At 43.3% G+C, this 132838-nt stretch overlaps 5 protein-coding genes across 10 annotated transcripts; 2 read left to right on the top strand and 3 right to left on the bottom strand.

Moving 5' to 3' along the window:
• The first annotated feature begins 7352 nt into the window (after positions 1-7352).
• LOC308371119 (DNA-binding protein inhibitor ID-1-like) lies at positions 7353-8503 on the top strand. Its single transcript, XM_080845907.1, has 2 exons — positions 7353-7800; positions 7978-8503. Exons 1-2 carry the CDS (start codon positions 7450-7452, stop codon positions 8011-8013), a joined length of 387 nt encoding a protein of 128 aa, XP_080702033.1. The 5' UTR covers positions 7353-7449; the 3' UTR covers positions 8014-8503.
• A 3026-nt stretch (positions 8504-11529) lies between these two features.
• On the bottom strand, positions 11530-62157 carry ncoa3 (nuclear receptor coactivator 3). 2 transcript variants are annotated; one of them, XM_080846260.1, is made up of 24 exons: positions 62091-62157; positions 34185-34271; positions 29725-29773; positions 27439-27543; positions 26732-26892; positions 25751-25851; positions 25183-25357; positions 24721-24903; positions 23986-24072; positions 23560-23703; positions 23274-23421; positions 22469-23040; positions 21077-22227; positions 20714-20843; positions 20248-20409; positions 19737-19955; positions 19428-19545; positions 19091-19262; positions 18403-18804; positions 18107-18208; positions 14210-14447; positions 13588-13768; positions 13221-13428; positions 11530-13034 (listed from the first exon to the last, which is right to left on the bottom strand). In XM_080846260.1, exons 4-24 carry the CDS (start codon positions 27522-27524, stop codon positions 13023-13025), a joined length of 4752 nt encoding a protein of 1583 aa, XP_080702386.1. In that variant the 5' UTR covers positions 27525-27543; positions 29725-29773; positions 34185-34271; positions 62091-62157; the 3' UTR covers positions 11530-13022. The 2 variants fall into 2 exon arrangements, with proteins under 2 accessions (XP_080702386.1, XP_080702385.1); XM_080846259.1 differs by lacking the exon at positions 62091-62157 and adding an exon at positions 37859-38010.
• An 11457-nt stretch (positions 62158-73614) lies between these two features.
• On the top strand, positions 73615-104819 carry zmynd8 (zinc finger, MYND-type containing 8). Of its 5 annotated transcripts, none has more exons than XM_080845722.1 (20): positions 73615-73688; positions 80710-80783; positions 81602-81753; positions 83571-83792; positions 84372-84485; positions 86022-86114; positions 86271-86358; positions 86463-86518; positions 86938-87015; positions 87752-87867; positions 88066-88580; positions 89059-89196; positions 89422-89583; positions 89896-90471; positions 91416-91949; positions 96154-96368; positions 98054-98134; positions 102285-102363; positions 102607-102846; positions 103430-104819. In XM_080845722.1, exons 1-20 carry the CDS (start codon positions 73675-73677, stop codon positions 103600-103602), a joined length of 3720 nt encoding a protein of 1239 aa, XP_080701848.1. In that variant the 5' UTR covers positions 73615-73674; the 3' UTR covers positions 103603-104819. The 5 variants fall into 5 exon arrangements, with proteins under 5 accessions (XP_080701848.1, XP_080701847.1, XP_080701846.1 ...); XM_080845721.1 differs by having other exon boundaries at positions 81596-81753; positions 96157-96368; XM_080845720.1 differs by having other exon boundaries at positions 81596-81753.
• An 848-nt stretch (positions 104820-105667) lies between these two features.
• map1lc3a (microtubule-associated protein 1 light chain 3 alpha) lies at positions 105668-112678 on the bottom strand. Its single transcript, XM_080845436.1, has 4 exons — positions 112525-112678; positions 110770-110825; positions 108857-108963; positions 105668-107582 (listed from the first exon to the last, which is right to left on the bottom strand). Exons 1-4 carry the CDS (start codon positions 112562-112564, stop codon positions 107420-107422), a joined length of 366 nt encoding a protein of 121 aa, XP_080701562.1. The 5' UTR covers positions 112565-112678; the 3' UTR covers positions 105668-107419.
• Positions 112679-113434: 756 nt separating this feature from the next.
• On the bottom strand, positions 113435-116762 carry dynlrb1 (dynein, light chain, roadblock-type 1). Its single transcript, XM_080846312.1, has 4 exons — positions 116482-116762; positions 115902-115977; positions 115466-115633; positions 113435-114068 (listed from the first exon to the last, which is right to left on the bottom strand). The coding sequence occupies exons 1-4, from the start codon at positions 116482-116484 to the stop codon at positions 114025-114027; spliced, it is 291 nt and encodes a 96-aa protein (XP_080702438.1). The 5' UTR covers positions 116485-116762; the 3' UTR covers positions 113435-114024.
• Positions 116763-132838: the final 16076 nt, after the last annotated feature.

Genomic DNA, 132838 nt, shown 5'->3' with positions numbered 1-132838 from the left:
CCAGTCCTCCATGCTGTTAGGGACAGCTGGTCAGTAGACAGGGAGCTCTGCCCCTTGCTCTATCCCCCCCCAGAGTCACTTCGGCTGGGCCAGCTGTGACCAGCTGCTCCCCTCTTCCAGGCCTGCTGGACCTCAGTGCCTCTGGACAGGGAGGCCAGTAGAGCCAAGACAGCAAGGCTAATTGGGGTTTATAATGCCTCATTGGAGCTTCATGTTGCACCAGTGGGGGGTTATAATGCTTTAGTGGAGCATCATAAGGGATCCTTAACTCACGCTTGAAGTAGCAAGTTTACCAATGGAGTGTCCAACAAAGGCACAAGTAACAGTACCAACTTCTAACGGGAATGAGCTTCAGAATGACCTCACATCTGCAGGATGATATAATGGATGGAGACTGAAATAATACGTCCAGCTGTTGTAGCAAACTAAACACATGCAAGAGCCATAGAACTTAGGACTGTCGGTTTTGGCCACTGTTCCTGTTTTTACACTAGTTCCGAAGCTTGTTATAGCTCACTCTCCTTCATTACATGTCCCTAAAATGTTTCAGTGAACTCAATTTGATCATTTGCAAACAGCACTAGAAAAATTACGCTACATTGAAAATGTGATTGGTGATTGGATATGATTGACTCTGATACTGCTCAGAAGTTTATTCTAAGGTTCATTCATTTTTAGTTCTTTCTCATATAATTTTGTCACAAAATATGACGCTATTGCTAAGTTTCTGCTGAATCTCTACTTCTGTTTGTGTAAAGGGAAGACAACCACAGCCTCTCTCCTCCTTCACCTTCCCAGGCCATCTCTCTCTGCGTCCTTGACCCACTATCATCAGCCAGCAGATGTGTCACCGCAGAGGAGTGTCCCATTGTCCTGGCTTCCCTCAGGCCTCAGGACAGCACATGGGCCATGGGAAGACTGAAACCAGTGGCTTCCTGGAGCGCTGATGCATGGCCAGATTAGCGAGAGGAACTGTTGCCAGTTAGCAACTGGAGGTGGGAGGGGGGATGTGTAGGGTGAAGGAGAAGTATGTCCAGGGACGGAAGAGACTCCAGCATTATTAGATTTGCAACAAGCTGTAACACTGTCACCCATTGTGTGTGTGTGTGTGTGTGTGTGTGAGAGTGTATGTATGTGAGTGTGTGTGTGTGTGTGTGTGTGTGTAGCCCCCCCTCAATGCCTTCCTCCAGAGCTGTGACTGTGAGGCACTCCCAACAGCTAAAGCTCCCTCCCTCCCTCCCTCTCTCTTTCTCTCTCTCTCTCTCTCTCTCTCTCTCTCCCTCTGTCTGTCACTTGCTCTCTCTCTCTCCAAGCAATTGCCAGTGGAGTGGAAAGTATTCTGCAGCACAATGGCTGCTCTCTCAATGGATCCTTTTGCATGCCACCGGTGCACTGTGACCAGCAGATGGGGAGCTAATTAGTGCCATTAAAGGGCTTTGATAGTGTGTGTGGGAACCAGGCAGAGGGGTGGGGGGCCAGAGGCCCAGAGGCACAGCACACTGGCCCTGAATGCGGACACAAGTTGCTGCGGGCCACCTCGGCCTTCCACCATACCCACGCCATCACCCCCAACAACATCCACACACTCATACACAGAAGCACCCATACATACTGTCCACATAGGGGCCCATGCACACAGACTTGCTTACACATACCCAGACATAGACAGCCACATACTCAGAGATACTGTACGCAAATGTATGCACACCATGCATACTCATGTACATTCAGGAAATCAACTTTTCTGGGAGTATGATCACGAAATACCCACAAAAAAGAAATATGTATAAAGTATACACAGATGAACACCTGCACACATAGTGACACACCACTAACCAGAATGCAACGGCTGCAGTCAAATGTGATTGGCAGCAGTACTGCAAGTCATCAGGGTATACATCATCCCAATTTGTGTGAATGACTTGGGATACATTTCCTACAACCATTATCAAATGATTATCATATATGTATGTATCGGCAACCAAAAGGAAATCAAGATATAATACTGGACACCTTGTTAGGGTCAGCAATATGAAAGCAAAAAGGAGTGATGGAACCGACACTTGCGGAATGGATACTGTTCTTTATGGATATGAATAAAGAGCTTGACCTTTTTTTAATTCACGCTCAATGCCCACCTAATTCACGCTCAGTGGACACTTGCCTGCTCAAACAAACAAATAAAATAAACAAAAATCTGATCCAAAACTGTTTGTATCTACACGGGCAAATTTTCCACTCAATTTATTAATTGGTGAAAAACTGTGTTTTCACTTATTTAGATAATTAGCCAGTATGTCAGTCCAAAACTTCTGACCTCAATACTGGCCACTCTGCTCCTTAAAATGGGCTTAAGTGGTTCTTTGAGGGGGAGTTTCAGTGAGAAAGGCTGCATGTTTTTCAGTGTGTGACTGTCAATGTGGCTCTGTTGGTCTGTGTGTGTGTGTGTGTGTGTGTGTAGACTGACCTGTTGGTGATGAGTCATTGGTTAGCTGTACTGGATTGATGACAGACAGTAATTGAATCCCATGAGAAAACTCATCACAGACAAGCAACATCCCTGACACACATCCACAAGATAAGTTATATTCAGGAGGAGCCCATAGGGATGATTGCACCGTCACCCACCACACTTCCGCCTTCTGGGACATTTCAAGTTTTAACCCTCCTAAGCTCACACGTAGCAAAGTATCCCACCACCTGCCCTGTCTGCTCCTTTTCACTAGTAGCTCTAAGCTCACATTACCCCTTATCCACTGGTGGTGTCAGCTGACCACACTCACACATGATCTCTGCTATAGGCAACCCAGGGTCACGGCCAGCTACCAAACCACACTTTTATCAGCGCTCTAAATCAAGCATGCCGATGAACAAACTAGTAAAACACATATATATACACACACTACATATGCATACACACACTACATATGCATACACACACTACATATGCATACACACACCACATATGCATACACACACCACACATGCATACACACACTACATATATATACACACACCACATATATATACACACACTACATATGCATACACACACCACATATGCATTCACACACTACATATGCATTCACACACTACATATGCATTCACACACTACATATGCATACACACACCACATATGCATACACACACTACATATGCATACACACACTACATATGCATACACACACCACATATGCATACACACACCACACATGCATTCACACACTACATATGCATACACACACTACATATGCATTCACACACTACATATGCATTCACACACTACATATGCATTCACACACTACATATGCATTCACACACTACATATGCATACACACACTACATATGCATACACACACTACATATGCATACACACACCACATATGCATACACACACCACATATGCATACACACACCACATATATATACACACACCACATATATATACACACACCACATATGCATACACACACCACATATGCATACACACACTACATATGCATTCACACACTACATATGCATACACACACTACATATGCATACACACACTACATATGCATACACACACTACATATGCATACACACACCACATATGCATACACACACCACACATGCATACACACACTACATATATATACACACACCACATATATATACACACACTACATATGCATACACACACCACATATGCATACACACACTACATATGCATACACACACCACATATGCATACACACACTACATATGCATTCACACACTACATATGCATTCACACACCACATATGCATTCACACACTACATATGCATTCACACACTACATATGCATACACACACCACATATGCATACACACACCACACATGCATTCACACACTACATATGCATACACACACCACATATGCATACACACACCACACATGCATTCACACACTACATATGCATTCACACACTACATATGCATACACACACCACATATGCATACACACACCACATATGCATACACACACCACATATATATACACACACCACATATGCATACACACACCACATATGCATACACACACTACATATGCATACACACACCACATATGCATACACACACTACATATGCATACAGACACCACACAGTTTTTTGCCCACAGCCCCGCTGGACACTGGCGGGTGCGGTCACTCTCATCAGCGTCATCCCAAACCATCAGGCCTCTAACACGAGATCACACATCATCATCAGAGCAGCTCTCATTCCAACGCCTCCCAACCACACACAGACACACTGACACACAGATACACAGACACACAGACACACACACACACACACACACACACACACACACACACACACACACACACACACACACACACACTCACAAGCATTTGAAGAGATCAGTCTAAACATCTCACAAAGGGCACATGATGGTCATTCTGCCTTTAAGGTGAACTATTTCTGTACTAATATAATGCAGTTTGCATCTTACCAAAAGAGCAAAAGAAAAAGCTTTATTAACAAAGTGCAGGTATGAGTTAGCAATACAGAGCAGCTGATGTAGGGGGTGCGGTGTCTTACAGTATTGCATATGTGGTTCTGGCAATGTATACAATGTTTATATCAGAGACAAGTCAGGCAAGAGAAGAAAAAGATCAAATGTATTATCCTTTCTGGAAATAAATAATTACATCTGCATCCAAATTCCTTTGTATTTCTGCCAAACAGCAAACAAACACACTTGTGAGCTTAATCTACACATTGACATCCCTAAGCCTCTCAGCACCCGGCTGCCTGCTTAGTGACCCGCGGGAGACAGCCTTGAGGGACAGGCATGGCTGGAATGTTCTTTTCCAACAAAACCCCTAAGATCTAAACCAACTTTTCCTGCTGCCTGTTTCCTGTCCAGGCTTTTGTGGATCTATTTTCTGCTGTGATAAAGAGAGGGCGTGATTGGCCTCCCTGTTTCCCTCCTCCACATGGACAGGCAGTTAGGGAGAGAGGAGGTGCATGGGAAAAAAAGGTTGCAGTGCTGGCTCAGGCGACTTATAAAAACAATGTTTAGGTGCATGAAGGCGATGGAGAGGCAGGCTCAATGTCGAGAACGAGGCAATTTTCACTTATGACTGCATTTCTCTGCGCAGAAATAAACAACGTTGTGAGGGAGATGAAGAGGGAGGGAGGAATGGAGAAACAAAGCAGACATTTCAAGTAGAGTAACTTTTTAAGCTCTGTTAATGACCAGTCAAAGGGTGGAGCATGCTGTGTGTGTGTGTGTGTGTGTGTGTGGGGGGGGGTTATAAGGGGGTCTTCTGCATCTAATATGTTTCACATTTCTTTCCTTATTCCCACATCTCTTTCTCTTCTTCCCCCTTTCTCTCTCTCTCTTTCTGTCTTTCACTCTCTCTCTCTCCTTTTGCCTTGATGTGCTGTAAACAAGCTTAAAAGAGCCCAGCTGTGTGGCGTTATTGTTGGTGTCAGTAGGAAGTGCTGATAGCTTTTGCAGCTGAACAAAAGCTGGATGAGTGAGCTGAGGGGAGCTCCAGACTCACTGGCTCCAGCCTAGATTCTCTCCCACAAGCCTTGCCTCCATTGTTCTGCCCCCCGACCCCTCTGCCGCCTCCCCTGCCCTCCCTAAACTCTGTCAGCTGCAACCCTGCTGGACGTAAGCCGCCTGCAGCAGCACTGCTTAGCTCCACATGCTGCCAATGCAATGGGCTATCCTGCTTTTTGGAGTATCCAACAGTTTACACTGATGCATTGTGCGTGCAAAATATATTTTTTGTGTGTGTGCATTTCATAATTCAGGACACTAACCGTATACAGCAGAATTATGTAGTGCATGTTATGAATTGTTATTGATAATAGTTACAACGACAAATAATATGATAATGGTCATATTTGTAATTGGATAAAATAAAGTAAAATACAAATAATTTGCAAAGACTGTGACGTTTTTTTTTACTAAGCAAAGTAAAAAAAGTTTTTTTTATCATCTAAATAAAATACTGCGCATAAATATATAGGCTACAGTGTAACGGAATGTAAGTCCATAGAACCTCTGGAACGCAGGGAGGGGGAAAAAAGTTTCTGAGGAATTGGCATTTGCACATTAGGCTAAGTCTACATCCACTCCCTTCTTTCCGGAGGGAAACTGCCCCCCCCCCCCCCCTCTATGAAAAGAATCTGCTCAGGCAAAGTGGCGACAATGGCCGTTTGCAGGTGCACGGCTCGGTAATCTCATCAGAGGGAGTAAAGTGATAAATGAATAATGATCACGACGGTCGGTTTGTTCTCAGGGTCTGCGCTGTGCAGGTGAGGGGGGGGGGGGGGGGGGGGGGGGTAGCCCGTTGTTTGTAGTTGCTATGGGGACCGCCCGCGCGGCGCCAGGCTGACAGGCGTCAGGGCTGGGATGAATGGGTGACGTCACGGGGCTGGCGCCTGACAGTCTGCTCGGGTTTGTTTGGACAATCTGGGGAAGATTCAGAGCAGCGCTATGCAATATCAGCGTGTGTGCACTCGAGGCGAAACACACACACGGAGACCATGTGAAAGAATTTCGTGAGACCACAGGGACTCCCTTTTTACCGACAGAAAAAAAGTAGTTAAAGCAGCAGAAAGAAAGCTTGCCTATTTCACTTTTAAGAAAGTCAAAATGTTAATTGTTATTACTCTCAAACAATATTTACGTTCTTGTACATATATTATATATATCTTGTACTTATATTAATGACGTTACTTTTTAAATCATGGCCAGTTTGAATATAGCTAGCTCAATAAATATCTGTCTATTTCAAAATATGCAATAATTACTATTACGGTTTTAAACATATGAAGTAAGATAAAATAACAGGGTTAAAACAAACATTCCTTAGAGGAATTAGAGACGAACACAAACATTTGTGCCTTGAAGAGAAAGTGACCATACATCGAGGGAACAACTGATCAACAAATGAAGAGTACTTCTCAGAAATGTCTTACATTTCATGGTGTAGTGCAGGATAGCCTACTTTCAAAGGCAATAATTGCAGCCTATCATCCTTATTAGCGGACCTCCCACCCCCGACCCCCGGGCACCCTCTACACCTGCAGAGTCCCCAAGCTACGGACAGCTGGATTTCCACACATCACCAGTAAGACACACATTTGTTTCCATTTGTAACACCATCCCCCTACAGATTATAAATTCGATAACCCATTCCTTTCACCCATTGGTGGAGAGTGAAACTACAGGCTGGCCCTCCGCAGCCAATGCAGTCCCCCCATTGGTCAGAAAGTGCAAACACGAGTTGTTTGGCCACACCCCAATGCCTCGGTGCTGGATATATTCTGAGCGTGCGCATGGTAGTCCTGTACAGAGCTGTCAACATAGCGTACTTGGACACTATCCTTACGGACTTAAACCTGCGACCGTGCTGGTTGAACAACTACTCTGAACTTGGTCATCACCAAAACTACTATATTCAAAATGAAAGTTGTCGGATCTACCTGCGCGTTGAACAGCAGCGAGGACGTTGTCCGTTGCCTGTCTGATCAAAGCCTCACCATAACCAAATGCAAGATTCCGCTGTTGGACGAGCAGATGTCCGCTTTTCTGCAAGACATGAACAACTGCTACAGCAAGCTTAAGGAACTCGTACCGACGCTGCCTCCTAATAAGAAGGCCAGCAAGGTGGAGATCCTGCAGCACGTCATTGACTACATCTGGGACCTGCAGATCGAACTGGACGAACCGGGCAAGACTCGCCAGGCGGGAAGCGGCATGCCACGCACTCCCCTGACCACCCTCAATGCTGAACTTGCCAGCATCTCAGTTGAGGTGAATGTTTGCCCGCAATCTATAATGCCTGACGACCCTCGAGAATCTTGTTAAATGCAGTTGATGCTTGTGCTATGTAACGATTTTGACTATTGTTGTCATGCTATCTGAAATAGTAGCCTTCAGCATGGTGTGTTATGTGACTTGACACTGACCTGTGTTTCTTTACTTTTGCAGAATGGATGCTCGGATGACCGAATCATGTGCCGTTAAAAGTCGAAGCGACCATTCCAACATCCAGCAGCAAAAGCTTTGAGAAAACCGAACAAGGATGCATAGAGTGATTGGTCACTTCGATCGACCTTGAACTGAGTAGGGAAATCCACATATTCCCGCGTTAGAGTATTGCCTGTGACCCAGGAACGACTAGAGGACCAAGTTGATGCGGCCCGAGTATCTACAGAAGCCTGAGTAGCCTTCAGGGAACAAATCAATAGATTGCTGTGTACAGCCGTGGGATCCATGGCACTCAGTACGTCTGTCTCCCAGCTCTCCTCCTTCTATTGGGCCTCCCACAGTAGTTACTCGTTTTAGCTTATAAACGTCAAAATGATTAGTAGGCCTACGTTATTTTGTTGAAGAGGTCAATTTCTCAGATTACTGAGCGAAATTATGTATTGTATATTACAATGACATAAAATGTGAACGTCATATTGTGTTTTCTACAATGTACCTGAAATGTGTTTTTATTAAAACAAAATTATTGTGACTCCTTGACTGACTGGTATCATTTGTCATGTAAACTATCAGTGTGTACTAATGTCAAAAGGGCTCAAATGTGAGTTTGTGCACATATGGTAAACGTCATTAAATGAAGAATACTTGAAGAATAAGTATGGGCATCCTCGTCCTTCAATATATACTTGGTTATATGTATTCACTGACCAAACACAATGCATTTTTGAACTGACCAAATACAATCCATCCAACTTTCAGTCAACAAATTACACATAATGCAATTGGCCAACACAGGGTGTTCCACTGCTGAGTAGGCCATGAGGCGATGCAAAGGCAATGTTTGGGTGTGAATGAGGAGCAATAAAGGTGGAATTGTGGCTACAGATATTTAATTTAGGGAATGGGTGAAAGCAAACATAATTGAGCTACATGCATAAACTCATGCTAGCCATAAAACATAATCTATAACGGTAGCGCTATTATGAATCATCATATAGGCAAGCTGTGTTTTACCCCCGGCAGCGCAGGAGTTAACTCGGCGTAAGTAAAAGCAGTCTGTTGTAAGATTTATTCTCTCTCCCTAGTGCAATGTTTTCCCCGTTTCCCTGCGGTGCGGTTCTCGCAGCTGCAGCCCTCGCACAGTGAGGCACGGCTAGTGTGTGATTCTGTTTGTGTGATAGCTTTGTGCCAAGGGCAGGGAAGGGCGCCGGGGCCCAGACTGAGCGGCGCCGCGGCACACCTGGGGAAGTTCAGGTTAAATAGCTGCACATTCCTCGGCACACAGCTGATTGAAACATTAACAAACAGTAATCCGCGAGCCAGGCTGCAGATGGGCCGGGAACGCAGCCAAGAGAGTCTCTCTCTCCCTCTCTCTCTGTAGCAGTCCTGCATACTACAACCTTGTGTTAAATAAAAACTTTTTCCTCCATTTATATTAAGAGCCACCGGCTTGCCTCCAAATACAAGGCCACTTTGTTTACTTCATTCTAAATAGGGTATTTGTCGATGGAAACAAAAATACAGGACTTTATGGCCAATTTGCTGTTGGGAGACTATTTGTACAATCGCACCATTTCATACATTTGTCAACTTAAAAAAAAATAGGCATTAACTTCCCAAGCATTTGTGAATCATTATCAGAATCACTAGCCTACTTAATTCTTTCAATAGCCTTGCCTAGTTTACCCATAGCCTATATAAAGTGGTAAAGCCGCCAGTCTTTGGGATGCCAAAAATTGTCACTAACAAATGTCGAAATAAAATACTAGCTGATTACCATAAATCCAACAGTTTAAAACATTATAAAATCTATAACCTTTCGTCAATTAAGGTTAATCGACCAGCTTCTCGTAAAGTTATTCATCTTCTCTTATTGGTCCCTCTAGTGGAATTTCCAAGAATATACTGTCAATTTCAGACCCTGATGTAGACTACTGTGTTTGTATTTTTTTTATACCGAGCTCACAAAACATAGTGTGTTGCATAGTAAACATTATGTGTAACCTAACCCAAAACATGATAATTAATAAATATTGGGTTCTACGTATGTATGTCTCAAAGTGCGAGGCTCCATCATTGACTTATTGATTAATAAATACGACAGCTCCCTCTAGTGGGTAAAAGCACTTCAATTTTAGCGGTCATTGTTCGAAAACACTCTGGTCATAGTCTATAAACACAAGACAAGGGTATTGATTATGTACAAGTCTGATGAAGTAGATTGGTGTATGTAGTGTAGCGTGAATATGACAAAAAAATATTCAGCGTTGAACTCTTCCTTGTATGTGTTCCTTTCATGGTTGTGCCAAAGACACATCCCCTTTAGTCATTGACTTCACAAATATGACAAACCAACCAGCACTGAGCAAGTTGCGGACATCTGATTAATTATATCAGTTCTGATAGTCTTTGCATTTGTCCCAATGCATTTCGGTTATGGGTCCAGCTCCAACTGTTTCTAAGGCACAAGTGCCTTACTACGTGGATGAATATTACATGGATACTTGATGGCTCTGTTCTCTGTGGCCACAGAAGGGTGGTTGTTGTTGTGTTTGTGTAGATGGAACAGTGCAAAGAGAGACACTCTACTAACCACGCTTAAATATAAATTTGTATTTACATCAATATGAACATCAAAAGACAGAAAAAAGGGCATTGTAATTCAGGTAATGTAAAATGACGGCATATTTTCTCATTGTTCTAATTAAGTTAAAGAACACGTTCTTTCCAGAATGACGGTAAAAACTGTAGAGAAAGTGTGTGTGATCTGGATTCCTCATTGTAAAATATATCATAGTCATTCAAGCCAATAAGATAGACAAAAAAAAATGTTTCCTGACAGAAGAAAACCACAAAAGATCTGAGTAAATAACTGATATGTTTTAAGAGTCATCCCCCCCCCCCCCCCCACCCCCATTCTGTCTTTATCTCATCACACTCAACTGAGTTTTTAAAATGGTTAAAACTCTCGGGATTTACCTTCGTAACATGTCCCATCCCAACCACACTCTGCTCATAGTTGAGCCACTGGCCACACAGTAACAAGAGTATGCAAACCATAAATGGTACAAAATCATAAAATGATATTCATCAGATATGTTACACTTGTGCGCCACACATAAGCACCTAGATACAAATTACAGTCAATGTCAAAAGTTTTTCAAAGCACTGAAAAAATATCTTTGGATTGCGCATGGTTTTCTTGCAGGTAGATTTCTTACAAAGACTCCTCAGCCAAAAAAAAAAAGGAAAACAAATATATAGCTATATTTCATTATCAGTAAGAACTAATCTGAATGATGAGGATGATGGTGAGTGTGAGAGAAAGAGAGAATCTCATATTCTTACAGCTTATACGGGTAGTCTTCCATAATGGTACAGTAACACAAGGAGAAACAAACAAACAAAAGCACTTCCCAGTTGAGGGACCCCCAAACAAATAAGTGGCTCTGAACTGTAGACGACAGACAGACAAAGACTGTGTGTCCAGCCTCGTGTCCTTCTCTAGCACGGTGGTGGTCCTGTGAGGACTAGGAAGAAGGAGGGGGGGGGGGGGGGGGGGGGGGGATTACTTCCCCAAACAGGTACAAAGTTTATTAGAGTCACAAGCCATGAAAACAGGCGAAGAACTCAAAGCCTGGGTATTGCCCCAAAGGCTATACTAACCTGCATCACACACACGCGCACGCACACACGCGCACGCACGCACTCACGCACACGCACACACGCGCACACGCGCACACAGGCATAGAATTATGTCGACACACCAACACCCAAACTTGTATACACACCCACACATGTTTGCTACGTAGCGTTCATATAGTGAGATATTGGCCTCTATTACGTCCTTAGCACTAGCTCATCATATAGCCATCATCAGCCTAAGAAGAGAGGACACATTTAAATGTACATAAAAGAAAAGTGCCTTTTCTACATAAAAGAAAAGAAAAAAAACATGGCTGTGACAACACTGAAAATGAGGATATACTGGAAAAAAGACAGCATTTGAATCCATCCCACTCTGTCTGCCCCGAGTGAGAATGAAAATGAGGATTTACTGGGAAAAGACAGCATTTGAATCCATCCCACTCTCCCCGCCAAGTAAGAATGAAAATAAATCCAAAACCCCAAAACAGCATTGACCTAAGATTAACAAAAAAAATCTGTGCAAAAATTTAAATGAAAAACTAAAAATAACATTGTGTATGATACAATTGAAGCTTGCTTGTAACTTAGGAGGAGAGAGATGACAAACATTGGATGTCTAATACTGCAGTACCTTTCTGCCTTGAGTCCATGATGCTTTGCTTACAGTTTCATACTTAAGCTCAGAGACAGGATTTTATTGCTTGCATCTGCATAATATTGAATAACCTGTGCTTACAGATCCCAATGGTTCATTTAAGATGAGGCTCCACAGAGAGAAAGAGATAGTGATAGAGGGAGGGAGGGCGAGAGAGAGAGAGAGAGAGAGAGAGATAGAGAGAGAGAGAGAGAGAGCGCTGAATGTCCTAAAAACATGGCGCTACACACCAAATCCTCCTGTAAGGCTAGGAAAGAAAACAAGGACTAAGAAATATTGCAACAATTCTTTTACAAACCAGCCTTGCGGTAAATGTCCGATAAAGTGCAACCACAGCCAGTTGTACCATGACCCAAGGACACGTCCAGAGTGAAGGTTGATCACTACCCCACTGTCAGTTTGCCCAATACTGCATGCCAATCCATCAGCTTGGTGGTGCATTGCACTCCAGCAGTATTCCGAATGGGGGAACACTGCTTTCCATGAGTGTAGCAAATACACACACAAACACAGGTGTGTGTGTCTGAGTGTGTGTGTTCATGGTACTGTTTCTCACATAGAACTGTGAAAGAAGGGATCACAAATGCTTCCCTTGCAACCGCTGGTCATCAAACAGACCCAGAGCTTGGATGCTGAGGCAGCAGTGGCCTTATGAGGGATGGGCACCAAGGGTGGGCACTGCACTCTCCACAGGCCTGGCACGGGGCGGGGGTGGGATGCCCTGTTGGTGGCCATCACAACTTCAGCAGTATTTCTGTAAAGGACAGATGAGACGGGCCATTGAACAGAGAGCAATAGAACCAAATGTCCAAAACTACACGTATATCAAGCTGGGGCAGAAACACACTTGTATGCAGATATGCAGATACACACACACACCCCAATATAAACAAATGCATTAAAACACACACTCTGACACACACACTGTGTCTCTTCCTACCTGCTCAGGGCCCATTGGCATACGGCCCATGCCCATCGAGCTCATCCCCATCTGCCCTGGCATCTGCCCCTGCATGTGGCCCATCTGCCCCATCTGCGGCGGGCCGCCTGCACCGGTGGCCTGGCCCTGCATGGCCCCATTCATCATCATGCCTCCATACTGCCCCCCGGTGTCGGTCTGTTGGAACTGCTGCTGTTGAGGGTATGAGCTAAAACCGAGGAGAGAACAGTCACTCATTGTTGCTTTATCAATTTCGATTCTTTTCAAAGATAAAGTCACATCACTGAAACCCACAAAATTCATTAAATTAATCAATTAACAAATATATGCACACACACAAATGCAAAGGTTGCTGATTTTGACATACTTGTTCATGGGCATGCCTCCCTGTCCCCAGCCCTTCATGTCAGCTGACTGGTACATGGGACCGCCTTGTGGGTGCTGCTGCATCATGGGATTCTGAGGTCCTGCCATACGTGCCGCCATCATGCTGTTCGTAGGGCTGCCACCAGTCCCAACAAATGAGGGATCGCCCTGCTGGCTCATACCTACACACAGAGAACAGATAAACAGCGCCTCAGTCGAAGGAAGAAACCAGCAATGAAGTGAACGATAGAAAGACAGGTGAAGAGGGAGGAAAACAGGGGGAGGAAGGACAGAGACAGAAATACCATATGGAGGAGGAAAGGAGAGACAGAGAGAAACCAATGAGATGGAGTAGATGGATGGAGAGAGTGCAAGTGAAATGGAAGAAAAAAAAGTGCATCCAGGTTCACTCATTGAAAGATCTCTGATGTGTCCTGCACTACAAGGCACCACAAGGTTCTCCTTCGGTTTCTTTAAAACGTTTCATTAAATGGGCTGTGTGGGCCCACAAACAAAATCTGAGGCACCCCTAACAGTGTATGAGGAAAGTAAGAGAATAGTCTCTGACAGAATCAGAGAGATGTGAGAATGCATGAGGGAAGAAACTACACCCAGGTCCTCACCATAGTTCCCTCCGTAAGGGAAGGCCTGCTGGCCTGGTTGGTTCATGGGGGGCCCGGCCATGGGGTTGTCCATGCCGGCAGGTGCGGTCACATTGGGCGGGGGGCTGAAGCCTGCGGCCGGTCCTCCCTGCTGCTGTTGCTGCTGTTGCATGATCATCAACATCCTCTGCCTGCGCATCTGGAGAGTGACCATCTCCCGATTACGCTGGGCCATCATCTGAGCATTCAGGAAGCCAGGCTTATGGGAGAGGGAGAGAGAGAGAGAGGGGGGGGGGGAGAGAGAGAGAGAGAGAGAGAGAGAGGGGGGGGGGGGGGGAGAGAGAGAGAGAGAGAGAGAGAGAGAGAGAGAGAGAGAGAGAGAGGCAGAGAGAGAGCGAGAGAGAGAAAGAGGTTTCCAATTACTTCACAGAAAGTTGAAGTCATTTCACATTAAGGTCAGGCTGTGATTTAAAACATTTAGAGGAATCATAGTGACACTAGTGACATTGCCCACAACACAGCTTCAGCGACGCGCGTAAGTCACAGTGTTCACAGAGCTCACAGTGTGGAGATAACTTAAAAAGCCCACAAGCCTAGCTTTATTCATTAGACCCACTCCTTAAGATGTCTTCAGAGTTATTTTGCCACGGTGTCTAAATTAGTCATGAATTGACAGAGGGCGGAGCAATTTAGGTGATTCTTTGGCAAGCTCTGAGAGGCAACTTTTCTGATTTCGAGATTAAACAAGTTATTTTGACTTTTTACCTCAGACATCGATAGATTTCGACATCTAAAGTACTTGGACGTTTACTGACCGATTTTAAAGGCACAAATATTAAGCCACCGACTGCTAAATCGTCTTCCAACGCAGCAGGGACTACTCGTGGTGCTAATGCTAGCTCGCCTGAGGTTTTACCGGGACCGTCCCGATTTTGAGTTGTGTGTCCCGCTTTCCGACCAAAACCTGTCGGGACGCTAAAATGTCCCGGTTTACACCAACCACTATGAAATTGTCCCGGTTGTCAGCGATTACACAGCCGATGTGGTCTTATTATAGCCTGATCATTAACTAAACCCATGTAGAAATACTAATAAAGCGTCCAGCGTATGATTTGAACAATGTGCGTGTGTCAGTCAATCATAGTGGTCTGCGTCTGCATAACCTGTGCAACCAGCGTTACAATAAGTGATGGGAAGTTCGGATAATTTTACCGACTCGAATCTTTGAATCTCGTTCAGTAAAATGAACGAATCTTTTTCGAGTCGTTCGTTCATTTCATAGCCTATTATGAAAGTTTGGATGAAATGGTCATTTATTATCACATAAGCATTTAATTATCACGGCAAACAATTACGCTGCACTGAACTGTATGTAAAGTTAAAATAACTAAACCTGTAATTATTTCTTGTGAACGAATATCATTCACGTCTTACTAAACATAGACAGTCGAAAGTGAACGAGGTTAATAAGTCCTTTCTGTTTCCTCTTCTGAGCATATGCAGGTTACGTGAAAAAATATCCAACGACCCGTATCCGAAGACCCAGTCAAAATGAACGAAACATTTCGGTTTTCTCTAGCTTCCCATGCTGAGCCTATGCAGATCACGTGAAAAATGATCCAAATACTTGCATCCGACAAATGACCTAATCGTTCACCTCCCGACTCTGTGTCTTTGGATCAACGTTTCGTTCATCTGCCGGATATGGGTCTTTCCTTCAATGATTCGTTCTTTTGCCGGATATGGGTCTTTCGTTCAATGTTACGTTCTTTTGCAAACCATGTCTTTGGGTCAATGATTCGTTCATCTGCCGGATATGGGTGAATGGGTCTTTGGATCATTTTCCACGTGACCTGCATAGGCTCAGTACAGCTAGAGGAAACAGAAATGATTCGTTCTTTTTTACGACTGGGTCTTCGGATACGAGTCTTTAGATCATTTTTCACGTGACCTGCATTCAACGAATAATTTCTGTTTCCTTGGCTTAGCCAATGCAACAGTCCCGATGCGCGGCCGGTCATGAACGAGAAAAAGAACTAATCTTTTTTTGAGAGGACTCGTTACTCTCGAGTCGTTGTAAGGATTCGTTCAAAATGAACGAATCGTTCACGAACGACACATCACTAGTTACAATGTATTTGTTTCTGCCTATTAACGTCTCTTCAACGACAGCCAGGATTATAGCCATGGAGTTTAGCTCAAAGTAATCGGTGCAAGGAGTGAACTTGTAAGTACAGGTAGTTACAGAATGGGCTGTATCTGTTATCTGTAGTTGTTAACGATTGTTACCTGCTCAAATGTAGGTTTACTTGAGGTAAATGAAAGGGAATATTGTAATGTAGTGGGCTATGTTAACACTAAGCTAGCGAGCTAGCTAGCTATTGTGTTAGTGTGAACGAGCAAATTTGAAATACAAGAAATAACTATCGACATCTCTCTATTCTTTGCATTAATATATCTCTCTAGTATTTCGAAACAATAAAATCAGTCCCTACCTATAGAATGTTGTTGTTTATAATCAGTTAATGATAGTGAATTCTAATTTGACATGATTAAAGTGAATGCATTGGGTGGCTTCCATTTCAGCCCATTTTACAATATTTATCATTTGATAATTTTCAAATGGGCACCCCAAAAAAATGCTGCGCGCTATGCGCGCAAACATGCCTCCCCCTTTGCGCGAGCATTATGGGCACGCGCAAAGTGTCCCGGTTTTAGGTCCGGCAAATCTGGTCACCCTATCCAAAATAGATCTGGCCGTTGGCGGAGTATAGGCTGACATTGCTGCTGTCAGAGAGGAATTAACCTTCTATGTAACTAGCTTGCAGAAAACGGTAGAGGAGCAAGATAGCCGTCTGATAGATCTGGAGACATCAGCTTCCACTACCAGTGACTCTATGTCTGCTCTGGAGGCAACGGTAACGACGCTGCAAAGCCAAGTCAGGGAGCTACAGTTTAAGTGCGAGGACCTGGACAATAGATCCCGGAGAAATAACATCAGACTCGTGGGCATTCCAGAGGACCTAGAAGGGCTGTCGGCGACTGAATTTGTCTCCAGTGTGCTTTGTGATGTGCTTAAATTGGGGGATAAACCCTTACTTGACAGGGCTCATAGAACTTTGCAAGCCAAACCAAAGCCTAGCCAACCTCCGAGAGCCTTTGTCATCAGAGTACATTACTTTCAGGTACGCAAACTCATTCTGCGCCAGGCACGCCAACTGAGGTCTCTCTCCTTCAACAACTGACCCATCTACATCTTTCCCGACCTTACCACCGCCGAAGCTAAAAGGAGGGCTGTATTTGGGGATGTTAGGAAGCGACTACGTGCTATCAAAGGGGCTCGCTTTGGATTTCGTCTACCTGCTAAGTTTCGCATCACTCTGCCTGGGGAAAAGGAGCACGTGTTCAGCGACGCTCAGCTGGCAATGGACTATGTTGTCTCAAAGGTTCCTGACGCTGAGATACATGAAGAAACCGAGGTAGTAGTGGGGGATTGATAATTTGGACTCTGACGGTAACAAGTTTGTTTATCTTTGTTCGCCAGTTGATATGAAGCCAGCGTTAGCTTTGATGTTAAACTCATTTTCATTTCATCGGTCATTTTGATGTTGTAATTAATAATATTTACATTTTCAGTTCCAATACTTATTTGAAGAAAAATGAGGGAAGTTAAACTCTTATGGTGTGTTTATCTGTTAACTACTGTACTAGATACTTGCCTCAGTTTGCATTTGCACTAGTTACTAGTGACTGACGGATCGAGCTAACGTTCACTTTTCTTATGGGGATAGTTACACCGGGTTCAGGGAGGTGTACGAGCAGGGTGGGACTATGTGTTTTTTATAATTTTTATATGTCTAGGCTTATGATATGAATTGAAAATGAATGTGAGCGTGCTCCAGGCGGTGTCTTTGGTACCTGTGAGCTCATTCCTGGCTGCATGCCGGGCCTCAGCGCTGGGTTGGCTCCAGGGCCTCCTTCCATCTTCATGGCCATGGCCTGTCTGCTCTGGTTCATGAACTGGAGAGGAGAGGAGAGGATAGGATAGGAGGGGACAATGTCAGCATCTCAGAGATCTCCTCCAGACGGCATCAACCCTTTTAGCCTGTGAGACTGTACGAATGTCAGTAGAACTGTATTGTGTGTGTGTGTGTATGTGTGTGTGTGTGTGTACATGTAGTTCTATGCGACCCTGTGTGCTAAGGCTGCCGTACCTGCACTCCTTGTAGCCTCTGCTGCAGCTGCATGCGGAGGGGCTTGGTGGCGCTCATCATGCGGGGTTGCATTATGCCGGCCCGTGGGTGACCTGCCATGCCTCCCATGGGGCCCATCCCGGGGAACCCACCCTGCTGGCCGCCCTGGTTCATCATGGGGCCGAAGCCCGCACCAGACTGACCCGGCATGGGACCACTGCCACCGCCCCCGCCGCCAGGCCCGTAGCTAGCCTGCATGCCCCCCATAGCAGAGGGAGGTCCTGGGTAGCCCTGGCTGTACATGGGCTTGCCGTCCATCCCCATAGGGGGGTCTGGGCCTGAGAAGGGCTCGGAGGGATGGGACTGCCGCCGCTGCTGAAGCTGTTGCTGCAGCTGCTGCCGCTGCTGCTGCCGCTCTGTGCCCTGTGTGGGAAAGGGGAGATGAGTTACAGCATGTAGTTCTACCGTTGTTTTAGTGGGGGAGAGGTTCTTTTGAGGGCCTTCCAGGCCTACAGACTAAACCTACTGTAATTGTTGGGCTCTCAATATAAGATATGTGTTGATGATGAATAAGAATGAAATTAAAAAACCCAAACCAAAAATAATACCAACGTGCTCCCTGAAAGCTGCCATGAGAAGGTAAATTGAGAAGCCAAGCAGATCTCTGAATAGAGGACGCTGCCACAGTGAGTGTTCCATGTTGTCTTACCTGGCTGACCAGGTCGGGGATGCCTAATGCGCGGTCGATCTCTTCCAGTGCGATGACGTCAGCGTTGTTAAGCAGCGAGTCCAGCTGGTCCAGTAGCGCTCGCTCGTCGCTCTGGCCCTCGCTGGTGGACGGGGGAACTAGCAGCTCATCCAGAGGATTACGGAACTGTTGCCTTTAGGTGACACAGGGATGGACACTTTACCAAAACGTCTGACAGTAGTAACTGAATAAATAATCTAGTATGGTTTTAAGATGTTTCTGTAAGCATCGCACATCTAAAGCACCATGCACACGTGATAAGGCCCTGGAGCCGGCAGAGGTGATTGTTGAGGCATACCTGCTGTGATTACTCTGTGGTCCGTCCATGCCCATGCCTCTGTCAGGCCAGGAGGGCGACTGGGTAGGAGGGCCCCGTCCTCTGTAGGCATTCATGCCCATGTGTACATCACTGGGACCTGCGCAAGAACACAAATACACAGTCATTTAGACATTTAGAATATATACATGATCACTAAACCACAACACAAAATACATGGCACCTTTATGTCAACCTTCGCCAAATCAAATTCATATCCAAAAACACAATATTGCATTAATGTGTAGCATTGCCTCTTCATGTCCCCAGACTCCCAAGAACCCCCCTTACCCATATCCATGAGCTGCTGCTGGAGCATGGAGCGGGTGGCCGGTAGGCTGTTGGACCTGTTCACCATGGGCCCTCCCATCATCCCTTTAGGGTTGTGCCCCATGCTTGGGTGCCCAGCTGGGCCAATGGGACTGGCACTTGACCTAGACATGCCCCAGTCACCTGGGCCCATCATGTTGGGCGGCTGCTGGGGCATTCCCATGCCCCTGTTCATGCCACCTAAAAGACACACGGAAAGGAGCTCTCAAGCACAGCACTCAGTTCTATGTATCAACAATAATACTATAGCTTCAGACTAGTTTTTAAAACCACAACTGTAAAAAGATAATCAAATATGTTAATATTTAGTTAACTAAGGATCTGATCACAAAGACTCTAATGGAAAAATGGACAATGACATTACTTTTCGTAACATTTAAGATGATATCAGGCATTTCTCCCTCCCTCATTATATATAGAAGATGCAGACATACGGCTGCAGGTGCCATCAGTGTCCAGCAGGGGGACTCACCCATGCTCAGTGCACTGTCTGCACTCTCCTGCTTGATAAGGCCAGGACAGGGGGCGCTCCTGCGGCCTGTTCCCCCAATGCCCACTGGGGGCTTGCTGTCCACAGACATCGCCCTCTGGAAGGGCAACCGCTGCCCTGGGACCCCACACACACGGTCCCTGTCTGGAAGACACACACATACAGAGGGAGATTATTTTAGAAGACCCAATACTCCTGCCCAACAACTTACACGCTACATAGAACAAGAGGTCAGCGCATCATTTCTTAAAAGTGATTGACACACAAGGGCATAAATCTGTCAAGGGAAGGATAGGCAGGCTATGGACAAGTTTTACTAACTTCACAAGCACCACTCCAATCAGAGACTATTAAGGCCATTGTGTGGCTTAGCAATAAAACTCTCATAGGCTGAGAGTTCCAGTTCTAGTAACTGGACCGTGGGTGTTTACATCTACTCGGTGGTTACCATGGGCACTGTTGTTAGGTCCGTTGCCCTGCTTGTTGGTTCCATCTGCTCCTCCTGCGTTGCCATGATCCCTGAACATCCCTCCAGCAGAGTTGCGGAAGCCTCCAAGGATAGACTCCAGGCTGTCCAACTAAGAGAGACGAGAATAAAAATGCATTGGTAAATACATTCTTTACAAATCAGTCAATGTATCCACCAGTTAGAACACAATCAATTAAAAAAAAAATTACGTGTTTAATCTAACAACAGGAATTCAGATCTGTGGTTTAAAACACTGTTAAACATCCCTGAATGTAATAATATAGATTAAATCAAACAATTTACAAGTGAAGAAAAAGGGGCTTATTGTTTTGTTTTGTTTACCTCATCTGGTTGTTCCACCTTGACTTTGCCCTCCATGCCAGCGGTGTTGGTGGAGGAGATCCCAGCTCCTGGGCCTGAACCTCCCCCACCCTCCAGCTCCTCGGGTTTGGGCTTGCTGTCGGTGGCCCCCAGCGGATCTTTGGAGTCGTCTTTGTTGAGGAGGTAGTGGAGGAGTGCGTGAGTCTTCTCTTTCTTGGGGCTGTGCTGCTCCTGCTTCACCTCCCCTCCTCCTCTTTGGGCCTCAGCTGCCGCTGCTGCCGCCGCAGCTGCCGCCGCCGCCGCCGCCGCCGCCGCCTCTTGGCCCAGGGGGACTTTGCCCGTGGCCTCGGCGGTGATGCGGGCCACCTCGTCCGGGGTGTTCCCGTTCTGCAGCAGCTTGTGGAGAATCCGGTGCTTCTCCTGCAGGGAGTGGGTGGAGTGGTGGCCCAGACCGCCCAGCCCCCCTGTAGACGACACGCCCCCGGAGCCCTGGTGGGGACACTGCATGTTGCCGGAAGAGGAAGACGATGACGTGGAGGAGACGCCTGTCGAGGTTGGGCTGGTCATGCCCACCTGCTCCTTAGCGTCCATGCCCATAGGTGTGGAAGCTCGGCCGGACTGAGATGGGGCAGCGCTTCCAGGACCACCCATTCCTCCGCCACCTCCTCCTGCTCCTCCTGCTGCTCCCAAACTCAGGTCATCAGCTGGGGAGGTGAGGAGCTGGAGGAGCTTCTTGTGGTTCTTGTTGTCAGGGACCCTGCGGTTGGGCTCTGGTCCGCCGCCACCGCTGCTTTCTTTGCAGGACTGATGACCTTCGGCCTTCACAGTGCCCTCTGGTGGCAACGTGTGTTGATGCCCCGGCTGGTCAGCCGCGGTGCCGCAGTGTAAGGCAGCAGCCGGGCTCTTGGAATCAGAGTGTGGAGCCGGCTTACAGGGCCCATTCTGGCTCTGGTTCTGGTTGGGGTTCTGAGAGTGGGCCTGGCCGTGCTGGCTGGGGTTGACGCTGGGGGAGGAGTCGGGCTTGAGAGCCGGGGAGGAGAGCGTGGAGGGCAGGGAGGAGCCCACGCCCTCGCTGATGGCCTGCAGGGCGTTGAGAGAGCTGCTGGAGAAGCTGCCGCCTCCTGAGCCTCCACCGGAGCCTCCACTGACTGAGCCCATAGGGGAGTGCAGCCCTAGAGAGGGGGGAAGATACGTCAAAGCGCTAGAACAACCTCATATATGTGGCTGGATTTGTTGCCTTTTTCTTAAAATCACTACGTACAAGAAAACAAAATAGCTCATTTGTATTTATTTCTTTTCCAGTGATGAGCCAAGTGAAACAATGACAGGACACTGAAGGATATTTAAATAGCACTGAGAGAATCGATTGTTTAGAAGACCTGGACACAGCTTATGCTAAAGAAGACGACTTACCTCCAGGTGAGAAAGGACTGGCACCCATTTTGGGACTACCCCTGACCCGTGGGGAGCCAATGATGTTCTGCTGTGGTGTATTCATGCCAGGACTGCCATGCAGGGGGCTCGTCATGCCCATCCCATAATTGCCACCGTGGAACGGGGGCTGCATGCCGGGGTGGTGATTCATGTGACTCCCTGAATTCATCTGACTCATGGGGTTCATCTGTCCCATCTGGTTCATTTGATTCATCTGATTCATTTGATTCATTGAATTCATGTGGTTCATCTGATTCATCGAGTTCATCTGGTTCATCTGATTCATTGGATTCATCTGGTTCCCATGACCCATTTGATTCATCTGGTTCATTTGATTCATCTGGTTCATGTGATTCCCCCGGTTTCCCCCACTGTACACGGGGCCACCTCGGGGTCCCGCGTGCCTCTGCTCGTTCATCCCATAGCCCCTGTGAGGACCCATACCCATCGACCCATTGGGCATCATATTCATTTGGGCATTTGGGTGGGCATTCCCCATGCCTTGGGGCCTCATTACACCTCCCTGGTTGGGCCGATACCCATTCTGCTCCCTGTTTCAGGAAAACACAAATCAATAATGAAATCTACTAAACTAAACCAAGACATGGGTGGTGAACACCACACTTTAAGACACACCACTCTGAGTTTGACCACAGATAAGTCACATGTGTTAAGACACCATCGTAACAATATGAATGAAATCACTCAGAACACTCAGCTGTATGACTAAGACAAAAACACTGCTGCAAAAGCACTGCTCTAGAGACTAGCCATAGGGTCTCACCTCTGCAACAGGTGTGTAGACAGGAAGGTGGGTTGCTCATTGGTGCCATGGTTACGGCACAGTTCGCTCCTGGTCTGAGCGGTGACGGGTGTGCCGTCAGAGAGGGAGAAGTGGTACGGGGTCGTCTCAGCCCTGCCATGGAGGAAGGCTGGAGGGAGAGAAAAAAAAACAAAAAAAAACACATAAAAAACATTTAGTACTTGATCAGATAGCAAAACACTGTTTCCACAGTTGGCTACACAAGGCGAGTCAGAGAGTAAACATGTTAACGTTTCTGATGGCTTACCCTCCTGGTAATGACGCTTGTAGGACCAGGGCTGGCCCTCGCTGCGGTGCAGGAACATCTGCATGCAGCGTCGCACCAGGTCCTCCCAGCCAGGACGCATGGTGCTGTGGAGGGAAGCCTGGTCCACAATCTCTATCAGTTTACCTGTCAATCACACACCACACACACACACACACACACACACACACACACACACACACGCACGCACGCACGCACGCTCACGCACACAAAGAAAGAAAAAGGGAGTTAGTCAGTTATAAGTGCCCTCATGTTTTCTGGTTCGTATCAAGTTTAGATCCCCTCGTTAAGTGGTCCAGTTATCATAGCCTTCTGGTTTATAGGTGCTGTAGCCATGGCTACATTAGCGCTGCCTGCTATCGTCATGGTTGGCGCTGATGACTCAAAGCTACCAAGGTAACCGCTCACCTGACAGCTCATGGCGAGTACTGAACCGCTCAGTCCACTCCACAGCGGCGACGCGGCGAGCAACGCAGATCATACACGACTGCAGGTCTGTCGAACAAAAACACACATACACAGGACTCATTAAGATATATAAAAAAACAGCATGTGAGACAATGCATTTCCATTAAATCTCCCTCTTCACTCTTGGAAACTAAAGGAGTTTGCTCAAACCTTACTTACAGTGGCCCCAGCATTTTAAGCCTAAGAGACTAATGGTCTTTATATGCCTAAACAAACTTATATAGCAGACAGACAAGGTCAGGACGAAGCGCTGTGATTAAATACGTGACTGAAGGGCTGGATGTAATATGAGCATAACTGCAATGGGGAGAAAATGTTAACATGTAAGTTTGAGTGCTTTCAAACATGCCTGACTGAATGCATGCCACAGTGAGGAGGTGAAATGTGTGACAGACAGACAGACAGACAGACAGACAGACAGACAGACAGACAGACAGACAGACAGACAGACAATCAATCAATCAATAAATCAATAAATAAATGAATGACTCTGTGAATGACCGAGTGAGTATGTGCGTGTGCAAGCAGATTTCTTACTGACGCAAGAGAGTAGATGCATGACTCAATACCAGTCAATGAGATAGAGAGAAACACACACACACACACACACACACACACACACACACACACACACACACACACACACACACGAAGAACTCAGTGGTTGAGCAGTACCTTCCCCCTCTTCCATCATGGCTCGGGGCTGTGTGAGGGCGAAGCACTGCATGGTCTCGTAGCGCTGGCCTCCAGTGCCCTCCTCATGCGAGCCCTGGCCAAACTTCACCAGCATGCGGCAGTTAAACGTGTGGCTCTTCTGCCGCGAGGCATCCCCCGGGCCCCACGACGGACCGCTGGGACCTGCACACACACACACACACACACAGACACATCTGCTAATTAATGGCTATCCAAGAACACTTCTACAACACCCTAAACAGCAGGACATATTTGGAATGGCAGTGGACTAGACACTATGAACAACACAACAATGTTGTGTCAAAACAAAATCAAGCTTTAAAGTATGGCAGTTATAAGCGAGTATCATAATACGTCAACCAGCTTTAAAGTATGTGTGTGTGTGTGTGTGTGTGTGTGTGTGTGCCCGTTGGTGTGCCAGTTGTAGGTGGAGATGCTCACCGTTGCCCTTGGGCAGGTTCTTGTGCAGCTCCTGCCGGTCATCCTCGTGCAGGATGTGGTAGACGCTGGTGTTGATCAGCTCCTCCTGCTTGTACTGCAGGTACTGTGTTACATTGTCTGACACGAACACGATGTTGCCCTCGCGGTTTACCACAAACAGGAAGCCGTCCAGGGCCTGAGAAAAGGATGAAGGGATAGGGTGAAGGCAGGATAAAGAGTTAGTCGGAGAAGACATTTAATGCAGGGAAGTAACCAGTGACAGAAAATAATCTATGAGTCTTTTCTATAATTCATCTTTAACATTTTTAAAATCACCACAGTGTTCATTCAAAATTTTGTCTCAACATTTACCACTATAGTAAGCTAGTTGACTACTCAAGGGTAAACTCAGGATCATTTCTAATGGAAATTAATGAATGACTATTTTAAATGGCCATTGATGCCACTGGTTCTACTTTGCTGCTTCCAAAGATGCCACATCAATTCCGCCTGTCACTTAGGAAACAGGAACACACAGAGCTTGGCTTTCAGGTGTCACACATTGACCCCACAGCAACCCTGCACTGACCTGTAACAGCAGTGGCCCCAGATGGTCCTTATCGATGACGCCCTGCCCAGTGGATGATATATCCGACTTCTGAACGTCGTCATCCCCACACGAGCTCTTTCCTACAACACAGACACGCAAACCATGGTCATACAGAGGATGTGTCGCATGTGTGTTTTCAATTGCTCACATACAAGCTTCAGAGATTCCTCCAAGGGCATTCTTCTTAAGTAAGCTTTAAATGCAGTCAGCTATACAATTTCCTCCAAATCCCAACGTTGGTGACTGTATGTGTGTGCGAATTACCCAACCACCAGGGGGCAGCATTATTGAGGAAGTATTGAAGCGTATTAGGCAAATCTTTAGCTTGTCTGAGGGGATTCACGATAGTGCACATACAGCACACACTCTCTACCACTTGACCACAACAGACACACTGTGGCTAGTTGGAAATGAAAGACTAATGTAATTTGCTAATTATATTCAATTAGGAGGACAGCTTAACCCAGCTGTGGTATTAATGGTCACCGAGCAGAGGTGGCAAGAAACAAAAGGGGAAAGCCACAGATACAAAGAGTGACAGATGGAGGGACGGAAAGAGAAAGAGAGAAAAAAAGGGTACATATTATTTCACTTCCTGTAGTCATGGCAACACCTCAATACACAAAAACAAGCTGCTCCGTGGGCTGGTGGTGACGGCTGCAGCAACCATAGCCTCTGGGCCACATGCACGTACACACACACACACACACAAACATAAATTATGTACACACACACACACACACACAGACACACACACACACACACACAAATGCTAGCTGACTGCTTCTTTTGCGATACCATACTCTGGTCAAGACTACAGCCATATAATTCAGGAGCTGCCAGTGCTTTGCCTGGACATGCAGCCTGATTGGCACTGTCCGGAGAGCGTCATGGTTGCCATGACCACAAAAGGTCAGCTTTTTTCTCTCTCTCTCGCACACACACACACACTCCCCTCACCCTGTTCTTTGATGAGGCGGATCTGACGGACGGTCTCCTTGAGGATGGCACATTTGTCAGGCTTCACATTGAAGCTGTCGATGTCGCCCAGATTGGCCGAGATCAGCTCCGCCAGCTCCTCTATGTATTTACTCTCCTGCTCTCTCCTCTTCTTGTCACACCTGCAGTGAGGAACAAGAAAAGATCAGGAGTGAGGGATGGGAACGGAGAGATGAGACAGAAAGAAATAGGCAGAGGAGAGAGCAGGATCTGCATCTGGGTCTTTCCGCCTGAGGTCTGACTGGAGGGTCAACCTGTGTCCAACCTTTTTCATATATATTTTTGTTAATTTAGATATCTTCTTTCGCTTTGCATTTCCTTTGAAGTTGCCTAGTGATCCCCGCCCAATGTTTGATGCGTTGCTATAGGCACCATAGAAACACCTGCCCCAGCCCTTCATGACGTCATAATTACATCGCACACATTCTCTGTCTGTCTATCTTTCTCTGTCACTCTATCTGCTCAGGATTGTGGTCAGACTGGTTTGCAAAGGATTACTGGGAATAGATGGCCATGCTTCTCAGTGTCATAACAGCACTATGGCACATTAAGCACACGTGGGTTTCATATTCAGCTGAAACAAAAGGTTATGCAAAAATGTTCAAATGTTGCAGAGCCTATCACTTCAGTTAACAGGGAGCAAATGCAATGACTACATATACACATACCCAAGGCCTGGTGTGTCACATGTGGAAAGCTTGCGTTTCCGGTCTGAGCACATTGGCTCCAAAGCATTCTCTCCCACACCGCTCATCTTCAACGCATATCAGCACCTGAGAGTATAAGGACAGAGAATGAGGTTAACACACACAATGTCACTCACTCACACACACTCTACCAGACACACACACAGACACACACACAAGCAGGAACCTGTGACTCATTGAGGAAGAACAGGCTCCATGAGATGAAAGACCATCTTTAGCACCAGTTTGTGTGTGTGTGTGTGTGTGTGAAGAACCTCTGGCTTTCCTGAATACCTAAACAGTTCCAACTCACAATCTAGTCTTTCCACCACTGGTGTAGAAACAGTCACAGCACATTTCAGAATTTTTGTTTTTCCCATGACATGAGGCAATAGCAATCAGACCATAGTAGAACCTGAATTAGAGAGAGAGAGAGAGAGCGAGCGAGCGAGAGGTTGATGACGGAAAGAAAACAAGCCCAGAGGGAAATAGGCGTTCGACTGTCAGGTCTGTGTGTTACCAGAGGGAATCTTGTCAATAAGCACTCACTCATTCGTGCATGCGTAAATCACGAGTGTGCTCCCTCTCTGACTTAGAAAGAGCTAATCACACACCTTGATTTTGCAGATTATCATTTAAAAGCTGTATTACTCCGTTTCACCCTCCACATGTCGTACAACAACATAGGCAGAATAGAATGCAAGTGAGGAGATGTGTGCAGAGACGAAGTAAAACTAAAAACAACGAAATAAAAAAATTCACATGTGAGCTCGCCAGTAGTTAAGGGCATTTTTAAAAAGTGTCACGAGACCAGAGCACATTGGTGTACAAATTCTATAGAAGCGTAAGAGTTTCGACCAAGACCTGGAACACAACAAACCTGTTTTATCCAGAGTTGTATTGAGAAAGAGTAGCGCCTAAGTTGACGTCATGGAACAAGTTTTTTTTTTTTCCAGTATGGCTGGGCCTGAAACAGCTCAAAAGATCCAAACCTTGGTGACAGTCAGTGCAGTCCTATCTGTTTTAACATCTATGAGTGCTTGTCATAGTTAACTGTGAAATTTCTGGAATGCATCCTAATCAATTTAGTAAGTTGGCTACATTCATGGATTTAGGCTTTTGAACTTCATAAAATATCGCTTGCAAATGGCAGCCGGAGATGCAACTCTCTCCAATGGTTTTAGCTAAACCTAGAGTAGCTCCAATATTCAATTTAATTCAATTGAAATATAATAATAATGACGGTGGCTCAATTCTACCTTTTCCTCACGCTATTTATTTAAGAATACGAAACACACACACACACACACACACACACACACACACACACACACACACTATGTTTCTTACCTATTTGCTGAGCTAAGGACTGTGTACAAACACTGGAGTGTTTTGGATCACACAAACTAAACAGACAGCTAGAGGATTGTGAGGAGCAATTCACTGAATTTCACAAAAAGTTGATTGAATTAGAATTGTGGACTGTTCCCTTTAAAATAGGCCTTAAAAATGAGGAATAATTATCGACTGATATGAAAAAAATGATTGCGATAACGCAATCAGCCCTGTTTAACAACATACTGTATACAAGGACATACACGGCAATAGCACAATGTTCCTCACAATATATCCACTTACACCTAGGACCCTCACAAGCACTAGAGCACCAGAATCTCCCTTTATCTCATTACTCCGTGAGAGACTGTGAGCGAGGAGCTGCGGTCAGACCCCATCCCCCTACTCTACCCTCTGCTTCTATTTCCATCATTTTCCCCTCTTCTCTATGATACCCTCCACTCTGTTTTCATGTTCCTGCCTTCTCTCATACTCTCTCTTTTCTGGTCCCTTCCTCCATCTCCCTTTGTTTAGTTTTTTTAATTCTCTCTTGTTGACCGCTTCTGTCGTTGGTGTGGCCGTGTCTTGCCCTTGCCCTGTGAGTGACCCTCTCCAGAGTTCAATCCAGAGGAAGCCATTCCCGACCAGCAATGTGCTCACATGCCTTCCCCTTCCCCCAGACTCTAATATACACACACACACACACGTTTGATTGGCTCTAACACACACAAACACTCTCTCTCCCTCTCACACTCATACACATATACAACTCCAAACTTCAGCTCCGGGACATCGAACACCAAGACAATACATACAATCCACACTTGCGCACACACATACACACTAGTCTCATACTATCTCTGTTTCTCTATCTTCTTCTATCGGTCTTTCCATTTCATCTCCCCCTCTTTCCCCCTTGCTTTGGATACTCACCTCTGCAGTTGTGTAGAATGGTGACATGAACTTCTGTTAGCTTCACATCCTGAAAGAAACAGGATGTCATTTTTGGCAGGCTAGCAGATGGACAAACAGCTAATGAACACGGTGATGAGCTTCCAATAACTAGCGCCCCTGACAAAACTCCCCTTATTTGTACATCACATCCAGACACAACATCAAAAACACTGCCTCCCATTGTTGAAAATTAATGGTGTTATGATTCGCCATTTATATTCTCATTGCCACACTCGCTCTCAACAAGGCTCTGCTTTAACATGCTCTCTGAGTAAACAAGCTTGTTCTCGACGAGGAGGAGGCGTTTGCCAAAAACAACTGCCTCTCCGAACAAGCTGACACGGCAACTCACAGTGTACAACATAATGAACTAACAGAGCACAGGAGCTTCTTTGCTCAGTGCCACTTTAATGACTTTAGGACCACCGAGTTACATAGGGTGGGACTGTAGACTGTGGTTTAAGGCATCATCTCTGTGCTTTGAGATCCACAGTTCACCACAGCTCTTAAAATCTCCCACCATAGTCAAGATGAAAACAAGAGACTGGGAAACAAATTCATCACTGATCTGGTGCAGGCTAGATCTGATCTAGACTGAGCTGCAGTCTGAGGTGATTTAGGCGGTGTCAACCGAGTCAAACCGCTGCAGTGTTCTTAACAATACATGATGGTGAACCTCAACTGATTGAGAAGGCCCACTGGGATTCTTGTGACAACCATGAGAACAAAGTACTAGGGCTGGGCGGTATACCGACTTTTTAAGGTATATCGTATATATATTCCCAAACGGTGTATAGGATGAAACAATATTGTTTCTATTGATATAGTTTGATGTTGTTATATAACCTGTTTCTTCTGTTAAGTCGTGCCAGTGTCTGCAGCTCTCACACTCTCCGCACAACCCCTGCCCCCACTCTCCCTCTGTGTCTACGGTGGTCCCTCTAGACCAGTGTTTCTCAACCAATTTAATATAAATACAATATCAAAAGTATAAATAGGCATAACGAACAGATCATGTAAATACTATCCTATTTAGAGGTTTCCCAATCGAAAGAATGACAGCATTGGCAATGTAATACTACCGTTAACTACTTAAATTCAGCGTAAATACAAGCATGATTATATTAGATTTGGTTTCAAGCATTCGCTGAAAATCAGGTGAAAAACTGTTTTCACACACAAAAGAAGACCATTTCGACAATGGCTTAACAGTTGAAGAGTACTTTGAAGGCAAGTTACTTGGGGCCTGATTTACTAACAGGATTGCGCCCATTTCAGGCGTAAAATAGCGGTCGTAAACATAAAACGGTATTTACAAAGGAGGCGCATTTGAGTAGAAGCGCATTTTTACGCTTTGGGGGTGTAAACCAAAACGAGGTGGGCAGGGTATAAGAAACAAATATATGGGAGGAGAGAAGTTAAGTGTCCCTCATGATGTATTGCGTGGTATTTACTAAAACTGCCTGGCGAGCGCACGTCTCTAATTTGCGGGATAATTCTCCGCCTCATAAAAGCACGTCTTAACCAGGAAGCGCATTTCCATTGAGTCTGAAAACGTTGATATGGCAGCAGTTATAAGAGCAAGGCGAAGACATAGACAGCGCACAGAATTTTTTTTTTTCAACTCGTATAACACTTTTTCAGTTAAGCGAACCACAAATCATTAGACGGTACAGGTTAACCAGCCACGCAATACTTCAATTACTGAACCAGATCAGAGACGACATCGAACCCTCCAACCGGTGATCACATTCCATTTCATCAGTTGTTAAACTCCGGATAACATTGCAAATATTGGCATCGGATCATTTCAAACAGTTATAGCATAAGCAGTTGGTATATCTCAGCCTTCACTCAGCCAAATATTCACCCAGGTACTCGACGCATTGGTCAATACATTTCCCCACTGCCATAGCTGAAATTAGAGACATCAAACAGGACTTTTTTTGAAATCGCAAACTTTCCGAACGTAATTGGAACCATTGATTGCACCCACGTCCATATATATTGTAGTGAACCCCATGTCCCTTGTAGAAATTATTAATCTCGCCATGTACACATCTATATTTTTATAATAGACAGTTTATGCATTAATGCCACCAATAGCATATTCTTTATAATCGTGTTCTTTTAAACATCTCGCTGTAGGTGATGGCGGGCAGAACAACAATATAACAGCGCACACATTGACTCAGGTTCAGTGATTGAGCGAACGTGAACCAATATATCTATCTCCTCTTCGCTGAACCTTCATTTTCTCTTCGTCGAATCTCCATGGTGGCAGTAACTTGCAGGCGATTTCTCCCGTCTTTTAACGGTGCGCTAAATAATGATTGCCCAGCGCGGATCTGGTTTGATAAATACCACGAAAAATGCGCAAAAACACTGTGCGTTAATGTGCGACCACAGATTAAGCTGCAGTCGCAATGTTAGTAAATCAGGCCCTTGGTAGCTAGAGGTCTGGAACAGACCAAAAAGGCCTTTACGAGCGTGGAGGAACTGTTTCTGCCACCTGCGGTGGATATGTACTGATGATTGGGGAAGATGCTGCGAAAAAACTCTTGACAGCACCACTTTAAACGACACAGTTAGTCGCCGGATTCCGTAATGTTATAACATTAACTTTGTGGTAAAATATAGTTTAAAAAGTTGTCAACCTAACCTGTCTAAGGCACCAGCAACAGGTCTAGTTAGCTAACTGTTAGCTCATGAAGCTAACATGATTTGTCAGTCAGGAGCTGCACGATTTACATTTTTAATGTAAGTACAGAGAAAGTTAGCTGCAGATCTTTTTAAATGAATGTACTCCTCAAAAAGACAGAAGACAATTACCCTACCTGCTAGGATATCTTATGAATGTGAAATACATCTCTGGTTTGATCCCAGGTACTTGGTGGTGTTTATTGTAGGCAATACTGTTGTGGCAATTGTGGCAAGTAACTTACTACAAGTTGATGGTCGTTAGGTGAATAAAGGTTTTATGTGTTTGATGGCAAATTATAAAATCACAATGTAATTTATCACTGGGTGAAACTGTCAAGAGGAGTTTTTCTTTGGTATCTCGTGAGCGCATTAACAGCCTGGGCTGGTTGACACTTCATCAAATAAATATATCTATATTTTCAGTAAGGTATGTGGTAATCATATTATGCATATAATGTAAATGCTTAAAAAAGCATTAATTTTTTTCTAAATAATTGATTATTCAAAAAAGATTTTTTTTACAATGAAAACCTAAATGCCCTATTCATTCAGTTCGTTTAGCCTGATATCATTTTTGGTCCATATTGCCCAGCCCTTCACAGCACACTCCGTCCCAGTAACAACTAAAACAACAACTAAGCTGATGTAGATGACGGAATTGTGTTAGCAAAGCTATCATTTAGGGACAGCACTCCTCGTAAGTCAGAGATATTTATTGCAACATGAGGGTATGGGTATATATAAAAAAAAAAAAAAGCTTCTCGTCAATGATGAGCAAGAGTCGATTTGGCCAAAGTGTAGGACCATGTTGACCGCTCATGTTGACTGTTTGGTGTTCATGACGGGCTCTTGTCCTGTCTGTCAATAGCCAGAGAAAGGCCCGGCTAAACCGGCTTTGGCCAGGCACTCATGCCGCAGCTCAGGCAGAGGGTGCTCGGTGCCAATGACACCCACCTTTGAGCCAAAGTCAGAGCCAGGAGCCACTTCACAGGCCTCCCAGAAATCTCACAATAGCCCTCTAGAATGTGCCCCAGGGGTGTAGGTGGTGAAGAGCCTGGTTGGATCATCAACGCTAATGCCCTCCTGAGCCCATCTTTCACAGGGCTGACAGCACAACATCAGGGTTGCAGTGATCATTTAGGAAAGTTCAGCCAACAGTGGGCAGCGACATCTCCAGACGTCACACTTATTCTTTCTATGTAAGGGTCTACTGTTGTGTTGAGGAGGCCATAGCTTTGTGGTACATTAAATATAAACACTGATCTGTACTGTGAGAAGTATGTCATCAGTCACCAACATCATCCACCACTCCAAAAGCTCTCTCAAAGTTGAGGTCAAAGTAAATGTTATGGTCCAACAACAGAAATAACAATCGCATTAAGGGTCAAAAGTGCAAGTGGTCTTAATATGTTTTGTAAGGATGTGCTGTAAAAATCTCAGTCAAGTTATGAAATTGAAATATAGAACTTTATATGCATTTTGCTGACTTGATAAATTGACAAATGAGAGCGTAATCTGGACTGGGCTTGGGTGTCACTGCATAGTAGATTAAAGTAATTGAACAGGGCAAGAAAAAGCGTTGCATTGACTGCTACTGGACGCACTCCGAGTGAGTATTTTTTAATGATTAACTGTGCAGTATTGAGGACCAAGAGGGCTATGAATTTACATTACAAGTCAAACTAATGAATGGTTCATGTTCCCAAACCCCCATCCCCACTTTCTGTGTTACCCACCTAAATGTGGCTGACTTTTTTTCTTTCCTCAAAGCCTCTTGTTGAACCAGGAGTGTAGGAAGATCTGCATCAAACACACCGCTCCACCTGTGAAAACACAATTAGGTTTCAAAGGTTTACAATCTAGTCAAAATGTTCTCATTACTATGGCGTAGCAAAGACCTGGGCAGAGTGCGGCCCCAGGGCCATTTGCGGCCCCTTGGCTCTCCCTGACCGGCCCTCGGAGGTCAATGGTAAATTAAACATACAGTGGGGAAAATAAGTATTTGAACCCCTACCGATTTCGCAAGTTTGGCCACTTGCAAAGAAATGTGTGATCTAGAATTGTTTTGGTAGGTTTATTTTAACAGTGACAAACAGAATATCAACAAAAAAATTCAGAAAACTGCATTTTATAACATGTATGACTTTATTTGCATTTGATGCAAAAAAATAAGTATTTGAACCCCCAAGCAAACAGCAAGAATTCTGGCTCACAATGACCAGTTATGTGCCCAAGAAGCACACAGATTATTCCTCATAGGTCTAACAATGTACACCTGATCTCAACTGGTGACCTTTATAAAAGAAACCTGTCCAAAGAATCATACTTCACACCTTCAACCTCACCACCATGGGCAAGACCAAAGAGTTGTCCAAGGACGTCAGAGGTAAGATTGTAGACCTGCACAAGGCTGGAATGGGCTACAAAACCATTGGCAAGCAGCTTGGTGAGAAGCAGACAACTATTGGCGTTTTTGTCAGTCAGTTTTGCTAGGGGTTCAAATACTTATTTTTTGCATGAAATGCAATGTTATAAATGTCATAAATGTTATAAAATGCATTTTTCTGGATTTTTGTTATGATATTCTGTTTCTCACTGTTAATATACACCTACCATTACAATTATAGATCACACATTTCTTTGCAAGTGGCCAAACTTGTGAAATCGCCAGGGGTTCAAATACGTATTTTCCCCACTGTAAATAAAGGTAAATAAAGGAATCAAACGTTAAACGATAAAAATTGATATAACTATTAATTTGTATACTTATACTATTGCATTGCAAGCTTGCTCTCGTGTGTGTGTGTGTGTGTGTGTGTGTGTGTGTGTGTGTGTGTGTATTGGTCGTCTGGGCATACTGCAAAAACATGCTCATTATTCTTGCTGAATTGAGTTCAGCCTATTAATCCGGCCCTCCACAACAGTCCCACTATCTCATGTGGCCCCTTGGGGAAATGAATTGCCCACCCCTGGTGTAGCAGGTACATAGCCTAGACATGTACTGTACTCACTCCTATGGTACAGAACACATAACATAAAATTACAATTAAGATACACCTAAACTAAACAGGGATGAGATATACAGCTTTGCCTAGCTAGAAATACATCTGAACTGGTGGAGGAAGTAGGGTTATATTAAAGAGGAGGAGTTACAGATTGTGTCTGACAAAATGATTTGTTCTTTGAGGTCTGCTGAAGGTTTGTGAAGTCAGGTTAAGTACTTTCATGGTCTATGACAATGGCTTGTCAACCGAGGAACTACCAGAGATTCATCATAGAATTCTGTTATTAACCCATTCTAGTGCGCAAGGTGAGGGATCGAGTGAACGAATACACCAAACACAAGCTGAGGCCTACTGGGCTGTGGACAGTTGAGCAGCAGACGCAGCCTCCCTGCCACAGACTCAGTCCCATGGCCTTCACAGATCTTCATGGGAAAATCAAATTTTAAGGGGAAAAAAGAAGCAACAGGAAGCCACAAGAGCAGGCATCCTGTTTGCACTTGCTGTCCGCCTGCGTCATCACTTCCTCTTCCTGGAAAAGCGCCTGTGGCCACCCAGGGACTAGATTTACATGTTTCTGTTTATCTGTATGCATGCACGACCCTTTCCTCCCAACCCTCTGTGTGTGTCTGTGTGTGTCTATGTGTGTGTCTGTGTGTGTGTGTGTGTGTGTGTATGTGTCTCCACTGCTTCCACCCATCCACCCCCACACACTGAGTGAACAAGTGGACAGTGACCCTGTGAGAGCAGTTTCATTTGGTCCTGCTCCACAGATCACTCAAGCAGTGAGGCTTTCTGAGACCCTACTCGACTTTCATCCTTTCACAACATGAAACCAGACACTTACATGCTGCATTATAGCACCACTGATAACAAACATACATGCAAAAATGGCTTTTCCATACATCTTACACTCACAAACACATATATAATTTCTCTCCCTTTCTCTCTGTCACACACACACACTAGCTTGTCAGTAGCAATTCACTCAAGCATAACCACACGCACACACACACAGGAAAGTCTACTCAGGTAGGCCTATAGAAGATAAACTGGAGTCTTCTCATGACTGGGGTTTATGACCCTGTTGGGGTTAGAATATACAAACAGTGCTCTCTCTCTCATGACAGCATCGCCTCCAGCTGGCAGCTGATTGGCCGAAAGCAGGGTTTCTGCTGCAGCTCGTCGATAACTGGATGCTAATTAGGGCCAATTAGAGTCGGTGAATGACGAATGTGCTTTTGGCCAAGGCCGGGCCAGCTCAGCCAGTGCATCCCCAGTACGTTTCCTTGGCTACACCACCACACGTCTTCATTTCTCAGCATGCTCTGCCCCCATACCAAGTCTGCATTCATTATTAATAGAGACTGCTCCTGCCTCAACAGCAGAGGGGAAGGTGACGCTTAGTTCGTTTATTGCACATGAACCCATACACTCTTAATCTCTACATTGCACTTTCAGACCATTTCTTTAATATTTCATCACTCTGATGCAAACACATGCTCACTCTTTTGTCTCCGGTCACACACACACACACACACACACACACACACACACACACACACACCAAAACACACACACACACACACACACACACACACACACACCTGGGGAGTTCTCTTTACAGAGATGACTGGTAAACACCAATGGGCTTGCCATGGGCAGAGAACTGAGCTAAAGGTTCAACTGCATAATTAAACAGAGACTGTGTGTGTGTGTGTGTGTGTGTACTAAGGGAGTGTGAGGATGAGAGCAAATGTTCACTCCACCCCCCTCCATTTATAAACAGCCAATAGGCTGCAGGCAGGCCAACAAATGCAGAAACAAAAACAGAAAAAGACTCCATGTACGTCAGGCCTGCCACTATGCACAGTCACCGTATGTAGTGGAGGAAACCTAAAAATATGCACATGTTCATCCGGTTACAACACCCCATAAAACCTCTATTGTACCTCATGTGCCTTGTCATTTTAACACTCACAAACACCAAGTGGCATGACACTACACTTACTACCAGACTAGGCTACACCAAATGCTCCACCCCAGCACATTCCAAGAGAGGCACCACACAAATAATACACTACACTCTAAAATCACACTGCAGAACCTACTCTCACGCCAACATAGCTTAAGGGAATAGTAGGTTGCAAGCAGGCTTGTGCATCAACTGGAGCACAGTGCACGTGCAGCTCCAGGTCTTTCCACCAGGTCTCAGAAGAGAAGCAGGGGCTGCTATACCATTAAGAGAACCCTGATTATATTGATAGGAACCATGAACTGTGAAGTTCTTCAGCAATGCCTCATAGGAATACTGTCAGAACTTGAGTAAAGCAGACAAAAGGTAGGCAACAATGGAACCCCAAAAACCTTCCACAAAAACCTTTTATAAATCTTTCGGTTCATCTCACCTCCGGACCATTTCAACCTCTCCATTCACCTTTCAAGCATTCCCACCGTGTTCCCCTGAAGACAAAATGACAACCCAACACTCCACCTATGGCTTTGCTCGTCCTTACAGAGGAGGCAGTCAGTACAAATCACCACAATATGGTCTACTGTCCCTCCATTGCCTTCCAAATTAGCCCATGACTGTAGTCTCAACCGATATTTCAGAGCAAGCTAGGAGTATCTACCAAAATAGGGATGTGTGCAGATATAGATAGCCTGCTTGAGAGAGGGGGAGAGGTGTGGTTAGAAATGAGACAGGGGCATGGACTGAGAGAGGGAAGGGGGAAAATAAAGGGAGGTGGAGGAGGAGTGTCCTCGGCCAAGCTGAGGAGCAGAAGTGTCATTCAGGACCAGAATAGCGAGGACATTCTAGCTGTGCCTGAAATAAAGCATGTAATCCGAGCTCTGTGAGACGCCTGCTAAATAACAAACACACACACACACACACACACACACACACACACACACGGTGCCAGTGTACACACACATGCACACGCTCACAAGAAAACACTCTACACACACTCTGACAAACATATAGGTTTTACAAAGATGTCTGCATACATATGCACTAAAAATGGCACACACTATCAAGTTCAAACACAAACACACACACACACTCACACTCACACACCAAAGACAACACTTAAGACGGTATGAAGCGGAAACTACTGCAATACATTTCAACAACCTCATGGAAGAAAAAACTATAAGACAAAAAGAAATTGACAGGTAGAAAGAAAAGAGAAAGATATAAAGACGGGGGAAAAAAACGAGGTAAGAGAAAACTCTGGCCTTCCTGAGCCTCCGTGTGCTCCAGCATGAGCCAGCTGCCACACAGACAAGACATTTGGCGCCTCAGCCCTGTGCCTGCCCACGCCCAAACACTCATGGTCCAAACACACACACACACACACACACACACACACACACACACACACACACAGAAGCATAAAAACACAAATATGCCTACACACTCACACAAATGTCCCACACATTCAATCATACACACACGCATGCGCACGCACACACACACACCTCCCTTCTTGACTTAGGGAAATAAAGTGTCAGGAAAGAAGAGGACAGAATTGCTTCCTGTTTTGCCTGCTCTGTAGACTGCATAGAGAGAGACAGAGAGAGAGAGAGAGAGAGACAGAGAGAGAGAGAGAGAGAGAGAGAGAGCGAGAGAGAGAGAGAGCTGTTCCTCTCCTGTCAGAAACACTCTCCTGTCTCATAGTGCTGCAGACCCACCCACTAAACCAGAACTGCAGTATGCTCTTATGGACAGTATCATTTTAAAAAAGGACGATAGAGAGATAAAAGGAGTGAGAAAAAAATTGAAAGAGAGACAGAAGGAACTGAATGCAAGTGAAAGAGGATGTGACAGAAACTGAGAAAAAAATAAAGTACATGGTTGATAGAGAGAAAGTGTGATGTGATGTGATGGTGAGAGCTATGCAAAGACAGAGGGACAACACAGAGAGAGACGGAGAGAGACAGACATACAGAGAGATAGAGAAATAGACAGAGCGGGCAAGCAAGGGAGAGGGAGAGAGAGAGAGAGAGAAAGAGAGAGACAGGACAGTGTGCAACAGGAGCTGGCTGCACAATGGGCCATGAGCCCAGACACTCAGACATGTGCCAGGCATGTGTGTACATGTGCAGGCTGCTGCAGAGCCCGGCTGTAAAACTCGGCTGCTTAAACTTCCAGTAGGTGTCCTGGAGCTCGTCGATGGGACCCCACATTCCAGCCCCAAGCCACGCACAAAGCAACGGCACGCAAAAATCCATAAATTAAAACACGGACTTAGTCTTGTCACTCCTAACATACAGGAAGGATGTTGTCTGGACATCGCCTTGGGCACTACACAGCATCTTCTTGTCATGCAGACAACCCCCTGCTTGCCACTGGAACAACATAGGAGGACAACACACAAACTAACTGACATGGGGGGCAGGAGGCTGGCAGAGGGGTGAATTAGACGAGCTTGTAAAAACACCTTTCTCTTTGGAAGACATGCCACACTACACGCTTATATGGAAATAAATGTGGAGAGAAAAGGAGGCAGAGTGAAAACTCAGTGTGGGGCCCAACAAGTCAAGACAGGAAAAACAACTCCTACATATGACACACACACACACACACACACACACACACACACACACACACACACACACACACACACACACACACACACACACACACACACACACACACACACACACACACACACACACACACACACACACACACACACACACACACACACACACACTCTACCGACCTGAGGAGCTGCTAAGGCTTGGGTGAATCCTACGTGTAGTACTCACTCCCCACAAGTCTTCCTGTTGGATGTGAAAAGGGCATCAGCTCATCCATCTCTGACAGGCAGAGAGTTTTGCCAATTTCACCAACGACTACGGCGCCACTCTAAGAATCACAACGCTCCACAAACTCTCTGGGGGAGGAAGGTAAAGTACAGGCTCGAGACTAGAGACTCCAAGGCGAGCTTGAGAAATGTGGTTCTGTGCTGCTCTAAGGCTTCAGCATGACTCAATAGGCCCATATACATGTGTCAATGTGATCTGATCAGTTTATCGTATCGTATTCGCGTGTAGGTGTGAACATTTTTAAGGGAATCGGCTCTTGTCGTTACGTGTCTACATGTGCAAAATGTGATCCGTTTACATTGCCTCGGGCATGCGCAAAGACCACGGAGATGTGCTCCCACTAGGGGTGTAAATCACACCCATCATGGCGATTCGATTCAGTATCGATTTCCTGACCCAACGATTCGATTATTTTCGATACTCATGAATACACCACGATACGATTCGATTCGATTCGATTCATTTTTTCTTTTTTTTACCTTACAGGCTAGACAATGTTTCAGATTTGAAATAAATCAATGAAAGCTGTTATATCGTTATGCATTTTATTTGAGAAACAACAGCCAATAACAGAAGTAGAAAAGTTGTACTCCACCTAGGCCTTTGACAACCTCATTCACTGAAAAATAATAATGCCCCTGTTATAGATTCTGAAAGGCCTTGCATCAAAAAGTACTGTACAAAGTACAAAGTGTTAAGTAACAAAAATAGGCCTATACCACATTCACTATAGAATAACAATACTCAACAAAATCAGTGCAAAAGTGCACTAGCAGCAAACGGTAACAAAAAATAGGCCTGTAGTTAATTCAATTTAAAATGACAATGCTCCACAAAATCAGAGCAATGAGTGCAAATGTGCACTAGTATCAGCAAATGGTAACAAAAAATACCCCTGTTGGCCTACTTCATTCACTATAAAATAAAAATACTCATCAAAGTGCACTAGCAACAAAAAGTGAAAAAAAAAAAAAAATATTATTATTTTTTTTTTTTTTTTTAAATCGATACTCTTGTGGACGTGTCGATGCATCGTATCGTCGGCTGTTGGATCGATGCATCGATGCAAAACGATTCTTTTTTACACCCCTAGCTCCCACCTGGTTTGTTTACTAACAACATCAACGTGGATCCGCATCGTGCACAGGAAGTGTAGTGGCTTAAAGTTCCCTTCTTTCTATCAGCATATAGTTCTTAATATTTTCTTTGAATAACCACTCTCAGATGGAAAGAAAACGAGTCTACGCGTGGATGTGTTTCAACAACGGTAGAAAACTGTGTTTGCTCCGTCTTTTACTGAACTCATAATTATATGACAGTGGTATCAGTTACAGTTGAGACATGGGTACAGTTGATACACCCGAAATAACTTGCATGCGCAGCAATCCTGAGACGGGATTTTTAGTTTGCACATGAATACTAACGTCTTCTTTGATCCCAGGAAATTTGAGCACATAAACCATCTCCCTTACGGAGACTACTACACGACTACAGCACCTTGCAAAACGTGCTGCGAGTGAGCGCTCCTTCAGTGCAGCAGGGCGTGTTATAGAAGCCAGGTGCTCTCGCCTGAATCCTGACACTGTAGATGCTATTTTATTCCTGCATAGTGCTAAGACAAATTCTAAATAGAACGAAGGTTAGGCATATCAGCAGAGGTATATTTTGGTTACATTAGGATGGCTACGTTTATAGCTTGCGTTTTGGGCACACCACAATGCCAAGAAGTTTGTTGCGACTGTAATGGCATATTTCATTGTGGGGGTGATTGATAGCTTAAGGCTTACGAGGCACGGTGTTTTCCGATGTTTTACTGAGTCCTCTCTGTCTCTATCTCACACACACAAACGGAAGCAAAAAAGGTTTAAATTAAGTGACGATCCCTCAAATGTCGCGTCTCCTTGCAGCGCCGCAAACCTGAAGCTATGAGTCAGCTGTCAGTATTGGAAGAAGCCTTAACGACTCGTAGATGAAACTGCCTGGGTTATTTTGTTTCGTTAGGCTATTAGTTATATTTTAAAACAGCCAGTCATTGTAGCCTACCACTCGTGGAATAAGGAATTTCAAAGACATGATGGAGTGATTTGACTCAGAAGTGACATTGGGCATTGGCAGCGCGAGATGTTCAGAACAAGTTAAACTTCTAGCTCAGTAACATCAACAGCTAAGAAAGAAGGTAAGAAAAATAGTCGGAAAACTTTGATTTGCAAGGGAAGCAGGCAAGTGTTGGGGTTGTTACAGTATATAGCCTACAATGTGATGAAATTTCGGAATTAATAGGCTCGAGTCAGTGTTTCCTTAATATGCTTTCTTTCATTTTGCAAAAAAACAGTAGGCTATATTACCATATTAAAATGCTGTACCAAATTGCGTTTTATTACAATGATAAAAAATTGTAGGCCTACTAGCCTATTGGATCAGTCTCCTTTCAAGAACAGGCAAGAACTTTCTAGCCTCTAACTTTCTAGCCTCCTGTCACTGCCTCCCCCATGGCACATCGGCCTGATTTGACACGCCCTTTTCTGAGCTGAACGATCGGGTAAACCACCTCTCTCGAAAGGTAGGGCCCGACCGATTATCGGCCGCACCAATATATATCGGGCCGATATTTAACATTTTGGGGATATCGGTATCGGCCATACTTTCCATAAATTCCCACCGATAAGTTCATATAATTTTCACAACCAATTTTGCAGCCGTTTCGTTCTGAACGCGCCTTCCGCTCTTGCCACTTGGAATTCATGAGCCTTGCCAAGTTGCCCCGCCCGTCACAGCATCTGATTTGTTTGGCACACGGAATACAACCAATCAACACGCAAGGCTGCAAGCGGTTTTCGGGGGGGCCGTGACTCAACTGGGGGCGGGGTGCCTTCACGCTCCCTGTGACTCGTGAGCGGTTTATAGGCGGCCAAGTGGGGCTAAGGACGGTGCTGCTACTACTACTTGAAGCAGAGCAAACACATTTCCTTCGAGGTAAGCATATACGAAGCAATATCCCCTGCAATATGTCACAAACACACCAACGTTGCAGAAGCACGGCACCACAAGGTCTTTATTAATTTGTGAAACCGATCCATTTGATCTGTGCAATAACGACACAAACCTTAGCTCACGCAAGGACAACCAGAATGACAGCGAATACTCCTCACTGAAAAGGTTGTCCATAGAGCAGTCTCAACATGGTGTATAGTCCTACTACAGTAATTGCTAAAACCCCATGGAAACGTGAACGTGTCTGTAGTTCTACACGAAAGGTGGACTGAAAGCCATGGTCAATGAAGACCAAATAAAACGTGTTTGTGTTTGTTCCCGAGACGAACCATTTAGAGCCTGCTAGCTACTTTATAGCCTGCTAGCTACTTGATAGCCTGCTAGCTACGTTATAGCCTGCCTGAGTAAGAGCCAGCATAGAGGGTCGAGTATCTGCAGCCAGAGCCTTATATACATTCCCATCTACGGCTCTGGTGAGAGCCTTGTTCCCTAACAAGTTACACAGCACGGTAGAACCAACGGTGATTGGTCGCAATGTCCCTCAAATTAAGTTAAATAGAATTAAGTTTTGGCCAGTCGCTGTGTTTCAAACTAGTAACATCTTGTTATGGGTAGACAGACAGGCTAGCAGTAGCTAGCAGCAAGTAGCTACAGAGATACGACAGCATCTCTGGCAGCCAATTTCGGCTTGCGCTAACTAACTTGGTGTTAGGTAAACAACTTCATGAAGACTACGCTACGCGACTCAGGCCCTAAAAGGCACATTGTACGTTCAGTCTATTAGTTTCTTTATTGTGTGTTCCCAAGCCCATTGACCATTTAATCACGCCTGGTGTGATCTCAAAGTGCTGGCATTTGGCCGATCGGTAGGGAGTTTGATGTGCGCTAGGTACAATGATCCAAATACTTCTTTGTAATTCGCCCTTATTTGTGACGTGAAAACATTAAACCTAAATGCTTTCGTTTCACCTCGCCACCCAGAGGCAGACAAGCAGCCCAGCACAGCAAAGTAGTTCTACAGTGATGTTTTACTCATTTCTCATAGCAGGGAGTGATTTTATTTTTTATTGATGATTATTTATTTATTGATTTATTAATTTTTTCCCAGTTTGATTCTGTTAAGTTATTCTAAGTTAAGTTTGGCTTTATTTTACAAATGCTGCTGGCAGCTCCCTGTACTTAAAATGTTTACTATTAAAAACACTTAATGGAAGTTCGAGTCAGTGTGTGCCATTTTTAATTTATTTGAGAATTTTTTTTTCCTATTTATCGGTTGTACATATCGGTTATCGGCCTCCCATTTTCATAAATATCGGTATCGGTATTGGCCCTGAAAAAACCATATCGGTCGGGCCCTATCGAAAGGCTCAGACAATCGGCGGAAAAACGATCAGATCACATCTAGACCAGTCCTACATGAGGCAATTGTAACCATATCGCGAGTTTCTATCGGAACAGACGCGATGTGATCGGATCACATTGACACATGTATAAGGGGCTAATGAGTGTGTAGAAAAAACATGCTCAGGTAAGCGCTTCAAGAGAGAGGACGACATGCTTTCCCAAGTCCCCCCCCCCCCCAATCATCATATGCAGTCTATAAATAGAGACAGCATTGTTCTGTTGTCACAACACACCCACACTTCCCCTCCTTTTAAACATCCAACCCTACTATAGACTGGGAATGGTGCAGACCTACACATGACTGTCTGCTTCAGGACATACTGTGCCACTAGCACCGCAGCACATGCTAGCAGGGATGGACAAATGGAAGTTCATCATCTGTGGCGAACCCCAAAGCGGGAAGCCTTTCAGAAGTGGGGGGCGAAAGGCACAATGGCCCAATAGCACGCTTCATTCATCATCCATTCATTTATCCCCCTCAGAAAAGAAAACATGGCGTGAGAGAAGGCAAAAAAAGGGGGCGGTGAGAAAGAGATGAAGACAAAGAAAGATGAAAATCTAGAAATGTGTGGCGAGAAGAGAAGTGCCTGGGCCCTCTGCAGTGAGCTCAGGCAGCCTCACCTCTTCCACTCTCTGCTCTGCTCTGGGGAGGAATGGAAAAAGCAGAAGGTGGGCCTCAGTTTACTCATAAAAATCCCTTTGAAAAAGGCCAGCAGGAAAGAAGGAAAAAAAAAAACATTTCATGAATTCTAACGAGTGCAGACACAGACACACACACACGACAGCATGCCTTTACATTCAGCATTTCTTCTCTCTTTTACACACACACACACACACACACACACACACACACACACACACACACACACACACACTCTTTTTCTCTCCCTCTCGTCCTCCTTCTTTCTCCTTTTCCCTTCTGTAGGGGGGTGTTGACTGTGCCACGGTGCTGAAAAGCCTTTATTCATCCCATACTGCAGCTCTGATGATTTTCTTACTCCACCCCTCTCTCCCTCTTTTTTTTTCCCCCTCTCGCTGCTCGGAGAGGTGGAGTAAACACAGGAAGAGAGTGGGCTCTGTTCCACGCCAGCGCTGGGCGTTCCTGCAGCGCTCCTGCGGGGTCAAAAGTTTACTGTGGTTTGAAATTCACCTTTCCTCAGCCAATCACAATGCTGTGCTGCGGCAGCTGAACTTTGACCCCTTCCAAAGAATTCGACTCTGAGGAAGGCTGCTGCTAGTTCTCTCTTGTCCCCCCCCTGCCCCTACCCCTACCCCTTTCTCTCTCCACCTCTTTTTTTCTCCCTCTCCTTCTCAGTCCCTCGTTTTTTGCCACTCCCCCCTCTCTTCTTTTCCAGCACCAGCCATTTTCATTTATTTTCAGCTCATGGAAAGAAAAGTGTTTCACAAAGTTGGGATGTGAAGGAACAAAGAAAAGCACAGTTCTTTTTCTGCACGGGATATCAATATCTCGGCACACTGTTTGATTTCATAGCTTCAAACTACATTTTCAAAACTTAGATCATATCCTCATGATATTTCTTCTGAAATAAACTAGCACAAGAAATACTACCCTTCATTTGCTAAGGCGTTCAGATCAACCTTGTGGAAAATACTGCCAGTTAACCCACAAAAATACATAATTTGTCTACATAATTAGAGTACAATCAGGATGGTATTTCTTGGGTGGGTGTGGGCGGGAGGTCAAACTTTCACAAGGAAAAACCAGGACCCTTACCAACTATCAGGTGTGACCTTCACCATCATAACAGGAAACACAGATATAACTCTTCCTGTCCATGGAAAGTTACTTTCTCTGATCTACACACCAACTACCATTCTGTTAGATTCAGATTTTCATTTGGGACATGGAAGAGCTACAGCTAGTAGTATCAACATAATAGCCCTGCATCAAAAACTTAGCCCCAACTGCTGACCCCAGCCATTATACTCCAGGCCCATTATACCCCCCCCCCCCCCCCCCCCCCCCCAACACCGCCCGCCACCCAAATTAAGGCTAACACTATTAAAAGCGTGTTTAAATGACTTATGAGGACAGATTGGACAGAGGGTCAACTGAGCCACGCATTACGGAAAAAGAGAAGGGGGTTTTGGGAGAGAGACTGAAGATCTCTCCATACTAGCAAATGGTTTCAATATTGAAAAACACACAACACAAACAAATTAGAAATTCAATTTGAGCAGGTCACATATTGATCGGAGAACAGCAGACGTCACACGCACACACAAACACTCGCACTATTACTAATGGAACCCATCAATTGTGTTTGTTTGGTTCTTTTCATTTTACGAAAAGGCTTTTAAAAAAATCCAAAATAACAGACTTGAATAAAGATGAATACAATCCTCAACTGTGATGAAGCAAAATTGAATTCATATTGAAGCCTTCAAACCCCAACGACTCCTACCTCATAAAGAATTAGACACTTCACAACAACTTATTTTCTGCTTGTATTTCCATGTCTTGCCCCACAGGAGATAAATCTTAAACAAGAAGACCTAACCAGCCTGACAGTTAGATAGAGACTCTGTCCAGCCAAGATAAGTGTCTTTACCTGGACAACACCTCAAAAAGAGAAAGAAAAAAATCCATCAGTTATTGTTCTGAAGCATCAGCAGAACGGCATTCATCACTCAGAATCCTCCAGAGAATGGAAGGGGTGAAAGGTCATTTGCTTTTGTTGGCTTTCCACTTTTTTCCCTGAGATAACCTTTGACCTTTGCAGGAGGTCAGAAGGGCTCTCTTCTCCGGTGTTTTGATTGGCACGGTTTTGATTGGTTGCAGCCCTGAGATGAGTGAAGGGTGTGAAAGGGGGTGGGGGAGCTACATGCTCTTCTAGCATGTAGCAAGGGAGAGCAGAGTGATTACACATCTAAAGAACTGGTAGGACTTTCCGTGTACCTTCTTCTAGTGGAGTTAAAAACAATTCTGCTGGGTACAGCCTTCTTGCAGACCTGTTATAACCAACCTGATCCGGTTAACCAGGTTCTTCAACACCACCTGGGAATCTTGGCTTATTCAGGTGCGTTTAATCAGGTTTGACACTTCATCCAGGACAATGGTGTATCTCCAGTAGGGACCTCTGGATTGAACATTGCCAGGACTTGCCTTGCCATGTACACTGGGCCTACATACTGATAATTAGGCTACAACCTATTCTGAACATGTCGAAGATCTCCCCAACCAAAATGTACGAAACTGGAAGAGAGCCAAGCCCATATCATATCTAGTGTCCCATGCAAATATCCCAAGAACCACGACAAACAATACTTTAATTTCTACCTCCACAGTGCTGATGTAACTTCCAGCTGACCTACATCTAAAAGGAAATGGTTCAGAGAGGGAACGAGAGAGTGACAAGGCTCTGGTAACCTGTTTGACATGTGGAACACTTCCTGCAACAATAAGCCCAAGCCATTTGCCCTGCAGTTGGAGAGAATAGTTGGTTCCACTGCCAGGAGTAAGACAGAGTAACCTGTGCCGTACATGGAACAACCTTCTGTGGAGTTCTGCCTTTGACTCACTGCTCTGCTAACCAAGCTCTGGATGGTAAATAATCAATGTCTTAAATGTCATCTGCTTAAGTAAATGTACGTATTGGCTGATCTTAACTCAGAATTGCTCACACCACAAGGGAATTCACCCAGGCCAATGAACGGGAGTCAAATGATAAATGACAAGTAAAATGTCAGCGTTTTTTTGCCAACCAATTCATTCTTATGTTACATGACACACCGTGACAGAATATGAAATACTAGGCTAATTACTACAGTACAGTATAGAAAAGTATAATGCTCTGGTCTTAAGAGTCTGTTAAATGGTTGTTCCGGTCATTAACCTGTAATGTTTCCTCCCGTACCCCCTTTTCACCAACGCAATAAGGTGCTAGTTCTGGGCTTGTGCCAGTTCAGAGTTGGTTCAAATTGGGAACCTTCTACGAACTGGTGCTAGAAAGCAACCACAGAGCCACGTCATCACGACACTATATACATCACATCTCTGCTTTCCAATAACAATAACAGACTATATCATCTGTCTTTAAGAGTTGCTGTACGAGCTGTTAGTAGGCTAACATTACCAAAGCAAGCATAGTAACTAATTTGTCACATCAATGGTATGTGTTAATATGTAGCCTAACATTAATGTCACGATGGATCACGTTACGAACATAACATTGATGTGAGAAAATAAAAGCTATGCTTGCTTGGGTAATGTTAGTCGATTAACAACTAGCCAGCTAGCTAGCTGGTTCTGTCTTCTTTTCAGCTAGCTACTTTTTCTTCTTCTTTGGATTAGGCAGACTAGACACTGAACTAGCTGTTTGTGTTAAATAATGGCAGTCACAATGTTTTAAGTTGGTTAAGTCTTTTAGACTCACACAATAATCCCACCCCATCATAAGGGGTTCTTTGTTTTAGACCAGTCAAGTGTTGGTACCACTCTCGAAACTCTATTCCTGGCCGAGAGCCAGTTTTTTGGCTGTCAAAACGCGAAAAACTGGTTTGAGAATAGGCAGTGGCACCAAACTGACCCTTGAACGGTCTTGGTAGAAAAGGGATAGCAGAGATATCAAAGTCTTTCTTAATTTCCATATGGGATGCATAATATTGTTATTTGTACATTTTCTGTCTGTATTGCTTAGAGTCACCAACTTCTGGAACCAAATACCTTGTGTGTTATCATCCTTGACGATTAAAAAAAAATCGAGTATAAGAATCGCAATATTTTTCAGCACAATATTATATGGATAGAGCGGCAACAAGTATCACAATCTTTTGATTTTAATTTAAATAAGCTACATATGTATATGTCTTCTCTGATAACACTGCTTCTGAAGTCCACAGTATGTCCCGAGACCTCACTCTTCACATCACAGCGGATGACTGCACCAAGTTGGCTGCAGAGACTCCCAGTTTACAAAACATAACATAAGGGAGAAATACATTGCAATGTATCTCCAAATCGATTCGCATTACTTGCTGTATCGTTAAATGTAAATAATCTTAATAATAATATCGTATTGTAGCCCAAATATTGTGATAAGTGTCATATCCTCTGAGGAAATGCCCATCCCTATCAGTTTCTGATACTTCTGCAAGTAAAGGATGCATCTCAGAGAAGAGCTGGATGATTCTGGTGAAGGAGAGAGGGGGGCCATCAGTAAGATCTAGGGATAGAAGTGAATGACGGCAATGGGGAAAGGAGATAGATATATAAAAAAAGAGGGAAAGGTTGGGGAAATAGAGATAGAGAGAAATGAGGACATGAAGGGACAACCACAGAGAATCATTCATTAAAGCATTAGCCTTCAGCCAGTGCTGTCCCCTTGACGACGGACTGCATAAACAAGGAGGGAATGCCAAAGTGACATGTTGGCAGATGTGCGCACCGACTCAAGACTTGAAAAAGACACCCAGCTCTCTTTCCCTCCACAACATACCAGCCTTGCGTCCATCTCACTCTCAAGCAACCGCAGTGACGAGTGTTCCCACCTGGCCACCTTCGACAAACTTTCAAGAATCTCATGAGAAGCTCCGGGTCAATGCTAAGTAAATGTTTGGCATAACCACCATATATGATTCATGACCGCACATGCTAAGGGGAACAGCTGAAGAATGAAAAAAGACCATCACTTTTCAACAGTGCTAAAAACAGGAGCGCTGAATATTCAATAAGATTTGTGGGCACCACTTCTGACAGGAGACGTTGGCAAACTCCAGTGGCAAACTCCAGCCCTGTCAAAATGGCCAAACAGCACCTGGGGCTTAAAGTGAATTATTGATGGGCTCTTCCTGGATGGTTTTCCCTGCTCCTGCTCCCCTGCCTCTTAAGTATGGAAATACAGACTGCTGGTACTGTGGCATATGACACAGCTGCTGCCCACTGCCTCACCTCAGAAGCAAAAGGGACACTGCCAAACACCAGGGTGTGTTTGTGTGTGTGTGTGTGTGTGTGTGTGTGTGTGTGTGTGTGTGTGTGTGTGTGTGTGTGTGTGTCTAGGGTATGCACATTGCTATTCAAGTTCAAGGAGATGTTATGGCAGAGCTTAAGAGAGGAGACTCACTGTGCTTTATTAAAAAAGTTACGGAAAGAAATGTTTTAAAAGTGCTGCTCAGCAAACTTTATGCAAGTTCAAGTCAATGCAGTATCAGTTTAACTTCACAGAGGGGATGAGGTGGGGGTGTGGGGCTTTTTTAACTCTCCATAAGTATTTACCTTATTTGATGATAAATCCGGATCATTGCAAACTGAAAAAGGAACACAGGGCCTTAGAACGGGTGACATACAATGTCTGAGATTTGTGCTACTGTTCTTGAAAAACCAATAAGGGCAGTAACAGAAATTGGAGAGAGTTGAAGGGCAAATGGATGGGGAATAGTACATGGATGGGACAGATGTGGAGGGATTACATAGCTCCAGGGTCCCAGGTCAAGGGTTCATTGTTATTGATTACGAACTGTTGTTATTTAAAAGAAACTCTTGCCAAATCAGAACACTTCCATAATGACAGAACCGTTCAATCAGTAGTCCCTACATTAATCTCCCTACACACACAAACACACACACCATTAGACATTAAATTAAAGGAATTAAACACCATCTTGTTGTGACCAGGCACACAAGGTACAAGGAAGGAGAAAAACAACCACAAATACAAGACTGTGCTCACTTTTCGTCCTTCTCTTTTTCGTAAGGGTAGAATTCTGCATCAGTCAACTTGTATGGAAGCTGTGAAGGGGACTGAGGCTGTGTGGCTTGGGGGGCGGAGTAGCGCAGAGGCAGGAAGGGGGTGTGGAGGCCTGGCAGAATGAAAACAAGGTGGCTGCTGCGCACTGGAGAAGTTCATCCAGAGGTGACTCACTCCCTCCTCACTGCCTGATTGACATAGAGAGCATCTGGTAACATTTATCCCGACTCAAAAACTTTTTTCTCTCTCGCTCTCTCTCCTTTCCACTGTTTCTCTCTCCCTCTGTCTTTCCCCCGAACACGACTGCCACACACTTTTATAAAGGGGGCCCTAAACAAAACACAAACACACCAAGTCTTCGTAACTTTTTACAATGGTAACAAGACCAGACCAGGGCCCTACCCTGCTGCTGGCTTATTCAGGTGAACCCGTTTTACGAGCATTCTTTTGCCAAGCGAGAGGAGGGATGGGGTGGAGTAGGAGGAGAGAGAGTGAGAGTGAATGAGACAGAGTGAGAGAATGAGAGAAAAACAGGACTGTGTACCCCACTGTGTTTTTCTGCGATGGAAATCGTTAGTTGGCCTTGCCCCTCCACCATAACTGTCATTTACCTATTGCTGTCACTGCTCAAATACAGCAGGTGTCAGCAGACACATAATAATCTGACCTTGTCTAATGTTATTTATACACCTGAAAGGGCAAACTTATCTCTATCATGGTGGGTATTTTTTGTGGGAGAAACAGTAGCAATCTACAACAAAATGATATGCTTATCTTACACTATAGAAACTATTAAAAAACGATTCAATTAAATGAATACGTTGTTATTTTCTTCTGCCTTTTCGTCATATTCAGATTTTCAATGATGATTTCTGGGTAATTTTTGTGTTGCTGTCCAAATCTCTATTTGATCATGTGATGAAACGATAGGGCTGGGCGATTTTTCGATTTCGATTTTAATCGCGATGTAATTTTTTTCTACGGTTTTAAATGAGACGTTCGATTAGACGGCGCCTTCAAAAAAAAAAAAAAAAAATCAATGTTTTCACAGACCCGCGAATACAGCGCCGCACGTAGCCCATGGGCGTCGCGACAATGTAATTGGGGGGGGACAAGACCCCCTCACTTTTCAAAACAAGTCGTTTCGACCCCCCCACTTTTGCAGTCAAAATAGTGCGTGCGTGACTGCTGGTCTACTAGTCCATTATTCTTTCCATTGCTTCACAATTAAATCCGTTCAACTTTATCAGTGGGGAATACCCACAGCAATATAAATCCACTCTGCGTTTTCCTGGTGTACTACGCAGCCTCATCACGCACGCAGATTCAACTGTCATTAATGTTCATTCATTCTCTGATTTGATCGGAGCGTCGCGCTAGAAGCAGACCACAGAAATGGACATACGGATTTTTTTTTCGAAGAAGAGGAAAGTAAGTCAGAGTTGCCCAAGTTTTACCTGTAGTGGACAATTAAGGACCACCCAATGGACATTATCTGGCTATAATCGTATTGTTATTGCCATAACAACCGTGAGCTAATCTGGCGTTAACGTTAGCTAGCTAATGGCAGTTTTTCTAACGACAGCAGCGACTAAACACACACTCACCAAAGAAGATTTTTTTTTTTTAATGTGTCACTCACTTGTATACCTCTCTTTGACTCACACACGAAAGATGATGTCAATGCCACAAATAAAATGAACATTGGTGTGCTGGGCATGCTGTCAAGCTTTGCCATGTATGAAAACTATTTCCCCTACGTGAACCGTTTACTTCTGGCAGCTTCCATCCTTAAAGACTTTGGGTTTCAATACACATTTGGCCATTTCTGACCTGAACAGTCATACTTTAATGAGGTGGTCAGTTTGAATGTAGCCAACATAATTATCAGGCCACCAAACCTATATCAATTGTGAATTTGATATGCTGATAACATGATTTACATCTCAGAGAAAAACATGGTAAAATGCACCAGAATGCGGGTATTTGCATGTACGTTTTTCAAAAAAATTTGGGGTGATTTTGTTCATATCGTGATATAAAATCGAAATCGAAAATTTTTGGGGGAAAAAATCGAAATATAACTTTTTCCCATATCGCCCAGCCCTATGTGTAGCCTAATGTTTACGAAGGGGCAAATCGTGAATTATACAATAAATACGTTGTGAAATGAAAGGAAAACACATCACAGTTAAAGTTGTATGAGAATTGATTGATACACATCCATATGAATGGATAACATGCCTAATGTTAAAAACTGGTTTATAATCGAGATTTTGAAAAATTATAGCAACATTTTGAAAAATCCGTGCTTGCATTGTTTACGTGGACTTCAAGTTAACAAGAAAAAAAAAAAATCTTCAATACCCTTTTGTTGTGCCTTTTCTGGTGTAGCATACAATGTGAGTTTTATTTGGGCATAGCAGATGCCTATCATGTGTAATGTGTAGGCTATTTCATTCCGTTCTTGCAATGTGAATAATTTAATTTCAATATGCTTATCTCCCTCTCGTGCGCGGTTGTACTTTTAACGGGGCTTGTTTGTGTGAGCGAGTGCATGTAGTAGGCTGTCTGTTGATGCCAGAGTTTAAAAAAGCCAATCACGGCCAAGTAGTATCCGTTACCATGAACGGACCGACAGAAATTTTTGCGGGGACATGGAGAGCTGTCCGAGGGCTCTGGAGAGCACAGAGAGGGCGTTTCAGCTACCTGAGAAGGCGCTCCAGCTACCTGAAGGCGTTCCTATGTGCCCAAAATCGTGTTGTACGGATAACTCTAATTCGGCCTTTACCTCACCCAATGGCAGTGTCAAGAGAGGAGGACGCATTGTGCTGTGGCTAATGGCTAATGGCTAATCACAGACACCTATACTGTGTGGCACTCATCTGTGGCACTGCTCATATGTACTGAATTACCCAAATATGCAAAAATTTCAACATCAGTGTTAAGCCCAAACAAAACATTGGGACTAATTAGATACATTTAATCTACTATGGATAGTACATCAACAGTACTAAGAATACCTGAAATACTTTTAGTGAAAAATGTCACTTCTAGGAGGTCAGATGAACCGGCACTATTTCATTTAGAATAATGAATACATTGTCCTAGATTGTTTATGTTGTTGCCTTGCGTGAGTGGGCAGTGAGGCACAAAAGATACAACCTCGGAGTCACCACGTAAACGACCTTGAGCCAGGCATGTAGGAGTGTTGTCATGGCAACCCTGCTTTACACAACTAGGCACAGCTGGATGCAACACATTCCCCTTAAACCCATCAGAGGGACGAAAAGCAAAAGGGGAGTTGTAAAATTTCATTGAGGACACAGATGCCATGGTACAATAACTGTGAAAGAATTTCTTAATCATACTGTGTGAACTTTCATCCCCAATGTCTGCTGTAATGGAAAACTTAATTTAAACTGCACATAAACTCTGCAGAATAGGTCTATATGAACTTAAAACAAATACACACTCTTGCTAACAACCTTTGCTCTGTGTGAACAGTGTGTTTGTGTGTGTGTGTGCAGTCGGTGTGTGAGCAGAAATGGAGAAAACAACAGTGCTCTCAGAGAGGGAAAAACAAAAGAACACAAATGAGGTCCATCTGGAACCCATTCATGGCATTGCCTTGAGGTAGACAACAACTGAGCCATGAATGAGAAAGACAAAATGAATGTATTCCTCTCCTTGGATATCACTAAAAAAATTACATAACTTCACTTATCTGAACTTCTTTGCTTGGCCATAGTCTAAATGATAAACAGCAGCGCGAGGTGGACACAGAGTCCACATGTGGCCCTGCTTCTTAGGACTTAGACCTAACAGCTCCTCTGTGTCGGCTGGATCAGCTCACAGCAGGCTTGATTTGACTAACCTTGGCTTCCTGTTGGGGAAAAGATCTGCTGCAGCCTCTCTCCTACATCATACTGCAGTCCTTAAGCCTTATTTATGCTCAGCGCAAGAGGCCCTTGCAAGCCCCTTACGCGTCTTTTCACGTCTTGCGTGCGTCGGGCGAATTTGAGACTTGCGCCAGGGGGGGTATTTAACTGCGCAAGGGGCTCTTGTGTATCTTACGTGCTTACGCCTTGCGTCTAAAATTGAGTATATTGGCCTTCAAGAAGCATGCTGGCCCCTTTAAGTGGACAACATGAATCTGTTTAGAAAAGGTAAGAAGGCATCAAACCCTGCCCTGCCCCCATCCCTGCCTCCGTTCACACAATCAAAAACACACACACACACACACACAAACACACACAAACACACACACAAACGGGAGAGGTCTTAGGCCACTGCCACACTAACCTGAGAAACACACTGACCGGAACGGATTCGGGGTTAGTCAATCGCGGCCAGACAAAGATGTGCTGCGCTGTGCTGCGGCCACACACACCCATTGAAACTGGTGAATCTGCTGTAGTACATAATCAAGGCCTGTTGGTGGCGCTGTGAAGGGTGCTACCGGAAACGGAGAAGACGACGACAAGTTACAACTAGTTAAGTTAGTGACAGTTCAGTTGACCATACTGTGCCATATACATTTCCAATGCTTAAATCATCATTGTTCGACCTGTATGTGATGCATTAGGTGCATACCTAATGAAAGTAAGGGTTTTCATGAAGATGCTACTGTGATAGATCGTGTATTAAATAAAACATTTTGGGCTACCTTCTAGTGCTATTAGTAGTGATTAGCATGCTAAGCGGAGATTTAGCTATGTTCTGTTCTTATGTTGATACGCTGTAATAAAGATGTGTTCAATCCTGCTAAGATTTCGACTGGATGAGATATGAATGAGATCCATGTTGCCTAGTGTACCGCCACTATTATATGTATCTAGTAATATTAGTTGAGTTATTGCTACACAATAACAATTACACATGTTAATGTAATTCAGTGCAGTGCTAATTAGTCCCCATAAAGAAGACTGCTTTGGTAACTCAGTGAATAATACGTGCCCTTCTTAGATTGTTGTTTGCCAGCCATAAACAGAACAGAAGACTTAAAAAATGTTGTTTTTATTGCGATTGGGAAGATGAACGTGACTACTTGACAGCTTCCAGCGTTCACGTGGGATAATTACGTCATCAGATTCGCGGATTCAAACCCGATTCGGGTCAGACAGGCTCTGATAGCAGGGTAGATTGCTCACTCTGTCTCTAGATCACACACACAGCACAAACAAAACACAGATACACAGAGCACAACCCACACCACAATAAAACCTTTCACATACGAAAACCCTTAATGCATCAAGTAAAAACAACACAGTATCGATAACAAATTGTCATTCCCACTCAGTCTTCCATAACAGATCTTGTGTATTTAACGTATGCTACAAAGCAAGAACCTCTGCAAGACTTGTAAAACATGTGAGGTCTCATGCCAGTTTACCTAGCTATGAACTATCCTAGCTAAAGGCCAATTTATACTTCGGTAGACGACACATTTGAAAAGGTCGCCGACACAAATGACGTCATGGAAGACACTTTAAACCGTCTTTTTGAAGTGTCGGCTACATGGAGAAATTTCTACTGGCGCTCAAGTCGTCACAAAGTGTCGCGCAAGTGTGATTGGCTAGATACAACTGGCCCCGGTGCCTGCTATTATGACGAGCCCCTGTCAGCGGCATAATGTAGATGGGCTCTATAGTGCAAGCTAGTTTACTAGTCAGGCATGAGGCGCGAACACACACCATTGGCGAATATATATCAACAATATTTTGGATTTTACGAATTAGTTACTTTGGTTATTGGGAAAGTAGACAGGTCAACGAGAAAGCGATCAGAAACATGGATAGTGCTTTGACTCGTGGTAACGTAAACAGACGGTCAAAGTGCTGAAACATTTTTAAAACACTGATGAAAGGAATTATTTGGTGCAGCAGCACACACAGCAGCTTTAAAAAAAAAACTTTACCCACATCTGGAAAACACATACACAATTAAACAGGCGCTCGGCGGCGACCTGCCTCAGAACGTATAACAACCTGTTCAATAATGGCTCGGCAGTTAGAAGGATAGGAGTTGTGCATACAACGTTATTGATATGTCCCTGTAGTTGTAAATAGCTCGCAGGCAATGATGAGATATGACCAGGCAAAACTTCTGTCTGGCTGGGGGACTACCCAGTGTTCCGAAAGCTCAATTGTCCGAAATATCTTTAACAATTAAACCCTCTGTTCCGAAATGCCTTTGTTCCAACCAGTGGTGCGGGATTCATGTTTGTGGTGGGGTGGCAAAAAGTGCGTGTGCAAGGTGAAGAATGCAAGAGGTCAGTTCACTGGAGGAATTTTCATGTTTTAGCCTACACATAGGCCTAAACAAGGAAGCTGGAAGTGAAGGCTCTGGCATAATTTAGAAATATTTTAAGTGGCACAAAACACATTTAATTTGCGCAGCGGAGACGCTTACCGGGCCTTTACGCATATAACTTTTCCTATCTGTTAACTTTCCCTACTCTGGTTTTGAATATAGGGTACTACTCGTGAGAAGGAAATCACCGGCAGATTGTCGCAGGACATTACGCAGATCTTGTTAAGCACTCACAAAGCATGCATGCTCAAAGCACATCATAGGCTTGATTAATTCAATGCAATGCCATTTTGGAAAGTGTTGTGCGTGTGTCTGCTGGTAACAAGAGGTAGGCTAGGTGTACGTTAGATTAGCATATACTTTTATTATAGCTTGCTTCCTCCACAAATAATACCTACCTGTTAAAACGGATATATATATCATAATTATGTCAGTGTGATTAGCTAGATAGACGGCACGCGCCGTTGATTTTCAAAAAGTAGAATGTAGTGGCAGAAAAATGTCGTTAGCGCCTCTCCCATTATGACGAACTCGGCGACTGTTCGCCTGAAGTATAAACACACCTGGCCTGGAAGACACTTTTTTTTTTTGTGTCGGCGACCTTTTCAAAAGTGTCGTCTACCGAAGTATAAATTAGGCTTAACTGTAGCTTATGGAACCATTTTAACAGTTGGCAATTGCTATTTGGGATACAAGCAGAAAGGCTGCATAGGCACCCTAAGGGTTTCTACCTTTTTCTTTTATAATTTCTTAAGACTATATTACTACTATTATTTCATGCAAATGGAACTCTGCCATTAAAACAGTTTAAGGTTATTACAAGTTTCCTTAGCATAGCAACTAAGCAACCATAGCAACCAGGAAACACCATGTGCTGCATAGCCTGAAGCAAAGTTTAATTTCCAAAAAATCAGCTTACCAATAAAAAGCAGTTTTTGGTTCAAATTGATCCCACTTACGGATGATGTTAAATGGCTTCACATTGACATTAACCAATCCTGTGAGAAATAATGGACATCAATGGGGCAAGGGCTACTCTGATATCAATGTAGGCTAGTGAATGAAGGGGGAGAAGTCTCCCCTCCCCCTTGAACTTCTCGAACACGTTAATCCATTGGTTCCAGTTCCCACTAGAGCCTTGTCCAAAGATTACGCTCTGTAATTATTAGATTGATATTAGATTGCCAGGGGATAGATAAACTGTTTGACTTTGACCGTTTTACTCCCATTCCCATACAACACCCTAACAGTTTAACAGTGATAAATAAATGCCTTTCAGTGTGAGTGGGAATGAGGTATAAAAGAATGGCATCCATTCATAAACCATCGGGAGAAACGTAGCCTGACAAAGACTGAGTGGAGACAGTCATCAAAAAGTGCCACATAAAGGTGATGAGGCATCCCCTCCCCCTCCTCCTTCCCCCGCCGCCCCTTATTGTTGCTCACAAAGCCCCGTGCTCAGACTCTTCTGAGCAAGAAGACCCCAATGCATATGCACAACACTGAAATACACTCATATAGAGTACACTTAGTGCAAATGAAGAATAAATACCCAGTCCACTGCAACCTATAATACGACATTAACGTGGCCAAATTCTGAGTTCAAAATGCAATTCTATTTTTTTCATGGTAAATTAAAGATGAAAAGAAAGTATATGAAACAGGAATTATATCTGTAGCTTTAAAACATGTCCTTTGAATTATCCATGTTATAATATGCAGATAGAGAGGCGCATTCCTTCTCTGAGACCATACAAAAGAGAGGTCTCGTCTCCGCTGGGAGGCCAGCATAAGTTAATGAGTGAAGGACCACACTCGCAACTGGATGAGGACAGACAACTGTGCATCCAAGTCACTTCTCTCACCCCCATTGGCAGTCAAAGAATCTCACACAAGATTGACTCATTGTTAATACGGCCTGACGTTCCGTGGGTGAGAGAGTGAGAACGGAAGCGGGAGAAAGAAGGGGAGAGATAAAGGGAGAGGGGAAGGGGTGGTGGAGGGAGGGGGGTTCAGACAGCCACCAAACGGAGCAGCAGTGTGAGCAGACTCATCTTTAGCTTCTGCTGCATGGGCCACTTCTCACCACAAGAGAGAGGAAGAAGGATCGAAGGAGAGAAGGAAAGCTGAGCCAAAAAAAACCAATACCAATCCTTGTCCGTTTTTTTCTTCTTCACTAAAGCCAAAACACTACCCTTTATACCCATCAAAACAATACACTAATAACAATAAATTAACATTTGTTAAAGAACTGCATCATTTTAAATGTGTCCTTATGAGCCAATGAACTGCCTGTATTCCCCTTTTAGCTGTGATTTTTTTAAAGGCAGGTAGACTATGTACATTGAAAATTTGATGTAGGCACATTTTTAAAAGATGGGTGACACAAATGTCTGAACAGCCCAGAAAACAAAATAGGTCTATCCCAAACCAAGTTCATCAAATAACCCTATTAAATACAAGAAATGGAAGGCCTCTCACACCAAATCTACTCTTAACAGTGAGCAAAACCAACAAGCCAAACAACCAAGCAGACATAAATAAAAAACACATGTTAATCTACTCTGACTGCCACATTATGTCAAGCCATTAGGTAGCTACTTGTACTACATCCTTGCTTCCCATTCTTGAGCAGAACACCTCGTCCTATAAGACAAATGCCCTGCTGACAGAACCCCACTCATGACTAGATTTATATGTGCCCCTTAAAGGCTAACACAAGCGCCCTCTATTTGGGTGCCTTGACCTTAGCCATCTCTCAAGACATCTGAGGCCTTCAGAAAAAGTTTCAAACTCATGTCTAACAGATAGACTACAGATAACAGATAAAGTCACATTCACACCATGATATATTCGCAAAAACGAAAGTAAACAGGAGAGAGGGAAATATGGGTGAACCAGATGAGGTGCACATCACAGCTGTGGGGTCGAAGTCCACATACATAGTCACAAACTCCGCAGAGACATGCGGACAATACATAAATGTTTATGATGGTGATGTACCTTATGTTCAAAAAATACGTAGAAAAAAAAAAGGTATCCCACTTTATTAAGGTAAAGAACAAGGTAGTAGAGTTTACTCCCTTCCTTGACATCCAAACTCGTTATCGGGTCAATAATCTATGCATTGTAAAGCTAAACAACAATTTAACAATTGAAATCAAAACTATGAAAACAATAAAGATTTAAAGACAACTTTGCTTTCGAGTAGAAGAAATTGGCGACAACTACAGAAGCACTAAAGAACCAACTGATGCCAGTTTCACTTTCAGCCTAGGGGTGATAACACTGAAAGGCGTTTAACCGAATCATTGCATTATGCACGGGGTTATCGCAATAGCACAAATTAAGTTTCCCTGAATATTCCAATGATTCAACAGGGCTGAGGACTCCTTCAGCTCCAGCAGTAAAAACCTGAACAACAGAGGAGCATGAACCGACTAACATCCCCAATCTAGTGGTTTGGATACACGTTGCAATACAACAACAATGACTAATGTTTGCGTTTCAATTATAGGCTATTTAGCATTTCGTGAATCAATGGTAGGCTAGAGAGCAAGCAGCGAATACAATGTTTCACTGGTAACCGTCATGCTATTTCTGAATGGATGTTAGGCTAGTTACGTTATAAGCTACACGCCATACAACCATGTGAAAGTTAATAATAATAACAACTAACTTTGGAACTCATAAGTAACTCAACTCCAAATAAGATCATCGTGAGACTTGCGAAAAACAACCATGCGTGCAGAGAAACGTATCACAAGATATTTAGACAACAAAATTGGAGGGTATTTAAATGCAGGACAAGAATGCTATTGCCTATCGCTAGCTGGCTAGCCCGCTAGCCTAATAGGCTCGGTGTTCCTACATAGGTTATAGGTAGGTTGCTGGCAAGATTACCAAGTCGGAATTGGATATATGACTGTAAACTGAATTAAAGTATGAAATGACAAATATCAACATATTTAATACAAAAAGGGATAAATGTTTATGGTAAGGTAAATTCCAACATTAATTTACTAAAAGAGAGATTCAATATAACGATAGTATTTGGCTGCCTGTTCCTTTAAGCAGACATAGCCTATTCTAAATCAAGAAAGCAACCACCAGGTTACATGTACGGCTGGCTATTTACACATGAACGATACAGACCTTTAATGGGAAATGTATGGCGAACGTCAAAACAAATAAACCTATCTGCATGCAACTGCGGCCACTGACAACGTTGTATTACGAGCAACATCGCTCCAACAAAAACTAGCTAAGTGGCAAAATACGTGTCTCGGACAAGTCAGCACTCTCTAACAAGTATCCAAAATGAAGAGCCTCCAAGTATGTGGATTTGTCAACGAATAGTAAAACCGTGAATTCCCGGTCAACTCACCGTTGCAATGTATCTCAATAAGTGAAGCAGTTTCTTAAGCCTCCGTTAAATCTCCGCCATCTTCAGCACTCTGTTTGTTTAAATGGGAAACACTCCCAAAGCGCACAGAAGCCAGCTTGTACCGCAACGCTATGGTTTCTGGGTAACGTAGTATTATTTCATGCCTCACTGCATTGGGATGGTTTCAATTTGCAGAAAGAGGACTGCGAGTAAACGAACTCCCCAGGTAGAAAACAGCTAGCCAGTGGGAGATGGGCAGTAGTAGCGATATCATAGGGGAAAAAAATCAGTGTATTTATTTTTAGCCTCACCGAAAAACTGTTTACAGTTCTATTGGTATACCCGAAAAAATCCCCCCTGAAGTTGTTGTCATCTCAACAATTTAATTAAACCTATAGCCTATGAATGTTTGAGACTTTTAAAGTTAATAAATTGTTATGTACACATTTGTGTATTTGAAGCGTATCTCATAAAATATAGTCTATATTTATTTTTATAGGCAGAGTGAAGGCCAATATTTGTGGTGATTCATGTAGAAACCAAATGGAAGGCCTACTCGTCTTTGCCTGCCTTGTGTTGTGTCTGAGCTTGGTTCATACCTACAATAGCCTACAATATGACGCACTAAAGAGAGATTAGGCTACTTTGACCTTGTTTGTGGTGTTTTAATGTTGGAAAATGTTATGCTTTCCATGTTATATATTTTTTCGTTTTTGTTTCTTTTTTAGGGGAAGAGTGATGGAAATATAGATTGCAAAATTAGGCTACATGCTTACTACAATATATTACTATATTGACATTTAATGACGACTTAAACTTAGAAACTTCAGATAAGTATTATGAGGATGTTGGTCAAGGCTACTTAAAGGACGAAAAAAGACTGAAAAGAATGTGTTGAAGCTCTCAATTGTTGGGGTCTGAAGAAGATTGTGGGGTGCCCTGGCAGTGATCTGAAGACTTGCAGTGGAAGACAGCACAGCCCCTGTCTCCATGGTGATTTCTCAGGCATACCAGTGTAGAATTTCAACTGTTGGGAGAGGGAGGCAGAGCCTAGGAGAGAGGGATAGGAACGGTGTGGGAGGGGCAGTAAAGTGAAATGGTTAGAGGAAAGAGAGCCAGAGAGATAGTATGCTACTATTTAAAAATGAAAGCCTCACTCACTGTTTCTTGCTTTCCCATGGAACTTTTGAGCATGAGGAATGTGGACACTGAAATGAAAAGAATTATATATTAAAGGTCCAGATTATACAAGAGGAAAACATAGTGAGAATCAATCCCCTCTCTTGGAGAAGTTGTCCACTTAACTTATCAGGCAAGGCAATTATAATGCTTTGGCAGCTAAAAGTCAAGGCTAACACCCAGGCTTCGTTGTGCTTTAAATTTAAAAAAAAAAAAAACACACACACACACTCTTGACTGAAGCTGGGTTCTCTTTGAGTAAATAGTGTGTGCATGTTTAAACATGTTTGTGAAATCGTATTATTGCTTCTTTTAATTAATATACATGTTTTGGACATCATGTTTGAGAATGTGTATAAATGTGTGTGTGAGTGTGTGTGTGTGTGCATGTGAGAAAACAAGAGCCTCAATTACATTCCAGAGTGAGTCACAGAGGCCCACAGACCTGTTTGTTTCCCCTTCCCCCACAAACTGACCTCCCCCCACCAACAGTGTGACGATTCTTATACAGACCCCAACCCCCTCACCACTGAGTCTATGTTGAAAAGACAGGAGATGGCCCCCAATCATATGTATCTATAGATCCTCTACCTGCAAATACCCAATTGCATGCTGTTGTCCTGTTCACCCATCCCCCCTTCCTCTCTGCTGTGACGTGGAGGCTCAGTGGTCCCCTTTTGTCAACACAACACAAGTCAATGTCTCTTAAAAAGATCAGTGGTAAAAAAAACAAAAAAATAAAAATGTCATCGGCTAACACAAAGAAGCATATATTATAGCACTAAGGTTTTGAGGCTGTTTTATTTTTATTTTCATTTCTATTGGAGGGGGGAGGGGGATAAGGGATGTGATATTGATCCTGACCCTGGTTAACAGACTGTAAAATGGTCTACACATTTTTTAAAAAGGCTCTCAATATTAAGCAAATTGAAAGCTAAAAATATTTTGGAAATTGTACCTCAAAGTTGCTCTGTCCTTTTTCAAGAATTGATCATGTGGAGTCGTGTGGGGTGACCACAGAGAACATAAACCAGTGATTTAATGCTATCCAGTGATCTCGCTTATGGATGTGCAAGACAACTCAAAAACAGTAGTCAAGATCAAGCTCAGAATAGACTGGTTACATTTTATTTCATTCATGTCCTCTGGTTCAACCTCCCAACACAGATAAGATTTTCCCAGCTGTGAGAGAGTGTGTAAGCTATGATTTATTAATGCAGCAAAGACCACATACAGCTGTAGCCTACTCAGCAAAACTGGCATGCACCTAATAAGGGGAACAGCTAAACTGCGCCCTCTGGTGGTGAACCATCTGAAAATCTATAGACTACATGAAGCAGACCTTGGATATCAGATTACAGTGATCATTTTAAAGTACAATGAAAAGGAGACAGGTATGCATTTAGCACATATGACCTAATTGCAATGTACATATTCATCAGATTACTGAGTAGAATGATTTCTAATAATATTTTTGTACTAAGTATAACTCTTGCGGCTAGCAGGCCACAAAGTTACAGTGCTTTCCGCAAGTGCTCACTACTGAATTCATCTGTGAGTATCTCCATCTAAAGAAGATTTTGATGTAATTAACAGCGTATGATCTGTTAATGTGACATTTTACAGTTTGTCTACATTAATACCCTTGCATGAAGCTGAAGTCTACACTGTCTCCAGTAGAAATGTAATCAGAATAACAGGATTACATCATTCTTTTTATCTGGAAAATTAGGTGGCAATTATTGTGTTATAATTTCTTAAATATAAATCAAATTTAAAATTTAATTTAATTATGAGATTAAAGTGATGTTGCATACATCCACCTCCACACTGGATTAGTTTACCACAGTGCACTCCAGGGTAGTTGATAAAGGGGAGAGAAAATATCTGTTTCAGAACCTGCTCACAAGACGTACTCTTAAAACCCTGCACATTAATGCAATGTTTTCACTACTTTTTCTTTCAGGTGAATGGCACAACAAAATATATTGGTTTGTGGAACTTGGGCACTACTGGATGATTGGAGGGTTCCTGTTTTGGCTGATTTGCAGATGCCTCTTTTGCTTTATTTCAAATGATGTGTGACATTTAGAAAGAAAGCTTGCTCTTAGTTAATCATCACTGATAAAAAAATGGCACTTTATTCTGTAATGTCACCAGGCCACCACCTGTCTACTCTCCTTCTCTCCGGTACAGGTCCTCCAGAGCAGGGTCCACACATCTAAAGGACATGCACTTAAATGTGAAATGTCATTGTGCAATATTCACATATTAGTCAGTGATGGCCACCATAGCTCATAAACGCATCATAAACGCTTGGAAAGGGATAAAGAGGCCAACATGGTTGACGGATTGGTCATCGGGTGCGCCAACAGACATCAACACTGGGCCAAAACCTTTTATACTCACGCTTTGACCCATCAGGCAAGTAACATAAGTAAACCATATAAATGTTTGTACAATTGTTGCAGTAATCTTCTTCTGTGCCATCTGGGAATCCCTATGCCCCTGCAATGAAGGGGCATAGAAATGCACAGATAAAGGTGGAGCAGTGACTTGTGTCTCCTGCTCATTCATTTTGCTTAGGGTACAAAAATTGGGAGGTGCACAACCATTTTTGGGACGGGAGTGGCAGGTATAAATTCCTATTAAGGATGCACTCACACGTGCATGTGCTGTGCTTGACTGTAGGTCTGCCCGACGTTTTGGGAATATGTTGAAAACGCAGATGTTAATAGCAAGATTGACAGGTCAACAACCAATCACGACGCTATGACATGATGACCGCTGTGTAACTTCTATGAAGCCTTCAACTTGTACGTGTGAGTGCCCTGTAAGTATTCAGTTGGTTGCAAACTGCATCCTGACCGCTAGATGCCACTAAATCATACGTGCTGTACCTTTAATTCTTTGAAATAAGTAGACTTGTCAAGTAACCTGTGCTCACCGATATCCTTTGCTAATATTTTCAGTGTCGTGGACGAACCACTGCCCATCCTCAGGAAAGAGAGCACATAGGTGCCAGTGAAGAAATGCACACTGTAAGCTGGCAGAAGTATCACAGTCTGTTTTACTCTTCATCTCAAGTAATTAGATGGTCACTTCAACTGATTTTAAAATGTGTACATGACCAATTCATTGCCTTCTCCACACACACAAGAGTGCTACATCCGAACGATATGAACAAATATAGGCAAAAGTACTGACTTCCTGTTTTTTATCAGTTGTATTATCCTTTAAAGGTTGCATTGGTTTTGTTGTACTTGTTTTTACAATCTTCAAACTATTGAAACATTAGGAGCCCCTAAAGTGCTGTAAAATTATATTTTTTATCTTGTACACACAAAATAGTAACGATATCTTATAAGCACAAGTTAAGGGACTTTAGGGGCTTGGTAACATGTGTTTTTTGCTTTGTATGTATTATGGCTCCAATGTAAAAAAAAACAAAAAAAAAAAAACATTTATTAAAGGTTGACTTAAAAAGCAGATCTGAAGATTCTATCCTCTCAGACAAGTAGCTAGGTGTTTTGTCATGTCTGGCTGATCGAATTTAATTTCCCCTACAATGAGCCTTGTTTGATGTGCTTGGCAGTGTGTTCTCGCATCTCATGATGGCAATGTTAACCAACCAACAAAGAAGAGTCTTGGCTATTTCTCTACTGTACTGCCGTTGGAAACGTCAAAAATACTACAGGTAAAGAAAGATTAGCTCACCAGCTCACAAGTTAAATTAGAAATCATGAAAATGTAGAAATGCTATGACATGATAGCTAGCATAACTGGGCAGCTAATGTGGACTAGCTAGGATTTTTTTAAGATAAGAAACATTATCCTTTAAAAACTCTAAGTAATAGTCTATTTCTGTTAGATTTGGAATTAATACCATGTCAGCCTCTGAAATGTAGTGCCACATACCTAGTAGTAAACAACACAATAATGGTAGCCCATGTTTTAAAATAGCCCATGCAAAGCTAACATGATGTTAGCCTTGTGTTTGCTAATTAAGAGAATTTCTAGATAAATCGGCCCTGGCGAAGTCTTCGAGAAGATAAGAGTAACTTAACATAGGTTAAACCAGAGGCAATGTATGTTACCATAACGGCGAGAAATATGGCTGTTTGCTATGCACATCAAATATCGATTAAGAGATACATAAATAAATAATATAATCGACCTCGTAACCCTAGACATTACATGGGAGCGATGAAGCTAAAGCTACCAGATAATTATTAATAGGGGTACTACCGTCTGTTGCTAGCAGGCATCGGGGAGTGAGGTTTAGCCTACATGTTCGGCCAGTCACTCTGAAACAGGATCAGTTTAATTTGTAATGTAGATACCAAGGTTTTTCATTTCCATGTTTTTATTTTGCCATATTTTCGTATTTGAATGACCGTTTAGTTTGAGTTAGTTTCACCAATGGTTCCATTAGTTTAATTTCTCATTCCTATTTTCAGTTTTAATAATTTTTAAACAAAAAATTGCGGTGTGAAAAATAATCTGAACTGAGGCACTGAAGATATCAATATTTCAATATTCGTTTCATGCCTGTTAAAGATGCAGTCGCATTTTCGGTTTCACAAAAGGTTGTTGATATTTCTGCACAACTGTCAATCAAATTACCCCGCTCCTTTTTGTGTTATTGTTGATTGTCTGGGATTGTTTATAGCTCAGTCCGAGCCACTATGTTTGTTTCCCATTTACAGAGCCAGGACTCTTTACGAACACCACAGTTTCTTGAGTGCAAACACTGTATGGTCAGCTAGAGGTCAATGAGGAGCAAACTGTGGAATTTGACACAAATTGTATGGATTATAATTGAAGGGAAGAACACGATTACATATGAACAATTTTTTTCAGGCAAACAATATAATATGGGTTTCATTGTTAACCCTACCAAATGTGCATTTTTTACCATCATTTTTTTACCATGCATTTTACTACCATCGTTATCTGATAGATTCATTCATTAGGCTACATTGCTGTCAGAGTAAGGCCTTGCTCCGCTGATGTCACATTTTTTAATCTCAGGATTGTTTTTTAAATAATTTACGCTGTAGTGCATTTGTGTATGTGTGTTGGGAAAAAACTGTTCAGGTGGCGCGAGGTTTTGGTCTTTATAGCACGGATGGGAGTCTCTGAAATATGTGGTGACCGGGATGGGAAGGATCATCGATGGTCTTCCATGCTCTCTTGCTGGTTCTGGAGTGGAAAAGGTCTAAGAGAGACGGCAGGTCGCAGCCGATGACCTTCTCAGCTGACCGAATGATCCACTGCAGTCTGCCTTTGTCCTTGGCAGTAGAGGCAGCGAACCAGATGGTAATTGATGAGGTAAGGATGGACTCAATGATGGCAGTGTAGAACTCGACCATCACTTTCTTCGGCATGGTGAATTTCTTTAGCTGCTGAAGGAAGAACATCCTCTGCTGGGCCTTATTGATTGTGGAAGTGATGTTTTCGGCCCACCTTAGTTCCTGTGCCATAATTGTTCCCAGGAATCTGAAAGACTCCACAGTGTCAACTGGGGAGTCACACATAATGAGGAAAATGGTTGGGGCTGGGCTCCTCCTGAAGTCTGCTACCACCTCTACTGTTTTTAAGGTGTTCAGCTCCAGGTTGTTCTGGCTGCACCAGAAAGCCAGGCTGTCGACACCTTTTCTGTAGGCAGCCTTGTCCCCATTTGAGATTAGTATAATGAGGGTTGTGTCATCTGCAAATTTAAGGAATTTGACAGAGGGGAGGTTGGAGTTGCAGTTGTTGGTGTAATGGGAGAAAAGTAGTAAAGGATGGTTTAATGGGAGTAAAGGAGAGAGCACACAGCCTTGTGGGGCTCCAGTGCTGATGGTCGGGGGCTCAGAGACCATCTTGCCCAGCCTCATGTGCTGCTTCCTGTCTGACAGGAAGTCATTGATCCACCTGCAGGTGGGCTCAGGCACGCTCAGCAATCAAGGTGCTGGAGGATGAAGTGGAGTCCCATGTTGATTGTGTCATCTACAGACCTGTTGACTCTGTAGGCAAAATGCAGTGGGTCGAGGAGGTGATTGGTTATGGCCTTGAGGTGGGACAGCACGAGGCGCTCAAAGGTCTTCATTACCACAGAGGTCAGGGCGACTGGTCTATAGTCATTAAGGCCTGTGATCCTCTGCCTTTTGGGAACGAGGTTGATGGTGGATGTTTTAAAGCAGGCAGGTACCACGCATTCAACCAGTGAGGTGTTCAAGATGTCCATGAACACTGGAGATAGCTGGTCCGCACAGTACCTTACTGTGGAGGGAGAGACATCTGGTCCAGCTGTTTTGCGGGGGTTCTGTCTTTTTAACAGCTTGTTGACATCCCTCTCCTGAATGGAGAGAGGTGTGATGGGGGGAGAGGGCTGTCTGGGACCATTTTGTGGGAGAGGGTGGTGTCTTTGTCCAGGCTGGGAAGAGAATGTGTGATAGCTGTGGTGGGGACACGGTTAAGGCCTTTTTACACTTCTACCTTCACCCAGGTGTTGACGCCCATCCGAGCCGTCGGAGAGCCGTCGGAGAGCTGGTCGGAGACAAACGCTTTTTTCTAACTTTTCTTAAAGAGTCGGAGAGAGTCGGATACCCCCTTGGCTGTGATTGGCCAGCTTACGGCATCATTTCCAAACAACATCATTTCCGGAATCACACATGTCAGGACCTCACATTTCCTGTTTTCTGTCAAAATGTTTTAGTACGACTTTGGTAAACTACAAAGCCTCACCGCTTGCGGCATTACGGCTACTGTATTTTATTTAAACCCTCGAAAAGTACATTGCTCCCGACCACTGTTGGTCTCTTGGCTGGTGGCTCGGTGTTGAAAGTGCCTTCTCCAACCAGCTTGAACTGACATCTAACGTAATTTGCTACGGAGTAGCCTAATGCTGGCAGCATTACTTTGCATTCATTAAATAGGAATGTATTACATGTATGTGTAAAACCTATTTAGAATGTCTGACTTTACATAAAACGGCATGTGAAAGACATTTGAGGCAAAAATTACTTTTGCCTCAATGAGGGTGGCGTGTGAGAGCGTAATCAGCACGATAACGTTGTACTTGTTAGCAGCGAGGCTAGCTAGCTACTATCTGTATCTGGTCTAAGCATTAGCAGCACACTTTTGAGTGTTATTGTGAATACGCAAACGCTTGATTTGGCGGAAAATATAGTAAACGTACATACCACCTGCGCCTCTGTCTCCTGTTCTGTAGTTGTCACCCAAAAAAAATTGCTACAAGCACGTCCTCTGCTAACAAACTCAAACTAGTCCAGCTCCACCATCAGCCATTGTCTTGTTGCCATCGTTCGCTGTATGTGAGGATTGCCGGGAAGAGGTATTTATACAATAAACGACTACCACACACACAACGATTTCTCTACGATCGTCTTCTTGAAAATTGGGCATTAAAGGTGTCCAGGGAGAGGATCATAAGTGTATGCTCCTGTATGTGTTTTTCAACATATTCATGGTTGAAAAGGCAGTCCCACAACTGTATGTTGAGGTATGCATGCTCTTGCTGTGTGGCTGATATAACTATACAACTGCATGTTGATTGGTAGGATTACCGTGGGTTTATTTTTCTGGCCCTTTTCTCAGAGTTTTGGGGGTAATTTTGTTCGAAGTGTGCATGCTTTGTTTCATAGTGACACATTCACGTTACCACTTTTTGACAAAGGCAACCGTCTCTTGGCCACAAAGAGTGCGTTGTCATAGCGTTGTATTGATATAAAGGTTACCCAGAAATCATTGCAAATCTGAATGTGACAAAAATACCAAAGAAAATAAGAACGTATTCATTTTATTGGATCGTTTTATAATAGTTTCTCTATTGTATGTAAGATAAGCATATTGTTTTGTTATAAATCGCTACTATGTTTTTCACAAAAAAAATGACCACCACGATGGAGATACATTTGCCTTCTCAAGTGAATAGCATTAGACATGTGAATTATAACTGAACTACATGTCTCCAAGGCCCATGTAACGACACCTGCCTACATGTCATGTCAGTGACAGTTGCGAGGAGGGAGGAAAGGGAGTAAAAACAATCAAAGACTTCCAAGAAAGAGGTAATGGGGTAGCTACGGCCTCGACAAACAGTCATTACCCCACCAAATGGTCCGGCGCTGAAAAGGTTTCAGGACGGATAGCCGTCGGAGTAGTATGTAGCACCGACTAGTACGTTCAAGAGGGGATGCAGAAGTATATTGAGGCCTTTAGGACTGGTCCATTGTCTGTCGAATCTACAGTAGTCATTCAGGTCATTTGCCAGTCTAAGGTCTTCCATAGAGTGGGGGGATTTGGTTTTGCAGCCTGTGATCACCTGAAGGCCTTTCCAGACTGATGAGGAGTCAGTTGGCTGCAAATTGATGTTCCAGCTTCTTAGAGTACTGTCGTTTGGCCTCCTGAATCTCCTTGCCAAACGAGTATTTAGCCAGTCTGAACCTATCCTTGGCCCCACTCTTGAAAGCCTCCTCCTTCTCCAAACGAGGCTGTTTGAGTCTTGCAGTGAACCAAGGCTTGTTGTAACTCACCCTGGTGTGTGTTGGAATACATCTGTCCTAGCAGAAGCTGATGTATGACGTCACAGCCTCTGTATATTCGTCCAGACAGCTGGAAGAAGTTCTATGAATTACGCTAACCCTAAAAATCCCTAAAGAACACACATGTGAACTTTCAGGCAGTTAAAAATGTGACGTCCGTCACCCACACTCTTTCGCTAAATCCTTTCCAATCGACAATATGTGTTGCCGTCTATAGTTACTGTGTTGCCGTCTATGGTCACTTTTAAGGTAAACTGTGTGACGTGGGGGATTTTTCCCTTTAATTTCTACGCCACAGATGCTGTTATCCGAGTTGACCATGCATTTGCTTAAACCACTTTCATTATCACATTCGGAACAGTCTCGTACTGGACTCACACATTTCCTCCCTGTCATATCTGACTTCTTTTCATTAACTACTACTACTTCCATTGATTAGCCTGTGTGGATCCGGACACACTATATCGCCATCTTAAGGTTAAATGGATATGACGTCCTCTTTAGACTAGTACTGTGATTTAGCCATCTCAATGCCACTGCAGTTTGCAAATATCAGAGCATACCAGTTGAGTAGCTTTGATCATTGAGAGAAGCACTAATCATTCGTCATTGTTGGGGTGTGTAAAGTGCTTAGAGAATGATCATTGTGAATGGTGATGTAGGAACACTGAGATAGAGGTAGACCTTAAAAGAATTGTAACCTGAATTCCATTGTATTCTGAAATTAGTTTAGTCATATTTTGACCGGATCTTTCAAATGCAAACTTAGGTCTGCTTTTGTCAGGCCTTGAGCCCTAGACTGCCAGGTGTGATATGATGATGATGTGATCTCATTTGCTGTTAGACCACAGATCTTTTATGAAGATCATGATTTGAATATATTTGTTATTGTAACTACCTGCCAGTGATAGATATCACAAAAACTAATAATTGGATGGTGTACACAAAACTGGTGGACTGTTCCAAAATAATCAGCACAAAATATTGTCACTTCAACATTTAATAATGCCACTTTTGGTTTAAATAAATTTATAATTTATATTACCATCAGGATGTTTGAATACATTTCTATTGTTTCACATAATTTGTTACTCCAGAAGTTAAAGCAAAATATCACACATTCAAAACATAGTGCTGTTGCATAGCCATATAACATGGAAAGCACAACAATGTAATAACACTTTAAATTGGATCACATGAATACATATTTTGAACGGGCAAATTCTATTTTAAATGTAGCCTATTTTTATGAAAAAATAAGCTACTTTTAAAATCAATAGGCCTTCATTTTTAAAATTTGGAGAACCAAAATAGCAGTTTGCTTGTACCCCTGTACACTTGTTTACTTTGTTTCTCTCGTTTATTTTTTTCTTGCTGCAGATTGTTTAAGGGAGGGATCTGTGAGACAAAGGCCTTTTCTTCCCTCCTGAAGCGAGGGCCTTAGGCATCTGTAACAGATCTATTTTGAGGCTTTCCCCCTCAAAATGGTCACGTTAATTAAACATAAAATAGCTATTTAAAAGCTGTTCTTTTAGTCTGCATAGTTGTCTGGCCTGTTTTGCCCTTCTGTGTGTTGATTCTGTGGATCGGGCCTAGTTGCTTTTCCCTCTGTCCAAAGCGCTGCCGTAGCTTGCTTGTGCTGAACAAAAGACACCAAGCCAGGAAATGGGACTGCCAATCAGCTACTGCATTACATTCTGCCCCTAAGAGGCAGCCAATCAAAGCCCGGCTTACATTGGGCCAGCAGATCGGCCAGCCTGAAGTGCCGTGGCTCTGCTGTGTGCACAGTGAAGGCTGAGGGCTGTCCTCCATGTTTTAGTAAGCATTGACATAGCACACTGTGTTTGTTAGCCATGCATCCACAGAGGTAAGCCTGCTTTTTCATTATTTCACTTCCTCTTTAACCTTGCTAACCTATGTTTTAATAACTGTAAAGCTGTAAGAAGGCATTTCCTCTTGTAGAAGGGGGGGGGGGGGGGGAGTCTGTAAGTCACACCACACCAAAGGACTGGAGGCAGGCAGGAACACAGTACAGCAGTCTCTCACTGTACTGTCTGCTGTGTGACAGAATGGATCACATGGTCAGGGAGCAGCTTGTCTCTATACTAAAGAGTGTGCTTGTCACTGTGCTAGAAATTCCTGTTTTCTCAGAAATCTGTAACATTTACAGGCAGGAGGCTTCAGACTGTGACACTAGGCAGACCTCTCAAAATGGAAGGCCTTGACAGCAGAGTTGTGGCACAGGGGTAGCAAACTCCACAGCATATGCTGAAACTAAGCACCACAGAGCTCTTGGGAGCCAGGTCATGGCATTGTCCAGCCTTCACTGGATTGGCACAGTAGCAGTCATTGTCATTGAAAGAGAAACTAAAAATGACAAATCATGGAAACATTTTCTCATCCGACAGCTGACTACTGTGTAGGCTGTTACTATTATATTTAGCTGGAGAACATTTCTTCTTGTCCTTATTTCACAGAGCAGTGCACAGCAAAACAACAGCTCTGTTTTGGGTCACCTCAGCACACTGTCAGACCCGGTGTGTTTAGGCTGTGCCTTGAGAGGAAGTAGGCCTAATGATAAGCCCCAGTTAAAGGTTTTGTGCTGAGCATAAAGTCAGCCATTACAGGCGTCTTCTCTGCGTGTTCTTCTCCTTTTCTTCCTTCTATATGTTCATGTGTGAGGTTTGTCAGTGAAACATGGCGTTATCGCACACAGCAACATTAAGGAGAGCTTGGGGGAAGAAAAAAACTGTTTTGAATAAGGTAGCCCCCCTCCCCCTCAGTGCGCTCTGTTGGAGAGGAGATGGGGGGGGGGGGGGGGGGGGGGGGGGGGTTGGTGGTTATATTATGTCCGTGTCTTCCTGAAATGACAGTGAATGTGCACTTCTTAGTTGCACTTCTAGTCGAGCTGCTTTTACTGCCTGTCAACAAATACCTTGGCTGGTTGTGCAGGGTGACAGAAGAAGGGTTTATGGTCTCCTCAGACCCTAATGTGAGAGTCCACTGAAAGAGACTTTGTCGAGCTTGTTGCTCTCAGCAGACTGTTAGTAACAAAGCAGGTGTTTCAAGGGTTAACATGGCTGATTAAAGAGGAGATCCTTTAAATCCCGCACTAGATGGCTGTAACCCTGTTTGGTGAGGTGCTTGTGGCAGAATTTAATCTCTTTATGAGGCCTCTTAATGTTTTGTTCTTTCATTAAGCCCATCTGTTACATGTGCCTTTTGATTTGAACTCTGATGGTGATACTGAAACCATTTTTGAAGGTTTTGTGGTGGCTTTGTTGGCTAATATCAAAATGCACCTTGCTCTGAGACAAGATCACAGATTGTGACTGATCTAATGACAGTTGTAACGAATCTTCTTAGTCATAATAAAATAGTCATTGCTAATTTTATGTATTTATTTAATTCATATTAGGCATTTATTTATTCATGCACTAGCATCAGAAATTAGGCTATTTTAAATATGGTTTTTAGGCAGTCTTTTTTTAAACAGCAGTACAGGTTTGACTTGTAGGCCTGTTACATTCCCATCCTTTTTTCTGTTGTTTTTGTGTGAGTCCCTGAGAGCATTCCCGTTAGACCCAGGCTGTGCGCTAGACAAGGAGATACTTGCTCTCTCCTACAGCAGCAGGCTTGCAGTCTCTGTAGCAGCAGCAGTCGTGCAGCAGCAGCAGCAGTATGGCTTCAAAATGGACGCCCTGAGATTGCTCAAAGCCGGAGGAGGCAAAAAGGGAAACGGAATCTGATATGCGCCGTGTCAACCATGCATCGTGTGCTTTTTTGAAAACACACAGGCTTGGTTGTGAGTGTGACGACGACAACGACGATGACAACTGGGAGTGAAAGGGAGGACTAGGTGAGGAACCATGTTGTAGTGGTGGAGGAGAGAAGAGAGAGGAGAAGGCAAGAAGCCCTCCCTGCATTGCAGCAGAGGCTCTGAGCCGGGAGAGGGGAAAAGAGGGAGCCAGTGTGGCACACTGCTCCTGCCACCCAATCACATGCCTCCGTGTGGTGCTCAAACCAATCGGTAGCCCACAGCTGAGGTTAAAGATTGACAATCGCACTGAGAGCAGCAGCAGGGAGAGCAGGGCCCTTCTGGAAATTTCTGCACCCATCTTTGTCTCATCCCCTACCAGCCTCATAATTTGAAAAGAAAAGGAAAAAAAAACAGTTGGCTGAAGAACCAGTGTTTTGTATCCTTAAAGAGAAAGGTATGCCTCTATGTGAGAATTGTTTTGATATTGAGGTTTGAATGTAATGTCAATGAGGTGATGAGATAATATTTTCAGGAATGATTTGATGTTGTCAAATGTGTGTAAGTGACAGGTTTGTCGTGTACTGTGGCAGTGATTTGCATGACATGAATAGAATGGTGGATTTTGCAAGCAGGCACTAATACAGGATGATGAGGAGGAGGCCAAGATGGCAAGTGCTCTCGCTGTACATTCTCTGCGTGCTGTCATTTTTTCTCCCCCAGAGATGGACAGAGGGAGGAATGGTGGAGAACGACGGTGTGTGTGTGTGTGTGTGCGTGTGCGGGTAAGGGGGGGTTAAAGATGGAGAATGGATGGAGCAGGAGAGAGACAGAGAAGAGACCTTATGGGGGGAAAGCAGTGATTCAGCTGTCTCAACAGGACTATTGCATTGGAGGACTCTGGGATCTCTGCTTCCACTTAAACACTTATGACTGGCACAGCAGCTGCCAGGACAAATTAAACCTGCCCTCCTCTCTTTGTTGCCTCTAAGAAATAAATATAGAGCGGGGTATACACAGAGATCCCTGTCACTGAAGAATACCAAATCTCAAATTCATGCCGTTTATTGAATGAGAGTGCCAGGTCAGATAGTAGGCTTAGCATACAGCTCATTGATGGGGAATTTATTCAGTTTAAATGAGGCTGTGCTGTGATGGTGGGTGGGGATAATGGTGCTGTGCAGAGATTTCCTGCTTCCAGTCGATCACAAGGGCGGCAGGTTGGTCTAGCTTTGTCTCTTGGTTTTCTGCAAGAATGTGTGGAACAGGCCTAGCAATTATCGAGTTGTTTCTGGAGGGGGCTTGCCTGTGACCAGCTAGGCTCCAGTTTCAGCAGAAGCCACTGCACAGGCATTGTTGCCACGCAAATGCACACTTCAACCACTCTGGGTGCTACAGCTCCTACGATGGAGCCTCCTCTGAGGAGAACTATGTGCAGCTGAGTTGCCTGTGTCGCACAATGTAAAATTCAAAGGCTGGGCTTAGCTGATCAGAATGCAAGAGGCAGATTGACTCAGTCCAGTTTGCAAGCTCGCCTTCACCAAGCCGGGAACTGTGTAAAAGACAGACAGATAATTCTGTCCACGTCCTCAGCGGCTCAGTAATCGATTTTGGGCGAAGCGGATCGCTGCAGGCCTGGAGAAAAGGAAAACCACATCCTTCCGCCCTATATTTCCGCACTCTAGCTGTCTGCTCGCTTTTTATGACTGAAGACATGAAATTCATGCATACATTGATGGCTGTGTGTGTGTTTTTTATTTTACTGTTTACCATGCAAGTCAATTTGAATATGACACTCTCTGCATACTTTAAATTATGGGCGATCCAACAATTGATATTATTTGAAATGTAAATAGTAGAAAAACAGTAAACCTGGCATAGTTCAAATGATGATATTAAAGAAGGAGAAATTTCGCGTTTTAAAAAATAACTGTTTTGCATCACAGTTTGTCATTTTTGTATTAGGCTACAACATACAATCAAAACTAGCTTGTGTACAGAAATGGGATGCTTGAGCTATTGTTTCATTTCTTGTGCTAAGGTACCAGGAAGTACATTTCAGTTCAGTGTTGTTGATATTTAGGAGGTTTGTGGAGTTTTCTAGAACCTTGTGATGTGTGTTGTCAGATCGACCTTCACATAGCATGAAACTGCTCTTTCGAGAGTCATGGGAATGACCACAGTTGCAGACTGATTTATAAGTGCCTCCTAAGTGGTCAGTGAAATCTGTCTGGTTTAGAATCAGAGTATCTCATGAATGGCAGTCGACCAGTAAGAGAGGCCTCATTGTGTTGGTGGGTTTGGAGGCTTTAGAGCAGGGGTGCCCAATACGTCGATCGCGATCGACTGGTCGATCGCAGGGCCAATGAGAGTAGCTCACAGAACTCAGCAAAAAAAAAAAAAAAACGTTTTTTTTTTTTTTTTAAAACGATTTTTTTTTTAAACGGGAAAAAAAAATCGCGTTTTCAGAAAAGCAATTCATCCTATCATATAATGATATTATAATGTGCCCGCTGATTGACGTGTAGACAGGCCAGTCTGCTGGTTGCTAAAAAGTTTGTTACACCATTACCATAACAACCATAATGTATCTACCCAATCTCATAGCCTATAGACAAGCCCAATTGCTTTCCTTTTACCGCTGCATTTTCGTTTTCGCTGTAGCTCGATTCTCTGTGTAGTAGCCTACAAAAAAAGTTTCAGTTGGAACAGTGAGTTCTAGTATGAGAGTGTGTACTGTGGGCCAAATGCCACTATCTATGTATGTATGTTAAAAGAAAATCCGAGTGTTAAAAAAGTTACATTTCAATGTGTGGATTTTTTTTATTATAAATGTAGGCTACTAAATTGTATGGGCAATGTAATGACACTGTGTATGAAATCACATGCTGATTAGTAGCCTCTATTGTGGATGTTACTGTTGTTATTTCCAGGGTTGGTATGGAAATTAAACTCAATCTTAAATTAATTCAACTTGTCACTTAAGTGTAAAACCTAAGTGAAATAGCCCGTATGACACTGTGTTCGTTTTGGTATTGTACATTTAAAAAAGACACATAATGTGCGCAGTTAGTAGATCATTCTGACCCAGACACTTAAAAGGTAGATCACCATTCAGAAAAGTGTGGGCACCCCTGCTTTAGAGACATGTCACAGGGGTCACTTCGGTGAAGAAATTGCGTCCCTGTTGCAGACCTGGCCCTAAAAGTAATGTTGGAAGGTGAGCAAAATGAAGTCTGTCTTGTTGAGTAAAAGTCTAAAGAATAATGAAGTTCCAGAACAGACAACTAGGCAGATTCTTAAGTTAGTTGCCACGTAAAGCTGATTATGAAGATCTATGAACCTTGGCTATTTATTCTAAACGTTGATACTTAGAAATTAATAATATGCTTGTTTATACCAGTCATCCTCCCATTGACTGAAGACTTGATGGTTAACGATGTCAGTGAATCAGGTGTGTTGGTGCCCAGGGGAATTGATTGAGGAGACACTTGTGATTGGTGATCCAAAACAGGTGATACACAGGCTCTGATTGCACATTTTAATTTTTCTCTCTGCTGAAAAAGATAAAACGGGAACCTACTCAGATTTTAAATTGGACTCACAAATGTCAAACAAAAATAAACTGCCCAGCAGTTACTGGCCCTCTGACAAGGGGAGATCATCATGACATGGCTAACATTGTTCCAGAGGTCCTTCTTTGAGCCAGAGATGTTAATGTATTTGGTGCTTCTTGGGATAATCACAAATCATTACGATTATTATCATTGTTATTTTTTTAAAGTTTTAAACAGATGTGCATAGGAATGGATGTTCTTATCAGACAAACGGAAATGGTGGTTTGACGTACCATTTAAAGAAATGTACAAAAAAACTAAACAGCGAACATTGCTAACCATGGCCCAGTCACCACAGAGACACAAATGGGCACTGGATGTTGCAGCATAGGCGATCATAATTTCCCTTTTAGGATTCAAATGTGGTCTACCTCCATTAAACTTCAAACGTGCATGTCATCAGCCATTGAGTTGTATTTATAATGTTTTAAAACCAAAGAATTTTTGCATATCCTGATAGATAATCATGTTGTTACAGTTAGCTAATCAGGAGGGTTCATGCATAACAATGAGACTGGTCTACTACCGCGCACTTGTGCACTTCAAACACTGACTTTCAGTGCTTAGGGCGTTCACACTGACAGAGCCAGCAGAATTCAGGGCACTAAAAGTACCTGGATGGCACAGTGAAAACAGTCAAAAAATGCAGTGTAAAACGATGGACACCACTCGCCCTAAGCAGGCGCCATCTTGGCCTCGTAGCGGAATAGGAGGAGCCCTTTCGGCAGCTTTTCAGTTTAGAAAGTCGGCTGACTGACGGCAACCATTACCAACTGTGTTATCTGATAGTACAGTGTCTATTTCTCAGTAAAGAAATCTAAGCGGGAAAACGCCAAAAGATGTTCTTTACATACAAAACACAGCCGTCAGCGGTGTTTAGTTTGCCATCTTTGTTTAAATGTCCTGTTGGTCGGAAAAAGCTGGCACACAGATTTATGGGTAAAAGGCTTGCACATTTGCGTCCTTCAGTGTTCCATTTGAGACAACACTAATCAGCGACAGAACGCACTACAGATGTAAGTGCTTAGTGTGCACTACACACTGTATTGCAGTGTACTTCGTAAAGTAAGCGGTAATGGACACAGCCTGAGTTTTTTAAGTACCTGTTGTCCAAAAAGATAGCCTGCTCTGGCCTGTGGCATGATATCTGGATAAACTCTGTGAATGAGCAAACTCTAAAGGTTTTACACAGATGATGTTATAAATGTTATAGCCTAGTAAGATAGCACTGTTTAGCACACTTTGTTAACAACCTTATATATGACCAATTGAGCACAGACTTTTTGGAATGACAGACATGTAAGCAGCAGGCTTTTTAGTGTGACAGTGTGCCTTTTTCCACCTTGAAATTCAGTAGACTATTTTGGTCGATGGAGTCTATAATTATGAACTGTTGGAACCGAATCAAATCACAAAAGGTGTCAGTAATCAGCTCCATGCTCAGCAACATCAATTGAGTCATGCATAAAGTACATAAGTGACTTGGCTAGCTAATTCTTTGTTTTTGCATGTAGCTTGGCAGAGGAGGAGGCAGGCAGAGTGGAGGCGGATGCTGTTGAGGGGATGGAGATTTCAACACGATCCAAAGGTGAGAGAAGATCATCAATCACCCTGTCTTTGCCCAATTATTTTCTACATAACAATTATGAAAGTTGATTCCGTTTTTTCTTGGGAACACCTGCTCCTTATTGAACTGTTCTAAATGCATCTAGTTTTTAGCAATATTTTTTGGGAAAGACAGAATAGAAGAAAATGCCGTGCACACATAAGCATGATATTACAAATTCTTAAACATGAAAGGCCAGGGGGCCTTAAGTTGGTTTAGATTTAACCATGTATATTTACTGAAACTATTCAGTTTGTGGAGGTGTTTGTTCCAGGTTCCGAGGTTAGAGACGGTGTATGTTGCATTGGGAACTCTAGCTCAGTGCCAAGGTGGTCATAACATGGCTAACATGAGTCTAATGTCAGAACCTCAGCCAGGCTTGCAGTGTTGGATGTCTCCTCACAAGCAGCACTGTAAACGCAGCTTGGTCTTAATTGCATCTTAACCTTTGAGTCTAGGATAACCTGCTTTAAATGGAGAGAACCTGTTGACCGACATGCGAAACAACCAGGTGTAGCTTTAAGAAAGCCTGTTGTACGATTTTCATTTCAAAATGAAACATTCTCTCTGATTGGGTGCCTGGATAGGGTGTCACTCTAGGTGGACCAATCATGGCGCGTGTGTGTGTGTGTGTGTTTGTGTGTGTGTGTGTGTGTGTGTGTGTGTGTGTATAAGACTTGTGTGTGTAAAATACATTTTCTTAGATGTTGTTATCTCCGTCAGTGATTTTCACAGTTTGAGCCAAGTCCATGGTAACATTGTCATGAATGCCGACCTTGACTTGACATGTTCAGTTGCAGGTGTTGAGTCTGGGTCAGTGGATCGGACTGCCCAGAAGCGCAAGGTGGCCAGCCCCCCTCACTCATCCAATGGGCACTCTCCATCAGAGACCTCCCCCAGCCCAATGAAAAAGAAGAAGAAGCCTGGGGCGCTACACAGCAGCAAAGACCAGGTGCAGCACTGGATCCCACCCCACGTTGGACTACACGCATAAACACATAAAAACACACACACATACACACACACACACACATACATACACACACAAAACATACACTCAAATGCACACACACGACATATTTAAAACAGTTGATGTGACAGTTGGTTGTGTGTTGGTTTTTTACAATGAGAGTCACTAAGATTTCAGTGTGCGTTTGATGCATGGTTGCATGTTTGAGAGGGTGCTTAAAACACATTATAATTGTCTTCCAAGAAACAATCAAAGATGTCTCAGACCCATAGTTGAAGGGAATCCCAAAAGCCTGATGATGCAGCTTTTAAAGTCATTCTTTTGATAATGCACTGCCAGAGAATGACCATGTCTCAGGTTTTGCAATGCCTTGTGAGAACAGTTGCACAGGAAATAGCTCCCTAAATGGTTTAGTTGACTCATATGTCGTGTGTTTGTGTTCCTTGGGGACTCTGTACTTTTCACAAAGCTCACCTACAGAGGTTAACCATATCAGGGCCTGTCGATTGGTTGGGAAATCCCTCTGGGATAGGAACTGTCATAGGAATGTGTTGTTCAGTGGCAGATTGACAGAACTTTGGCCAACTCAATAGCGTGATAGCAGAAATGATAGCGATTGGATTGTTGGTTGAACTGTTTGTATTTGAGTTACATGATAGCTTTTTGAGCAAAAGCAATTGTAAACAGCACAGTTATTGTCTTGCAGAGTGAACAAAATTAACTACATGAGGTTATGAAATGATTCTTGTACACACCACAAAAAAAGAGTGTCTGCTTTTCTTTGGGGGATTGACTTTCGTGAACAGTAATAAGTTATTGAAAACGTACACTACAGTAGGCTTCCTAGTGGTCTTGAATGGTTTAGAAATGCTTGCACTACTTCAACTTAAAGCAGCTTGGCCAATAGCAGTGAAGACTTGAGATACTGTAAAACAACCAAGTGTCCATGAGGCAGAAGCCCCCCGCTGGGGTAGACATCACTTGCTCCTAATTCAAATCATGTTAGCCATGTAAGTGACAATAGTGCAGAGTCATTATGGAGACTTAAGAGGACAGTCATTACAGAGCATTAGGTCATGGGTACTCAGTCACGTCATTTAAAACGCCTCATAATATCAGCCCAATGTCAATTGATCAGATTCTGCCTACAATTGAAAGGCAAGCTAATAAAGCACTGTCATGGAAAATATTGTGGCATACATTTCCAAAAAAATTATCTTAGCTTGCATGTTGCCTATAAGAGTGAGAAGTGTGAGAGATGTCGTCCATGACAAGATGCAATCAATGCTAGCGAGCTAAGGAAGGCCAGCCGTCAAATAAGCTGATGGCTTCTAGAGTTGAGCTGAGCAGTACAATAGCCTATTCCAGGCTTCTTGAACAGGACAAACAGTTTCTTACTCTGGTTCACTGTTAGACTGGTTCCCTTCATGTTCTGCTTTAGGGAATAAAGACATTGCACATCCATGGTGTGTAAAGTATGGGTAACCAATATCTGCTGTTGGGAGAGTTTCTTTTACTGTGCACAATTATATTCCTTTTTGTATTTATTAGTATTTCTGGTATTGAAATATTTATATATCTAGTTCAAATTGATATTGCACTGTAGTGTAAATGGACTGCATCACTGTTAGGGAACCAGTATTAATTTCACTATGCATGTGTGTGTGTTTGCAGTTTATAACGCTTTATTTAAAACCTAGTTTATTTCTCTGCCCAGCTGTGTTTGCCTGTGCGAAATCTCACATGCGTGTGTTTTGAAACCCAAACCCCTTTTTGTGTTTCTCTTGCCTGCATTTCAGTCTGAGCTAAGACATGGTCCCTTTTACTATGTGAAGCAGCCAGCACTCACCACAGACCCTGTTGATGTTGTACCGCAGGACGGCCGCAACGACTTCTACTGCTGGGTGTGCCACCGCGAGGGCCAGGTGCTCTGCTGTGAGCTGTGCCCGCGTGTGTACCACGCTAAGTGCCTGAAACTGGCAGCAGAGCCCGAGGGCGACTGGTTCTGCCCCGAGTGTGAGGTACTCTCTCACACTCTCACACACCGCAGGCAGCCTCTGGAGCTGTGGCGCTGTGGAGGCCAGGGGCAGCCCTGTCCGCTGCTCGGAGTGCAGGGAAGGGGGGGAGACAGGACAATCTCAATTTAGCTACTACTTTTTTCATTATTTGAAGCGATAGTGTAGAGTAATAGAAAATAAATTGTATCATGAAGCATTGGCAAAGTCTATGTTTTTTTAAACCTTAAATATTAGCCTACGTTAACTGGAAAGGGAAGACATCGAACAATAGGCGGATAACATTATTTTCCATGACTTTGTGATGACATGTTTCGTTTTATGTGCTGAAAGACTTAGTTAACGCTCCATAAGGATATTTTTTATTTTATTTTGATATTTATTGGTAGTTTGGCTTTGGGCAAAAGTGACATTGATCAAAGCAGACAGTAATTAATAAAGCCGACTACCATTTCAAGGATCATAAGCAATAGAACAGCCACATTCATGCTGCTATCAAATTTAGTTGTAAAAATGGGAACATAGTGCATTTTGTGCAAACACAGTGTGCCCTCCTCCTTTCTGTCTCCTGCTTTTCCTTCTCAGAAAATCACAGTAGCAGAATGCATAGAGACCCAGAGTAAGGCCATGACCATGCTCACGTTAGACCAGCTGTCTTACCTGCTTAAGTTCGCTCTGCAGAAGATGAAGCAGCCGGGCGTAAGTACTTCCTCTCTCTCTGTCTCTTTCTTTTCTATCTCTCTCTCTCTTTCTCTCTAACTATCTATCTATCTATCTAACTATCTATCTATGTATCTATCTATCTATCTATCTATCTATCTATCTATCTATCTATCTATCTATCTATCTATCTATCTATCTGTCTATCTGTCTCCTCTTCTTTGACGTCCTGAAGGGCATCTGATGTGAGCTGTCAGTTCTGGTTGAATTGTGACTGTAAAGCATGCACAGGTTGGATCGGTATGCTCACTGTTGCTAAACACAAGCATCCGCTTTTGTTTGATTTATCTGCCAACAGCCTTCTCCTTTATGTGATTACTAGAAATGTTGTCTTAGGACTTTTAAAACCACATGTTCAGATAGCCCTCCATAGGCACTGGCCTAATCTTTGCAATTTTGTTTGGCAACAACACATTTGCCCAGGTGTTGAATATTGCATGGCTGAAGAGAGTGTGCTGTTATAAGGAGAACCCTGTTAAGGTCCATCTCAGGCCTTCCCAGACCTCTCAGCACTGTCTGGGCTGTGCTAAATGTTTCCTTGTGAGCTCGGGGGAAACCATGAATCATATACCCATTTGTTTGTTATCCCTTTGGAATCATTTTCTTTTGTGGAGCTCCTACCGGGCGAAAACCACCCTAGATGGAAACGTCAGGTGGAGAGCTGGAGAGATAAAATACAAACAAATATGTATTGATTTCCAGTGTTCCATCTCACCACCTGTTGGATTTTTAGCCCAAGCTCCTGATAAACTTTCAATCTGTCTTCACTTTACGCCTTTCCTCAGCATGGCCAGAACAAAAGGTTCTGCTTCAGTAATGGAGTTCTAGGTACTACACAGGGGTTCTGTTATCATTTGAGCCCTCAGGGCCTGGCACTTATTCCGCACCCATAGACATATATAGGTGTATATCTGTCTATGTCCGCAGCAGCCTTCGAGGGAGTGTGGGGTGGGGGGGTTTAGGGTGGGGGCTGTGGTTTGGTGAGGATATAGCTGCCCCCCTCTGTTCTCTTACAGGACCAGCCTCGCTCCTCAGCTCACTCCCCACACGCTACTGCTTCGCAGAGAAAGGCTTATAATTGGGTAAACACTCACCATAAAACAGCCTCCCCCACCCTCAACCCCCTTACCCCGCCCTCCCTGTGTGCCCTGTGTGCATTTCTCAACTCTCTCTCTCTCTCTCTCTCTCGCTCTCTCTCTCTCTCGCTCTGTGACCCCCTTCCCCCCTTCCCCACGCACACCTCCTCTCCTCCTGATCCCCTACCTCCTCTACTACTACCTGTTTAACATGTTTGGAGTGGGGTTTCTTTAGTGGTCTTGAGTTGTTATCGTTTTTCGTCAGTTTGACCATGTAGTTTATTTGTTTGTTTGTTTAGTGTGTGTGTGTGTGTGTATTGGGTGATGGTGGAAGTGACAATGCCATGTGTGTTTTAACGATGTTGGATAACTTTGGGGCTGTGCGTGTATATGTGTGTGTGTGTGTGTGTGTGTGTGTGTGTGTGTGTGTGTGTTTCAGACGGAGCCCTTTCAGAAGCCTGTGTCTTTGGAGCAGCACCCAGACTATGCTGAGTACATCTTCCACGCCATGGACCTCTGCACACTGGAGAAGGTCAGCAGAAATCACACACTCTACACACACTCTACTGACATCTTATCCAGAACCAATAGCCTCTCCTTGTCACCCTGTTCGGAAACTATACCTGACTATAACATACTTATAACTTAACACATTTATCCACTGACTCCTTGCTTTCTATTTCCATAGAACATCAAAAAGAAAATGTATGGTTGCACTGAGGCTTTTTTAGCAGATGTCAAGTGGATTTTGCACAACTGCATAATTTACAATGGAGGTTAGTGAAGAATTTAATGTTGATGGTTTGAAATGATGGAAAATCCCTTCTCTTGACCGCATATTGAGTGACACTATCTGCTTTGTGTATTCCTGTTTATACAGGCAATCACAAACTTACAGCTACTGCTAAGGTCATCGTACGAATTTGTGAACATGAGGTAAGTGTATTAAAGGTTGTTAGTATTATGTCTAATTCATTGCATACTCACCACAGGTATTAGCACATGTACATTGATATCTCTCACTCTTAAGAGTTATTACTGGGAGGGAAATGCCAAAATACACTACAAACCATAATTCCCTTCTCCCAATCTCAATCCTGATACCTCTAGGAGATTACAAAAGAACACGTTTCAGGATGTGTTGGAAGATACGAGACACAATATCCTCCTATGTTAAAGCATATCTCTAATAGTGTAAAACACTTGAACATAGACATAAAACACATTGTTATGAAGACTTGAATTCTGTGGGTGTTGCCAGTGTCAGTTTAACTTTGTGTGAGGCTATGTTGTGCTTGTATATTGTATATTACATACTGCATGGTGTGAAATGTCAAACCCTTCCTCCTTGGCAGATGAATGAGATTGAAGTATGTCCAGAGTGTTACCTGTCAGCGTGCCAGAAGAGAGACAACTGGTTTTGTGAGCCATGTGTAAGTGCTCTCACATTGGAGTGTTTCCTATGTTTGTCTTTGGTAATTTGCCATTTTATGATTGGTAATTCTAGTTTTTCATGGCCTTACTTAAAGGGAAACTTCAGGTTTTTTCAACCTGGGTCCTATTTTTTAGATCTTAATGAGTTCAAACTTTTACTAAGGACAATTTACGGTCCAGTATTAAGTGGAAACACTATAACTGGCAACCACAAAATGGCTATCCAAATTGACTATTTCTACAGTTTCTGTAGTAAGTTTCTGTTTCTGTATAAAATGACGATAGAAACATAGAAAATGACGATAGAAACAGTAATTGTATTACAGTGATTGAGGTAAACAAACACAGGTGTATCTCTGTAGGGATCCTTTCCATGTTGTCAGACACTTATAACTACATTATGAGCCTGGCGGTGGCAGAAAATGACGTGGATATATTTGCTCCATGGGATTACCCTTTAAACCTTACATTTACCTAAATCATAAACAAACCACATATTCAAATTTCGGAATAATTTAAAAACAATAGATCAGCCAGTGGGTATTTGATAACTGTTACCAGAAACGTTGCCCCATTGTACTTGTAAAGAGTTCTAGACATCACCCTTAACGTTGAACATTCCATTTATGGGTTCCTATTAGGACAGGCCAATTTAAGATTGAGAGTGTAAGAGTTCTGTAATAAACCATAAACCCTCCATAAGATGTTTCTAATGTCTGCTTTGGCCCTGTGTAGAGTAACCCCCATCCTCTGGTTTGGGCCAAACTGAAGGGCTTCCCTTTCTGGCCAGCCAAAGCTCTGCGAGACAAAGATGGACAGGTGGACGCTCGGTTCTTTGGACAACATGACAGGTGAGAGAAAAACATTTAATGTGTAATAGTCTAACGAAACCATGGGGCATATTGCAGAGTTAAATTAATTGTTACACTTATTGAGGTATGAACCCAAATATTACAGTACAAAAAACATTTTATCTCATAAATTCAAAACGACCATTAAGGGCAGAAGATTCAGATTGATATTTATGAAGATCTTCTTTGACCTACCAGGGCCTGGGTACCTATCAACAACTGCTACCTCATGTCCAAGGAGATCCCCTTCTCTGTGAAAAAGACCAAGAGCATCTTCAACAGCGCCATGCAAGAGATGGAGGTCTACGTGGAGAACATCCGCAAGAAGTTTGGCGTCTTCAACTACGCGCCTTTTCGCAACCCTTACACGCCCGACAACCAGTTCCAGATGCTCCTCGACCCTTCCAACCCGGCGGCAGGCTCAGTCAAGCCCGAGAAGCAGGAGAAGATCAAGTTCAACTTCGACATGACTGCCTCTCCCAAGATGCTCATGGGTAAGAGCATGCTCTCCAGCAGTGGGGGGAGCGGGGTCGGGGGAGTCAGCGGGGCCACAGGGAGACGGATCTCTGTGACGGATGTTCCTCGCTCCCCGATGAGCACCAACTCCTCAGCCCACACAGGTTCTGATGGGGAGCAGGAGGGGGTGGAGAAGGTCCAGGCCAGAGCCACTCCTGGACACTACAGCACCGGAGAAGAGTCTCAAGACTGCACAGGTACCGTACCTTATTACATTCGGACCGAATCAAATATGAAACAGAAGAAGAGTGATAGAAAGACAACTTTATCCAAAGCAAGTTTGAGATCTGACAGATATTCAGTTTCATCCAAAGCAACTTGATGTAGCCAACAGAAGATACATACAGTTGGTTGACTAGACACAGACACAATCAGCTCTTTCCAATCCATTGGAAACAGGCAAAAATCATTTCTAGATGGATTCATCATCAATCATTGTTTATTAAGGGAAATTGACTGAGCACGGAGATCTTTTACTGCGATGCTCTGATTTAGGGTACAGAAGAAAGAGCATGACAGTGGAAATTCTTTAAGGGCTAGACTAAAAGATTTGATGTGAAAAGAACGAAGGCATCTTCTAGCCAGATAAGGTTGTCTTGTAATATCAACTTTAATTACCGCCCACTGCAAGTTTTTAAATGTTAAGTAAAAAAAAAAAAAAAAACTTCTTGACAGCCTCACCTGCACCAGCTAAATCAGGTGCTACAGCCATTGCCATGGACAGCCCAAAACCACTCCACTCCCAAGCTCCCACCACAGCGGTCAAGCAGGAGAAGGTCCCTCCCACGGCCAGCATCCTCAACCTCAACCTCGGTGAGTCCCAGCAGAACATCTTCTGACCTGGTCAATCACTTTAGGGTTGCCTAGGCTACAACCATAATGAAAACTAATCTTGCTAGACATAATCTGGCAGTGCCAAGCTGTTCGTTCGCTGAGTAGGCATATAAAAGTATAAAGGTCTATTTTGCAAGCTCTGAGTCTGAGTAATAACAAAGACTTTTAATCCCTGTTTGCTCTGCGCCGGTTGCCTCCTCTCAGACCGCAGTAAGGCCGAGATGGATCTGAGGGAGCTTAGCGAGAGTGTGCAGCAGCAGCAGCAGCAGGGGGCGCCACCCCTACTCACCTCCCCCAAGAGGCAGATCAGGAGCCGCTTCCAGCTCAACCTGGACAAGACCATTGAGAACTGCAAGGCCCAGCTGGGTGAGTGAGAGTTGCTTGGCTGGTAGAGCAGCTGGTAGAGCAAAGGAGGGAGCACACATAAGCTACTGATGAAATCTGTCCTCTGTACTTGAATACATGTGAATAGCCTGAGTTCAGGCTCACCTTGAGACGCTCACCTTCAGCTTGACACATTTCAAATAGAAAGTGAAATCCTACCATGATTTTACCCTGCCCTATCATTTTTCCGTTCACTAAGCCAGGAGAGAAAAGTGATTTCACATGTAATGTGAAACACGCTGGTGTTCCTGTTTGGGCTTAGTATTAGCATCAGCCTCTATTCTCTGTCCACAGGCATCAATGAGATCTCTGAGGATGTGTACAAGGGTGTGGATGACTCGGAGGAGTCAGACAAGTCGGACTCGAGCGACAGTGAGTACGCCAGTGACGATGAGCAGAAGACCAGCAAGGAGGGCCAAGAGCCCGGCGCCAACGTCATCAAGCCAGAGAAGGATACATCCAAGAAGAAGCCCAAAGCTTCGTCATCGTCAGCCTCTGAGCCTGCTGAGGAGAAGGCGAAGCCCGGGTCAGAGGCGGCAGGGGCGGGGGCAGCCAAAGTGCCGAAATCCGAGCCTGTGCCCAAAACCAGTCCTGAAGACTGCTCGCCCAAAGACAGGCCAGACGCCGAAAAAGACCCGCCCGAGAGGCCCAAAGCAGCACCAGTGTCCCTGTTGGCAATGGACAAGCCTAAACCCTCAGAGGAGGCTCGGCCACCCCCTGCGCTGGATACAGACATGGACTCGGACTCGGAGAGGGAGCTGGTCATCGATCTGGGTGACGAGCAGGGAGGAAGAGAGAGGAAGAGGCGCAGGAGAGACTCGGCCGCTCCCCCCGCAGTCAAAGAGACCAGCACCGCCGCCAAGTCAGATGGTACTTGTGAAAATACTGAACTGACCAACGACCATTTAGGATTTTTCCATACATTTTCAAAAAACAGCTTTTGGTGCGGACCAGAGTCGGCTCGAGGCGTTAGTTCGGTTTGTTTTGTTGTTTTTGTTGATTGTTTTCCGAACTCCGGTGCACACCAAGTGACTGTACCAGAGTCCACCAGGAAATGGGGGTCTGCGGTACGGTTCACATGAACTCCAGTGCGGTTCGTATTAAGTGTGAAAGCTATCCAATATAAAATCAGGAAGTAAATGCTATTGATGACCGGTGACGGATCCATATTTCCGTTAAATAGATAAATAAATTACAATTAAATGTGAAATTATTTTCTAAAACAAAACAAACTAAAACAATCTTAAAAATAGTAACTAGAGGACAGCTATCCTACATGGCAATATACGCTTCAGGATATGCCTGTTATATGCTCTGCAGGCAAAGCTGCAAATTCATCTTGCATTCGTAAACAACAGCAACACGCTCCTTACGTGTTCATGACATGTACGGACCTTGTTTCGCAAGCAAATAATCCCACCTGAGTTTAGACCAGCGAAAACAGGCCAGTAAATCTCTCCATAACATAGAATGATTCATCAAATATGAACGTTACAGTTACCTAGAATCTCTTCTCATCCAAACAGCAAGCGACAATAGTTTTTTTCAAATTTTACATCTGCACCCTTTTCCAATTTTGCATGTTCAAGGTCAGTGACGCCAGTGTCATTTTAAGTCAAGCGGCACTTGTCACCTGGACTATAACTTGGCCCTTAGAATGCAGTAAATGTTCCATGTTAGCCTGTAAACAAGCTGTTGGTAGAGGCAGTTGGGTCACATTTGTCCAAACAAAGCTGCAGAAGAGTCTGCAGCCTCAGTTCATATTTTTGGAAGCTTTTTTACCAGTTTAATCTCTTCTGTTGTTTCCTCTGCAGGTAAAGTCCCCATCATAACTAGTGTGGTCACACCGTCTCAACAGACCGCCCCTGTCTGCTCCTCTCCGGGTCCTAAAGATCTTGCCCAACCATCCGCACCCACTCCTCCCAGCATCCTCTCTTTCCCCGCCGCCCCTCTCTCCTCCTCTACCCCTCTCCCTGGCCCTGCCTCGTCTGCAGCCTCCGCGTCCTCAGCTGCGTCGGTCGCCGCGGTGAAGAAGCAGCGGCCACTGCTGCCGCGGGAGACGGTCCCCGTGGTGCAGCGCGCCGTGGTGTGGAACCCCACTGCCAAGTTCCAGACGTCGTCGCAGAAGTGGCACATGCAGAAGGTGCAGCGGCAGCAGCAGAGTGGGCAGCCACCACAGGTGGCCGGGCAGACGCAAACGCAGACGCGGACGCAAACGCCTCCACAGGTGCTGGTGCAGGTGCAGACACCGCCCCAGCGCAGCCAGCAGCAGCAACAGGTGTTATCCACATCTGCAGCGCAGCAGCCGTCTTCCAGCACGCGTTATCAGACACGACAGGCCGTTAAAGGTACATCTTCCAATATTCACCACCATTCATTAACAATATTCGCCTTATTCCCCTCACGGCCATTTTGAAAACGAAAATGAGGCTTGGCTGGGTAAACCCGACCAGATGCGATTCTCTACTATACGAAGAGTAATGATGGATTGAGAATGGACCACAATTCTTCTGTCCTTGCCCCCTATAACCGCGGTATTAATAGATTATTTTTTGCAACTCACCGTCAGCATCATATTTATTTACTTGACTATTATGAAATGCACCAAACATAGAATGTGTGTGCCAAAATACTTTAGAAGCTCAGAACGTGAGCAACCTTTGAACAGCCTCTGAACGTAAGGAACTCTAATACCTTAAAGTAACAGTATTTAGCAATTTTAGCAATAGTACTTAAGGGTAAGGGTAAGGATTGGCAATCCAACCTTAAAATAACAGCTTAAATGCGCTACAATGACGTTTAATATGGAGAATGGGCTCTGTACTATTGTCATACCAGGGTCTGTAGGCATATTACTGCGTTATGTATGTTTTCCTTAAGACTCCCGGTTACTATTGTCTGCCGAAGTAGCTTATTTGCCGTTTTGTGTTACACGTGCTTGATGTTTGACTGTGTTAGGAAAGTCTTTGACTCAGTAGTTTGTCAAGTAAGGGAATTTCAACTGGTTTCGCCAGGCTAGTTTAAGACGCTAATATCTCGTTAGCAATGTAGCAATTCCTCCAATCTGATGCATCTAACTTAGCTACCTTGACCATGTAGGGGATCTCATTCTTTCTCATGGAGGGAAATGCCCTCACTCTCACACTTGCCCTGTCACTCTCTCTCTTTCTGACTGCAAAAGCATTGTTATTCACAAGATCATCCCGGTTAGAGAAATGTCAACAGGCTTAGCCGCAAACATCTCGTTAGCGATGTAGCAATTCCTACCATCTGTGCATCTAACTTAGCTACCTTGACCATGTAGGGGATCTCATTCTTTCTCATGGAGGGAAATGCCCTCGCTCTCACACTTGCCCTTAGTCTGGGAAGTCCCGCCCCTCTTCTCCGGCCAATTTGATTTAGCCTCTGAAGGGGGTCTGGCAAACTTAGGATAGCAGTTCACTTCAAGATTTCCAGAATCCTTGGAGCCAATCACAAACTGGCTTTTGGCTACCTGGCGCGCCATTGGCGGATTTAAAATAACCACGTCTACCGTAACAAAAGCGAAACTTAAGAGAAAAGCACAGTAAACTATATACTGCTCTCGCGGCTGTCTTGGATGATTTCAAAGGCAAGTTTTCTTTGAAAATAGAACAGAAACCTTCTCTGGAACAATTCATACAGAAAAAAGATGTGTTTGCTTTATTACCGATCGTTGTATAGTATCGTCGGTCTGATTGGTTAAAGGCGTGTCCAATTACGTGAGTGAAGTGGACCTCTATTGAGGAGTTGGCCAGACTAACTGAGCAAATGAAATGCAGTGAAGGGGCGGGGAATTCCCAGACAAACTTGCCCTGTCACTCTCTCTCTCTTTCTGACTGCAACAGCATTGTTATTCACAAGATCATCCCGGTTAGAGAAATGTCAACAGGCTTAGCCGCGAACATCTCGTTAGCGATGTAGCAATTCCTCCCATCTGTTGCATCTAACTTAGCTACCTTGGCCATGGAGGGGATCTCATTCTTTCTCATCTCTCTCTCTTTCTGACTGCAAAAGCATTGTAATTTATAAGATCATCCCGGTTAGAGAAAAAAGATGCCATGAATCATCTGCCATTTTACAAATGTTTTACTTATTCGTTCTAGCAATTCTGACAGTATAACTTGCTGCCATTTGCTAGCTAGCCAAGTAAATAAACATGATGCTGACGGTGAGTTGCAAAAAATAATCTATTAATGCCGCGGTTATAAGGGGCAAGGGCAGAAGATATGTGGTCCATTAAAAATAATCTATTAATGCCGCGATGATAAGGGGCGAAGAGGGGGAAGATAAGTGCTCCATTTTCAGTCCATCATTACTCTTCGTATCGTAGAGAATGATCTCAGGTTGGGTTACCCAGCCAAGCCTCGTTTTCGTTTCAAAATGGCGTCGCGTGGGAATTAGGCGAATTAGGCCGCGTTCACACTAGACTTCTTTTTTTTTTTTAAAGCGCCGCCTTCTGCACCTTTTTTACATGCAACTCTATGGGAAAAAGCAAAAAGGCGCCGCCTTTTAAAAACTTCTAAAAAAGCGCAACCTCCGACGCCTTTTTGAGTTCAATTTTCTCAACTTTTAAGAAAAGCGCCGGGTGACGTCAAGCGCCTATTTGACAGCTGACCTATCAGGATCAAGGAGAGGAGGTAGTCGCGTACCTTCCCTCGTAACCTTCTATCTTAGTTTAACAGACCAAAAACCGTAGACCATCGTATTTGAACCTAGAAGTTTTTAGTTCAACTTTTTTTTGCTTAGATTTTTAGAAAGTTACCGAGAAATAGACACTGTACAATTTAAAAACCACATTATTGTAACTGAAAAATACGTCTAAAAGGATTTGCGAAGTGTCTGAGCTACCTATCTAATGTTAGCATGCTACTAGCCGTTAACGATTAACTGTGTTTTTGCAAAGCATCTGCCCCAACTTTCTTGGGGACATTGACGTGTATCTTGTACATAATCCATCCCCATAAACCGGAGATTTCAAGCGTACAGAAACTCTTCTGAGCAGGCAAGAGTGCCAATATTGGCTAACGAGTTGTAGCCAAATTCCTGGGTGTAGGGCTAAATAGCTTGCTAGCTATTAGCACTAGCTTGCTCAGTAGAGTGCTAAGACACAGCAACTATTCACTAGCCTGGATACCAGCCTGAACTCCGCCCACAAAATTTTTGGTCTGGGAGATTCAGTCTGGACTTGAGCTAGTTGGGAGAGATTCAACGTCTCGGAAAAGTGATCTGACCAATCAAATTGTAAGGGCGGGCTTTATACGTTGATGGACAGATGACCAACCAACGCTTGAGTTGATTAGATAGATAGAATATACATCGAACAAAGATGGCGCCGTCTCGGGAGCTTAGTGGGACATATTTTATATGATTTAAGCTATCTACACGACTTTTTTTATGTCTACATTGACTCGGTTAGTTGTGTATGTGCAACACGAATGTTGCAGAGGATTGTAGGTTTTAACTGAAGCACTCTAGACCATTATTGATAGGTTATGCTAACGCGTAGACAAAAAAAGCATTGAAACAAATGGTAGCTAGCTATAGCCTTGCTGCTAATAAGTACGTGAGCAGGCATATCTCACAGATATTGATAGCGCATTCATTTTGAAAGAGGAACAGAGAAACGCGATCAAGGCATTTGTCGATCGAAAATATGTTTTTGCCGTCCTTCTTACGGGATCCGGTAAAAGTTTTAATGTATCAGATGGTCATACTATGTTGCTCTGATTAGTTGTAGGTATCCAATTGAGCGAAGAGGCATTTTTTTTCTTGGTTCGTTGAAACACGCCCCATAATCACAGCCCAATGGCTCAATATCAGACTCATATTCTGACTAGAATTATGAGTATGACATCGTCAGGCTAACTATTCACGATTGTATCAATTGTATATCTAGGTTTTCTTTGGTGACTGTTGTCGCATTCAACAGCACAACATATCCCGGGCATTTTGAACTGTCTGTGGGTTGTGGCCGTAAACAACTTGCTAGCTATTACTGTTAGCACTGTAGCTTGCTCAAGATAGTTGCTTTGATAATACACAGCCATTACTACGACTGTATCAACGTGCTGCATTTCACTTAACAGGTCAGTCATTCCCTAAATCTTTAGCAATTGAATATTTAGGTTGTCACATTCAACAGCGCAACATATCTCCTAAGGTTTTGAACTTTCTGTGAGTTGTGACCGTATGTAATGACCGTAATGTGATGGCATCAGACACAAATATGGCGGTGCTTAAAAGACGTGACGTCACATAATATCCATGAATTCTGAAGAGCTCAAAAGGCGCTGAAGGCTGCGCTTTTTTCTAAAAAAAAGAAGTCTAGTGTGAACGCCGCTTTACACGTGAACATTGAATTAGATTGGATGTCAACCATGTCGTTTTTACATTTGTACACAATTTAGTTTCCCCTCACCGATCTCCGTCCTGGATGCAGTGTTAGCCAGCCAAGGGCCAGTCTGGGCTGGTGTGAAAGAAAATACCACTTCTTCTGTTCGACTCTTACTCAATGGTTTTGGTTTGTTTCAGCAGTCCAACAGAAGGACTCCCCCCACAGTGTATCCACATCCTCTGTTACCCTGGTGACCACCTCCCCAGTTTCTGTGGCCATAGCGGCAGCAGTGCCCAGCGTCTCCATGAGCAGCTCTTCCTCATCCTCATCTCCTGCTGTCGTGGCAACCGACCTGCACATCCCCACAGCCTCAGCCGATGTGGCGGCCGACATCGCCAAATACACCAACAAGGTAAACAGTCCTCATGATTTTCTCAAACAGATCTTTATTGTCTTATAAAATTAAAATGTACTAAATACAGATACCAGTCCATGATGTTGTGTACACACCAGCACACAGGGCCACTAAAATCAGAGTGCAGAAAAGACCACAAGACTCATAATCTTTTTGCTGCTCAAGAGGCCTATAGTGCAGAGGCCATCACTACAGATGATCACATGGCCTTCTGGCTTAATGGATTATGTGCAGTAAAGATCAGCAGGGTTAAGTGTGGTGGGTTTCCTGTGGTCTACAGTGCTTGTGGTGGGGTTGGCTGCTCTTTACTAAAATCTGTATGGAGTTTGAAATGAGACATCTTAGAGCAGCCACGAACAGTTCTCAGACATCAAAAATAAAAGATGTCCAAAATCAAATGTAAAACTGTGGGTGGGGAGCACAGCCAAAAGAGCTGCATTTTTTGTAAAGGTGTATCTAGAATGTTAGCTGCAGCGGACCTGGGGTTTCTAGCAGCAACTCCAGAGCACAGCTGGCAAGCCAAAGCCAGGCATGTCCTACTGTGCTTACACAGTGGCCCAGTCTGAGACCACATTTACACATAGCCGGGTATTTTCAGAAACGAATATTTCTGCCCCTCCGTTTTCAAAAATAACGCCGTACACACAAGGTCGTTTTCAAAAAGGTTTCTGTTTACATGAACCCGCATATACGCCCCCGAGCGCCATCATAACTATGCCAAACCTGTAGGTTTGCATAAGTAGTCTAATCCATTACATTGGCTATGAGTCCTAGATATTTAAGTGTATTTAATCTGGGCTACTACAATAGGTAGACGAAATGGAATGGAAAACTCGTTGTCCACTGGTGGAAGTGCGGGGGATACCATTGTTAAAGCCAATAGTCACAAACTGGGAAACGGTTGAGATTCCGTTAGGCTATAGGGTTGAAAGAATGCAATCCTGCGTTTGCCTTAACGTAAATGAGCACTACCTTAACAGCATCCATGATCAGTAAGCAAACTAACTGTAAACATAGGACCATCACATGATGTGATGCATTTTTAATCGCATACTGTGACGTTTCAGAAACTAAAACTCCGTTTGACCCAGTACACACGCAAACACAAAAACGGAGTTTTCAGAAATCTCCACTTTGGGCGGAGTTTTTAGAAATTATCGTTTTCCGTGATAATACCTCCGTTTTTGTGTAAATGAAAAGCCAAACCGCATGAAAATATCTGCGTTTTCCCACCGTGTAAACGGGGTCTGACAGCCTAGCCTAGCAGAAGCACTTTGACTTCCATCCCCACTCCTAAGATAACAAGTTAAGGAATGGTAGAGAAAAGAAAGCTGTGGAAACTGCTGCACGCTTCACTACACCAGGAGAAATAAACAGCTGTCAACACCGTTTTGCGTTGTGCTGTGTTGTGTTGTGTTGTGCTGTTCTGTGCTGCGTTGTGCTGTATTGTGTTGTGTTGTGTTGTGCTGTGCTGTGCTTTTCTGTGCTGCGTTGTGCTGTGCTGTGTTGTGCTGTGTTGTGTTGTGTTGTGTTGCGGGGTAAAGGGCATACCACTTACTGTCATGCAAGGTCTGATGTATATTCATTTCAAAGTTCAGCCCCATGATGAAGAGTTGAGACATTTGGTGATGGTTTGAAAATGGATGTGTGCTTACATAACCCAAACAACTATATGTCAACAGATAATGGATGCCATCAAGGGGACCATGTCTGAGATTTACAATGACTTGTCCAAGAGCACCTCGGGCAACACAATAGCAGAGGTGAGTGTTGCTTCAAACTAACGGTAGTGACTGCTAGTGCTCTGATACTTCTGACTATAGGGGATTCACATATACAGCTGCTGAGAGCAACGGACCTTGCCCTGGTAATCTGGCAATAACACGTCAATATTCTGTGAGTAAGTTCAATGTTTAAAACGTTCATACACTGAAACTGTCTCAGCCTCTGTTTAAGTATTTAAGATAGCTCTAGAAATGTTGTAAACAGATCCATGCTATAGCAGCTAAGATATGAGCCACGTGACCTGGTGCTGAGTTTGACCTGGGACTGTAATCTGAGAACTCTCAGCTGATAAGAGGTTAGTCTACTAAATCTCAGGCCAGCCAGTCAGAGAGTACTGGGAGTGCTCCTCTACCCGGGTCCTAAAGATCTTGCCCAACCATCCGCACCCACTCCTCCCAGCATCCTCTCTTTCCCCGCGGCCCCTCTCTCCTCCTCTACCCCTCTCCCTGGCCCTGCCTCGTCTGCAGCCTGTGTCCTCAGCTTGCACAAACAAGGAATTGAACTTGGTAAAGTGGCTTTCCCATAGGCGTTGATTACGGGGGGGACGGGGGGGACATGTCCCCACCACTATTCATAATTTGAATTTTGTCCCCACCACTTTTAAAAATGTTTCAACCAATTGCGACCGAAAAAATCCCCACATACTCAACCGAAATCATCGTGTCTAAATCATGCGATAGGCGCGCACGATGACATCCTCTCAGCATGCACACCTGCCTGGCTGCGTGTGGAGCAAATGAGTTAAAAATACTTTTTTCTTTAAGCCGTTGAAGACGACGCAAGCCTAGTTGTATCTAAGAAATATACCCTGAGGAAAGCACTGACTTATATTTATACTCCTACTTGCGATCTTCACACTTATGGTGACTATTTTTTTTCACTTAAATGTGTTTTACGGACTTCGGAAGTTCAACGTAAGAAAATATCTCCACCTTATCAATGAACACCAGAAAATTGGTTCTTACACAGCCAAAGTGTTCTCAGCTGTGCCGATTGAGGTAGAGATTCTTAAATTTGGATGTGCATACATACACGTAACACGCCCCGCCAGGGCACGCAACCGTAGTGACGTGTGCAGTCAGCCCTAGCCCAACACGGATGAGGCACAGCTCGTCGCTGCCTCTGTCAATCTCTTTCGTCAGTCTAATTTTGTTTTAGGTGTTATTGAATGTCAATTACTCTAGCCTACATTTAATTTGGAAAGCCACCGACTGGTGACAGTGATAAGGTAAGATGTGGCATTGACCTTGCAAAATGTTAGCTTGCCATTCACAGATGAGTTAACGTTCCCTACAGCTAGCCTAGCTAACGCTATGTCTTAAATTGAGACGTTATGATCTGGTAAAATAAGCAAGCTGGTGCTGTTGTCAACATCGAGATTATCTATTTTTTATTGTTTGAATGGGATTTTCAACCCCTGACAATACACTGTAGACTCATATTGTAATGCAACGTTGAATGGATGAATAACATAAGGGTACCCAGCACTTTTCAAACCACTCTCAAGCTTATGGTTATTGTCCCCACCACTTTTAAAAACAAACTGACGCCCTTGGGCTTTCCTGAATCTGGAGGTGTACAGGTCGGTGGGCAGTTTGGCACCGATGATCTTTTCTGCAGGCCTGACTGTCCGTTGGAGTCTATTCTTATCCAGTTTGGTGGTTGATCCAAACCAGACAGTTATTGAAGTGCACAGAACAGACTCGATGACTGCAGTGTAGAACATGATCAGCAGCTCCTGAGGCGCAGGAAGTACATCCTCTGCTGGGCCTTCTTAATGATTGTGTTGATGTTGGGTTCCCACTTCAGGTTCTGGGAAATTGTGGATCCCAGAAACCTGAAGGATTCCAAAGCCAACACAGTACTGTTGAGTATGGTGAGGGGGGGCAGTGCTGGGGGGCTCCTCCTGAAGTCCACAGTCAGTCCCGCACCACAGGGCCAGCTTTTCAACCTCCCGCCTATATGCAGACTCATCATCATCACGGATGAGGCTGTTGACTGATGTGTCGTCTGCAAATTTTAGGAGTTTAACAGATGGGTCTCCTGAGGTGCAGTCGTTTGTGTAGAGTGCGAAGTGCAGTGGAGAGAGCACGCATCCCTGAGGTGTACCAGTGCTGACTGACTGAGTGCTGGATGTTATTTCACCCAGCCTCATCTGCTGCTTCCTGTCTATCCGGAAGTTTGTGATCCACTGACAGGTGGAGGCGGGCACAGTGAGTTTGGTGAGGAAGACTTCTGGGAAGATGGTGTTGATGGCCGAGCGGAAGTCGAAAAAACAGCATCCTTGCATAGGTCCCTAGGGAGTCAAAGTGTTGCAGGAGGTAGTGCAGTCCCATGTTGACTGCATCATCCACCGACCTGTTTGCTCGGAAAGCAAACAGCAGAGGGTCCAGCAGGGGGACTCATCACCAGTCTTTAAAAGGATTTCATGACCACAGACGTCAGGGTGAGGGGTCTGTAGTCATTCAGTGAAAGTGCTCTCTATGGCAGAGGTGGTGTAGACACACACACTCTGATATCACCTCTGCATTTAACCCATCCAGGGAAGTGACACACACAGTGAAGTGAGGTTACACACTAACCCGGAGCAGTGAGCTGCCATTGGCGGCGCCCGGTGAGCAGTGATCGGGGTTAGGTGCCTTGCTCAAGGGCACTCCAGCCGTGGATGTGGGCATGGGAGAGTAGTGGTCCATCCCCCCGCCCACATTTTTCCTACTGGTCGGGGATCGAACTGGCCACCGGTCGGGGATCGAACTGGCCACCGGTCGGGGATCGAACCGGCCACCTTACGGTTTCCGGCCTGAAACCCTAAACAGTAAGCCACGGCTGCCCCCAAAGTCCAGTCCAGTGATGTAGTCTTTCTTAGTGACTGGGATGATGGTGGAGCGTTTGAAGCAGGAGGGGACTTCACACAGCTCCAGAGATCTGTTGAAGTTCTGTGTGAAGATGGGGGCCAGCTGATCAGTGCAGTCTTTCAGACAGGAGGGTGACACACCGTCTTGGCCTGATGCCTTTCTTGTATTCTGTCTGAAAGAGCTGGCACACATCCTCTTCACAGACCGTCAGTGCAGGGGGGGAGTCAGGGGGAGGGGGGGGGGGGTGATAAGAGGGGGTGCAGATGATTGTGTGAAGTCTGAGTTGGAGCGGGTGAGGGGTGTGAATGTGGGGTGATCAAACCTGCAGTAAAACACATTCAGATCGTCAGCAAGTTGAGGGTTCTCCATGGAGTGGGGGGAGGTGTTCCTATAGTTGGTGATGTCCTGCAGGCCTCTCCACACTGACGCAGGTTCGTTACCTGGTTTTCAGCTTTTCAGAGTAGCTTCTCTTTGCTACTCTGATCTCCAGTGTGTTTCTGGCCTGGTTGTACAGGATCCCCACTCCTGAAGGCCTCCTCTTTGGCTTGACGAAGCTGCTTGAGCATTGCTGTGACCCACGGTTTATTGTTATTAAAGATGCAGTACGTTTTGGTGGGTACACACCAAAAACTTCACAAAAGCTGATGTATGACGTCACAGTGTCAGTGAGTTCGTCCAGTGATGTAGATGAGGCCTCAAAAACACTCCAGTCAGTGCAGTCAAAGCAGGCCTGTAGCTTCAGCTTTGACCATTGGTCCATTTCCTCACAGTTTTTACCACAGGCTTTGCAGATTTTAGTTTCTGCCTGTAGCTTGGGAGGAGATGAACCAGGCAGTGATCGGAGAGTCCAAAAGCTGCACGGGGAACAGAGCGGAATGCATTCTTTAGTGTTGTGTAGCAATGGTCGAGTGTGATTTTGTCCCTGGCTTAATATGGTGTCTGAAGCAGCAGCCATTGCTTCCGAGGGAGACGGCACTCCATGGGGATTGGTTGATCCAGTGCCTTATGATACAGTTTTAATTCATGTTTATTGCAACGCCCCCTAACACCCAGACCGATCCCAATGGAGGATGTGAAGACCAAAATTAACATCCCTAAATAAGGAAAAAGCATTGCATTTTCCTGAATAAATACAATTAAAGCTTTTTGTTTGGACCCATATCTAAGCTAAAGTGTTCTAAGCAGGTCTCTGAGGAATATGTTAAACGTATTCTTCACAAACCTTATACACAGGGCCAAAAAGCACTTACAGACATTGTGTGATTCTCCTCAGATCCGGCGGCTGAGGATTGAGATTGAGAAGCTGCAGTGGCTGCATCAACAGGAGCTCTCAGAGATGAAGCACAACCTGGGTAAGCAGAAGGGGTCCGGGACAGACACTCGCTCTGTGGCCATGTGATAACGACCCATGCTGGGCAGATGTGAATGCCAGTGAGCACCAGCAGAACATGGCATCTCCAGTCTGTCCGTCTGTGTCGTATGTGTAGTAACAATATTGTCACTAGCAAGTATTTATGTAATGGTACATTACTTAGGTGTGTGTATTTATGTTCATGTGTGTGTGTGTGTGTGTGTGTGTGTGTGTGTGTGCGCAGAGCTGACAATGGCGGAGATGCGTCAGAGCCTGGAGCAGGAGCGCGAGCGTCTGGTGGCGGAGGTGAAGAAGCAGATGGAGGTGGAGAAGCAGCAGGCCGTGGACGAGACCAAGAAGAAGCAGTGGTGCGCCAACTGCAGGAAGGAGGCCATCTTCTACTGCTGCTGGAACACCAGCTACTGCGACTACCCCTGCCAGCAGGCCCACTGGCCCGAGCACATGAAGTCCTGCACACAGTCAGGTACGGCTGCCCACCAACAGCCCCACACCCTGTCATCTCTCTCCACAGCGAACACCCCCAGGTACACCACCTCCAGCACCCCTTACCGCTGACTACTCAGCCCCCCCAGCATGGGGTTTTTAGGGTGTGTTACTGATTAGTGTGAAGAAATGTTCACCAGTAATAAGCAGGCCGGTTGATTCGAGTGATTTGTATGATTAATAGTCACCTAGCATTGATTGAAAACCTGATTCTTTCAGAAATGAGTTGCGGTTGCATATCTGTTTGTTGTTCAATCACAAATGTTAAGATTTTTAGTTACTTCTCAGAAGCTCAGAAACTGTGTTTAGTGTCTGTCTCCGACCTTACAAACACCTACAATTAGTTTACGAATCAAGAATGACTCTTATGCCAGCACATTGTTGTGGAGATGAGTATTTAGTATTTATTTACAAGCTAGCTATTTGCTGCTATATCCCACCTGCACAACAAATACAGGACAGATGCAATTATTTATCATAATCCCATGATACACCCCAGACAGAGCTATCCCCTCATGATGGTCTGTTTATGTGCTTATTGGCTTCTGCTTGGTCACGTGCAGCCACCGCACCCCAGCAGGAGCCCGAGACAGAGCAGTGCACGGACACCCCTGCAAAGGCGTTGGGGCAGCCGGGCAGCAAACACAACTCCCCTAAAGAGGGGCCGTCGATGGCCACGCAGCCGGACTCGGACCCGGAGAAGAGCAAAGACAGCATGACGGTCAGCCTGGCGTAGCCCACACCGTCTCCTGACTAACAGCACTTAATCCTGTACTGTAAGAAAAGAAGAAAAAAAAGCTACAGTCACTTGTTCACTACAAAAAAAAAATATTTTGATTTGTTTTGTTTGTCTGTCTGTTTTTAACCAAATGTTTGTGTTTTCAACCCGTTCTTCTGGAACCCAAAGGCTGCTTTTCTCGAATCCTCCCATCCTCTGAAGATCGAAAATAGAACTTTGCTTAACCACATTTTTTATCTGGATGGAAATATCTTCACTGTGAATATTGCCACAAAAAGAACATTTCTATTCTTTGTTTTAGTCCTTCTGTACAATCTGTGTTTATCAGCCTTTTTGTGGTGGAAAGAGTAGGATCGTATACCTGGGCATGAACGAGAGTGCATTATTTTTATACTGTAGTCAGCGTACTCTGAAATGACTGTTGAACTTGTCTTTTCTTCATTTCTCCTCTGCATCACGCTTATTTAAGTTAATTTATTATCTGCGTTTACACAAGAATGTTTGCCAAATGAGACAATGTCATGGGAATGCCTAGAGCATACAGTTTAGTTCTTGGGGAAAGAAAAAAAATAACAGAAATTTGGTCCCTCTGAAAACAAGGCCTCATATCATTCCTTTATTTCTATTTGACCTGCTTCTCGCCTTTCATTGGAAGTCGCCATGTCATGTTTTTTTTTTTTTAACATTGGGGTCAATAAACAAAATAGTTTCATAGAAATATTTCACAAATTCTTTAGCAAAATTATAAAAATTCATATGCTTTCTGTCACAGCACCCAAACTGCACCTGCTTGAGGCCCTTTGTCATTCCTCCTCACTATCTGACCCTGTATTTGCACACTGAAGAGGCGGGGACCCATAATCAAGAATGTCACATATGGACCACTGTAGGCCCACGTTTGTGTCTACCAATACCTTGAAGAGTCCTGATTCCATGAATGCTACACAAAATGTACTTTTGATTTAATGAGCAATGCGACTCAGAACACAATGTGACAAACTCCAGGGCTTAGGGTCTTAGTCATAACGATAGCGCGATAAAAAGCCTGCTTATACCGCCTGATCTTTCACAGCTCCTCCTGACAACCTGCTTGAATGATCACCACCAGAGACCGATGGGTAGCCTGTCATATATGACCCAGGAGACTTCCACTACCTGGTTCAGTGGACTGTTAATACTTCTTTTAGTTAATGCTGTTGTTCATCCACAAGCCACAGAGTTCTATTGTTGACTGTATGTGTATATTTTCCTGTGAGGGATTCTCACGGCTGTTTACATACTGTAAATAAAAACGGTTTTGGTGGTCTGAAGTGTGTCTTGTGGCCGATCATTAGAGTTAATTGCAAGCATCTGTAAAAAAAAAGCATCATAATCAGTTTATAACGTGTAATTACAATGAATTGGGGGGGAAATGAAGATACATTTGAACAGATGGCAGGAAAAAGAGCAACATGAACAGGACTGCAATCACTGGGCATGCAGTGGTTTATATGGAAATCCTTTAGGGCCGTTCAGAGAACTCTTGTAGGACTGCTTGTAGTGTTGTATTTGTGAGATATTTTTCTAGATGGCACAGTTGAGGCATATATTTTGGAAACACCTTTAACTCAAGGAAAGAACCCTTGATCATGCCATTGTTTGTGCCATGGTGTATTAATCAGCGCTTTGGGTGAAGGTTTTAAATATGGTCTCAACTTTATATTTGGTCTTAACTGTCAAAAAACTTGAACGGTGATGGACATGCAATGCCAGTTCAAAGCACACAAGGACAATGTTTGCTAACTGTTCAAAACGTACACTGATATGTAGAAACAGCAACTGTTTTTTTTTTCTTTTTTCCCAACTTCAGACCAAGTATACTCCTGTAACACTGCATGAACAAACACGCACACTGACCAGTTGCCCTCAGGAACTTCAAAAGCATTGTGTTCTTCTGGTGTAGGTCCAAGTGGTCTGAAAACTACATGCGTATTTAAAGCGCCAGTGGAGTTTGGTGTAACTGATGATTTCAACAGAGGTTACATATTGGAACATTAGTGTACAATAATCACGCAGTCACAAGTTGCTTATATAATGGTTTATACACACATTTGTGTTTCAAACATATCAACCATACATACAGTACACATACAGGTTTCAGGGTCGTCGTTTTTTTTTTTTTTTTTTTTTACATTTGGTTGGACACATCTAAAAAGACTTTAATTTTCTCTTTAAATAAAGTTAAAATAATTACCAAATCTATAGCTTAAATCAATATATAAAAAACAAGTAGAGAAAAGAAACATGCAGGTAAGTAGTGAACCACAAACCCTTCAATTATAAAGTTCTGACAGAAGGCATACATATTATATGGTGTCCCAAGGAAAGAAGCAGATACAAAATAGAATACCATTATGTGCTATTGTAATTCGTTCTTCTCTAGATTTAATACAGTTTATCTTTTAAACAGTTTTTTTTTGTGCAAAAAAGCATGTATTTTTTTTTGTTTCCTACATTATAGAGCAGATCGGCTGATGTCACTTAACGCAAAGTTATTTATTAGGTAAGCATCCCTCCCACACTCAAGAGTCAAGAATCAGACCGCCTCTAGTGTTCACGATGGCTAGCTGGGGTTACTGCAGACGGAGATGAAGCTAGCATGACAAAGTCTAAAGGTGCATCAAACATCCTCCCAATGAGCCCTTGCCGTATCAGACTGCTCCCACTCACGCGCAGGATAGACACAAACGCTTTCAAAAGACAAAGGAATGAGGACTCTCAAAAGATTAGGAGTGTAATTAAAAAAATGACTTGGGATTGTTTTGTCTTGATGCAGATGTCACTTTAAGCACGTTTTATGTCTAAAGCGGCTGTTTATATACAATACAGGATATGATTAGTTGTTGAATTAAAGAAGCAAAAAGAGGTGCGCTTCGATTTCATCAGCAGTTAACCGTCAGACCTTTTTTTCTTTCAACCAAGTGTATGCATTACAAACCTCTTTAGGCTATAGTGCCCTTCCTGATCGACCGTGTTGAGGCAAGTCAAAGACTCCAAGGTTTAGTTAGGCTTACTACACAGCTGAATCAATCAGAGCTGCATCTTCTAAAGGTTTGCGCATGGCTCTGAGACAGAAGAGTGAACTTCATGCCAGGGTCACCAACTGTTGGTTTTTGACAGCACCTAGAAGCACGTGGTATAGCTACAAAGCGGACAGACAAATGCAAGAGCTAAAACAAAACAGGAATGGAAACAGAAAATAAATGGAGAGACAAAGATCAACGTGTCTTTGCCTGACCTATTTACAAGAAGACATGAGGCATGTCGCTGCTATTTATAGAACTGCCCCCTATCAAAAGATTTCCTGGCTATTGAAACAAAACCATTACTGGGGCTACAATGCAACAAAAATAAAGACGTTAGGAAAATGCATCCCTACTTAATACACCCAAATCAGTTTAACTAAGTGGGATGGGGGAGAAAGAGAGGGTGGGGACTTGAGTAGAATGTCAAACAGCAGAGGGTAGACTTGCACCAATAGCAGTAGTGCTTACGTTTGCACGTAGTGTGAAAAAATGTAATGACGATGTTGCTTATTTATTGGCAGCCTCTCAAGAGAACTGCATTAGTGACAGGTCAGGGAGAGTGAGAGAGAGGAGAGTGAGAGCGAGGGAGTAACAGAGAAAGACAGAAAGAAAAAGGGTGCTGGTCTGTCAAAGCACTCAGGCTCGTGCCTCACCTCTCTGCATTATTTCCTTCTCTGTCATCCCCTCCATCTCCCCCACCCCATCCCACCCTTCCCTAGCCCCCCGATCGCTCTTGATTAGACTCCTCCCTAACAACCAAAGGTCTCCTGGGAGGCGTACACCATGTAGAGGAAGCCATCCTCATCGTGCTCCTGCTCGTAGATCTCAGAGATGGGGGTGGACACACTGACCATGCTGTGCTGGTTGACCAGTAGGAAGAAGGCCTGGGTAGGGTTGAGCTGCAGTCTGCGCCTGGTGAAAACGGAACAAGGAGAGTGATGAGCATTGAAAGGAGTTAAATGGCAGAGGTTCAGCTACCATCCCATGTTGGGTCTATGGCGCAAACAATCTATCGAAGGGACCGGTCATTCAATCTACAAACAGCTCACATGATGCAACACTAGTCAAATAGGATTAAATATAGCCCTGGCGTTTGGCTGAACTGTTGTGAAATGGAATGTATGGTCATCACCAGTAGAGAACATTTAAAGTGATAAGGGGAAATGACTAACTAAGAGAAACAGATGACCAGTATAAACTGCTACAAACAGAAATAGTAGCCATAGTACAGGACAGAAAACATTTGCTTGTGTTAACACACATTAATGGCATACTTATAACGCGTAAAACATGGTTCTAGCTGGCATTGGCATTAAAACCCAGCACAAATGGCAAAGGACAGCTGAGGCCATGCTTTCTTTATGATTACAGCTTATTACTGAGAAAAATGTCTTTAAACAGTAGAGAGTTTGAATACGACTGAATGACAATACCACAATAGAATATGACCCAGAAAGTGGGTGATAGTTTGGCTCAAGTAAGACCCAGACCTAAAAAACAGCCAGATGGCCATAAAACCCAGTGGATCACTTGACAAGACAAGGCAAGAGGCTAGGACGTATGTGTCGGCGATAACAGAGTTAACTTTAGAGCCATGGAGTGCAAGCGTGTTCACAGAAACCCCTGTGGACAGCAGGGTTAGAATGTGAGCTAATCCTGGAACGCTGTACACCCCCCCCCCCCCCCCCCCCCCAGCCTTAACCGCCTACTCCCAGACACGTAAACAAAATAAAAGAGGACACAAACACACTCTACTACCCTACCTACTCACGCAAACACACACCGATGAAATCACAGATCACAAATACACATCATCAAACACTCGCATTCAGACACACAGACACGTTTAAGAATGTATCTCATCCCTCCTGTCCCCTCTCCTTTCTCCCTCTGTCTGTCTTTACACACACACTCACCCATAAGAGCTAGCTCCTCCACAACATCAAAAGAACTGGGACAGCTATGATAAGCGACAAGATAATGGGCACTTCAGCAATGGACGCAATAGGCTGACAGTCTGGCAAAAGTATTGATTCTGAAACGGGCTGTGGTGTGGTGCTTGAGCCCTGGTGTTTGGGCTATGTGAAGCAAACAAAAACAGAGGGCATGCTGGCCACATCATCAATCTTCAAACTCGCTGAACTTTGAAAATCACTATATTTAGATTCAGTTTCAGAGAAAATTACCTAATGATCTTCACCAGCTCGCTCATGTTGACGTGATCGGGCACCAGGAACTTTGTTTTGTCCAAGACTGGCAGCTGTTTCTCGCCCTTGTAACGCTCGATGATAACCTAGGGCGAGAAAGGAAGAAACAAATCAACAGTTTTACACAGCCCATGTGGAAACAACACACCCAGATTAATGATGGACAATAGGAGTACATACTGCAGACACTGTACTGTTAATTAGACTTCTGATGGAGATTAGGAAAGTACATACTGTCTGCAGAGACTGTACCGTTAATCAGATACAGTATCAAACTCTGTTAATATCCACAAGTACCCCTATGAAATATCTTCTCTTAGTTTAAATTCAATTAGACCGAATGCTTTTAGAGGCGGGCTAGGCAACATCATACTAGGCCTCCTCAGCAACCTCTAGGCAAACTGATCTTTCGCGTGCATTTACATGGGGGGATGTAAGGGCTATTATGTCAACGGTAGAACACTTAAGGCCGAATTATGCTCTGTTTTAGACGTAACGCCTAAGCACGTAATTTACACAAGGAACTTGTTTTAGACAAGTTTTGATTTAAGGTTCGTTTTAGACGCAGAGCGTGTTGCAAGGCTTGTGTTGCGTGTTGCAAAGCAAATTGACGCCAGAACTGTAGATTTATTTTGAGTTAAGTAAGCCTATTTATTGCAGCAGGACAAAGGAAAAAAACTTACCGGAGCATGAAAGTGTAGTGGGCGAAAGGCTTGATGTTATGAATACATGTGTTACACAAAATACAAATGTTGGCAATTCAGTACCAGTGGCGAAAAAGACATGACGCAAAAGTTCGTTTATTGACATCTTTTAATGACTGCGACAGGCTTTAAAACGATGTGTTTATGAGTTACATTATTTAAGATGAGGTGGTAAACGGTGAGAGAATCTCATCATGTTGTCAATGCTTGTAACTACAATGGTGCTGGCCATCAGTTAAGCCCACGTTAATGTTAACTTTTGTATATGAGCAGACCGGGCTCATTCTATCAAAATCGCGGGTGCAATTGATTGATTCACGTCAATATGAACTCAATGAATGATACCACCATGACTCACAAGTGGTGGAAAATGAATATGAAAGTATTTGTTCGTGAATTAGCACATTTTCTCCTAACAATCGCGGGTGAGAATGGGATATTCTCTAAGGTAACGGCAGGTTACTGTTAACTTTTGTATATGAGCAGACCGGGCTCATTCTATCAATCTCGCTGGTGCAATTGATTATTCACGTCAATATGAACTCAATGAAAGATATCACCATGACTCACAAGTGGCGGAAAATGAATATGAAAGTACCTATTTGTTCGTGAATGACCACATTCTCTCCAAACAATCGCGGGTGAGAATGGGATATTCTCTCCATAAATTCGCGGTAATTTAAGCATTCTATAAGTGTTTAAAGAGGATTTGTAAAGGAGTTCATGTCTTTGGACCTCTTCTGTTATGTTTGTTCCTAATCCATAAGAAAAGGCTTGTGAGACGGTCTGCAGGGTATTCATGATTTTAAAAAATGTCTGGGTCTAAAAAAGGCTGTAGTATGCTATTAACCCGGAAACGTGAGACTCTGTGAAAGGTTGTGGTAGCCGGCCAATCACAGCCTTTGCGAGCTGTGTAGGGCCGTAGTGTTTTAGTCGCATAGTCAGGAATTTTGGGCGACGCACTTAAGCACGTAAGGGGGGATATTTTACCCCGCAAGGGGGGGTTATGTATCTTACGTGCTTACGCGTTACGTCTAAAACAGAGCATAATTCGGCCTTTAGACCTCCTTTTGCTGTTTAGTCTAAAACCTGAGAGTGGACCCCCCTGGTGGTGGAAGGGACTGGGAGGGAGGTAAAAGAGAGATTCAAGCAGCAACAATGGGAAGCACAAGAGAAGGAGGGCCTTACCGGAATTTTGTTTGGGTGCTGCTCCCGGATTTGCTGCACCTCTTTGCACCTGTCCGCTGAAGATGGGAGGTAAAAGACAAGGCAAAATGTGTTAATAGTAACATACACACACACACACACACACACACACACACACACACACACACACACACACACACACACACACACACACACACACACAGAGAGAGAGAGAGAGAGAGAGAGAGAGGGCTAACAGAAAGTTCATGAAGAACTGCAAAATGTGCAAAAATGCAAAGTTTCATTGTGAGTGCCATTCAGCACATTCATTAATTTGAAGGCCAGAGAGTTCTTCTGTTGCCTTTGACCTGTATCATGTTCTGTAAACAAATAGCCCTGTCCTACCATCTCCAACACATACCAATCAATAACACCCAGCTTATTTGACACATCTGATAGAATACGGTGACTAATGAATACATTCATCACAGTGAACTATTAGAACACCCAACGTGTCCTTACAAGGCATATCATAAATTGATTCTTACATGACATAGACAAGTACAGCTCTTCGTACATTCATTATTTGTGTTTACAGATTTATATTTCATTTTGGTTGGTGTAAACAACACCAAAACATGCTTCTTCAGATTCAAAGACCTATTTAACTGTGAAAATGGACTTTGACGAGCAGCTGTGAAAGACGCTTTTGTTCTGAGAACTATTTGTTATTTCGCCAACTTCTCAATGCCGAGAACCGTTTCCACCTCAGCGGATGTTTTTTTGTACGGCATAATATGCGACCAGGGGGAAAAACACGCCAATGACCTGACACTAATTCTATTTGCAAACCGTCTTCGATGTTGCATTTCTGGCTTTGTAGTTATTATGTCAGTGTGTCAACCACCACAGGCAGGCCTCTGCGGTGATGCGCCATATTGCATTTGCGCCATCCGGGCAACTGAACAAAACCTGTTATATTTAGCTTTGATTTGTCTTCATTAAAAGCCCAATTCGTTTGAAATACTGATACTTATCTAGTTTTGTCCATGATGTTATTACGACTATGCAATGGCTTTCCGCTCCTCCCTCTCCACACCCAATCCTCAACCAAGAATATGTGCACGGTATTACATTTCTGAATAATTTGCTTAACACGTGTACTCGCGACACTGAGTCAGCTGCAGTCTGTTTTCTTTTTCTTTGTTGTTATGGCTTCATGAAACTGGGTTAGCTGTTGCGACATGATATGACCTCAAACGTTTTAGCCAGCTAGGTGTAGGCTTATCATTCTACATGTTAGCTGCCCTACACGGCTATGTTAATATGCCTATTAATGAGACCAAAAGAACCAAAAAAAACATTATGCAGCTCTTCTGTAGCTGGCGAGTTGGCCAATAACTCGGTAAGAAAAATAATGTCGCTGTGCTAGCTAGCTAGGCGACAGTAGTTTTCTGGCCGAGTTAGTGCCTTTGCTAGAACACCGCCTAGTTTATGTTGTCTAGTGACAATATCTAGATTATACTTTAGAAAAGGATATCGTCGATTGCCAACTGTTACTTAGCTGTTCTACAACGCTAACGAGTTATGACGCCATCTGGAAAACTCTAAACGACCGCGATAACTCGGATGTTTATTTTAATTCCAGTGTTGATGTATGTCGGATAAGTGTTTTTTTAGATCAAAACATTCTGACATTAACGTTATGCCCAGCTAGCTGACATTTGGTTAACAACAATCGGCCAAAGAAACCTTGAAAATCTGAGACTGGAAAAACGGTCTAACGTTGACACTTACCGAATGTCCGTCTTTGCTTAAAAGGCCTGTCGGATGGCATCACTGTCGCTTAATGGAAAACAACGGAGGTTGCTTAAAATACTTCTGAACAAGTTGTTTTCTTGGCTATTTCCCTTGCTTAAAGTCTTGCCGTCTTCAACGTTTATGCTCTGAACTCACTGTACCAAAACAGACTGGGACAATAGAACACACGAAGACCGTGACGTCACGAAGTGTTAAAGGGACAGCGTACGGCCAAAGGATTAGATTCATACATACATCTCACAAGTCTGTGAAATAATCTGATTCATATCAGCTGTATAATTAGTGTGCTTGCCCGAAGGGAAGCACAGTATTGTTGTTGTCAAGTTTTCTTTATTCTCCCCGTTTTTTGTAACGCTAACTACTCCTCGCCCGTTCGAGGTACAGACGCCGTTCAAACACCGAAACGTCCGGCCCGATCCGGTGCAACCTGCTATGACTTTTCGTGGCGGTACTCCTTGCCACTCCTTTTTTATTCCTCTTTTTCCATCACCTTTTTTCTCCATAGACTTGCATGGCAGAACTCTGCCATTATGACATCATAATAGGGTCATTAAACTGGCTTGCACCTGTGCTTCACTGACACAGAGCAAGCACACTCTCGCAGTTCGTTCACGAAACGCATTCTAGTTATTCATGTTGCCTACACAAAATTGTTCTCTTTTACCTATCGCTAGCTAAGCTAAAACCAACGCCCCATATCCAGACATCTTGCTAGCTCCAGCTAAAAATATGTTCTCTTTCACAAACATACACAATTCATACTTTTTAAAAGATAATACATACTGTGTCACACATTTTACTTCACTGGATCCCAAACAGAAATTGAGCAATGAGAACTTGCATATAAAATAAAATATTTCACACTTCAACAAAGTCAAAATATTCTCTGTTGCTGCTTTATTTCCTCACCAAATGAAGCATGACGTGGAAACAGCCATACACACTGATGTATGTGGTGTTCCACAACAATATATGGGCAGAAATCATCATATTTACTGATGCTTGGCAATTTGATATAAGAAACATGAGTAAACAAGAACAAGTAAAATGGACTGAAAGCAGGTAGATTACACCTGGTCAAATAGTCGAAGAAGCACGATAAATAAGACAGGGTTAGCACTGGAATGATGTAGAGCACTGATGTGCAGCTCTATACATGTTCTTCCACAAAGAGCACTACTTCACAAGGCTACACATTGTTTACCCCTGTGTTTCTGATCTTAGGCCAAAATTTTATCTGAAATGCCAAAAGGCTAACAGATTCCCATATAATGGCATGCAAATTACATTGTAATGGCAGCAAAACTGACTGCTTTGTTTTTGGCCTTCAGCTCAACCTGGAACGGCAAAAAGCTTAAGTGCATTTTGTGCAACATGCACATGACTATCCCTCAGCAAACACAACCAAAAAATACTTTTGCCCATTTAATTGAGACTGATGAAAGAGTAAAAAGGGGAGTCTGAGATATGGTCCTCTTAATCCGAAGGGTTCTGAATGACAATAAGAAAGTAGTCCTTATCTGTAGAGGGAAGCACAAAATAACAAATGTGTCAATCAATGCAGACATCTCTCCAGCTCTCAACTAGTCCGGTTGATTCAAATATTTATCTCCAAGTCACATAAAATGAAAAGTTAGCTAAACCTTTTTTTTTTTTAACTAAGGCCGGAGCTTCTCTACAATGAAAGAACATATTACCAAATAGGTTGACATTTGAACTGTACTGTATATTTAGGTAAACAACAAGTTGAGTTTTTTCAAAAAGGTCACGTAAAGACAAATGAAACAATTTGTATCGTATTGTCTTCTCTGTGGCATATCCAAACCCTATTCAATACACTGCAAATACACTCTAGGATTTTAACACATAACATTTAAAAGGTAATCCACAATGGAAATTACACTGATACTGACAGTTGCAGGTAATATAATCTACAAGACATCACTACGTCATCATTTTGTATTTGTTGGCCAGTCTGATTGTGTGAACCACATGTTTTCAAATACTTTACCATTGGCTACAACTATAAGGTTGCCATGTTTCATAGAACAGCAGAATCAGCAAGGTGATCTCTAATGACCTCATATTTACCCCTCCCTGGTAAAAGCTATGTCTACAAGATGACTTGGTTTAGGATATAAGTGAAAAAAACACAGTTCTACCCAGACAGAGAAGTGAAGAGGTTGAATCTCACAGAACTGATACTTTTACACAAAGATGAAGAAAACTCAATATGTGCAAAGACCATGGCAGTCTTTGTTGTCATTTCTACATATGACTTCCAAAACGACAATACCTAAGTATTACGTTGGAGTGATAAGGACCACTCGGAAAAACATCGTGCCTACCAACTAGACATCACCACCATATACGCCTTCACAATCACATCCAGCCCATCCCTTGTTTGACCTCATGCACTCAGGAAGAAGACACAGATCTATCCGAGCAAGGACTACAAGAATGATGACATTTTTTCACCCAAGCAGTCATGCAACCCTCCTGTACAGTCCCAATCTCTGACCCCCCCCCCCCCCCCCCCTCCAACCCATCCACAACCCTCCAGAAGAACTCTGAATCATGTTTGCACTGCATATGCTACTTTGCACCTAAATAATGTGCACTGGAAACTAACTTATAACTGTGTATGTAAATATGTGCTGACTACGTTTGACTTTTATATCTATTTTATTCCTGATAACTATATTTCTTTTTTACTGTGTAAATAAGTGTTGACAATCTTTTAACATCTACTTTAATCTATTCTTTGTGGCATAGGGAGATGTTTCGTTGTTTTATACAATGACAAAGATACTTACTTACTACAACAAGTAATATATATTGAAACAGATGTGGAATGCATTCATTTTCTTTGTATCTGTGTATTATTATCCACAAGGGCAGTCTCTACTCTCCTCACCGGGTGCAATCATTATCTCATTCTTTTTAGAGCGGATCCTCAGGAAGGTAAGGTCGTTCTGGGGGTCGATGTCTCTGACTGTGCTGCGTGCCTTCATAAGTAGCTGGTGTAGGAGCCCTGCGTACTGAACTGTGCTTGCATTATCCAAGGTTGTTTTAATGGGGATGCCTGCAAGGCAAGACAACAAAGAGGTCAGTGATGGAGAGGGAGGGAGAGTTTCTGGATTAAAGCCTTATTTGTTGTGTTTAGGCTTCTTGTAGAAACGGTAAAATAGAGATCGAGTGCACAGCTGACAGTCTCTGTTAAGTAGGTCGAGTGGAAAAACAACAGCATCTACAACCTCTTGAAAAGTCAATACAGTATGTAATACAAATATACAAACAAAGCAACCGCTAAAACGTTTTTGATGTTCATACATTCAGATTACGTTGAGTACCTTCAGCGTTAACAATGATAATCCCTTGAACGCCTTTCTGACATTGGATTCTCTTTAAAGTCTCTTCAACCTCGGCCTGTCAAATAAGGAAGGAATAAACAAAATAAGTGACGTATGGCATATACAAGATAGATACAAAAATGCCCCTTAGCGAAAGACGTGCAATAATAAACAACTGCGTGAAAAGTATGGTTAACCAGATACAAATGGCAGTAGCAATTACATTATTATGAGGGCTGGAATGTATCTAGTAAGGACGGTGGTGCTGCCTATTTAAAAAAAAGTTGTGGACAGAATGTTTTGTATTCCATATTTAAAATGTTATGGAAGTACCTGAGCTAACTAGCTAGCTGGTTAGCGAACCACCGTCACCAACCGGCAACAACTGCCTATTTTACAGTCAAAGCTAGCTAGCTACCTATCGCTATCTAGCTAGCTAAGCTAAAACCAACGCCCCATAGCCAAACATCTAGCTAGCTCCAGCTAAAAATAAATGGGGCTCAAAGAGTAACTTCTTGTTATGATAAGGAGTTCTGAACAGCAAACCGACACTATATGATGTGAAATATGAGATACTTGCCATTTCAAAAGCTGCAAATCCTCTGATATCAACACTCCAAGGATGCGGTCACTGAAATCTGATGACGGCTCTACTAATGACAGCGTAGCAGAGCAAGGCTAACCAGACTGGCAACACTACCTGTCATGCGCAGTAGACTCTATACAGCTCTGTCTGTGGCTCTGTTTAAATTATCTTGTTCTGATGAAGAAATCCGAAGGATTAATATGCAGAGTCATTAATAATAAAAGCGTTAGGTGTTTAATAAAAAAGCTATCTGCTGAGTGATAAAGACTCGAGTACATTTTCCCTTCCCCTACTGATCATGCTATGTTGACCGCTTGGGTTCCATTATTTACACACAAAAACGTAATATGTCGCCCCCTAGTGGTTTATGAATGCAGACTAACACAACTCTGTCTGCAGAGAATTGCAGCCTATTAGATAGGCTGTTTTTTATCTCTTCAAATGTCACTTCAACTGTCAGTCAGATGAAAAGAAAACTGCAAAGATGAAGGGGAACTGTATAAGGATGCATTTCAGTATAGTTTTCTACAGTATAGGCCTTTTAGTTTAACACTACCAGAAGTATGGACCTTAACCCTTCAGGGACAGAGGCCTGTTTGACTTTTTTAGGAAGTCTAACATGCCTTGATGTTTTTTTGTATATTCCCCCTAGCTATAAGTATTGATGCACAAGTGGCTTATATGATTATGTTATAGAGGACATGAAATGAAATGATGAAATGAATAAACGACCAAAGTTGAGGGGGAAGGGTAGGGTATATTTACACTTTAAAATGTACTACAATGGTGAAAGAGAGGGAGGGAGAGAAATACTGACCTACTGTAGAGACCAAAAGACAGAAATTCCTTTCATCTTAATCTGTTTATTCAACATGTACGGTAAATCCATACATTTGTGTGTTATTGGTATAGCAAGGGAAATACACAATTCCTTTTCACACCCTTATATTTCAACCTATTTGTGTACAAGAATTACTTTGGGTTTCCTTTCTTTGCCTGGCAAAAAAGGATGTATTCAAAGGTGGTTTCTAGATTTGAACATGCAAAGTAATTTCTCGCTGTTCAAATAATGTGATGCATGCCAGGGGCCGTATTCACAAAGAATCTTAGGGCTAAAAGTAGCTCATAAGTGGCGAATTTAGGAGAAACTCCTAAAAATAATGGGCGTGTCAGTCTTAAATTTAGGACTCCTATTTTTTTTTAATAAGAGCAATTCACAAAATATTTTATCCCTAAAAGTAGCACCTAAGTCTAGGACAGCTTAAAACTCCTCATGAGGACTCCTAAGTCACTAAGACCTATTCACAAAAAGTCTTAAAATGGCTGAAGCCAGACGTAACGTGTTGGAGACAATGAACGACTCTGAACTCTGGGATGCAATCACGTCTCCAACTATCCGAAACAACCCAATCAGTCCGGAAGTTAAATGTTTGATAACATTAAGATTTTTGGCTACGGGGAAAATGCAACTTTGCAACGCAGACGACTTCAGAATATCGCAATCATCAGTAAACTGATTCATTCATCAAACAATCACCGCACTCTGTAGACCACACATTGTCCAACAGTTTATCCGGTTCCCTTTGGACAATCGCCTACTTCAAAGGATCAAGGTCAATTTCATGGCGTTTGCAGGAATGCCCGGTGTCGTGGGTGCCATCGATGGAACACACATTAAAATAATTGCTCCATCCAGAGATGAGGACGTCTTTGTAAACCGCAAAAAGGTATATTGTATTTGAATTAATACACAGATAGTGTTTGATCCAAATTTCACAATCATGGATATTGTTGCGAAGTGGCCTGGATCTACTCACGATTCGCGCATTTTAATGGAGAGCGCGGTCTGCGCCAGCTTTTTGAGCGGCACCATGTACCTGCTGGATGCCACTTGTTGGGTGACAGTGGGATCCATGCAAGACATGGCTTTTGACACCCTTCCTCAATCCACAACCGGGAGCACAGTTGAACTACAACATGCAAGTATACGCATGAGGCCTATTTTGGTGACACAATACCTGTAGCCGCGACGGCTCTTTTAAAGTCCACTCCGCAATCTCCATCCTACATTGTGACTGGAGCGCATACCACCGCTTCTCGCAGTCATCGACAGAGCGACACACGGCAGGGAATGAAGCATTTATGTTAACACATATGTCCTCCCATGCCTCACGCTTCTTTTTTGTGGTCACCCCACAGCCAAATGTAGCTTTTATAACTCCCTTCCTCTCCAGCACACTCTGGGCCAACATGGACAGTTGGTCCTGGGACCAGTTCGACTTTCTCTTACGTCTCGCCCTCGTTTCGTCCATTATGACAGGAGGACTTAAAGAGCCGTATGGACTGATATTTGAAGTGTTTAAGGGCTGGAAATATGCCAATTACCTAATAGTTTGCAGGGAGCTTTAATTATTATTTTCTTGATTTCATGCAATTTCCGTGTTTTTTTCGGCAATTTCTCTTTCTCTAACGTGCAAAGCGTCATTCTCGTTGGATGCACAAACTTGTCATCATGCGTGTGCATTCTGATAAGTGCACTATCCATAACTATTTAATATGACTTAATTTGAAGCCTAGGTTATTCTCTTATTTTCTGTTGATTTAGTGGGATCGTTAGGGGGATGTTAGGACTGAGTTTTGAATGAGAGCGCCTGTCAGCAACCAATCACCGTACGCACCGCTTCTAAACTCGTGCATGAGAATGGACGTCATCCATAGCAACGGAGTTTTTATCTTAAGCTTAGGAGTTGGTATTATCCTTAGTATGAGTAGGTCTCAGAGCCGTTGTGAATCACTTTTAAGAAATTACTCCTACGTAAAAGGTTTTAGCGCGAGTTAGGAGCACTCCTAGTGGTAAGATAAAAGGCTTTGTGAATACGGCCCCAGATATGTATAGGTGAAACAGCTTTGCTTGATTGCTTTGGCATCACCCAGTATGTGTACCCAGAGCAAAGGCCATATTTTGGATCTGGGGCCGTATTCACAAAGCCTTTTATCTTACCACTAGGAGTGCTCCTAACTCGCGCTAAAACATTTTACGTAGGAGTAATTTCTTGAAAGTGATTCACAACGCCTCTGAGACCTACTCATACTAAGAATAATACAAACTCCTAAGCTTAAGATAAAAGCACCGTTGCTATGGATGACGTCGATTCTCATGCACGAGTTTAGAAGGGGTGAGGACGGTGATTGGTTGTTGACAGGCTCTCTCATTAAAAACTCATTTGTGACGTGCCTCTAACAATCCCACTATATCAACTGAAAATAAGAGAATAACCTAGGCTTCAAATTAAGTCATATTAAATAGTTATGGACAGTGCAGTTAGAATGCACACGCATGATGACAAGCTTGTGCATCCAACGGGAATGACACTTTGCACGTTAAGCGATCAATATAAAATATGGCAATTGCATCAAGGCAGTAATAATTAAAGCACCCAGCAAACTGTTAGGCTATTATATTTCCAGCCCTTGACGACTTCAAATATCAGCACATACGGCCCTTCAAGCCCTCCAATCTTAATTGATCAAAGCAAAACGAACGTGAAACGTAGCCTAAGCGAAAGCCTACTGGTCCCAGGACCAATAATAGCCACTGTATAAACCTTTGGATGATGTGGGGTCTACAGTGCGTTGATAGTTTGATGAATTAAACGGCTGACTGATGATTCCCAGTGTCGTCATTTGCGTTTTCCGCGAAGCCAAATAGGCTATCTTTATGTTTCCAAACATTTTACTTCGGTACACATCGTTGTTTAAAGGCGTCATTGCATCCCGCGCTAATTCTACGACAATATTAATACCTTCACGGTTTAAGCAATGTCTTTTATCAATTCAAAGTCGGCTGCAGCCATCATACGATTTTTTGTGAATAGGTCTTAGTGATTTAGGAGTCCTCATGAGGAGTTTTAAGCTGTCCTAGACTTAGGTGCTACTTTTAGGGATAAAATATTTTGTGAATTGCTCTTAGTAAAAAAAATTAGGAGTCCTACATTTAAGACTGACACGCCCATTATTTTTAGGAGTTTCTCCTAAATTCGCCACTTATGAGCTACTTTTAGCCCTAAGATTCTTTGTGAATACGGCCCCTGGTCTGTAAGACACCTTGCAATGACAGTGCTGCTGAACTACCCATCTCTGACCACAAGGTTGTGCTACTTGACACCTCAGAAGTTCAGTGTGTCGTATTGCTACATTAATAAGCCAGAGGAACTCAGATATACTCCTATCCTTGTCCTAGTCCTAAAGCTTCATTAGTTCAATTGCTGTGCAAATGGAACCATGCTCCCTGAATACTCTGGCCCCACCACAAACTAATGCAAATATGTGATTTCAGTCTCCCAGCAGAAGGTCACATCTCAAGTGCAATTTCTCCATCTGTCAGCTGGATCCTGTTCCAACAAGCTCAATTAAGGAGTGCCTGCCCACCATTGGCCCTCGGATAACCTAAAAAATGAAAACTTTTCTTACCACTGGTGCAGTACACCCCCATTCGTTAGAAACTGCCATCGTCAGATTAACAATAAAAAAGCCTAGATTGGCTCCTGATGACTTCAGACTATTCACAACTGAATGAAACTATTCAATAGTTTTGAGAGCAACACAGAGATCTTCCATCACCAAAGGAGTTATTTCATCCTGAATATGTGGGATTTCAAATATCATAATTTGTTACTGATACCAGTTTTTATTCTATGAAACCAGGAAAAGTTAGTTTGACTTTTTCTAAAAACTCATCATAGACAAACTCTAATGCTAAATTTATGGTTCTCTGTTTTCAGAGGCACTCACGCGCAAGAGCCCCTACCCCTGCGTGCCCCTTGCGTGCCCCTTGCGTGCTTTCGTACCCCTTTTCGCGTGCTTGCGTGCGTCTCCCAATTTTTTTAACTATCCGACAAAGCTACGCAAGCTGCATGCAGCCTGCAAGGCTGTGACTGGTCAGCAAACTACATCCTTTCCGGAGTCTCACATTTCTGGTTTCATTCCCCATAATACCACCATTTTTAAAAGCCAAGGCAAGGCCTAGAAGATTTTGAATTAGGAATCAGCAGGAAGAAGGTATGTCAGATAGAGTGTGGATCAGGCCGAATTTTTCTGCATTCGAGAGAGTAGTGCCCGATCCAGACAGCCATTCAAATATGTTGTCCGAAACTGACCCGAGCCTGAAGGAGTCAATAGCTGCGTGTTTACATGTGTCAATATAAGCCACTTATATCGCGTTATGCCTTATGTAACTAACGAAAAAGTGGAAGCCTCTTATATTTAAGCGGATGTCTGAACCGATAGAGAGTTCCTCTCTCTATCGGTTCAGACATCCGCTTAAATATAAGAGGCTTCCACTTTTTCGTTAGTTACATAAGGCATAACGCGATATAAGTGGCTACGCCGATCGGTAAGCCGCTTAAACAAGGCCGATGTAACATGTTACTAGTGGTGACAGGTAAGCCGCTTATCGGGAGTGTTATGCGCATGGGTGCCTACGTGGGGATGACGCAGTGACGTGATTTCACTGTTTCTCCCTGTCAGGCAGGCAGCTGACAGGCAGCCCTCACTCACAGCGAGTGATCTCAGGGGAGACATGGCCTCATGTGCAGGAGCTCCCCGAACTTTTCAGAGAGTTCTCAGAACGACAGGTTAGCAAATGTGATTATAAACACGCCCAAGGTCACCAATATACAGCCTAACACGAGTAGCCTTAGCCTATTTTAGCGACAAGCGATTTTCCCCATCACAGAGTTTCGACGATGAGTAGTACAATGATCATAATGCAGTGTGATTAACGTAACTAAACCGCATATTTCACACTAGTAATGTTAACTGCCATAATCTGCAAGTGATGCATTTAGTCTTCCTTCAGTACGGGTCCTGTTTCTTGTTGCAGAAGGCCCTTTTTTAAAGAAAGGTTAGCTGAAAGCATATGGGATGGCCCTATTGCATGTATTCTCGTTTATTAAGACGTTGATCTAGCTTTCAATTTGGCTGCAAAAACGTAACCCAGAAAAAAACGGTAAAAAAATGTTACTCCACCTCTATCTATACGCCTGGGCTTTCTTTAGTTGTATAACCTCAGCCAGCTCAGTTCAAACATATGGAAGCTATGAAACATTGGTGTGTGCATTCCATCATGTACCTGTCAATGGTAAAGTATATGTCATAGCACACCTGCGCTTGTAAAACCATAACATTTATGGAAGGACATACTATACAGGGGGAAAATATGGCTGGTGGTCCTGGAAAACCCTTTTCCATCAGTGTGAAATCTTGGAAAGAACATACATACAGAAAATGCATTGCTTGAATTTGGGGTTGTTCAGTTGCAGTGTACGTGTCTTCCTTGCAGTGTAGGTTGGTTTGCCAGGGCCCTCATGCTCAAATCAGCCCCTGGGTTATCAGAACATTCCTGCTTGTAGATTACGAGAGCACACACCGGATGATATATCCACTTGTCCCTGACTGGAGCGAGCAGCTGATCAGATAACCCCATGGTGTTTGGGCTGAAAAGGGATCTCAAGCATCCTGGCCTTGGCACCACACTTGGAAGGGAACAGGGGAGCAATGTGCTGTTTGTGTGTGTGAGAGATAGAGAGAGAGAGAGTGAGAGTGAGAGTGAGAGAGAGAGAGAGAGAGAGAGAGAGAGAGACATGGTGAAACTGAGATGGCAGCTGAGGTGGGGGATAAAAGCTGCTCGCTCTCAGCGTTGAGAAGCCCTCAATAGCAGCACTTTTCGTCTCTCACACATTTGGCATCTCAGGTTATCCCTGGCCCCCTTTGGTCATGATGTTGTCGTGGTAATACTCAGCTCGAGTGAGCGGGGTTTGCCCAACCATAAAGGATGGCATTTGTGCTCTGCACTCCTTTTCCGCTCTCCCCTAGTCTAGTCCTGACAACAGTAATGGTTGCTCTGGTGCTGAACCTTTGTGCAGGCTCTTTTTTTTCAGGGGGGTAAGGGTGGGGGGCGCGGGGATTTTTTTCTTGCAGAGTTCTTTCGCCAATCTCTCTTGCACTTCTTCCTCATTAAAGAGGGAGTTGGAACCAGCCCGTTTCTAAGGGCAACTAGGGTCTGTTATTCCCCAGAGATCAAAATGAGTACATAAAGAAACAAGAAAGGACCGACTGCATGATCAAGCAGTTCTGTGATAAATGGTCCTTCGTTTGCAACATCTATAAGTTCATCAAGGCTTTATTTTCCCTGAGCACTCCAAAATCCAGTGTTAACTCCAAAGTGAAATGATTCACAAAAAGTACTCAGGAGAACTGCTTTGTAGTATATTACTTTAAACCAGGGACGTGCGGTCATAGGAGGCAGGGGAGGCAGAGCCTCACCTTTCATTTTGAAAAGTAAAAAAAATATATATATATATATATATATTATCAAATAAATATTCATATTTGTCTACTAATCTGTGGTATGGGTGTAATATCTGCATGATTCCAATCATTTTGAGCATTTTTATTATCAAAATCGCTGAATTTGCGCATTTCCGGTTCCTGAAAACAGGGACGTGCCATGGACTGAGGCAGATGCATCGGTGTCTATGGGCAGCTGAGCCAGTGCCTCAGTAAGGATTGCGCAATCACTCCGTGCGCAAGCGTAGAACCTTTGAGTTGAGCTCAAAACGCATTGAAAAATATTGTTACTGAGGCAGGCAGTACCACTGCCTCAGTGAAGGGGGCGAGCGAGAGCGCACTTGTCTGGTATTTTCTGGTTCTGAAATTGGACTCCTTCTACCCTTCTATACACGTCTGTCTGACCTTGATGTCGAAAATGGAAGATTGTATTGCTAAGCTGAAGCATTTCTCAAAACTGGACCTCGTCCAAACGTGAAATGATTAATAATGGGAGACCAATACCGGAGCTAAAAGGTTTGCTTCAAACGACAGGACAGAAGGTATTGACATTTGCATTGGAGTGTTTCACGTTTCCCAACCGGACTACATATTAATGCGAAACACGAACCTCGCTAAAGGCTGCTGGCGCAGGAAAAATGCCTTGAAGTTGTGAGCAGACTAGGTGCTATTCCTGAGCTAAACTACTGACTGCATTCGCTCAAGAAGAGGAGGGAAATCGCGGGAGAAGACAACGGATTTCCACTGAACTATACGGATAGTCGTGAGTGGATTACGTTTGTTTCACCTCTAATTGACGGTTACGAGCTCCAACGAAAGTGCACCAACCTTAAATTATACTGGTCAGTAGAACATTTTGGTATTGTGTGCTATGTCTGTGGTGTTAAACTGTTTGCTTGTTAATATGTTGTGTAAATAAATATGTAATTGTTTTTGTCTAAACTGCGAATTCAAGACTCTGTCCGAGTCATTTAAATTAGCATCCCACAACCGTAATTATATTGTCCCTAGACAAAATGAAATGAGCCACATCATTGGTGGGAGGGCTACATACGCTCGCTTGATACTATTAATCTCTTATTTGACAGGGTGTAAAAGTTCAATTAGCACACCGGTTGTACGTTTAGCTGTAGGCCTATAGCCTTGTAAAAGTTAGGTTAACAAGTCAGTTGAGTATTAAGCCGCATAACTTCTTATAATAAAAAAAACCTGATTGTTTAAAAGTAATAGTATTAGACAATAAAACATAACGTTTTTTCAGTCCTGGTCAGATGACAAATTTTAAACCATATGCATTTATACATGTTTGATGTATACATTTCAATTTTTTTTAAACAACTAGAGATCGGAATGACGTAATCACTTCCGGTTTCTGTGCCTCATCAGCTAGGAACCCCACCGCACGTCACTGCTTTAAACCAACAAACGTGTTATGGGAAATTGTACTTAAATTAAACATTCTTACTGTACAACAATTCCATTGTGGAAAAATACAACTTTTCACTGTGAAAAGCCTGCTCCAGAGGTTCCAGCATTTATAAAGTGTATTAGACAGTGCCTGTTTAATGGCATTATATAAAGAAATGCAATTCATTTGAATTTAAATGGAAAGCAGGAAAGAGCAGAAATGACAATTTAGCAATTAAAGTTAATAAATCAGGTCAAAACTTCAGTCAGAAAAAGTTAGAACTTTTTAATTTCTCTGCTTTGACCCTTGCAAAGTGAACAATATTTTCATTACATCAAAAACCATCTAACTGTAGATTGAAAAGGCTTACTACATTAAAATAGTATGCAATTAAACATTCTATGGCTTTATTTTACTTTTAGTTTAAACTTAGGCTAACAGTGCTTTTCTAAAAGTACATTTTCAAAAACAGTTTGTAGATTGTTTTCTGTAAAAAAAAAAAAAGGTAAATAAGCAGCCAAAAAATGACTGAACACCAGGCTTGATTTATATGTTTATATGTGTCTGAATATAATGAGACAGTAGAATGATTTAGAGAGGTAAATATTGTCAACCGTCAAAATGCATGTAAGGTGCAAACAAATGGAAGTCCAACTGCAAGTAATAACCAAATAGTTAGACCAAATATACTTCAATGACCACATAAACCTGAATGCATCAAATGCAGCCTTGTGTTTTGGTCACCTTGCTGGCCAAAGAAGTCATTAAGACCCCAAGGAAACGTCAATTTGTAGGAAAAGGGGTATGAGATGTCTCTTTTAGGGATACATTCTGCCCCAGGTTCCTCAAGATAACATTCTCTCTTCTTGGATTGTTTATTCCAAAAGGACTAAGTTACGCCGAGAACTGAAGTAAAACTAATCAAATTATGTGTATAACTGTGGCAGGTACAAGACCATAAACATGAATATGTTACATTCATAGACATTTGCAGAAAGCTTGCAGATAGTCACCTCTGTAGGTGTGGCAGGACTGTGACCACTAGTGTGGGAACTACTAGTAAGATGACTCTCGGTAGGTGATGTGGCCTATTCACTCAGATGTGTGAATCCCTTTGTGTGGTTTCTGTTACCACAAACAATGAGTCTTTTGTTGTGAGATCAGAGAAGTCCTCTGTCTGTTAAATCACCATTTGTCCCTGGGGTCAGACTTGGGAAGTCTGGGTGTCCACTCAGTAGATTTGATCATTTTCATTCTGCCTTACGGAATCTATGTTGTGGATAAAGCTGGATTAAACTTCTGCTAGAGGTGCATATCATTTGTCATCAATAATATATATTATCATTCACAGTATTAATCACACAAAAAAGGCTTGACTTACCAAATGGAGAATTTCATATTAAGTTCTTGATTGGTGCATTCCCACTTAATAAATAAAACATTTCCCATTATGCAATTGTGATTTACAGCAATTCTCTGCATTACAGTAATACAGTACTTTTGCAGATCATAAAACCGATTTTGACAAATGATGAAACAGGAAATATTGTTTTCTTACCAGAACTTTAAAAAGTTGCCCAATGTGCTCCATTGCCAATACCAAATGCATTGGACAAAAAGGATAAAGCCACAACATGAGATATACCATGATTTACCAAAGTATTTAATTGAGATACGAGTTTGATGGCGTTGTTTATTTTAAAGTTTACCAACAAATGTGAATAAATACTCAGGACGGTTGAGTCTAAAGCAGTTCTGCACAACAACTGAGTTTAAGACTAACTCCAGACTTAGTCCAGACTTACAAACATGTATCTTTGGAAACCAAAACAAGTGTGATGGATAACTTCCACACTCCAACTGCCATGTCTCTGAAGTGGGTGCACTGATAAAGAAGGCCTAATGGTTGGAGGTCCAAATATGTTCAGCCTTTCTGTGTATTACAGCACTCTTATTGGTACGTTAGTATGTAAAACAGTAGATCACTATAAAACAACATTAAAATGATTTACTGGCAAATAGTTGCCAGCTATTTGTTATCAGTAGGCGTTGTAGATTCAACAGTAAAGTATTGAAAAAAATACTACAATAATTTACTGTTGACTTTCTTCTGGAATTTAAAGAGATAAAGTGAAACTTTTTTTTAAAGCAGGTATCTTCTTCCTGTAAATATTATGAAGGATATTTGAAAACAACTACACTATGTTACTGGCCAATAACCAGCAGTAACCTACTATACAGTAGTTTTCACAGGAAATGTTTAACAGTGGCCCCTAATACATGTGTCAATGTAAACCGTTTACATCGCGTCTGTTCCGATAGAAACTCGCGAAAGTGTTACAATTGCCTCATGTAGGACTGGTCTATATGTGATCTGTTCGTTTTTCCGCCGATCGTCTGAGCCTTTCGAGAGAGGTGGTTTACCACGATCGTTCAGCTCAGAAAAGGGCGTGTCAAATCAGGCCGATGTGTCATGGGGGAGGCGGTGACAGGAGGCTAGAAAGTGAGAGGCTAAAAAGTTCTTGCCTGTTCTTGAAAGGAGACTGATCCAATAGGCTAGTAGGTCTACAATTTTTTATCATTGTAATAAAACGCAATTTGGTACACCATTTTAATATGGTAATATAGCCTACTGTTTTTTGCAAAATGAAAGAAAGCATATTAAGGAAACGCCGACTGGAGCCTATTAATTCCCAATGTGGGAAGTGTCCAATGTCACTTCTGAGTCAAATCACTCCATCATCTCTTTGAAATTCCTTATTCCACGAGTGGTAGGCTACAATGACTGGCTGTTTTAAAATATAACTAATTGCCTAACGAAACAAAATAACCCAGGCAGTTTCATCTTCGAGACGTTAAGGCTTCTTCCAATACTGACAGCTGACTCATAGCTTGCAGGTTTGCAGCGCTTTAAGGAGACGCGACATTTGAGGGATCGTCACTTAATTTAAACCTTTTTTGCTTCCGTTAGCATGTGTGTGTGTGTGTGTGTGTGTGTGTGTGATAGAGACAGAGAGGACTCAGTAAAACATCGGAAAACACCGTGTCTCGTAAGCCTTAAGCTATCAATCACCCCCACAATGAAATATGCCATTACAGTCGCTACAAACTTCTTGGCATTGTGGTGCGCCCAAAACGCAAGCTATAAACGTAGCCATCCTAATGTAACCAAAATATACCTCTGCTGATATGCCTAACCTTCGTTCTATTTAGAATTTGTCTTAGCACTATGCAGGAATAAAATAGCATCTACAGTGTCAGGATTCAGGCGAGAGCGCCTGGCTTTTATAACGCGCCCTGCTGCACTGAAGGAGCGCTCACTCGCAGCACTTGTTGCTGGAACGCATAGGATTCATTTTGTAAGGTGCTGTAGTCGTGGGAACGACTGGCCTTGTTTCTCCCAAAAGGAAAGTAGATTTTCCTCTGCTGATCCCGCGTCTATATGGAAGTTTTAGAGAGAATGCGGGGGAGTAAAATGCTCCGCTGCCGAAGTAGATTACATGTTTTTAATTTCGGGGTTAATTCCCTTTCCTTTACGTCTACTGCTGGCTAGTAAATACATACAGACAGCCGGAAAGGTTAATAAACGGAATGAAATAGCTACACATTACACACGCTATGTTTTGATAAAACCCACGTTACTCATATACTGGTTAACACTGTTTGTTACAGCACATAAACGTTTGTCGCTACATCCAAACTGCATCACCGTTGTCCCTCCCTGTATCTGCTCCAGCCGCACCATTTTACTTGCAATGTGAATCATTTAATTTAAATATGCTTATTGCCATTTGTTGCACCTTAATCATTTTCTACAAACATGATATGCTATGTATGGTAGACTGAGACTCTATTCACTACTGCACAAAAACTAGACACGTTTGCAAAACTAGACGTTTGCAATGAAGTAGGTAAAACAACTTTCGCCAATATCTCCGTAAGGGAGATGGGTTGTGTGCTCAAATTTCCTGGGATCAAAGAAGACGTTAGTATTCATGTGCAAACTAAAAATCACGTCTCAGGATTGCTGCGCATGCAAGTTATTTCGGGTGTCTCAACTGTAACTAATACCACTGTCATATAATTATGAGTTCAGTAAAAGACGGAGCAAACACAGTTTTCTACCGTTGTTGAAACACATCCACGCGTAGACTCGTTTTCTTCCATCTGAGAGTGGTTATTCAAAGAAAATATTAAGAACTATATGCTGATAGAAAGAAGGGAACTTTAAGCCACTACGCTGCCTGTGCACGATGCGGATCCACGTTGATGTTGTTAGTAAACAAACCAGGTGGGAGCACATCTCCGTGGTCTTTGCGCATGCCCGAGGCAATGTAAACGGTTCACATTTTGCACATGTAAACACGTAACGACAAGAGCCGTTTCCCTTGAAAATGTTCACACCTACACGCGAATACGATACGATAAACTGATCTGATCACAGTGGCACATGTATTAGGGCCTAGTGCCTTTGGGGGTTTTCTAAATCAGCCTCCCTGTTAGGTGAAAATTCATCCTAGCTACCTCAGGACTCCGGAGCTGTACATGTATTAGTCAAACATCAAACAACAATTGCAATTGGGCTCACTCCCAGCACCAAGCTGAAAGTGATGCAATATTTAACACATTGCATTGTTTATATAGACAGAAGTTAAGCGTTCAGCAGGGATAACCAGGTGGTGGATTTTTTTGAAGGTTGGAAGAAGCACAGTTCAACCCTTCTTATCACCTCTGGTCTAAACATGCTCTTGTACATATGCAGACTAAGTGGCACCTAATAATCTAAGTTACACACACACCCACAGAAAAGCCATGTTCCTGCTTTCATAAGCACATTATTCATACAAGGAAAATATTAATGTAAGGCACTTTATTCATATATTCCTAAGTTATTAACAGTGCTTGGAAATTATCTCCATCTCTCCCCCTGACTTATTTTCATTTTCCTGCAACTTTGAGAAATGTTAATAACTTACTTGGGGAAAATAAGTCAAGATTCCCTACTCCCTGGGGTAATGATAAGCCCATCCAAACAACACCCAAATCAAAAACAGGTCTTGGCCTTTTAGAGCAGTCTCTTGCGATGCAGAGTTTGTTGTTTTCAAGTATTCCTTTCAGTTGTTGAGTTACAAAAAAAATGTTTTGATGCCAACTTGGTTGTTTGATTACACTACCTGTCATATTTATTCACTTCCCAGCCTGTGCACATAGAGTTCAGGTTGCTAATTATGGTCTATCTGAAGAAGAACTATGTGGCAAAGGATAAACATAAAACGGTCTATCTGAAGAGGAACTATGTGGCCTAGTATAAACATAAAACCATTATAACTACAGGGGAGGAAGAGACAGAGACAGAGAGGAAGGGGGGGGGGACTGTCTTAACGTACTTAAATCATGTTGGGGATTGTTAAAGTTGGGCACTAGCATTTCCAGAGGGCTTGTCAAAGGTTTAAATGATGAGAGTTTCTATCATATCTGCTCACTTTTAGCCAGTCTGTACACGCTGATCCTGGTCTTCAGCCCAAGCAGGAAACAAAACACATTACTACAACGCTTCCTGAATGAAAAAGACTTTCTGTGCTGATTAATTAATCAATGATTACTTTTCGCAATGTGTATGTTTTAAAAGCAAATACCACACTTGAGGCAAATGTATATGAGCCAGGCATTATGCTTCTCACTGTACAGAATCACCACATGTACAGTATACACAGTGTTCGAATTACGGGGGGTACCGGGGGGGTCTGACGGTCCCGATTGAGACTTGATACCCCCCAAATGGCATTAAAATGAAACTTTGGGGGGTACCGAAAATAATGTATTTATTCTTCAAATTGCGTGTTTAAAAGTGTCTTCTTATTTCTTAAATGCGTTCGATGTCGAGAATAAAGTCGAAATGTTGAGAATAAACTCAACTCCTCTGGTCCATCATCACGTTAGCAACTGGCCGCCCTACCAACGTGTCTTTGGCGTACAGTTTCTGAAGTGGTGCAACCTGTATGTCTATGGGTGAAACTACCTGATAGCTGTATCATATCTATAACGTAAAGCCTAATCTTTCATGCTTAACGTTACCAACCTAGCAGAATTCAACTCATAAACCTAGTCAGAAACTATTTTTGGATAGCTAGCTAACTACACTTGTCTTAGATGCTATTAAAGACAGTGCTCTGTTTCTACATTGATTTCTTAACTTGCGCTTACAGTTCTGCATGTTGATTCTTGTTGATTATTGTTACACTAGGCTCTATTGCTTGTAGCATTTCCTTTGTACGTCGCTTTGGACAAAAGCGTCTGCTAAATGACTTAATGTAAATGTAAAAATGTGTAAATGTATTAGATGTAATAGATTATGTAAACCTCATGTGACTCTTTTATGACAGTTTTTAAGGACCATAATCTGCGAGAACATCAGTTCACTTCCCTGGACCTAGCAGATAGATAGCCTATTTAAAAACATTTCGACTTTATTCTCGATATGTCGACTTTATTCTCGACAGACATGTTGACTTTATTCTCGACAGACATGTTGACTTTATTCTTGACATGTTGACTTTATTCTCGACATGTCGACTTTATTCTCGACATGTTGACTTTATTCTCGATATGTCGACTTTATTCTCGAATTGTCAAATATTTTTTCCCCCCTTATACCTGCACTACACCACAATAGGGATAGCACTACCGTATATTTATAACCTAGTTTCCTATGTACAGAGCCGCTTTTTTTTAAAAAAAATGACGTCATTACCATCCGTTTCAAAATGCTGACCCCCCCCGAAGCTGGAGTGATAATTCTAACACTGAGTATACATGTATAGGACTGGTTTTCCAGTCCCTGTAGCGTTATTGTGCCTTTGCCATTATCTCTGTCTGTCTGCCTTTTTATCACAGGCAGCAGCTGCTCTCCGAGCTCTAAGAGTGGTTTTGTGCTGGTGATATATGTCATCAACACTCCAGCATTGGGTAAACATTAGGGCTGCAGACAGTAAGTCATTGCTCTTTCGTACCCTCCAAATTTGCCACGTGTCTTCATCACTGCACGCGTATGAAAGCTCTTCCTGTGGATCATTGACTGAAAGGTAACGGATGACACAGAATGTCCTCAAACTAAAAAATGTCACCGGACAGAAACAGGACTTCTGAGTCTGCTGGGGTAAAGAAGAAGCTTTTTTATTAACAATGTAGCACGTGCTGTTGACACTGGTGTGTTTTCAGAACTGAAAACCAACAATTGGGGAGTCCATCATATTTAGATTCTAGTACTGAGAATCAGCACACCAGAAAATGTCAATCAAACAAGTCTAGATGTAGTCTGATGTAGTCTCTGTGTCAGACATCAGACAAAATGTTTGTTTAGAATAAAACCACCAAGATAAGCGAAAACAAATGTCTCACTTAACCGTCCAAGTAAACACCCCCCCCCAAGCACACACAGACACACGCGCTCAAACACAAACGCACACATACACATTGACATGCCCGCCCTCACGTCATAATGCAAACCATCTTGTGCAGCTCCCCCGCTCCCCAGTTACAGCCCAGGGAATGGGGCAAAGTTCGCCTGCAGCAGGAGCCAAAGCTGACTCAGGGTCC

Source organism: Sprattus sprattus (genome assembly GCF_963457725.1).
Source record: "Sprattus sprattus genome assembly, chromosome: 10".
NCBI classification, from domain to species: Eukaryota; Metazoa; Chordata; class Actinopteri; order Clupeiformes; family Clupeidae; genus Sprattus; species Sprattus sprattus.
This window is presented reverse-complemented; position numbering and strand designations above follow the sequence as displayed.

Coding starts and splice junctions, on each gene's coding strand:
- LOC308371119 (XM_080845907.1), top strand. CDS start 7,450: ATGAAAGTTGTCGGATCTACCTGCGCGTTGAACAGCAGCGAGGACGTT. Junction 7,801..7,977: donor TTGCCAGCATCTCAGTTGAG/GTGAATGTTTGC, acceptor TTACTTTTGCAG/AATGGATGCTCGGATGACCG.
- ncoa3 (XM_080846260.1), bottom strand. CDS start 27,524: ATGAGCGGTGTGGGAGAGAATGCTTTGGAGCCAATGTGCTCAGACCGG. Junction 24,904..25,182: donor GAACCTGCCCAAGGGCAACG/GTGAGCATCTCC, acceptor GTGTGTGTGCAG/GTCCCAGCGGTCCGTCGTGG. Junction 24,073..24,720: donor CATGATGGAAGAGGGGGAAG/GTACTGCTCAAC, acceptor TTTGTTCGACAG/ACCTGCAGTCGTGTATGATC.
- zmynd8 (XM_080845720.1), top strand. Junction 90,472..91,415: donor CACCGCCGCCAAGTCAGATG/GTACTTGTGAAA, acceptor TTTCCTCTGCAG/GTAAAGTCCCCATCATAACT. Junction 102,847..103,429: donor GAAGTCCTGCACACAGTCAG/GTACGGCTGCCC, acceptor GGTCACGTGCAG/CCACCGCACCCCAGCAGGAG.
- map1lc3a (XM_080845436.1), bottom strand. CDS start 112,564: ATGCCATCCGACAGGCCTTTTAAGCAAAGACGGACATTCG. Junction 110,826..112,524: donor TAAGCAAAGACGGACATTCG/GTAAGTGTCAAC, acceptor TCCCATCTTCAG/CGGACAGGTGCAAAGAGGTG. Junction 107,583..108,856: donor GAGCTGGTGAAGATCATTAG/GTAATTTTCTCT, acceptor CGTTTTCACCAG/GCGCAGACTGCAGCTCAACC.
- dynlrb1 (XM_080846312.1), bottom strand. Junction 115,634..115,901: donor TATCATTGTTAACGCTGAAG/GTACTCAACGTA, acceptor CTTGCCTTGCAG/GCATCCCCATTAAAACAACC. Junction 114,069..115,465: donor TGAGATAATGATTGCACCCG/GTGAGGAGAGTA, acceptor TTCCCTCTACAG/ATAAGGACTACTTTCTTATT.